This window comes from Aristolochia californica, unplaced genomic scaffold (assembly GCF_029961685.1).
Source record: "Aristolochia californica isolate CCGP_79_NKW_82.1479 unplaced genomic scaffold, dmAriCali1.0.hap1 SCAF_4, whole genome shotgun sequence".
NCBI classification, from domain to species: domain Eukaryota; kingdom Viridiplantae; phylum Streptophyta; class Magnoliopsida; order Piperales; family Aristolochiaceae; genus Aristolochia; species Aristolochia californica.
The window spans coordinates 41,852,430-41,962,070 of NW_027182103.1; the positions used below are offsets into that span (position 1 = coordinate 41,852,430).

Consider the following 109,641-nt stretch of genomic DNA (forward strand, 5'->3'; position numbering starts at 1 on the left):
TGATGAACTCACTCACATATTGGCCTTTCTTGAGATGGATGATGTTGATACACTTTTGGCACCATTTTGTAGTCTTCTATAAAGCTGAAATTAGGCTCTTTTTTTCCCAGTCAACTCAACAATAAGGAGAAATTGTAGAGCTGGAGCAATTTTACATTCCATCGAATTTAGTTTCAACCTTTGGCCAAATCACTATTAGTCTGTCATGGAGATCTGTAGCCTGATCTTCTTCTCACATAAAATGAACGCATGAAATTCATCCTGAGTATTATGATGCAAGCTAACAATATTTGCATGGCAAAGTGCAGGCCAGTTTTTGTTGTTGCAGTTCTCAATTTATAGCAGTCATCTCTTTCGGTCAAAAGAAATAAAGATCAAAGGAAATATTCGTTCCCCTTCCCTTTTTTCTACTGCACACAGATGTTGGGTTTAGGATTCCGCTCGGTGTTGCATGAAGGTAAAACTGATTCAAACGGCCCCATTTCTTCTCACAATCCCAACATCAACAAGAGTCCTACTGTCAAATCCCCCCAAATATTTTCTCGAAATCATTTTAAAAGAAGTTGTGTAAGTAAAGAACTACTCGAAAAAAAAGTTAAAATTAGGTTCAGAAGTTAGGACTATCGAAAATTATTAATAGAAGTTTCAGAGGTCGTCGTTCCGCTGCTTGCAGCATAAGACTGAAATAGTAAGGTTTAGAGTAGGTCTGGCTGCTTCCTGCTTTAGCGGGAGAAACGTGTTCTTATCTCTTTTACTTTGTGATCCTCTTTAGTAAAAGAACTTCCTTGTGAACATGAAACTGAGATTAGATGCATTTGGTGTCATCATTCTTCCCATTTAAAAAGAAAGAAGAAACAAACAAAGGGTTCATACTTCCATACACGCAGAGCATCGTTGATCTCCTAGCAATGGCGAGCTGGGTCTCTGAGATCGAGAATCATCTCGCGTCCAGAAACGGATCAGACGAAGTGGAGCATTTGAACAAGCACTCGATACACAGAGTACCCTCATTCATATGTGACCTGAACAAAAACGCCTATCAGCCACAGCTCGTGTCCTTTGGTCCATACTATCATGGTGCCGAGGATTTGAAGCCAATGGAGGAGCATAAAAGAAGGGCGCTCTACACCTTCCTCAAGAGATCCAACAAAACCATTAGCGATTATGTGAAGGAGATTGAGTGTGTGGTTGAGGAGTTGATGGAGTGTTACGAAGAACTCGACAAGTCGTGGGAAGACAGGGACAGATTCTTGCAGCTGATGATCACAGATGGGTGTTTCCTTCACGAGATCCTACGCGTGGGAACGGGATGCAGTGATGGGTATCACCGCAAGGACCCCATTTTCAGCTCACATGGAATGCTCTTCAACATGCCTTATTTCAGGCGGGATATTTTATTGATCGAAAACCAGCTTCCTTTGCGGCTTCTGCTCAAGTTGGTTGCTATTCAAACTGGGGAAGAAGAGGTTAGATCCTCAGTTTTTTAAGGGATAACTGAGAATATATAACCTACGTTGATTCATTTTCAATTAGTTTCTTTGATCTATTCGATTCATTTTCAATTAGTTTATTTGATCTATTCATCTTCTTCTGCAATGTCATGCATGGGTGCAGAGTGAGGATTTGAAAATCCGAATGAATACCAAGATACTGAAATTTTTCAGCCGCGAAATGCCATACCCTCCTGTAGTGCATTGCCTTCACGTTCTGGACTTGTACAGAACGAACATGATCCAGGTGCCGCTGCCTCCCGGATCAGGAGTCCCCAAGGGCGTGGGGATTCCTATCAATCAGTCGTCGTTCAGAAGTTATCCGTCCCAGACCTACTCCAACTCGCTCGGGATCATTCGATCAGCGACGGAGCTACATGAAGCTGGAGTCCGCTTCAAGAAGAGCAAAACCGACAGCCTCATGGACATCACCTTCCGCAACGGGGTGCTTCGTCTCCCTCCGATCTCCGTCAACGACGCGACGGAGTGCACCCTTCTCAACCTCATGGCCCTGGAGCGGCTTCACAACGGGACAGGCTATCAGATAACCTCTTACGTCTTCTTCATGGACAATATCCTCGATTCGCCCAAAGACGTGAACCTCCTCAGATACAGAGGCATCCTGAAGAGGGCGCTGGGAAGCGACGAAGCTCTCTCGAAGCTCTTCAACAGACTGTCCAAGGACATAGCGCCAGATATCGACCCCAACTTTCCATTGGTGATGATTCATCAAGTCCTGAACAGGTACTGCAAGAACAGTTGGAACAAGTGGAGAGCGAATCTCAGGCACAACTACCTCTTTAATCCCTGGGTAACGTCGTCGGTCGCCGCAGCCGTTCTTCTGCTGCTCCTCGGCATATCTCAGACCGTATACACTATCCTTGGTTACCACAAGCCACCAGGCTGATGCAAATGGACTGTTTCTCATTTCCCGAAAGCTGTAAGATATTTACAATATTGTTTTTGGATTCCATGGGGTTGTCCATGATTTCTATATTGCAGGGGTTTCAGATGTCTGCAAAACGAGGAAGATCTGTAGGAGTACAGGTCAGAATGGCAATAAAAAGTTTCTAATTTAATCAGAGCAGTATGAACTTTGAAGATTCATGCATGGGCATGTAAGGGAGAAAATAGAACCACCAGGATCCAGCAAGTTCCTAGTGTCACCTTTACCCTGCTTTACAGGGCTTAAATTTGCCAGTTTCATGGACTATCATCGTATGATAAAGATGGATAAAACCTATTTACATGTAAAGATAAAATAATAATACTGCTAATTCCATGGAGAGAATTGGAGACTACGATGGTGAAAATAAGTTGAGAAAACGAACTCAGATGATAAAACACATTTCACCTAGGAACAAGTCTACAGTCATGAATTTTTACAAGAATTTGGGGAACAGGAAGAATATACAGACGAATCCATTTGCAGCATTTCGGATACACTCATTTTCTCGATCCACAAGCATTAAAAGAATTTTATAATTTTGAGTAAGGACCCAAGAAGAATGAAAAAAAAAAAAAAAAACAAGCAATCCGTGCACCGGAAGTCTGCCATGATCGGATCGGTCAAGGTCTCAATAGAGTTTTATTCTTGTCACTATAGGACTTCTGCAGATGGGGCACAATTGGAGGTCCGGCCCACACTCAGAGCATGTCTGTACAACAAACAAGTTACAAATGCTTAATATTTCTCCAAAAACCAACTTCTCAGAAAAAAAAAACAAAAAAAAAAAAAAGAGTGCAACGAGTACCTGATGCCCACACCCAAAAGCCATATCTTTGGGGTTAGAAAGGCAGATGGGGCAATCCTGCATGAATGATTAAAGGTAATGAGGGTCAGTCCAACTGACAAATAGCAGTAACGACAAGTAAAAGAACTAGATACCCGACCAAAAATGCTAAAAAGTGAAATAATATGCCAAAATCAAATTAAACTAGAAATAAGAATATAAGAACAAGACAGGAAAGAACAACCTGGTTATCCCTTGCAGAACTTGCAGGAGGAGCAGTGCCAGAAGGCATATATGGATTATAAGGAGGTGCACTTTTCTGGAAACTGCTCGATTGAGAAAACCTTTGAGTTGTTGAAGGTATTCCATTAGTTTTGAGTTGTGGGGGAAGAGGGACTCTCTCTGGAGATTCCCCTCTTGGACGACTGTTGGAAGTACTCAGAAAAATAAACACAAATAAGTATATGCTTCAAATGAGTTTAAAGTATGGGAAAAATATCCAGAAACTCTTTAACTTTTTTTCAGAAATGTATTCAGAAACTTGAGCCAATGGAAAAATAACTTCAAGGTAAAAATGAGACACATCAAAATACCCAGAAAATGGAGTACAGTATATACCCTAAGATCTTAAGTTCAATTGTTGCTTTATACTGTGAAGGAATTTCCATCAAGGCTGAAAGTGCAAACTCCGTCTCCTTCTTTAACTGGGGAACATTCTTTGACATGATCTCTGTGAAATTCACAAACTGCGCAGACAATACATTCCCTTCCATTAACTTTAATTCTAACAAAATGTCCCGACAATTGTGTTCTTTTATTTTGTTGAGAAAGCATAAAGTGAACCCAGTAAATTCCAGTTGCTAGGCATTTCCATCTGATCAGACATTTGCCACAAACAAAAACATACTTTCTACTATAATTGGACGGCCCTGGATCAAGGATCCAGGTCATCTTTGTTGACATGAAAAGCCTGAGATAGGCACCTGAGCTGATTATTAACTTGAGTTTGTAAAACATGAATTTGTACCTGAAAATTGTCAAATGCTCTAGATGGGATATTATCATCAAATTCCCTCATCATGTCCCAAGGGCCGTCCCCAACTCCAACTAATATGATTGAGAGCGGATAGTTACTGCAAGATTACAAAAAAAGTAAGGAGACTGTAATTACAGACAAATATTGATCAAGTAAAGCTACCAACCTAGCTTTCACAATTGCATCGATAGTGTCTTTCTCTTGGGGACTCAAATGACCAGGCGGTGTATCAATACTTCTTGTTACCTGGGTCATCAAGAGATGATAATAGAAGCATTAGTTTTAAAGAAATACATGGAAACGTGGGGATGTATGTGATTAGTGGTAGATTTCTTTTTCCTTTTTTAAATTTTGAACCTCATATAACCTGGTCAGACTCGAACCCAAGACCTCAACACTAGAAATCTTGCCATATGGCCACTAAAGCAAAGGGCCAATACATGCCGCTAGATATCTATCTCTACCATTCATGTATTGCAAAGCATTTTGTAGGGATGCATAAAAAATCGCCATAGAAGAATGGAGCTGAAACATTCATCAACCCAATACATATTTATTAAGTAATAATATCTGTTTGACTGCTAAACCAATCTTGAGTGTTTGTTGGTGACATAGAATCAGAACTGCTGTCATGAAGATGATGAGAAACAAAATCCAAGACATGATTCAAAGAAAACAAAAAAACACCTGTCCATCTGCAATTATTAATAGAACATGGTATTGTCCACCACTTTGTTCTACTATTGTTATAGCCATTTCAACCATAGGAGCAAACGATGTAGGTCCTGCAACAGACAAATATCCATCAAAAGTGATAATTACTTAAGTAGAAATACTGTAAGCCATAGAATAACAGAATGCCAAACACTAATTGCTAATTTAAAAAGAAAGTTTAACGAAAATAATAATAATAATAATAATAATAATGATGATGATAAAAACAATAATAATGAAAATAAAAATCAACGACAATAATAATTAAATTTTTTTTTAAAAAGAACAATAATAATGAAAATAATAATCAACAACAATAATAATAACAATAATAATCGCAACAACAACAACAACAAAATTAATAACAAATATCTCCAAAAGAATAATAATAGTAGTACTTTATCAAAATAATAATAATAATAATAGTAGGTAACAGAACAAGCTGAGGAGAAAACCTGCTAGCCGGAGTTGTGGGACAATTTCTCTATATCGTGCCAGAGCTTCCTCAAAACCATTACAGGACCGCTCATCATGGTAAAAACTGAAGACATCTTTATCATGTGTATATGCTGACACAGAAAAAAGTTACTGTTTAGAATTTAGCCAAAACAATAACCCAGAACATATTTATAGTCTGTCTACTAGATAATAACCTACCATCTCCAAAACCAAAACAAGGGATCAAATTATCCTCATCAAAAGCAGATAAAGTTCTTCCTATAATAGAGATTGCTTGTTCATAAGGGTTCTGATGCTCTCCAATGTGATGCAAGCTCCGGTTGTTAAATGATCTTTTACCTGATTTTAAGAACATCAACAAACATTTAACAAGGTCAACAGAATAAAAGTTAATTGCCACAAAAATAGAGTGGGATCTCTATCAATTGATGGCTAACCTGTCCATTCATTGCTCTTTGTGAAATCAATACCGACGATCAGGTTTGAAGACTCGAGCCCAGCATCGGCGAGTGCCTGTGTTACCTGTTGAAGCAATGAGTTATTCTTACGATCTCACTATCAGCCAAAAGCTGGGACGTAGAATTATTCATCAAATCTATGTTTCAGAAACATCATAGCACTGTATATACTTTATATATAAAATAAAAAGACTCTAGAGATGAGAAAAAACAAGTAAACTTAATGTCAAAAACCCAAGTTAGAAACAGTCACCCTATCAATCAATATTGAGACTAAACAATCCCTCTGTACTTTGGTATAATATGACAACTACCAGGTAGACAACCCTATGACAAATCCCAGACAACTTGACACCCTTTCTGTCCTGAAACTTAAAGCATAAAATCAGTAGCACAGCCACCAAATCAGGCAACTAATAATCCTGATAGAGCAGGTACTTACAGTCCATCAGGAGAAATTTTGAATTTTTACCTGAAAACAAGCAGCAATTTTGACTTATATTTCTTTAGAGAAATAATTAGTTAATTTTTTTAAACAAAAGGACAACATCAATTTTTTTAAGCATAAGGACAACCTAGGAAACAAACCATACCTACTACCACACCCACTAATGAAACTGAAAGCAACAATAGAGACTCAAGCGCCCCTATGGAATTTGGCCCCCAGAATGAAAGGCCGGCTTAGTTAGTCAAAGAACTTCAATCAGAAAAACATAAAATGAAGAATCCTGGTCATGCATGGTGGAGCTTGCTTAATTAATGCCTGGGGATCAATAACAGCAAATAAGTGAAACCGTTCAAAGGTAATAAAAAATGATAATTTCATAATGGAATGTCCAGGGAATGGGACGCAGTAGGAAACAAGCTGTGATCAGAAGTACCCTTCTTGATAGCAAGGCCAAAGTCATGATTCACCAGGAAACCAAGACGCAATGTATGTTTGAAGCCATTGTTAAGGACCTATGGTGCTGCTAATCATTGGAGTAGCACACGGTCAACGCTTCTGGGCATTTTGGTTGTATCCTTGTCATGTGTGATAGTTGTTCTATGAATGTCCTAGACATTGCAGAAGGAGAATTCTTCATAAGTATAAAGCTGAATGCTTGTGACTCAGGGAATAGATGGTGTTTGGCCGGTGTCTATGGTCCGACACAATACCAACAACGAGCTCCATTCTGGGAGGAGCTATCAAAGTCTATCCAAAAGTGGAACCCGTCATGGTCCCCTTCAACAAAGAGACATCCTCCCCCTGCCCTCTAAAAAAAAAAAAAATCTAGGTTTGCTGCTCTTGTTGGCAGCAATGAGCTTGAAGAGATAGCCCTTTCAAGCAAGGACTTTACCTAGAGCAACAATTAAAGAAATATTGTCCTATCCAAACTAGATAGATATCTTGCCACATCCCACTAGTTTAGACTATATGAAGATGTTACAAGGAAGGTGTAAGGTACCTAGCCAATTGGCCAAAAGCTCTAGGGCTGATAAAATGTGGAAAACTAAGCCCTTAAACCTATCACACACTAGGATAGCCCAACCCGGTGCCCATACCCCCCAATTGGGCTCCACTAGACCATAATAGTCTACTATGCTTCTGAGTCGACGTCTACGGTGACCCACTCTATGACGGCTCCAACTTTGGATCAAGTCGCCCTTTTCACCTTTGTGAAGGCTTTCACCCTCGCACTAGGTAGCCCTATTCATAGGTCGCCCCCTCTAAGATTCTAACATGTGACATGGTGCCTGCTCTGATACCAAATGTTAGATACCTAACCATTACATCAAAAGTTCCAAAGTTGATGGTACACTAAAAGCTAAGCCCTTAAACCTATCCACACTAGGTTGGCGCAACCCAGCACCCATACTCAAGTTAGGCCCCACAGGAAGATAAGAATCCACCAAGCTTTTATGTCGACGTCCACAGTAGCTCACTCTATGCAGTTCCTACTCTAAACAACGTAGCCCATTTCACCTTTGTGACGGTTTTCACTTTGGCACCAGGTAACCCTTTTCATAGGTGGCACCCTCCAGGATTCTGAATAATTAAGAATTTCCTACTTGAAGTAGGAATTTCCTAATCAATAGAATAGAAAAAAAGCATAAATAGGGTGAAGGTAAAATCAGCCAAGCCAAATCCTTCAAAAATTCACTTTCTATATTTCCTCTCTCTCCCTAGACGTGCTCTCTCCTTTTTCCCACAGCCCTCTCTCTAGTCTCTTTTTCTACATGTCCCCTGAACCTAAATTTCTTCCCTTATCTCTTCTTTCCTTAAGAGCATAATCCCTTTCTCTCTTCTCTAACCTTCTCAAAAACAGGTAACAAAATTGTTATCCATCCGGGTGAAACAGGTAACAGAACAAAGGTATGGTAAATGGAACGGGTAAAGGAACAATTGGAAGCTTATTGCCCAAATCCCCTCCTCCCACTGAATGGAAAATGCATCTTGGATGCCCCTCCTACCACTATGATTAAATTAAACTTTAATTGTGCCCTTGGCATTCCAAGGGCACTTGGCTTTGATGAAGTTTTTTCGACCATCTAATGGTACAACTCACTCTTCCTATTCAGGCCCCCTTGAGATAAATGACTCCACAATGGCTGAGCTACAAGCACTCCGATACTGCCTCATCATCTTCCATGACTCCTTTAGTGGCAGGATTTGGATTCAAGGGGATTCTAATGTTGTTATTGGCTAGTGTTCTAAGCCCCGCTAAACCCCCATGGAGTCATTGATAGGCTTTCCATGAGATGATGGATATTGTTATTTCTTGTAGTTGTTATTGGAGTCATGTTCCAAGATCAGCTAATTATCTAACTAACTCTCTTGCTAAACATGGCCTCCCTCCAATCTCTTGTTGTAATGAAGAATCCTGATTGCTAGTTTTGTATTTTTTGCCCTTTGGGCCTTTGAAATAAAAACTCAACTTCTCAACAAAAAAATTAAGCATAACTACCAAAAGTTTCTACTTCTATTATTATTAACTTGTAACATGATATTAAAGCAAATTTCGTGCTTTTTGCTGAAACTAGTTTGTTAATTCTCCAACCAGTTACCAACACACTAACATGTACACTGGACGGTATTGCACTTCCAATAATCTGTGGCAGGAACCTCGTTTTTAAAATTCAAAATTAAGTTGCTCTAATTCAAAAATATGGCTGCTGCTCTTTTCTAAATTAGTCCACCTATAATCATCAATTCTGTTCACTCCTTCATGGTCATAGACAGAGTAAGCAACAAGATAATCCCAGTACTCAGAGTCCATTAGAGGAAATTTTGAATTTTTTGCCTGAAAACAAGGGTTAATTTGACTTATAAGTTATTTGTTTTGATAAATTATCAGCAATATTTTTCAAAAAAAAAGGATAGCAATAAATTTTTTGAGCTTTAACCACCAAAAATTTCTGTTTCTCTTATCATTAACTTTTACAATTTGTTAGGAATGGATTATTTTCCTCTTCTGGAAGCTAGTTATAAATTTGACACTTCCAAAGACTCCGTATTCCATTCTGAAGTCGCTTGCTCTAAAAGTTGCGTCAAGTCCTTCTCGTCCACTAAACCAAACCAGAATTTTCTATGAGATGTAGATGAATTATGACAGATAATAGTGGGAGAGAAGGCAGGAGAAAGGATTGGAATCAACTTTTCCAAGAAAGGCCATAAACGAGAGCTCTCTCCAATTATTTAAATAAAGTTCGGGAGAAAATAACCTATTCAATTAAAATAACCCAAACAATTTAACAAGAAAAAAAAAAGTAAAGGAAAAAAACACCGAACCTGATCCAAGGAATTGTAATTATCAGCAATCCTGGAATACCTCCTGTCCAGATGGCGAGTTGGTTGGACATTTGGAGGAGGATAACCTTGAGGTGGTTGAGATGCATAACTCTGAGAAGAAGGATAAGAAGACTGCGAGTAATTTTGGTCCCAGGAATCACCGTAGTTCTGAGACGAAGAATGTGGAGATTGGGCGTAGCTTTGGCCACAAGACGAAGCAGATCTCGAGAAACTCTTGCGCCTCTTCGAACTTCCAGTCCCCATCAACACTTAAAATTTATTTGATTCAATACTGTTCAACCTCTATACACCACAAACGAGATCCAACAATCCAACAAATCAGAAACAAGCGGACTGGTTGCAAAACAAAACTCCAGCAAAAAAAAAAACCAACCGGAAACATATATACAGCTTCCATATTAGACTTGGCAACGCCCAACGACAATTCAAATTTCAAAGGAGAAACATTCCAAAGTTAGCCGACTTAAAAAGAAGTTTCGCCAAACCTATACAAAACACCGACCTACAAGACTTTTAAATCTTCCACCAAATGCGGCTTCGAAACAAGTTGTCAAATGTAATATGAAGACCGAACAGCGCATAAAGATAAGAACAAAAAGTGAACACGCGACCCTTCAAAAAAAATAAGAGAGAGAGGGAGGGTGGGGAACTGGTGAGAAGAAATGCAGTCAAAAACAACTTCCCATATGAACTCCAACCAACCAGCCAGAAATCCAACTTCTCCGAAACTCCCAGCTCTTACATCAAGAAGAAAGAAAATTCTTTAAAAACCCAAATATCCAGGCCGCGGTTAGGGTTTCTCTTACCAAGATCGATAAAGAAGGAAAGCTGCATTATCTCCATAGAACCGCGGCAAGAGCATGGAAACCAACTGGAGAGAGTTGTCGCTTGCCAGTTGCCATCTCTCAGCGGTAAAGCTCGCAAAAAAAAAAAAGCAGAAAAAAGTGGGATAGCTTTTTTCAGAAGTTTATAAAGGCAGAATCGCGGAAACTTCCGCCAGAGAAAAGTGGAATCCAACTCCACGATCAGGATATATGAGATGCGCCTTAATTCGTTCCGGAGTTTCGGATGTGGACAGGAGAGGGATCAGACCCGGCCCCGATTCCGGTTCGGACTCTTATCCTGTTTTTCTGAAAGTCATTGACTCTGTGCGTCATAACTTTGTATTCACTGGACCTTTGCTAGAAACCGTTTTCGGTTTTCACCCACTCGTGGAAGGAGCGGAGAAGTTTCTGTAGGCAGAGTCTCACCGAAGTCGATCGGGAATTGGTGTCGGTCGGGAGTCGGAAGTCGAGCGCAAGGGGTATCACATGCCGCTTGTCGCATCTGTTACAAGGAGATGCTCACGGTAAGGAAAGGACGAAGGGTGGGCCCGCAGGTAGCTAGGTGGTAGGCCCCTTACTCTTTTAAAAAGGACCGCTACTTGACCTTTATGTCGTACGTAATGTTATCTCATTTCAAAATGGTCTACCAATATTTTACAATGTGTGGAACCTTATATCAAAGGTGGTACAATCAAATAAATTGAGGTATATGTATTTAATTTGGGATGGCAATCGGTGACAAATTAATGGAATATGTAGGGGGTGGGGGGTAATCGATTTTTTTCAATTATTTTAAATTTATTTATCACTTATTTTATTTAAAAGGGTAAAGGGTATTTTTAGTATCCATTTGTTTAATTGATTTTATCCACATAATAGGTATACAAATATAAATATAGGTATTTACTTACTTGAGTAAAGATTTTAAAAATATTTTTTAAAACACAGACGGGTAGAATAATAAAAATAAATAACCAGATAAAATCGCCACCCCTACGTGTCGATCATTATATTTTAATTATACTACTCTAATTAATTTTAAAAACTAGACAAAAAATTAAAAAAAAGTGTGGGTAGAACAATCCCAACCTAAATGATTGCCTACTCTATAAATTATATTACTTGAAATTTTGGGTTGAGGGAAGGAAAGAGTATTATAATCACATTTCATTTTCCACTAATCAATCCATGGTTAGGATAATATTAGATCTAAATGGCATTCATATGTCATAAAACCATGTTCTCATACCTTTTGATTGCATATTCCAAAACCTATCTCTTTTCTTTCTCTTATCTTCACTCAAAAAGTAACATTGAGCTCCCACTAAAGATTAAGTAAGCTTGCATAATAATTTTAAACCACTTGTCATCATGGTACACAAGAATGTGCCCCTATCCTTTTTTTAGCTAATAGGATACCTATCACTAATTAAAACACAGGGGGAGGAGGCTTTTTGTTTTGAAGTTAATTAAAATAATTTACTTATTAGAAATAATTTATTCTAAGTTACTTATTAAATAAATTTATTTATTAGAAAAAATGCCTTTGATCTTTTTTCTTGCATTTTGACATCATTGAAATAATAGGTAGTTATAATATTTTGATTAAAATAGAAAAAAAGTATTTTTATTATTAGTAAAAAAAATAAGGTTAAAATAAGAGGTTGCATATCAAGAGTCATTTTAGTGCTCCTTGGTCTATTTTTTTCTACAATTTCTTGTTAAAGCAATAGGAACTTATTTTCCATGACATTTGTTTCTTATACTTTCTAGTTGGCACAGGCACACCCTTGATGCCAAATTTTAACTCTCTTACTTGGGCTTGTGTGTTTGTACTTTTCAATGTATTCTTATTTATTACATATTAGTTTTAAACGAAGGTTCAATGCAAACACAACTAATTCCACAAAGAGCACACTTGACTTACATTGGTTTACAAGCCAACCTTAGGTTCTTTATCTACTCTCAAAGCGTTTGCACTTTGGAGTTAACTCTACTTTGTCAAAAGCCAAACAGACATATATCTCAAGAAGACCACAAGGGCCAATTACGACTATGCCCAAAAAGGGATTTTTAAAATAACCTAGTTATACTAGCCTAAACCCTTGAGGGCTCAAGGATTTTCGACAACTTATTAGGGCACACCAGCTAGACCCACAAGGGATTTTTGACAACTTATTAGGGCACACTAGCCTAGATCCACAAGGAATTTCAGCACCTCAATCTCAACTACAAATAGTATTCTCAATGAATTGAGTTGAGAGTTGGTCTTACCTCACAAGGCTTGATGACTTCTAGTGACCATACCATCGCGCACTTTGTCGGTGAGTGTCATTTTCCATTTTATCCATCATTCGCAAATGTCTGAAGGCACGATGATGGGCATTGGAGCAAATTACATTTACGAGTCCTCCAGGAAAAATGTTTCCTCTCCTGATCGCAGTCACTTCTCTCTTCATCCCTTTCCTACTCTACTTTGCTCTCAAACCCAAAAGCGCGCAACACAAACTACCGTCCTCTCCGACCAAACTTCCGATCATTGGGAACCTGCATCAACTGGGCTCTCTCTCTCACCGGTCTCTCCGTGCACTCTCCCTGAGGTATGGTCCGCTCATGTTCTTGCACTTGGGGAGCTCTCTGTTAATCGGGTGTCTTGAATCCGATTACCCGACCGACCGGATTACCAGTTCAGATCCGCGTCGGGACTCGATTAAGTCACTTAATCGGGAAATCAGTTTTCGGGAGGTTCCGTCGAGCCATTTGGGGATTTCGTTATGGAGAAAGGGGTTTTTCGTGAAAGAGGGTTTCGCCGAGGGATTAATCGAGAAATCGATTTTGTAATCAAGCTCGGAGCCGCAAAGCTTCAACCCCTTTTCGATTTGAGTGGAATCATCGTCGTCTCTACCCGTGGAGTAGGTTGTTGTCGAACCACGTAACTCTGTGTCTCCCCTCTTTACTTTGCGGTTTGATTTACTGTTTATGCATCTTTAAGATTTCTCAGTTTATTATATACTTCGTAGTTGGATATTCTCTTGATTATATGCTCGGATTTAGTCTCTCTTTTAACAAATTGGTATCAGAGCGGGGTTTTCCGGCACCGACGCCGGATTTGCGGTTGTCTCTTTCTGTTTCCGCTGACGGGAAGAGAGTTCTCTGTCCTGAGCTTCCGTTTGGTGGTTTTCTGGAAGTGCCGAAAGGGGAAGAAAAAAAAAATTTAGGGCACTGTTTGGTGGTTTGTGTAAGTGCCGAGGAGAAGATTTTTTTTTTTTGGGGGGGGGGCCACTGTTCGGTGTTGGATTCTAGAAGTGAAAAAAAAAAAGAGAGACTTTGTTTAACAGAGAGGTCCAGAGAGAAAATTTAAGCATCTGAGCATTTTTTTGTGATCGAGGGTATTTTGGTAATTATGACTCCGAAGTATACAGTAGAGAAATTTGATGGGCAAATGATTTTCAGTTTGTGGTACGTGAAAATGCGTGCCTTATTAGTACAACAAGGTTTCCATAGAGCATTAAATGGAAATGATAAGTTTCCAGCTACGATGTCAGAAGAAGACATGGAGGATCTTGACATCAAAACTTTTAGTTTCATTCAGTTGTGTTTGGCTGATGAGGTTTTGCGAGAAGCTGCAGATGAGATGACAACAGCTGGTTTGTGGCTGAAGTTGGAGAGTATTTATATGACTAAATCTCTCACGAACAGGTTGTATTTGAAGCAACGCCTTTACACTCTTCGGATGAAGGAATGTACATCTCTCAAAGAACATCTTAACGAGTTCAATAAGATTGTTATGGATTTGAGAAATATAGATGTTACCATTGAAGATGAGGATCAAGCACTGATTGTGTTGTGCTCTCTACCCCCATCCTATGAGCACTTTGTTACGACTATGCTCCATGGGCACGATACCATCTATATGGAGGATGTTAAGGCATTTTTATACTCTAACGAGTTGAGGAAGAATGTGTCTACTAGCGAGAGCGAGGAGCAAACAGATGGTCTGTTTGTTCGAGGGCGAACAAAGGAAAAGGATTCTGGAGGCAGTGGCCATTCTAGGCCGAAGTCAAAGGGGAAATGGGGCAAGTGCTATTATTGTCATCAACCGGGTCATTTTGCAAGAGATTGTCCAAAACTCAAAGAGAAGGAGAAAAAAGAAAAAAAGGAAGAGGTTGTTGGGGTTGCTGAAGATCATTTTGATGGTTCAAAATATGTTCTCACAGTTGAGTGCTACACACTCACAGGATGAGTGGATACTTGATTTGGGCTGCTCCTACCACATGTGTCCTATCAAGGATTTTTTCTGCGACATATCAGTCGGTAGACGGTGGTACAGTTTTGATTGGGATTTTTTGCCCTGTAAAACTGTTTGGGATTGGAACGGTTCAAATCAAGATGTATGGCGGTATAGTGAGGATTTTGAAGAAGTTCGGCATGTACCAAATTTGAAGAAAAAATATGTTTTCTCTAGGTTCTTTTGATTCCATTGGCTACAGATATACAACTGAAGGTGGAGTTTTTTGGGGGTCTGTATAGGTACACCGATTGTGATGAAAAGGAAAAGGTTGGAAACTTTTATGTACTTCAGGGCAATACAGTCATTAGTACTGCAACAGTTTCCTCATCTTCAAATTGATATTGACATGACTCATCTGTGGAATATTCGATTAGGTATATCAGTGAGCAGGTGGAGTTTGACGGTGATAAGTACGGCTATGCCGACATGGTAGCTTGTGCATTGCCTGTGGCAGAGACCGTTTAGTTTCCAGAGCCCTCTAACTACCGTGAAGTTGTCACGGGTAGTGATGCTGCTCAATTCAGATGCCCTAAGAGGCAAGGTAGAGATGGCGATAGACAGGTTCAGTTTTTCAGAGAGGAGTAATCGAATTCAAGCCAAGGTGGAGATTTGTTAATCGGGTGTCTTGAATCCGATTACCCGACCCGACCCAGTTCGGATTTGCGTCGGGACCCGATTAAGAGATTTAATCGAAAATCTCTCTGTCGGGAGGTTTTGAGGTTGAGACAATGAGAATTTGGGGTTTTCGTCGGGAAGAAAAAGGGGTTTCGTCGAGGGAAGATCAAAGTTTGATTTTGTATGCTCAAAGCCGCAAAGCTTCACCCCCCTCCGATTTTAGTGGATTTTTGTCTCTTCCCGTGGATGTAGGCTGTCACCGAACCACGTAAGATCGTTGCCTCTTTTGCTATCGTGTTGATTTACTGATTTTATGCATCTATTTCGATTTCTCTATTGATTATACACTTCGTAGTTGATATTCTCGTTTTATTATGCTCGGATTTGGGTGTCTGTTTTAACACTCTCCCGTTCTTGTTGTATCGTCTGAAGAAACTGCTCGAGAGATCATGAAAACCCATGGTCTTGTGTTCTCGGATAGGCGTTCATCCATCGTTTCTGATCAACTCTTTTACTGAGGCAAGGATGTGGCTTTCGCCCCCTATGTCGAATATTGGCGGCAGGTTTGTCACAAATCAACCGTCCCAACCTTTCTTCTAGTTTTCCACCCACTTCATCTTACCCTTGTTGTCTGTGGTAGGTGAAGAAGATATCTGTTCTCCATCTCTTGAGCACTAAAAGGGTGGAATCCTTTCGGGCAATTAGGGAAGAAGAAGTGGCATACATGGTAGAGCAGATCTCCCAAGCCTCTGGCCCCCTAAACTTGAGTGAACTCTTGGTTTCTACCACCAACAATATGGTGAGTAGAATCACTCTTGGAAAGAAGTACTATGAAGAAAAACAGAGCGATGGAATTGACTTTCATCATCTTTTAGCAGAGTTCTTGATCCTCTTGGGCACTATCCACATCGGTGACATCTTCCCTTCCCATGCCTGGATTGGAAGATTAACTGGTCTTGATGCAAGATTGAAGAAGAATTTTCAACAGTGGGATGATGAAAGCAATTGTTCTTTCGGAACATGGAACCCAAGATTTTGCTTCATTCCGTATTTTGCGTAGGACAATTTATGTGCAGGGACGGACACGACGTATAAAGCAATTGAGTCGACACTGGTCGAGCTCATTAAGCATTCCACAACCATGAAGAAAGTGCAAGGAGAGATCAGAAGAACTGCCCGAGGAAAATCAATAGTTTCAGAAGATGGTATTGGCAAAATGCGATATCTGAAATGCGTGATCAAGGAGGCTTTAAGGCTGCCCCCACCAGTCCCACTGCTGGTTCAACGGAAAAGCACCCAAGATGTCAAAGTGCTGGGATTTGATATACCCGCGAAGGCAAAGGTTATGCTGAATGCTTGGGCAATTGGGAGGGACCCCAAATCATGGACCGACCCGGATAAGTTTTTGCCAGAGAGATTCATCGACTCCGAAGTGGATTTCAGAGGACAGGATTTTAAGCTGATCCCTTTTGGAGCAGGTCGAAGGGGTTGCCCCGGTATTTCCTTCGCTATTGCCACCGTCGGGCTGGTGCTGGCCAACGTATTGCATAATTTTGATTGGGAGTTGCCTGGAGAGGCCTTGGACATGAGCGAGGTCTCTGGGATCAATGTCCAACTGAAATCTCCTCTTCTTCTACTCCCTAAACCTCACGAATCGTAGTGATATTAGGGCTTTCCAGTACAGAAATGGTTGGAGTTGGAGGTGAATTTGAAATAAAGATTCTGCACAAATAATGCTTGATTAATGTCTGAGCGAAACCTTCTGCAGATAATGCATATAGAATGTTTGCTTCCAGTACTTCATCCAAGTTTGAATGAATTTAATAATCGTAGGTCAACTTTCATCAACCTGACGACAATCATTGTGTACTAAACTAATAAAATATCAGCACAGCACCGTCTGAGGACGGTTGCATCCGAGGATCTCTCTCTGATTTTACTGGATTTGAAAGAACATATTAAATGAGAGAAAGTAGAGATGCTGGTGTAAAATGATGCAATCCACTGATTCAAGTCGGAACCGGCACTATCTTCCATACGCAGTTTATATTGACTGGACTGTCTACCATTCCCATTGTTTAAAATTCTAATCTGACCACCTTTTCATATTACGACGGAAGAAAACAAGTCCCATTTTCAGGTGAATTGAAATGAGTGGAACAAGATTTAAAAAACGAGCGCTCCACCGAAATCTGTAGGCACTCTGTTTCATGTCAGGAAGAACTAACCCATTTTCCCATAAACAAAATCGATGCCTCTCCTGCTGATCTCTCTTCTATTCCTCTTCCTCTTGTACCTTCTCTGCAAACCCAAGTCAGAGAAATGTAATCAGTTGCCTTCTCCGGCCAGGCTTCCGATTATAGGCAACTTGCACCAGCTAGGGCCCCTGCCGCAGCGCTCCCTCGAGGCTCTCTCTCGGAAACATGGTCCGCTTATGCTCGTATATTTCGGAAGCACACCCACACTTGTGGCCTCCGACAATGATTCGGCTCAGGAAGTACTAAAAACCCACGATCGAGTTTTCTCAAATAGGCCATCTTTGATCATACCCGATTATATATTTTACAAAGGCAAGGATATTATCTTCGCCAAATACGGAGAGTACTGGCGGCAGGTGTGGCTTTAATCACCAATTTGTTGTTCCCCTTTCTGTTTTGGATTTTAATTTTTTTGGTTTTTACCAGAATAAATTTTTGTTGGCAGGTGAAGAAGATTTGCATTCTCCAGCTCTTTAGTGCAAAGCAAGTAGAGTCATTTCGATCCGTGAGGGAGGAAGAAGTGTTCCTTCTGTTAGAGAACATCTACCAGTCTTCTGGTCCTGTTAATTTAAGCAAAATTTTCAGATCCACCACCAACAATATAGTGAGCAGAGTTGCCCTAGGTAAGAAGTACTACGAAGAAAAGCAGAGTCATGGCCAGGAATTTATGCAGCTGCTGGAGGAGCTCATGGATCTAATGGGCGGGTTCCACATCGGGGACATTTTCCCTTCCCTTGCGTGGGTCGGCAAATTGACCGGCCTTGACGCGAGATTGAAGAGAAACTCCCAAGGCTGGGATGATTTTCTTGAGCAAGTGATAGAAGACCATTTAACCAGGAGGAGAGATGCAGTTGAAGAAAACAGACGCGATTTTGTGGACGTTCTGCTTGACATTCAGAAGAGCGGTGAGCTGGGTTTTCAATTCGAACAAGATCACATGAAAGCACTCATCCTCGTATGTATCTTTTCCGTTAACATCAACTAAATCAAAGCATTTTCACTGAGACCTGTCTCACGGATTTCTTCACGCAGGACATGTTTGTCGCCGGAACTGACACAACTTACACGGTCTTGGAATGGGCAATGGCAGAGCTCATCAGACACCCCCGAACAATGAAGAAGGTGCAGAAAGAAGTGAGGACGATATCCCAAGGGAAACCAAAAGTCCCAGAAACGGATCTGCCCCTAATGCCGTACCTGAAATCGGTAATCAAGGAGACTCTGAGGCTGCATCCACCAGTCCCACTATTAGTCCCTCGAGAGGTGACTCAGGACGTCAAAATAGGGGATTTTCGAGTACCAGCGAAAACAAGGGTGATGGTTAACGCCTGGGCCATCGGAAGGAATCCTAAATTGTGGGAAAATCCAGAGGAATTCAGCCCAGAGAGGTTCATGAATACTAGCAGCATTGATCTGAAAAACCACTATTTCCGATTTATCCCTTTCGGCGCAGGCCTGAGGAGTTGTCCTGGTGGTCTTTTTGCGCTCACCACCGTCGAGCTTGTAATGGCCAATCTTTTGAACAGTTTCGAGTGGGATTTGCGGCGCGGGGAGGCGAGGGAAGAGTTAGAGATGGCTGAAACATGTGGGATGACATTGCGGAAGAAATCTCCACTTTATGTTGTTGCCAGACCCTTTTCACAGAATGTGTAAGGCGAGCTTGGCTAGGCTAAATTAACCAAAATTTGACCGATGTATGACTAAAAATTTTCTATTATGATCGGTTTGTAGGAGGTTTCCCCTAAGTTTAAACTAAAGACGTCCCCGCGGAGAGGAGAGGAGGGTTAAAAAATAAACTCAGGTTGAGGAGAAGAGGGTTGGGTTGGTCAGCTTTTATTTAGGCTGCGTTGGCTTTATTATTAGAAAACGTAGCCACTTACTGCTCGAGACTTTCCTCGCGGTTGTGTTAGGGTTTCCTGCCGAACGAATCTCTATTTTCGTCGGCAATTTCTCTTTTTCTTTTCTTCGTTGTCTAGCCAGAGTGAGTGATCATGGAGATGGAATGCGTGACGGAGTTTCCTCACACGCACATGGATCGGCGTCCCAAAAAAAGGCCCAGGTTAGCGTGGGATGTGCCGCAGGCTACCAAGGTATCTGGTTGGCCCTTTGATTTTTTTCTTTATAGTAAGATTTAGTTTAGTTTTTCTTTTGGGCGGGGGAGGATAGATCTGGTGCAGTTTTAGGTAGATCCGTCTGGTGTTGGGTGGATATGACGACGGCTGTTTTTTTTCCGCTTATTTCGTTTGTTCAATCGATGTGTTTTTTGTCATTAAGGTGGATCTGGTAAGGATCTGAGAGATGGATTGGTTGAATTCGTTGTCTTTGATTGATTCATGTTGTCTTTGATTCCTTTGTTCATTTGCTTTTCATGACTCTTTTACCCACTTGGTTTTAAGTTTCTGATGTTTATGCAATATCATTTACCTTCAAGCAAAATTTCATTGGTTGCTTAGGTAGCATTTTTCTTCTGTGGATTTGATTTTCAATACGGGAAAAATTTAATAATTTACAGCCATTTTTCTACTCGACAACGGTGGTTATATTTCATTCCATTGGCGAGTGTTGTTTGATTTGATTATGTTTTATTTTCCAGGGCAGAAAGATATGGTAAACGTACTTTTAGATGTTCTTATTTTTTATTAAATTTTTTTCCTTCTAATTACGGAACTTAAATCTTCAGTTATCTATAGTTTAAGCTGTTTGGTTGGGAATTAGCTGGAATATATGTTTGAAGGATACTGTTGAGGGGAAAATGCATTATCATTATCTTTGTTAAGTGGAACTATGAATGATGGCTGTGTGTAGGCTCAGCCAGGAATAATTTGTGGGCAAGAGGTTGGGAATGTGACAAGCCATGCATCTTCCGGGGCACCCTCAGACCATACTTGTTCTTCTCTATATGTAAAAGGAGTCACTCGTAATGGTTCTCCCCCTTGGCGAGATGATGACAAAGATGGCCATTACATGTTTGCACTGGGAGAGAATTTAACTCCACGCTGTAATTACACTTAATCACCATAATGATTCTATTCACCTTTTAGTGTTTGTTTGTGCTTGTTTGTTAGCTTAACCGAGCTTGAAAAATCTGTTCTGTTTCTCAAGATTTAATGTTGTTGATATTATTAAAGGGCATGTAATACTACTCCTTAAGGATGGACAGTATTAACTATAACCGTTTTATATGGTATCTTTACAGTTTTTAACTCTTTCTCATCTATTTGTATGAATTTATCAAATGATCTCTCAGGACATTTATTGCTAATTATTTGTCTTTTTGTCTCAAAAAATCCGTTATACTTTTTTTTCTTTCATTTTTTTGTATTTTGGTATTTACTGCTTCTTTTTCTTTTGTCTTTTTGCCATTTCTTTTTTAAAAGATGACAGTCTTGCTTTTTTAGTGACACAAAATTTGCTTTTTCCTGTTTTTCCTGTTAGATTCCAATCCAGTCTACTAAACATCTATTTTCTTGCTTTAAAAAATTGCATTTTTCTGTTTTTCATGTTAGGTTTCAAACGTTGCTTTTTGGTGTTCTACTAAACATCTATTTTTCTTTGTATGCTTTTAACATATTATGGAGGTTTCTTATGAGTATTAAACTGTTGTAGTTGAGTCTAAGCTTTGTAAAAGAACTCCTTTTTCTAAATGGTGCTTGTGTTAAAAGTGGAACAATGGCTCTGTACGTTGTTGAAATTATTCTCTCTCATCTTCTCATGTTGTTTCTTACCTCTTTTTGCAGATAGAATCCACAGCAAGATGGGTGAAGGCAAGTTCTGACCAGCTATTATTTTTATTGAAACTATTTAGTTTGATATCTGACATTAGTGGCTGGCTTCCTTTCTTATTCTTATTTTATATTTGCATCATATTCTTTTATACTTTGCTAATAACTATGTCTGGTTTGCTGGTTCCTATTGTTTTTTTTTCAGGAACCTTTGGTCAAGTCCTAGAGTGCTGGGATAGGGACAGAAAAGAAATGGTAGCCATCAAAATAGTTCGTGGCATTAAGAAATATAGGGAGCTGCAATGATCGAGATTGATGTGCTCCAACAGCTTGGGAGGCATGACAAGAATGGAAGTTGGTATGTATTGTATACCCCCACAGTACTTGATCTGCGTATTGTAAGTAGGAGTACTCTTTTTAGCGCATTCTACTAGGTCTAAAACTGGACATTGTGTAAGTGGGTGTGTTCCTTTGCAGTTGTGTGCAAATACGAAACTGGTTTGACTATCGTAACCATATCTGTATTGTAAGTATATATGATTGAATTTGCAATGGCTTGCTTTCCCCAATTTTAATACTTTGGGGGTTAAAACTTGTTCGGTGGATGTAAATGGTCTTAACAGGTATTTGAGAAGCTTGGGCCAAGCTTATACGATCTTCTACGGAAAAACAGTTACCGTTCATTTCAAATTGATCTAGTCCGTGAGCTTGGCAGACAACTTTTGGAATGTGTAGCATGTGTGTAGACATTACTTCTTCTGAGCACTTCTATTTTTCTGCATGAGAGGATCGATTCTCTCTCTCTCTCTCTCTCTCTCTCTCTCTCTCTATATATATATATATATATATATATATATAGATATATTTGGTCTTGCCATCTTTCTGGAACTTGTTGAGTGTTTGATGACAATCATCAGTTTTTATACTTTGGGAGGAAGAAATCTTTGCCATTGTGGACAACATTTTCATTTTAGTACAGAGCGGTTTAATTTGTTATGTTCCTATTCTTTACGATTTCTTATTCCTGTTATGTGTTATATCCTTGCAGTTATGCATGAGTTACGCCTCATTCATACAGATTTGAAACCAGAGAACATACTTCTTGTTTCTTCAGAATACATAAAAGTTTCTGACTATAAGGTATTGTTTCTTTTCTTGATTTCCTTCATCTGTTTATATTAAAGTTTTTTTAATGTGGTTTTTGGACTTTACCATTTCTCTTTTTTTTGCTCTTTTAGTGTTAACATTCTCCAGACTTTTAAATTTTTATATATTTTTCTAGTTATTAAACATACTCTTTTCTCATGGCATCCTGATTTTGTTAACAGTACTCTTCTCGATCCCCAAAGGATGCATGTTATTACAAAAGGTTGCCTAAATCAAGTGCAATCAAAGTGATTGATTTTGGTAGCACTGCTAATGAGGAACAGGATCACAGCTACATTGTTTCAACACGGCATTATCGAGCGCCTGGGGTCATTCTTGGTGCGTTATCTTTTGCAGTTTAGCTGATAGATGATTTTTGTTCACTCTTCATGTGCCCTTTTTATGTTCAAGGTTGACGTTTCATTTCTGGCATATAGGCTTAGGGTGGAGTTACCCGTGTGATGTATGGAGTGTGGGGTGTATTCTGGTGGAGCTTTGCTTGGTAATGTCTTATCTTTGTTAAGTGGAATTTTGAATTTGTTTGACCTTGTGGTAATTGCAAGAATGTTTTCGTAACGTCTTCATGTTTTTTTCATTTAACCAGGGAGAAGCTCTCTTTCAGACCCATGAAAATGTAGAGCATTGGCTATGATGGAGAGGGTATTAGGCCCAATTCCGCAGCACATGTTGAAACGAGTGGAGTAAGTTTTCAAAGCCTTTCCCAAACAAGGGTGAGAAATGATTTTTTATTGTTTATGCTTTTTATTTCTTTTTATTGCAGCCGGCATGCTGAGAAGTACATTCGAAGGGGTAGGTTGGACTGGCCCGAAGGTGCAACGTCGAGAGAGAGTATCAAAGCTGTTTTGAAGTTACCGAGGCTGCAGGTATGTTTTATTAGATTTTGTCGAGCTCACCTAGCTCATACATTGAAAGAGTTGATTTTTGCCGTTTTATTAATTAGTGCTTCAAGTGCTTCAAAGCTGAATAATGATATGTATGGGTTTTTGGTTTGGCAGAATCTTGTGATGCAGCATGTGGATCACTCAGCAGGTGACCTTATTGATCTGCTGCAGGGTCTGTTGAAATATGATCCATCCGATCGATTTACTGCTCGAGAAGCTCTCAGACATCCTTTCTTTACGAGGGATCGGTCATAAATGCTTTGTGATGAAGTTGGGTCTTCTGTATATTTCCAATTGGTTGGCTGGGTGCAAGGCTCGTTCTAGCCGAACCTGACGAAAAGAGAAATTTAAAGAGATAAAAGTTGTGGGGGCTGATCCCACTGCCCATTGTAATATTATCTTCATGGCAAGATCTTTTTCGCTAACCGTCTCTTATTAACCCTTAGAAAGAGAAAAAAAAAGTGCGTTTTTTTCTTTTATTTGGCTGTCCATGGAAAATAAGAGAAAAGAAAATTAATATCTTTTAAACTTTTATAATAATTAAAAATATAAGCTTAAGATATATATATATGATTGATAAAATTTTATTTTGCAATTAAGATAAACAGGACCTGAATCCCGGCTGAGAGTAACCTATCAACAAAAGTCTTTCGAACCAGGCCTAATGTAAAGATTCTGAACATGAAAATATCGACGATATTTGTCCTGATAGGTGATTTTAGCTGAGAACGAAGCTGGAGTTCCTGTCCCATCCCGGGGGTAGCAAAGAGCCCGGTGAATTGATTCCGCTGTAATTGAAGAGACGAAATGGGGGACTAGACGCAGCCTGGTACAGTGCTCGTGCAACGGTTCATGCTGAAGTTCAGGTAGTTCAAGCGGCTTAGTCGAGGTAAGAGGCGGTCGATACGGTTATGGTGGTAGAGGATTACGTTCGAAAGCAACGAATTTCCTCGAGTGACCGAGGAATGGATTGTCAAAAGGTTGTAGCTGAGATCCAAAGTTTGGAGTGACCTTAGGTTGGAAAAGGACGTTGGGATTCTGCCATGCAGTAAATTTTTACTGATGGCGAGGAAGCGGAGATTCCGGCAATGCGATATGGTTTCAGGGAGCACGCCGATGAGACGACCGGGGACGATGGCAGAGAGCTTACCAATGGCGGGGTCAAGACGGCCAGTGAGACCTGGCGAACCGGCTCTGCGGTCACCAAGGTTTAGTGCTACCACCATATCGGCCTCGTGGTACACGCCAGGGAAATCGCAGGGGTGGCAAGGGGAGAAGGGAGAGAAGGGGAAGAGAGAGAGAAGGGAGCGAAATACCTTCCGGTCAAGAAATGTCGTTGAGGGAGCAAAGAGAACTGGAGATGAGAATTTGCACCCTCATGAACGAACTACTTTTTCAACCGGATGATATTTTCTCCGCGGTTTCTATTTCGTTTCTTTTCTCTTGGAAGTCCATCGTTAGCAAACGGTGCTTCTCTTTTTTTTTTTCTCTTCACGATTTTCTACTGCCCAAATAATGGAAAATCACTTTCTCTCCTCTTTTCTTTCCTTTTTCTTTTTTTGTGGTCTCCAAACAGCCCTAAGTTAAAAAGCCTTTTCCATCTACCTATGTGAATTTTTTATTACACTTTTGAATCTTCAGGGAGGCATTAACATGTAAGCTACATGTTTAACATCTATAATATAGATAGTATCAAAGCAAATCGATTTTCTGCATCTGCCATCCTCTGAATTTTTGTTCCCACTTCCTTTGCCTCTCCACTTGTAATTCATGCTCTACTTCTCTCTCATTCCCACCTGACGCTTTTGTCGTCACCTTCACGTCCACCGTCGCTTTGCCACACCCTCCCAAGCTGACCACCCAGATGATTCAATTTCGATTCCGTCCACCTCACCCACTCCCCCTTTGTATTTACCACGCTCTTTGCGATATTGAGAAACAAAAAACTTCTCTTCCCATTCTCCACCTCGCCCTCTTCCACTGTGGCACTGAGCCCGACCTCGGCTGTCACCCGACGCCACACACCTGTGCTACGCCGAGCCTCTCGTCTATCTGACCCCTCTCCTATCGCCGTCGCCATCACCATCTATTGTCGTCGTCATCATCGCTCCATGTCACCAGTGAAGACCCTGCACGCCTTCTGTGCATATCTCTCCTACTCTGCATCTCTGTATCTCTCAATCCCTCCTAGAATTTCATTGCTTGGTAGAAGATCTGCAGACGTCGTTGTAACCATCATCGTCCCTGTCAACCAAAACCTCCACCCTTCGCTCTTCTCCCATTGTCGTCGACCTTCACCGCTACCACCGCTAGCTCTTCCTCATCTCTTCACAGAACGATACAATTTCGTCCACCCCAACCGCTATCAATGTCGCTGCTCTTTCACATCTCTTCACCGGATGATGCATTCTCTTCGATTTTGACCGCCCCCAGTCGTTACCAGTGTAGCTACACTATTACATCTCTTCACCGAACGATACGTTCTCTTTGATTCCGCCAGCCCTAGCAGTTACCAATGTCGTTTCTCTTCCCAATCGCTCCCGATGCCGCTGCTCTTCACAACCGCTACCAGTGTCACTATTCTTCCCAGTTGTTGCTCTTCCTAACTACTTCTAGTGCCGTTGCTCTTCCTAACTACTACCAATGTTGCCATTCGCTACCAGTGCCACTGCTCTCCCTAGCCGCTACCAGTGCCACTGCTCTCCCTAGCCGCTACCAGTGTCGCTGCTCTCCCAGCCGCTACCAGTGCCGCTGCTCTTCTATATCTTTTCACCAAATGATACGATTTCATCCGCCCCAATCATTACTAGTTCCGCTGCTCTTCCACATCACTTCACCAAACGATGCAATTTCGTCCACCCTAGCCGCTACCAGTGCCACTGCTCTTCCACATCTCTTCCCCGGATGATGCGTTCTCTTCGATTCTGTCCGCCCCAGCTATTACCAGTGTCACTGCTCTTCTACATCTCTTCACTAGATGATGCATTCTCTTTGATTCTGTGTGCCGCAGTTGTTACCAGTGCCACTGCTCTTCTACATCTCATCACCGGACGATGCGATTCCGTTTGCCCTAGTCGCTACCAATGTCGCTGCTCTACTCGTCCTTTTGCTTCCAAGAAACAAATCTCCTTACATAGCCAATGCTAAGTTCACAGTTTTTGTTGCTACGAGACAAGATTGGCCTCTCTAACAAGTGGTATATCGCATGATAAAGGATAAGCATAATTCCTTCAGTTATCGGATAAGATCCCATTGAATTTATCCCATGTTGTATTTACCTTACCATGTAAAGCGTATCTTCTGTATTCTAAATTGTATAAATTTCACCCTTATTCAATTGCTAAGGTGTGGTTTAGTTCAACATCTAACAGTTAATGTCCCTGGTTGAAAATTTATATTTTAGAAAAAACTAAAAATATTTTTTCTTGGATATATATTCCAATAAACTTTTCGATACAATCCTATTAATGCTATTAATAAATTATATAGAAAATTTTAAAATTTTCCAAAGAAAATTGAATGGACCAGTTAGTGTTTTTTTTCTAGGGAAATGAATAAAAATATATAATTAGTCTCATACATTACCATACGTATCCCATAATTTTTCAGTAAAATAAAATGTTGAATACAAAATTAGTCATGTTAAATCAATTATTGTACTCTACATATTGTCCTACATTTGATTTACTTTATTGTTACGAAAAAAGGTTGGCGAATTAATTGCTCCAAATCATCTTCATCTTCTTCTTGATTTTGTCAAAATTCTACATCATTCCCAATTACTTTTACTGGTTGATCTCCTTCAATCCCTTCATAATTGCGATCTGATATCCATATAAGGGAACCAATACTTCATATCAGGTTTAATTCAAAAGCCACATGAGATGATAAGATAACCCAAGGGAACGGCGGATCCCGCAGTTCCCTACGTCGTCCTTCTCCTTGGGTGCCTCTCCAGTGTTTTGGAATGTTCCCAAAGTTACTAAATTACCCATTTTTATTAAATATTAACAAAAATAACCAACTTTCAAACTTAATATAAAATATACCCAACTTTGATCGATCAACTGCACATGTGTATGTCCAACTCGACACATCAGTTATGTGGTACCACATCAGCACACCACATCAACAACTAAAGGAATTAAAGCAATGTCACTTGACACATCATTGAATCGCCATATAATCATCCGTAGGATGTTGTGTCATCGTGTCTTGTTATCATAATGCGACATCAGCCCTCTCTCGACCATTTGATTTTACTTTGATTCGCTCTCTTTTGATGCTCCTCTTTGCTTCCTTCTCGATAGTCACTATTTCTCGTCGCTCTTCTCACCAACACGTACTTCCCTCTCCACACTTTAGAGCTTCGACTCCTTCCTCACGCCCTCTCGCCATGCATGCTTTCCTCTCACTCCGCCGCTGCTCAACATTTTCCATCTCAGCCTTGTCTCTCACCCTTCAACGCGTACTTCCCTCTTGACACTTTAGAACTTTGATGCTTTCCTCTCGCCCTCTCACCATGCCTGCTTCCTTCTCACTTGGCAGTTGCTCGGCCTCACGCTTGATGCCTTCCTCTCAACTGCCCTCTCTTCCTCTCAACCTAGTCTTCGTCTCAACCATGTCTCTCACCCTTCTTTTTCATTCCCCTTGTTCGTCCTCTTGCTGCCCCCTCTCTCAAAGTCGAAACCTATCATTTCATCCTCTTGCCAAGGTAATTTTGTTGTCCCCTCTCTCAAAACCTTATCATTTGATCCTCTAGCCGCCCCCTCTTTCAAAACTGAAGTCGTATTGAACTCCTCTTACCCTCTAAAGCCGATTGACCAAGGTAATTTAGGGTTTCTATTAAATGAACCTAATTATTGTATTTTTTAACTTAGGTATTTAATTACTATATTGATTGTTAGTATGATTTATATTTTAATTTCTGAATTTCTGTTAATGAAATTTTTATCAACTAAAAATAAATTGATATATGATTTAAATTGAAATCATTAATAAGTTTAATTGAAACTTGATTGAATTGATATATGTATTTATTAATCTTCTATATTTTAGTTTATGAATTTCTATGGCATTGAATGTTGTATTTTATTTCGGTAAATTGAACAGATTATTCAATAATCACGATTTTGAATGTTGTATTTTATTTCTGTTAATTTATGGGTAACGACGCCTTTGACTTGATGACTTTAACAGAAAAGGACAATTTCATTATATTAGGGGTGTAAACCTTTAAATAGATTATATTAGGGGTGTAACACAAAAGTTGTGAGTGACAGGAAGGAACCCGGAAGCAACCGATTCATAGATGGACGGAAAGAGAGAGAGTGTTGATGACTCGATAGAATCATGATGTCAATAGCCTTTATTTTAGAGTTTATAGATGGATAAACGCCAGACGATGCCAATACAACCAAAATTATTGAAATTAAACTTTAAAGTAAATGAGACTAATCTCATTAAACTAATTATGAAGTTAAAGATGATGTAATTATCATAGTTGGAAATGCCATTATTTTACATCTAATTAATTACTTAATTACGTTAAGTTACTTAATGATAAATTATAAATATAGTTTTATCAACAACAAATTTAAATTTAAAATATGAAAATGAAAATAGGGAAATTATGATAAAAATATTAATTAACATAAATTAATTGCGTTTAATTGGACAATAATTAAACTTGTATGAGTAACAAAGTAATTTAGTCGATTGTTAGTCAATGTAAATAATTAATTATAATATATTACAAACATATTAGATTGCTTACATTATTGAATTGAATACTTTATTCTTTATATCGACGACTTGAAGAATTAATGCGGCACCCTTGATGATATAAGATAACCCAATGGGACAGCGGATCCGCAGTCTCCCTGCGTCCTTCGCCTCCGCTGCCTCTCCGGTGTTTCGGAATGTTCCCAAGGTTGCTGCTTCCGATTCCTGTAGCCTTACTTCCCCTTCTCCTTCTCTCCAATCTCTTAGGTTTCCTTTCCACTGCCCACGGAGCCGACTCATGTCGCCCTTCTTCTTGCGGAAATATCCAAAACATCAGTTACCCTTTTCGTTTGGAAGGTGATCCCATCCACTGCGGTGATCCCCTCTACCAATTGCGCTGCCGAAACAATCAGACCCTTGTAAATATTAGCACAGGCATCTACTCTGTCAAACAGATCTTCTACGACTCTCAGCGGATTCAAATAGTGGACGCCTCTCTAAAGAGCCATCTTTGCTCCTCCATACCTCAGAATTTTACCTTGATAGATGATTACCGTTTCGACGCCATGGGCGAAGCATACATGTTGACCAATTACTCAAAATTGATTGTCCTTGTGACTTGCCCAAAGCCCATTCACCACCCGTCCTATATTCAAACCGGTATCTGCAAGAAAAACAAGACCTCTCCAGCTTCATATGTCTACACCATCATAGACAACATTCCACTATCCGACTTCCACACAAACTGTGACGTCGTAGCAAAATTCCCTGCACCGGTCGACGGAATTCAGATTCTAACTTCTACGAACATTTTCCAAATTTTGCTCCAAGGCTTCGAGCTCTCTTGGAAGGAACAGCTTTCCTGTCGTCGTTGTTTGGCCGATCACCACGGCTGTATAGACTATTTGGTCACTAAAGGATATCTGAGTGCAGATGAACCTCTTCCGACTCGTTACAAAATGACAGGTGGTCCCTCCATAGAATATCAAGAAGAAGTTTACAGATGCGGATCAAACTTTGAATTTCCGGAATCCTTGCCCAGGTGGTTGCAGAAGTTACTGATTTGGTTGGCTTGTAAGTATAACTCTATGATGAGCTCAGTACTAAAGTATATCTGTTTTTACTCGTTAACAATTGCACAAAAAATTCCCTGTGAATCTTTTTCTTCAGGTGATGGATACTCAGATTGTTACTGATCTCCCAAACATGTAGGTCATCTGGATTTCGTCTTTGATTTCGTATGGACAAACATTCTCAAGCACGACAAAAACTACAACAATTTGTACTTCAGGGATAATAATAATGCTCTATATGGTAAGAGTCATCGTTGTACCCAAGCCGCACGCACGCACGAGTATATCCTTCTATTCATTGCGGAATAAAATAATGCTCCTCACACGTACGAGTACATGCCGTTCAAGAGCCCGCATATGGAATCAGAGGGTCTCGAATCTTGTACTCATTCGGTGATCATTTTGATCTGAGGCTGTTCACTATCTCTCTCAAAATTGAGTTCACTAAGCTCAAAATTTGCATCCCTTTCAAGGCCTTACAAATCTTCCTCTCTTCTTTTCCTATATCTGCAGTTTACGACTGGATCACTGTCATTGCGCTCCCAAGTAAGATCAACTTCTGCTCTATCTTATTGCGTAGACAAAAAGTCAGTAATAAAATTGGGTCTTGTAAAATCTAACAGTTCTTCGTTTGTTTCCTTGAGTTTACAATAGTTCTGTTGGCTACAAGAACGGTAATCGGAGTATTATGCCTCGCGGCTTTCCTGGTGTACAAGTGTAGAACCAGAGCGGCATGGATGGATACGACAGTCGAGGAATTCCTTGTTCAATTCAGATACCAGACGCCAAACAGGTACTCTTATCGGGATATTAAGAAGATGACCAGAGGTTTCAAAGAAAAATTGGGCCAAGGAGGCTTCGGAAGCGTGTTTAAGGGAAAACTTTCAAGTGGCAGACTAGTTGCTGTAAAGATGTTGTCCAATGCTAATAGTAACGGTCAGGACTTCATCAACGAAGTTGCCACCATTGGAAGGATTCATCATGCCAACATTGTTGCACTCATTGGGTTTTGCGCAGAAGGATCAAAACGAGCTGTTATCTACGAATTCATGCCAAATGGATCCTTGGACAAATACATTTTCTCTCGTGGTCAAAGTGAAACGAACTCATTGTCATTGACCTGGGAAAAGATACATGAAATCGCTTTGGGAATAGCACGAGGAATCGAATATCTGCACCGAGGCTGCGACATGCGTACTCTACATTTTGACATCAAACCTCACAATATTCTCCTCGATGAAAATTTTGCCCCAAAAGTCTCTGACTTTGGATTGGCAAAATTATACCCAACAAAAGAGAGTTTTGTGACGATGACGGCTCTACGAGGAACGATAGGATACATGGCACCTGAGTTGTTTTATAAAAATATTGGAAGGGTCTCTTACAAGTCAGATGTTTATAGTTATGGAATGCTTCTTATGGAAATGGCTGGTAGAAGGAAAAACATCGACACTTACGCAGAAAACTCAAGTCAGATTGTTTTCCATTTGTGGGCATATGACCAGCTTCAACAAGGAGGTGACCTAAGCATGGGAGATGCAATTGAAGGTGATAAAGAAATGATAGAAAAGATAATATTAGTTGCGCTATGGTGTGTTCAAATGAACCCAAGTGATCGTCCTTCTATGAGCAGAGTCGTAGAAATGTTGGTGGATAGCAAACAACTCTTGTCTTTGCCCGCCAAACCTTTCCTTTCGTCCTCTGATCGGCCCCTGCGGAATGAAGAGAACGCAACAGATTCCAATGGATCATTCAGTATTTATGGAGTTGCTTCTCAGTCACAAACTGGTGTGGAAACAACATCTTTCAGTATCATCAAGAATTAGTCTTTCTTTGTGAATGGGTGAAAATCTTTTGGTTTGAGATGCAGTTAGAAGTTTTTTAAGTATTCTGATTACCCTGAATGTAACTCCTGCAAGTTGATTTGATTTATAGAAGAGAAACAATGGAGTAGTATAATAGTAGAATATGAAAGGAGAGACTAAATAAAAGTTGCACTTCTTCAATCTCATCTATTTTTGTGTGGAAGATAAATGGGATTCATTCGTATTAAAACACGTAATTGGAAATGACCATCTCCGTTATTAAAACATTGTCTAGTAAACCTGAAGTCAATTGATTTGTCTCGATCCGTATTGCAACTTACTCTTTACATTATTTATTTGTGAACCTTTTACTTAAAACTCAATTTCTTATTTTACTTTAAAAAGTCGGGTAAGGGTGAGTTCCTTGTTGCCATATCTCTATATGAGAGGGACTCCTGAGTACTTAGAACACCAGAGTGCCTATTGATAGTTAATCCTTCTAGTTATTAACTAATAATGTCTTATAATTATATATTTTATCAGATTATTTGATTAAAATATATAAAATACCATATATAATTTTAAAATATGTATATATTTATTATTTATTATAAATTTATTTATAAAATATAATAATATTAATAAATATTTAAAAATGATTTACACACTAACAAAGGCTAGGGACATCAATTTTATCCGATTACCCATTTTTTTCCATTGTTTCTTAAATTGAAGAGGCAATGGAATAAAAATCCTACTCAGATATGCAGTCAAATAATTGTATCCGTTTACGGTTTTACTATTGGTTGAACGGAATGGAATTGGATAATACCTATTACACACCCATTTATGCGCACCTTATTATGTATATTGATGTTTAGCTTTTTTATTTCCTACAAATATTATAAGCATGTTATATTTTTTTCTAATTTTAAGAATTTTAAAATATTTGTATCAAATTTTACTATTTTACGATTATTTATCCGTTTACCAGGGTGTTAACCAAGTAAATAAACGAAATTGGAATACCTTAAAAAATAATAAAATAGAACGGATATAGAATCTTGAAACTGGAATCAGAATGGTATACAAAATAGCCTATTTTGTTTCATCCGTATACCGTTTACACCCTTAACAGAGGCCGCTCATCCACCCAGGGTAAAACCAACTCCTTTTAAGGTCTTACAAGGAAAAACCTTAAGGGGGGAAGGGTGATTAGGTTTATCAAATTTATATGGCTAAATTAAAACATTGATTGCATTCTAAGTGTTCAATGGAGAGAATAAATATATAATCAACCATTACACCAAGAATTTTTATAGTAGTTCACAATCAATTTTTTAGATTGTTACTCCAATCCAAATGAGCTCTTGCCTTGGAATTAATTTTTTTTACTATGATCAGCCAAACAACATCTACATCAAAGAGTCTTGAGAAACTCAATTGCATCACCTGTCGAAGCAGTTTATGACTTATGGTCAACAATTTTTAAGTACATGCACTTAGACCCAGCTAAGAGATTTTTTGAAAACTTCCAATAAGCTTATACATGCTTTGATTGGATTACATGCAAGGGTGACTTACTTTTATATTTGAAGTACAATTATGCCTCTTGTTATGCAAATACTACAATCAAGTATATAAGAATTGATTACACCCAATCCTTGTTCTTCCTTCTTTAACCCAGGATGCCATTGAGAAGCTCCTGATCTTGACAAGAAATCATTTCAGCATCATGGGCTTTGGAGATCAAACAACTTGCCCCCTTCAGAGGCTTGGACTGATGAAGTTGTTCTCACACTTCATATTAGTTGTTTCTTTGCGTTCTCACAAAAAAGTCGACGAGTCAACTCCTTTCATTGTGTTCGAGCATTTATAATGTTTTCCCTTCCTCATATTGATGGGGTTGATTCTTTTGCAAAAGGGGTTGTTTCTAGTGGTCATTTCTTAATAATGAACGTGACCAACTCCTTTTTACTTCATATTTCAATTTTTCATTCTGCAAATAATGAGGTCAAACTCCTTTGCATCGTGGCTCTTCAAAAGGTCAGTCTCTACTTAAGTGGTCGACTCATAACTATTTTCTCAACTCTTTTGGCCATTTTTGCTCTTCTTGCCTCTTTTTGGACTACAGTTTAGATGTCTAGGCTAACAATCTTTAACAAAGACTTTTCTTGCTCCTCTCCGGTTACAAGAACTTGAGTTGCTTGTTGTGCTAAGTGTTTATCAACGCCATTTGGACAGTTCTCTATACAATTGATTGTAGAGTGTTTTCTCTCTCTCTCTCTCTCTCTCTCTCTCTTGTTCCGTAAAACAGTGTTTCTAGGTAGTTCAGGTGGTGTATTTTTTGGCATAAACTGTTTGCTTCACTCTTTGTAAGGATTGTTGGGACAGATCATGTCTGTCAAAGTGATATGGTGTCAGAAATGCTGCTTCTACCAGTTTTAGGTTCACGTTGATAGGGGTTTTTAGTCTTTTTTGCCTGACTTCTTATGAAGATAACCAATGCCAATACTAATAGTCACACCATAATTCCAATGAAAACTTGTGGCCAAGTATAACTTGGAAACCACGTACTTATTTTCGCCTACAATTAACAAGATATGAATTGAGTGAGTTTTTAAGTCAAACTCGTTAAGATACAAAGTTGCTTTCTTCTATTATCACGAATGTCTCTTGGCTTGTTGCATGCTGTGTATTGCCCGGTGCTCTTGCTTATGGTTGAAGAAAAGCGGCTCTCTTTGACTTCTGATATAAAACAATAAGACACATAAAATTATTTCTACTGTATCTAAAACGTATCTTCTCAAATATGCAAGTGAAGAATGTAAATACTGAAGAAATAGAAAAAGATGCCTTACATGAGAAGTTGAAGAACCTGCAAGTTGCTTTGATGTTGGGTCAGCTACCAAGATATAGAAGAGACCCATTACTCCTGTATGCATTCGAGTACTGTTGTAATTCGATTCCAAAGTCAAAATCTCCCCATCAGCAATCCTAACAGATCCCCGCTTTGGATAGCAGGTAGACATTCCCACAAGATAGTCAGCTTCATTTCCAGCTTCCTTTCCATCTCCATAAATCGGGTTTGATGAGCAAATAAGCCGACCATTCTACATCCATTCACAAAAACACAAATTCAAAGAAAAATTAATAGCTGAATTTGAGGCATCAGTAGCAACCTGTGATGGTTGAGACATGAGAAATAACACGATGATTGATGAATATCAGTCATTAAAGTAACCTAGAAAATCTTTTAATTCATTGTCACCTGACGATACAAACTTGAGCCAACCCCACCCCAGTGCTGATGTGCCACACCATAGACAAGTTCACCTCCTCGGGGGAGGACCAGGTTCGTCTTTTTATTATCTACACACATGCCAATGGTCGAAGCTTCTTTGGTGCAAGCCGCAACGTCATATTCAGTCTGAGAATCAAATAAAGAATTATAAGTGTTAGTCCTGTTACTCTGAATCTCTTGATTAACAAATAAAACAAAAGAAAGTAAATACCTTGCAACCAAGTTGAATGTTCTCCTCAGTTGAGTTAGTCCTCTTGCCTGAATCTGTGACATCAAATATGTATATCCTTACAGGCACAACACTTTGGTGCCAGTCCACCCACCTCACAGTATATTTCAGATACAGCTTTCTCCTCACACCCTCAAACCCACGTCTCAATTTACACTGGGTTTGGTCATAGCAACAACGTAAACCCCCAGTGTAATTTTTTGCTAAAGGCTGGCCAGTTCCATCCACAGTAACATCATATAGACTGCACCTACATTCAGTGCATCCCTTGGGATCCACCACACCCCGTGTGTCAATTGCATGAACATTTAACAACCACATCTCTTCATAACCATCTGGAATTTCTGCAGGGTTCCCTATCTCTATTCCATAAGGGTCTGGCACTTTAGTAAGAGTTCGGCGTGTTTCTGATCCAAGCCCAAAGTGCTGACTAAGAACATTATCTGGGCAAATTCCTGAGTTTCCACCTTCAATACGCTCAGGTAGATGACTATTCTGAGTCAGGTTCCCTTTAGAAGAAACTAGTGAGTAGTATCTGATAACGACCCAATGATGTAGGTATGTCTCATGAAGAGGAATGGAATTTCCCAATTCATCAACTACTTCAGCATTAAATTCTTTGAGAGCAATGTGACCCCTTGGAAACTTGATATCAAAGTAATTTTTGTTCAGCACTGAACCAGGTCCCAGAATAAAGGGAGGGGATAAAAAAACAGTAGATTTCCATCCATTTTCATCAGTTATTACAGGCTCTACAGCATAAGCATATACTGTTGAGAGTATGATAATTGATGAGAATATCACCCAAAGAGAATACTGCTTCATTTTCCTGGAAAAGAAGAAGAATTTTTCATATGTACACAAACAAGGTTTTATTCTAACCTGTTGCAGACATAAATGAAAATAAGCAAGAGGATAGCTTCGTATTAAGTATAAAAAGCAGATAAGACAGACTACAACTGAAAAGACTGAACAGAGATAAGTAAATACACATTGGAAAATACCATATTTTCTATATTTTAATTTCTGAATTTCTGTTAATGAAATTTTTATCAACTAAAAATAAATTGATATATGATTTAAATTGAAATCATTACTAAGTTTAATTGAAACTTGATTGAATTGATATATGTATTTATTAATCTTCTATATTTTAGTTTATGAATTTCTATGGCATTGAATGTTGTATTTTATTTCGGTAAATTGAACAGATTATTCAATATTCATCTGCTGCCTCTCCAGTGTTTCGGAATGTTCCTAAGGTTAGCCTTACTTCCCCTTCTCCTTCTCTCCAATCTCTTAGGTTTCCTTTCCACCTGCAATGTCGCCCTTCTTCTTGCGGAATTATCCGAAACATCAGTCACCCTTTTCGTTTGGAAGGTGATCCCATCCACTGCGGTGATCCCCTCTACGAATTGCAGTGCCGAAACAATCAGACCCTTCTAGATATTAGGTCACGCATCAACTCTGACAACTTCACCCTTGTAAATGTTAGCTTAGGCATCTACTCTGTCAAACAGATCTTCTACGACTCTCGGCAAATTCAAATAGTGCACGCCTCTCTAAAGAGCCATCTTTGCTCCTCCATCCCTCTCAATTTTTCCTTGATACATAATTATTATTACAATGGGGACAGTTTCGACGCCAGGGGCAAAGCATACATGTTGACCAATTACTCGAAACATATTGTCCTTGTGACTTGCCCAAAGCCCATTCACCACCCGTCCTATATTCAAACCGGTATCTGCAAGAAAAACAAGACCTCTCCAGCTTCATATGTCTACACCATCATAGATAAGATTGCACTATCCGACTTCCACACAAACTGTGACATCGTAGCAAAATTCCCTGCACCGGTCGACGGAATTCAGATCCTAACTTCTACGAACATTTTCCAAATTTTGCTCCATGGCTTCGAGCTCTCTTGGAAGGAGCAGCTTTCCTGTCGTCCTTGTTTTGCCAATAACTACGGCTGTATAGACTATATGGTCACTAAAGGATATCTGAGAGCAGATGAACCTCTTCCGTCCTATTACAAAATGACAGGTGGTCACTGCATAGACTCTCAAGGAGGAGGTTATAGATGCGGAGAAAACTTTGCAAATACGGAATCCTTGCCCAGGTGGTTGCAGAAGTTACTGGTTTGGTCGGCTTGTAAGAATAACTCTATGATGAGCTCAGTACTAAAGCGTATCTGTTTTTACTCATTTACAATTGCACAAAAAATTCCCTTTGAATCTTTTTCTTCATGTGATGGATGCTCATATTGTTACTGATTTCCGAAACATGTAGGTCATGTGGACTTCGTCTTTGAGTTCGTACGGAGAAACATTCTCAAGAAAGATATGAAGGACTATCATATAGATTACGCTGAATCTGGTAGAGTCATATCCTCCTTCCATTCATTGCGGAATAAAAAATACTCCTCACACGCACGAGTACATGCCATTCAAGAGCCCTCACATGGAATCAGAGGGTCTCGAATTTTGTACTCATGCCGGTGATCATTTTGATCTGAGGCTCTTCATTGTCTGTTTTAATTGAGTTTACTAAGTTCAAAATTTTCTATATATTTTGACGTTTCAAGGCCTTACATATCTTCCTCACTTCTTTGCCTATCTCTGCAGTTTACGAGTGGACCATAGTCGTTGCGCCCCCAAGTAAGATCAACTTCTGCACTGCCTTATTGCGTTGACAAAAAGTCATTAATAAAATTGACTCTCGTAAAATCTAACAATTCTTCGTTGGTTTCCTCGAGTTTACAATAGTTCTGTTGGCTATAAGAACGGTAATCGGAGTATTATGCTTCGCAGCTTTCCTGGTGTACAAGTGTAGAACCAGAGCGGCATGGATGGATACGACAGTTGAGGAATTCCTTGTTCAATTCAAACACCAGACGCCAAACAGGTACTCTTATCGGGATATTAAGAAGATGACAAGAGGTTTCAAAGAAAAATTGGGCCAAGGAGGCTTCGGAAGCGTGTTTAAAGGAAAGCTTTCAAGTGGCAGACTAGTTGCTGTAAAGATGTTGTCCAATGCTAATAGTAACGGTCAGGACTTCATCAACGAAGTTGCCACCATTGGAAGGATTCATCATGCCAACATTGTTGCACTCATTGGGTTTTGCGCAGAAGGATCAAAACGAGCTGTTATCTACGAATTCATGCCAAATGGATCCTTGGACAAATACATTTTCTCTCGTGGTCAAAGTGAAACGAACTCATTGTCATTGAGCTGGGAAAAGATACATGAGATCGCTCTGGGAATAGCACGAGGAATCGAATATCTGCACTGAGGCTGCGACATGCGTATTCTACATTTTGACATCAAACCTCACAATATTCTCCTCGATGAAAATTTTGCCCCAAAAGTCTCTGACTTTGGATTGGCAAAATTATACCCAACAAAAGAGAGTTTTGTGACGATGACGGCTCTACGAGGAACGATAGGATACATGGCACCTGAGTTGTTCTATAAAAATATCGGAAGGGTCTCTTACAAGTCAGATGTTTATAGTTATGGAATGCTTCTAATGGAAATGGCTGGTAGAAAGAAAAACATCGATACTTATGCAGAAAACTCGAGTCAAATTGTTTTCCATCTGTGGGCATACGACCGGCTTCAACAAGGAGGTGACCTAAGCGTGGGGGATGCATTTGAAAGTGATAAAGAAATGATAGAAAAGATAATATTAGTTGTGTTATGGTGCATTCAAACGAACCCAAGTGATCGTCCTTCCATGAGCAGAGTCGTAGAAATGTTGGTGGATAGCAAACAACTCTTGTCTTTGCCAGCCAAACCTTTCCTTTCGTCCCTAGATCGGCCCCTGCGGAATGAAGAGAATGCAACAGATTCCAATGGATCATTCAGTATTTATGGAGTTGCTTCTCAGTCACAAACTCGTGTGGAAACAACATCTTTCAGTATCATCACAAATTAGTCTTTCTTTGTGAATTGTTGAAAATCTTTTGGTCGGAGATGCAGTTAGAAGTTTTTTAAGTATTATGATTACCCTGAATGTAACTCCTGCAAGTTGATTGGATTTATAGAACATAAACAATGAAAATCTTTTGGTTTGAGATGTAGTTAGAAGTTTCTTATGTATTATGATTACCGAGATTGTAACTCCTGCAAGTTGATTGGATTTTTAGAACAGAAACAATGGAGCAGTATAACAGTAGAATATGAAAGGAGTGACCAAATAAAAGTTGTGCTTCTTCAATCTCATCTATTTTTTTGTGCTTATGAATTATTCTATATGGTCCACGTAATTGGAAATGACCAACTCCGTTATTAAAACACTGCCTAGTAAACCTGAAGTCAATTGATTTGTCTCGATCCATATTGCAACTTACTCTTTACATTATTTATTTGTAAACCTTTTACTTAAAGCTCAATTTCTTATTTTACTTTAAAAAGTCAGGTAAGGGTGAGTTCTCTGTTGCCATTTCTCTATATGAGATGGACTCCAAGTACTTAGAACATTAGAATGCTTATTGATAATTAATTCTTATAATTATTAACTAATAGTGTCTTATAATTGTATTTTTTATCAGATTATTTGATTAAAATATAAAAAATATCATATATAATTTTCAAATATGTAAATATTTATTAAATTTTATAAATTTATTTATTAAATATAATAATATTAATAAATATTTAAAAATGATTTAAACACTAACAAAGGCTAGGGATATCAATTTTATATGATTACCCATTTTTCGACCATTGTTTCTTAAATAGAAGAGAGATGGAATAAAAATCTTACTCATGTATGCAGTCAAATAATTGTATCCGTTTACCATTTTACTATTGGCTTGGATAATACCTATTACATAGCCATTTATTCTTTTATCGATTATATAAGGGTATTATATAATTCCTTTATATACCTATGGAGGGAGGCACCTTATTTTGTATATTGGTGTTTAGGTTTTTTACAACCAAAAAATATTATAAACATGTTATTTTTTTCTAATTTTAAGAATTTTAAAATTTTTTTATTAAATTTTACAATTTTACGATTATTTACTCGTTTACTAGGTTGTTAACCAAGTAGATAAATGAAACTGGAATACTTTAAAAAATAATCAAATAGAATATTGAAATGGGAATCAGAATGGCATACAGAATAGACTATTTTGTTTCGTCTGTATACCGTTTACACCCCTAACAGAGGCCTCTCATTGATTGCATTCTAAGTGTTCAATAGAGAGAATAAATAAATAATCAACCATTGCACCAAGAATTTTTATAGTGGTTCACAATCAATTTTTTAGATTGTTACTCCACTCTCCCAAGGAGCCCTTGCCTTGGAATTAAATTTTTTACTATGATCAACCAAACAACATCTACATCAAAGAGTCTTGAGAAACTCAATTGCAGGACACGTCCAAGCACTTTAGGTCTTATGATCAACTGCTCTTAGGTACATGCACTTAGACTCATTTAAGAGATTTTTTGAAAACTTTCAATAAGCTTATACTGGCTTTGATTGTTTACATGCAAGGGTGACTTGCTCTTATATTTGAATTACAATTATGCCTCTTGTTAAGCAAATATTACAATCAAGTATATATGAATTGATTACACCCAATCCTAAGGTGAATTTAGCAGCTCTATTGATTGAGATTTTAAAACAACTACAAAATGAAACACAAACAAAAGTACTTGTTCTTGGGCTCTTAATGGCACTAGCACTTGAGAAAACACTCTTCCCCTGTTATCCTCATGCAACTAAATATGAGAGTCTGTAAGCATTATTCGTACAATTTACTAGTAATTTCTTATCACTCTTCACTCATGAATGGGTGGCAATTGCGAGAAATGGGGGACGTTTTCTGAGTTGGAGGCTGAAGAATTATAAGGGTTGGGCGGCAGAGTCGAGGTTTCGGTAGTTCCTTCCAACATTTGCACTGCAGTTTGTATGGATGGTCGATCTGCTGGGTACCACTGTATGCACCAAAGCCCCACAACTGTCAGCTTCTTCGCTATCTCAGCATCTCCTTCACTGACAATCTCTGAACTCAAATCCTTTCCTTCATCTAGCTGCCTGTAAATCCATTCTGGAAAGTTCACTTGGCTTGCATCTTCTGCATTGGTATCAGTGATCTTCCTACCTCCGACCATTTCCAGTAGCAGAATCCCAAAACTGTAAACATCGGACTTGTGGGAAACATTTCCAAAATTCCTGGAGAAGACTTCAGGTGCAATGTAACCCATTGTCCCCTTAGCAGCCGTTACAGAGACTATACTCTGCCCTGCCGCGCATAGCTTGGCCAACCCGAAATCAGAAACTTTAGGATTGAAATCCTGATCCAGCAGGATGTTGTGAGGCTTTATATCAAAATGAAGAATTCGATGGTCGCAACCCTGGTGGAGGTACTCTATCCCTCGAGCGATTCCCAAGGCTATTTCTTGCAGTTTCTCCCAACCCAGGAAAGGAGCCTTCAGATTTCTGGAGAAAATGAATTTTTCCAGCGACTCATTGGGCATAAATTCATAGATGATTGCTCGCCTGAGATTCTCTGCACAAAAGCCTAAAAGTCGCACCACGTTGACGTGGTGGATCCTACCGATCGTACTTACTTCATTTATGAACTCGTCACCATCGGAGAAGGAATTAGAGCTATGGAGGAGCTTTACGGCAACCAGCATCCCGTTGGGAAGCTCCCCTCTGAAGACGCTACCATTCCCACCTTCACCTAATCTGGTTTTGAAATTATCTGTCATTCTTTTGATTTCAGCGTAGGAATACCTGGTGGGCCTCACAGATTTGTAATCTTCTAAAAACTTCTCCACTTTGAGTTTATACTCTTTCTCCATTTTACTGTATTTCTGGACGTAGTAGACCTTAACAGCGGCGAGAATTATCACTAGAACTAGGAATAGGCCTGAGAAAACACAGGCAAGTAACTTCGTGGTGAATCCTGTGAAAAAAACCAGAGTTTGTGAAAAAGTCAGTACAAGATGAGCTAATCAGCAGCTCGAAACACGTAAGTTTTACTCCAAATATCAACAACCGAAATGAAGGATCAACACACAGAATTTGGAAAAGGAACTGCAGGGTGCAGTCCCAATTTACATCTATGAATTCAGTTTTGAGAAAATACCACGATCTGGAGGAAGGTGACATCCAATCTCGCGATTAGTTATGTTTTGGTTATAGCAGATTCCTCCTCTGTCTTGGCAAACTCTGCAATCTGGAAGATCCCATCGCAGGTTGAGCTCATATGGGCAACTTCTATACTCGGAACCTAACTCGATCGTCTTCACTGTCTGGCAAGAAACAGGTAAATCTACCAAAGAAGATTGACTATGAACCAAATACAACACTTGGCCGGAATTTCTCAAGCAAGGATTCCAGGGTTCGTCGAACCCGTACACGGAATGGGAGCAGTCTACGAAAGTGTAATTAAAAGTTAGATCATAGAAACGGAAAGGGGACGGAGGGAGACTACGATTGAAGAAGAGGCACCCAATGCAGCTATTGAAATTGTAAACCCTTAATCTTTCCAACTTGTAGTCGATTTCTTGCACATAGATCTCGGAAGAAGATGGCCATAGGTGAAGTACGGTTGTATTGTCGGCGTCACAGGACAGTTCGAAGGCTGGATCCGGGTCACCGCAGACCTGGGGAGATTTACCTTTGAGGCGGAACGGGAACCGAATTTCAGGTCCATTGGGAGAGCAACTGATCCGCTGACAGGGGTAGTTTTGGCTAGCTTGAATTGGAAGAAGGTTCAAGGAAATCAAAATGACGAAGAGGAAAGTTAAAGCGTTAGTCATCTTCCCCCCTGGTCTCCTAAATTATCAAGTTAAGAGAGAAAAGTAGAGGATGTCTATATAAAAGTCTGGTGAACGATCAACTGATCTCAAGCCTAAAATCCTCATGAGCTTGCTATGAAATCAAAGGGTATCACATGATGACAAGGTGAAACTTCAATATTGAATTGAAAGAGCGGTACTATAGTGACAGAAAAGGAGGAAAATTCAAAAATCCGCGTTCAGCTTGTATCAATACTTTGTTGACTTTGACTTCTTTTCGACAACTTCTGCCTCACTGATAAGGAAAGAAAGGAGAGAGAGAGAGTCGTGAAGCCAATAGCCTTTGCATACAGATGACTTGACTTGGATAAAAGCGTCTCGATCTGGACTAGCAGTATTCGTTCTTTCCAGTTTTGCCGTCCATAAAGATCATGACTGCTTTATATGTGTAAGTGTCACGAAGTAACCCTGCAGCAGCGCAGTCATGGTAGAGGCAGACGACGAGAGATGACATAACAGCAAAATAATGCACAGAGCTGTCTTTTAAAATTGCTGGTATTGTCATTTACGCCAGCGAATTTTATGTTTGCTCGGCTCGGCTCGATGCCACCTGGCTGCAGCAGCACATTCATGGTAGAGCCAGCCGACAACAACGACGACGAACTGAGATGAATTAACAGCAAAACTAGTGCACAGAGCTGTCTTTTAGAGTCCCAAATGACTGGACAGTAAACACAAAATTCGCTGGCTTAAATTCACGGGAAGGAAGGTAACGACTTGATTTGATATTTGATGGGCGAAGAGAGAGAGCCTTGAAGACTTGATAGAATCGTGAGAGCATACAGGTAACTTGACTCGGAGAAAAACCAGTAGTTTTTGCAAACCTATAAGGTTGTTTGCATTATTGAATCGTATAATTTCAAGAATTTTTTCAGTTTTAATTGTACCAAAAAATTATTTCAGAATAAACTTAGTAGTTACAGTTAAATTAATAAAGATTTTTTAACTTGAACTACAACTGGGTTCACAATATAAAGGGTTATTGGCCTATCACTTGATTCACAAAAGTCTCCGCAACTTTATAAGTGTCACGAAGGAACCCTTTCATGGTAGAGGCAGCCGATGACGATGACGAAGACCACAACGACGACGAATTGAGATGATTTAACAGCAATACAGAGCTGTCTTTATATGTGTAAGTGTTCATGAAGGAACCCTGCAGCAACACATTCATGGTAGAGGCGGCCAATGACGACGACGATGAAGACGATAGCCTTTACAAACCTAGATGATTGTTACAATTAAATTAATAATAAGATTAGTTAAGGTTTATAAATTACTTGATAATGTGCATCCTATCATCTTATTGCACTAACTCTATTGATTAAGGAACTAAACTTATTTTAAGTAATACTTAATTAATTAATTAAACAGTTTTATGGCCAACGAGGACCTAACTTGATGACTTTAACAGAAAAACACAATTTCGTTATATTAGGGGTGTAGATATTTATGGCTATCAACTCAAAATTCTATGAAACCTTCAAAGGTCTGAGTGACAGGAAGGAACCCATTCATGGTAGATAATGACTTGACTTGATATTTGATGGACGGAGAGGGAGAGCGAGAGTCAGAGTCTCGAAAGACTTGATAGAATCGTGAAGCCAATAGCCTTTAACGTCGGTGCACATGATTTCGGACATGATTTTCATGTGCATTATGCCGTACTCGTCTTATGTTTTTTAAAAAAAATATATCATTATTGAATGAACAAGTGGTGGAACAAGAACGAAGGGCAGAGAGATTGAGGGACAAGACGTCAAAGACCTGCAGAGTCAGACGTACTCTCGACGGCTTTAATAGTTTAGGGTCTTTAGACAATCATACATCAACTGAAAGCAGACAGGGCCTGCTTTGTTGGTAATGAGTTGGGACCATGAGAACTTTCCGGACTCAGTTGGGAACCAGAGAGAAACCTATGATGGCTAACGACGACTTGACTTGATGACTTTAACAGAAAAAGACAATTTCACTCTATTAGGGGTGTAAACCCTTTTAAATAGATATTTATGGCAAGTAACCCAAAAGTCTATGAAACATAATTTTCGAGAGTGGCAGGGAGGCACCCGGTAGCAACCGATTCATGGTAGATAACGATTATACTTGATATTTGATGGACGGAGAGAGAGAAAATCTTGATGAGAAAATCTTTCATGGTAGAGGCAGCCGATGACGATGACGATAACGATGACGATGACCACAACGACGACGAATTGAGATGATTTAACAGCAAACGAGTGTACAGAGCTGTCTTTATATGTCTAAGTGTCATGAAGGAACCCGGTAACAACACATTCATGGTAGAGGCAGCCAACGAAGACGAAGACGATCGCCATTACAAACCTATAAGATTGTTACAATTAAATTAATAATAAAATTAGTTAGGGTTTATAAATTACTTGATAATGTTCATCCTATCGTCTTATTGCACTAACTCTATTGATTAAGGAACTAAATTCATTTTAAGTAATACTTAATTAATTAATTAATCACTAATTATGCCCAATTAACTTCCATTAATTCACATCTAATTAATTACTTATTTATGTTAAGTTACTTAATGATAAATTATAAATAATAGTTTTATCAACAACAAATTTAAATTTAAAATATGAAAATGAAAATAGGGAAATTATGATAAAAAGATAAATTAATTAGTATGATATATTCTATATTAATTACTTATTTATCAACGACTTGAAGAATTCGTAAATGAATTAATTACCGAGGCACCCTGGCTGCTATAAAATAAACCCAAGGGGACAAGTGGATCCACACTTCCCTCTGTCCTTCTCATCTGCTGCCTCTCCAGTGTTTCGGAATGTTCCCAAGGTTAGCCTTACTTCCCCTTCTCCTTCTCTCCAATCTCTTAGGTTTCCTTTCCACTGCCCACGGAGCCGACGCATGTCGCCCTTCTTCTTGCGGAATTATCCGAAACATCAGTTACCCTTTTCGTTTGGAAGGTGATCCCATCCACTGCGGTGATCCCCTCTACCAATTGCAGTGCCGAAACCATCAGACCCTTGTAAATATTAGCTCAGGCATCTACTTTGTCAAACAGATCTTCTACGACTCTCAGCGGATTCATATAGTGGACGCCTCTCTAAAGAGCGATCTTTGCTCCTCCATCCCTCAGAATTTTCCCTTGAAAGATGATTATTATTATTACCGTTGGCAGGATTTCTTCTACTTCGAATCAAACCTTTTCTTCTCCTCGGGCAATGTATACATGTTGACCAATTACTCGAAATTTATTGTCCTTGTGACTTGCCCAAAGCCCATTCACCACCCGTCCTATATTCAAACCGGTATCTGCAAGAAAAACAAGACCTCTCCAGCTTCATATGTCTACACCATCATAGATAATATTGCACTATCCGACTTCCACACAAACTGTGTCGTCGTAGCAAAATTCCCTGCACCGGTCGACGGAATTCAGATTCTAACTTCTACGAACATTTTCCAAATTTTGCTCCAAGGCTTCGAGCTCTCTTGGAAGGAGGAGCTTTCCTGTCGTCCTTGTCTTGCCAATCAGTCCTACTGTATAGACTATTTGGTCACTAAAGGATATCTGAGTGTAGATAAACCTCTTCCGTCCTATTACAAAATGACAGGTGGTCCCTGCATAGAATTTCAAGGAGGAGGTTATAGATGCGGAGAAAACTTTGAAAATGTGCAATTCTTGCCCCGGTGGTTGCAGAAGTTACTGGCTTGGTTGGCTTGTAAGTATAACTCTATGATGAGCTCAGTACTAAAGTATATCTGTTTTTACTCGTTAACAATTGCACAAAAAATTCCCTTTGAATCTTTTTCTTCAGGTGATGGATGCTCATACTGTTACTGATTTCCCAAACATGTAGGTCGTCTGGACTTCGGCTTTGATTTCGTATGGACAAACATTCTCAAGAAAAATACGAGCATTTTGTACTCAGAGTGGTCCATATTACTCTAAATCTGGTAGAGTCCTATCCTCCTTCCACTCATTGCGGAATAAAAAATGCTCCTCACACGCACGAGTACATGCACTTCAAGAGCCCTCACATGGAATCAGAGGGTCTCGAATCTTGTACTCATGCCGGTGATCATTTTGATCTGAGGCTCTTCATTGTCTGTTTTAATTGAGTTTACTAAGTTCAAAATTTTCTATCTATTTTGACGTTTCAAGGCCTTACATATCTTCCTCACTTCTTTGCCTATCTCTGCAGTTTACGAGTGGACCATAGTCGTTGCGCCCCCAAGTAAGATCAACTTCTGCACTGCCTTATTGCGTTGACAAAAACTCATTAATAAAATTGACTCTCGTAAAATCTAACAATTCTTCGTTGGTTTCCTCGAGTTTACAATAGTTCTGTTGGCTATAAGAACGGTAATCGGAGTATTATGCTTCGCGGCTTTCCTGGTGTACAAGTGTAGAACCAGAGCGGCATGGATGGATACGACAGTTGAGGAATTCCTTGTTCAATTCAAACACCAGACGCCAAACAGGTACTCTTATCGGGATATTAAGAAGATGACAAGAGGTTTCAAAGAAAAATTGGGCCAAGGAGGCTTCGGAAGCATGTTTAAAGGAAAGCTTTCAAGTGGCAGACTAGTTGCTGTAAAGATGTTGTCTAATGCTAATAGTAACGGTCAAGACTTCATCAACGAAGTTGCCACTATTGGAAGGATTCATCATGCCAACATTGTTGCACTCATTGGGTTTTGCGCAGAAGGATCAAAACGAGCAGTTATCTACGAATTCATGCCAAATGGATCCTTGGACAAATACATTTTCTCTCGTGGTCAAAGCGAAACGAACTCATTGTCATTGAGTTGGGAAAAGATACATGATATCGCTCTGGGAATAGCACGAGGAATCGAATATCTGCACCGAGGCTGCGACATGCGTATTCTACATTTTGACATCAAACCTCACAATATTCTCCTCGATGAAAATTTTGCCCCAAAAGTCTCTGACTTTGGATTGGCAAAATTATACCCAACAAAAGAGAGTTTTGTGACGATGACGGCTCTACGAGGAACGATAGGATACATGGCACCTGAGTTGTTTTATAAAAATATTGGAAGGGTCTCTTACAAGTCAGATGTTTATAGTTATGGAATGCTTCTTATGGAAATGGCTGGTAGAAGGAAAAACATCGACACTTACGCAGAAAACTCAAGTCAGATTGTTTTCCATTTGTGGGCATATGATCAGCTTCAACAAGGAGGTGACCTAAGCATGGGAGATGCAGTTGAAGGTGATAAAGAAATGATAGAAAAGATAATATTAGTTGCTCTATGGTGCGTTCAAATGAACCCAAGTGATCATCCTTCCATGAGCAGAGTCGTAGAAATGTTGGTGGATAGCAAACAACTCTTGTCTTTGCCCGCCAAACCTTTCCTTTCGTCCTCTGATCGGCCCCTGCGGAATGAAGAGAATGCAACAGATTCCAATGGATCATTCAGTATTTATGGAGTTGCTTCTCAGTCACAAACTGGTGTGGAAACAACATCTTTCAGTATCATCACGAATTAGTCTTTCTTTGTGAATTGGTGAAAATCTTTTGGTTTGAGATGCAGTTAGAAGTTTTTTAAATATTCTGGTTACCCTGAATGTAACTCCTGCAAGTTGATTGGATTTATAGAACATAAATAATGAAAATCTTTTGGTTTGAGATGCAGTTAGAAGTTTCTTATGTATTCTGATTACCGAGATTGTAACTCCTACAAGTTGATTGGATTTTTAGAACAGAAACAATGGAGCAGTATAACAGTAGAATATTAAATGAGAGACCAAATAAAAGTTGCACTTCTTCAATCTCATCTATTTTTGTGTGCTTATGAATTATTTTATATGGTCCATGAAAAGTTGGATCAATTGGTATGCTTCCAATCATATGTGGAAGATAAATGGAATTCATTCGTATTAAAACACATAATTGGAAATGACTAACTCCGTTATTAAAACACTACCTAGTAAACCTGAAGTAAGTTGATTTGTCTTGATCCATATTGCAACTTACTCTTTACATTATTTATTTGTAAACCTTTTACTTAAAGCTCAATTTCTTATTTTACTTTAAAAAGTCGGGTAAGGGTGAGTTCTCTGTTGCCATTTCTCCATATGAGCTGGACTCCAAGTACTTAGAACACTAGAATGCTTATTGATAATTAATTCTTATAATTATTAACTAATAGTGTCTTATAATTGTATGTTTTTTAAGATAAATTGATTAAAATATATAAAATACCATATAAAATTTTCAAATATGTAAATATTTATTATCTTTTATAAATGTATTTATAAAGTATAATAATATTAATAAATATATAAAACTGATTTAAACACTAACAAAGGCAAGGGACATCATTTTTATCCGATTACCCATTTTCGTCCATTGTTTCTTAAATAGAAGAGAGATGGAATGAAAATCTTACTCATATATGTAGTTAGATTATTGTATCCGTTTACCATTTTACTATTGGTTAAACAAAATGGAATTGTATAATACCTATTACATAGCCATTTACCCTTTTATCGATTATATAAGGGCATTATATAATTCGTTTATATACCTATGCAAGGAGCACCTTATTTTGTATATTGGTGTTTAGGTTTTTTTTACTACCAAAAAATATTATAAACGCGTTATTTTTTTTCTAATTTTAAGAATTTAAGTTAAAATACAACTTAAAAAAATTATTAAAATATAATAATCAATAATTTTGCCACATCTGATTTGCTAACACATCTAGAAACTCAAATTTGTAAGAGCAAACTTGCCTTCTAGATTCTTGCACCATAAACTTGAAAAGTCCTTATTAAAGAAATATTATAAATGTGTATGTAACTTCATTGTGAGACGAATTTTTTTTCACTTCTAATTCAGCCTAAAGTAGTGCTCTTAAATTTGGATCACACAAGCCAATTGAACAAGGTTTCACCAGACTTGGTCCCATGTCTAGGTTTGGTGCATATAAGACTCGAGTCTCCCTGCTGATTTTCCTCTAGTTTGTAAGAAAAGGGAAAAAGTTGTAAAAATAAACTCAAATAAAGTAATAAGTAAAGATGAGATATTTTCAAAATCACCATATATTTCTTGTATATTATGCCATTTACGTTTAATATTTTAAATAATTTTTTGTCATCATAAAAAAAATGGAGAATATTTTTCATGCCAAATGGATCCTTGGACAAATACATTTTCTCTCGTGGTCAAAGTGAAAGAAACTCATTGTCATTGAGCTAGGAACAGATACATGAGATCGTTCTGGGAATAGCACGAGGAATCGAATATCTGCATCGAGGCTGTGACATGCGTATTCTACATTTTGACATCAAACCTCACAATATATGAAAATTTTACCCCAAAAGTCTCTGACTTTGGATTGGCAAAATTATACCCAACAGAAGAGAGTTTTGTGACGATGCCGGCTGTACGAGGAACAATAGGATGCATGGCACATGAGTTATTCTATAAAAATATCGGAAGGCTCTCTTACAAGTCAGATGTTTATAGTATAGAATGCTTCTTATGGAAATAGTTGGTACAAGGAAAAACATGGACACTTACGCATAAAACTCGAGTCAGATTGTTTTCCATCTGTGGGCATATGACTAGCTTCAACAAGGAGGTGACCTAAACATGGGGGATGCCTCCTAAACATGGGGGATGCAGTTGAAGGTGATAAAGAAATTATAGAAAAGACAATATTAGTGGTGCGTTCAAATGAACCCAAGTGATCGTCCTTCCCTGAGCAGGGTCATAAAAATGTTGATGGATAGCAAACAACTCTTGTCTTTGGCCGCCAAACCTTTCCTTTCATCCCCAGATCGGCCCCTGCAGAATGAAGAGAACGCAACAGATTCCAATGGATCATTCAGTATTTACGGAGTTGCTTCTCAGTCCCAAACGGGTGTGGAAACAACACATCTTTCACTATCATCACGAATTAGTCTTTCTTTGGTTTAGGGGATTGAATATGTCTGTGTCATTTGATGTTTAGTAGTCGAAATTGATCACGGTACGGGAAAGTTTGCTTTCAAAACGATTCATGATGTCTGATTTTTTAAAAAAATTTAATTAAGCCCGTAAATCCTCGCCTGGACATCCGCCATGGATAACAATTCAAAGGTGGAGAAAAATACCTGCAGGATTTTGGCAATTTTTCTCGGCCTTCAAAGTTGGAAGCCATGATGCAACTGAGGTATCTCTTCGCAGCTTTCGACTGATATAGATCAAAATTATTCACAAACCTCACCTTCTTGTTTGGGTCTCTCGAGTAGAACGCCATCTTCTCCTCCTCAGATTCTTCGTGGAATCTTCTCACTCCATGGGATTCCTTCAGAACTGTTGTATGAATGAATCCCTACAATAGGTATAAAGCTGAAGTAAAACAGGAAAAATAAAAACTCTGGTGTAAAAACCTATGAATCCCCCACTTCGTTTACAGGATATACGAAACCTAACGACCATCGTGATCAATGCGCCGAAGCCTATAATTGATTTTCCTTTCCGCGAGGCTAATGGAACGCTTCAATGCCAAGGGAGAACAGAGAACGAAAGCTGCTGGTTACGTACAGAAAGCCCTTGGAGACGGATGGGAAAGAGAGATGAGACAAAAACCAATTCAATGGCAACCGCTACTGAAGGTGAATCACAACAACGGTTTTGGTCCCAGCTTCTTCTCCCTACTTCCAAGCTTCGCCACCGACAACTGAGAACACCCATTTCTCCTCTAAAATTGACAACGATGATTCTCAGAAATAGATATATGTGTCCAAAAAATGGCGGAGAAGCAGGGGAGTCAGCAAAGGGGCCCGTCCCGACTCTGTTTTCGTCGTCTCTCCCTTTTTTGAACGGCATGATGTTTCTATATCTGGGCACAGAGATACCTTGTGCAACAATTGTTGTTTTCCCTTGTTTTCATAAGGCAAAAGCTAGTTGCGTTTCCCTACGGAGAACGAAACACAAAAAGTTATCTCGAATTGGAGTCGAAGACACCTCCCGCTCCTCCCGCTCCTGGCTCCCGCCTCTTAGGTTATAGTTAAGTTAAAAAGTTGGCTCACGAGCTTTTGAACCGAACCATAGTTTGGTCGAGTTTGACTCGTTAACTTAAATAAGCCTGTTCTGGATCTCAAACCGAGTTGGAACTGAGCCAATCTCGAGCCACTCGCTAACCGGCTCGGTTTGATGCCACCTCTACTCTCAGTAGCAACGGAAATGTGTATAAAATGGAATTCTTTTTTAAAGAAAGTAATATCTCATGATACAAACACACTATGGAGTTCAAGATTATATACTTTGTATTTTTTTTGTCCTTACCTAAAAAAATGCAACGAAATGCACATGCATCAATTTTGGATGGTTTGTGGGCATGAGTGGAGGCAAAACATAAACATTCAAATACTCGTAAATGTGAGTAATTAGGTACAATATTAAATAACTGCTCATAAGGTATTTTACCAGTCGAAAATTGGGGTAGATATCTGATTTATGAGATAAACAGCAGTTAAAATGGCATCCCCCCAAAACCTTTTAGGAAGATAGGCTTGAAAAAAATACTCGTGCCATGTTTAGCAGGTATCTATGTTTGCGTTTTGCTACCCCGTTTTGCTGCAGGGTGTGAATACAACTTGTTTGGTGGACAATGTCTTTGGACAAGTAGTAGGACGGAAGAGTAAATTCAGAGTCATTATCATAATGCACAATTTTGACCTCAGAAGAAAATTGGGTTTCTACCATACTAATAAAATTAGTCAGGTGAGTTTGAGTTTCAGATTTGTGCCGCATAAAATAAATCCATGTGTACCTAGTAAAATCATCAATTATGGTGAGGAAATATTGGGCCCCAAAAATAGAGGCAATTTGGTAACCCCCCAAAATATTAATATGCAATATTTCAAAAGATAATTTGCTAGAGATTGTGCTCAAAGAAAATGGCAATCTAGTATGTTTAGCTAATGGGCATATCATACAATTGTTTGAACCATAAGAGTTTTTTTTTTTAAAAAAAAACAAAATAAATACTTTATTTGAAGGATGCCTGAGACGTTGATGCCAAAGATCAGATGGAGAATGTACAAAATAACAAGATTATCTGTATGGGTAATCAAAGTAGTAGAGACTCTTCCATCCAGTTCCCGTCCCAATCATCTTCCTCGAGCGTAAGTCCTGTATTGCACAAAAATGGGTATGGAACACGATGATACAGAGAGAATGATAAATAAACTTGCTGATGGAAATAAGGTTTAATTAGAAAATAAGGACACATAAAACATTATTAAGAACCAAACTAGAAGAGAACACCACTTGACCAACATGTGTAACATTGGCATTAGAACCATCTAGTAATTCCACTCTTTTGTTCTTAACAGCTCTCCAAGTTGTATGCAATTCAGGGTAGCAAACATTATGATCAGTTACTCCACTATCGAGGATCCATGTGGCTTTCTTACTTTGAGAGGAGAAGTAGAGGGTTTTACCTGAAATTTTGCATTTGTTGAGGAGTCTTACATGATTTGCCATGGAGGACTTGTTATTACTAAGCATTTGCAAGATTTGTTGGCATTGCTCCAAAGTAAAAGGGAAGAAGTTGGAGATGGTCTTCTTCTCCGTTTGCTTAGGTGATTCTGTATTTTAAGTTTTTGACAAAAGTCAATTGTGTGACCCTTCCATCCGCAATAAGTGTACTTCCAATGTGTTCGACAATTTGTAACATTATGACTGTCTTTGTTACATTTAGTACACATGTAAGTACCACTTTTCTTGTTTGATTTTTTTACGACAAAAACTGCTGCCTTATGTTGAACTATACTCCTTTTAGCGGATACATAATTCTGTCGTTCATGTCTGAGCACGAGAGAATAAACTTTGCCGATCTTTGGCAAATGATCCGTGGTCAATATCTATCCACGTATTGTAGGAAACGACTCATTTAATCCCATGAAAAACTTAATTATTTTTTGTGTTTCTCGATAGGATAATTCCTCCTTCATGGTTCCACAACTGCAGTGTGAGATAGGACAAAGATCATCTCTCTCTTCCCACAATCCTTTGAGTTTGGTGAAATATGAGTCAACAGACATATTGTGTCATACGCAATCATATATCTCATTTTCAATATGAAATAATTGAACGTTGTTTACCAGAGAAAAATGGTCGCACAGTTCATTCTAAATTGTTTGTGCTCCATCATAATAGAATACACTTACCGCAATATCCTTATAGATCGAACTCAATAAGCAGGTTTTGACAACGAATCCACTGTTGTAATTCATCGTCGATTTCCTTGTCTAATCGCTTTATTGATCCATCAACAAAACCTTATTGATTCTTGACTGTGAGAATCATAATCATGGAATGACTCCATGTGCTATAATTCTCCTCAGTGAGGAGTTGTGGTATGAAAACCCACCCAGGCTGATCTTAAGGGTGAAGATAGGGCGATTGGGATTAGCAAGTTTGGATGTCATACTTGGAATATCCTTATTGACAGGTCACACTGATAAGCAGTAAATATAATGGATTGGCATCGTAAGAGCACCGTGATACCAATGGATCTAATCTATGAAGATTGACACTTCTTTCCAAAAATAATAAAATTTTCGGCTTTGCGTGCATGCCTGAATTTCCTGCGAGACGTGCATGTGTGCTTTCCACTTTTGAAAAATCATGGGAAATTTTTTTTTGGAGATGTCTCTGTGTATGTGCCAGAGATGCCTTGACATATGTGCCAAGGAGATGCCTCGGCGTATGTGCCAATGAAATGCGTGTTTTTTGGAGATGCCTCGGTGTGTGCGCTAAGGGGCCGCCTCAGTGTGTCTCCCCGACAGCGCCTGGGAATTTCACCAAAATAACCATTTTAAAAAACATCTTTTAAAAAACAACGACATCATCAACTTATTTTGAAAAATACCCAACTTTGACCGGTCCACTGCACATGTGTACAGTCAAAGGCAACACGTAAGCTTTGACTTCTTACATGTCGCCACATCATCAGTGCAGTGAGGGTAGATGAACACATAGGTTGCCATGTCATTATTCCACCACGTCAGTTGCTATGTCATTTTCTATTACCCTCTTTTTGCCCTGTCATCTCGTGCCACGTAAGCTCGCACCACGTAAGCCCTCACTTATATTTTTTTCGTTCTAATCTTTCTCCTCGCCTCTCCTCTCGCCGCTGCCGTCGCTCCCCTACTACCGCCGTTCGGCCTCGGCCGCTCCCTTGTTGTCGTCGATCGGCCTCGGCCTCGTCCTTGACGCCCCCCTCTCAAACCTCTCTCTTTTCATCTCAACCCAGACTTCGTCTCAGCCTCATCTTCCATTGTTCTTCTCTGTTCCCCTCTGTTCATCCTCTCAACGCCCCTTTCTCAAAATCGAAAACTATCATTGCATTTTTTCGTTGCCCCCTCTCTCAAAATTGAACCCTATAATTTCCTCTTAGTCCCCCTCTCTTAATACCCTATTATTTCACTCTCTCGCCACCCTTTCTCTTAAAACCGAAGCCCTAGTCACCCTCCAAACCCGAATTTGAATTTCAAAAGCCAATTTAGCAGGGTGATTTTTTAGGGTTTTTGTTAATTGATTCTAATTACTGTGTTTAATTATAATATTGATTTGAATTTAGGTGTTTAATTACTATATTGATTTTTTTGTGATTTATTGTTTAATTACTATATTGATTTTTTGTGATTTACTATTTAATTTCTGATTTTATGTTAATGAAATTTCTGTCAATTGCAGATAAATTAAAATTATTGTAAAGTTTAACTTTAGTTTATGGATTATCTGTATAATTTGCTGTATTTTTTTTTATGGATTCCTATGCCATTGAATGTTGTATTTTCTGAAGTTGCTAATTTAATTTTGGTAAATTTCGTTTAAATTTCTGATTTATGAAGTTGCAATTTACTCTATTGAGATAAGATTTGCAAGATTTTTAGTTGCTAGTTGTTGTTAAATAAATTTGAAGTGTCATGGAATGATCATGCCATGTGGTGAGGAGCTTTGGGTGTTATAAATATCCATCACATGGGTTTTTTTTATTTTGTTTATGTTTTCCTATGTTTGCCCTAGTTACTAGGATGGTTACAAATTCTGATTAAGAGTAGGTTGGGTAATGGAAAGTGGGTTGAGTCCAGTTCAAACTAGGCTGAGTCGCCTGCATGGGCTTCCATTAGCCAACGAAACCCGACCCCATCACTAACGAGGTACGGTTCGTAGTGACTATGAAGTTATATGGGGCTCTACCAGGGGTGTTTGATGAATTTGGACTTAGGTGTATTTTTGCATTGTTAGGACTAGTCATCTGTTATAGAATTAATTCGATTAATTTTTAAATGTTGTAGAATATTGTTGAATAATTATGAAGTGCTATGGAATGATTTTGCCATGTGGTGAGGAGATTCGGGTGTTATACATAACCATCACATGGTATTTTTTTTTGTCTATGTTTTATTGAGTTTCCATGTGTCCCTAAGGATAGGTAGAAAGTCTGATTAAGAGTAGGTTGGGTCCAGTTCAAACTAGGCTGAGTTGCCTGCACGGGAGTCCATTAGCCACTTTTTTTGAAATGGAAGTCGCGCTAGTTGTCTCTCGATCCCTCACTCTCATGCCTCAATGTGTTTTTCCTTTTTCAAAACAAAGAAGGAAGAATTGTTCTGACAAGACCGATACGTTTATCTAAATGAAGAAATTTCTGGGAAGGCCCTTTGTGATAATCAGACAAAAGAGTGGAATGAGAATTTTAATATTCTTTGACATTTTGATGTAAAATCATTTATTAATATACGATTTTCCTTTGATCATATTTGGACCTTTCAAATTAAGAAAAAAGGATTGAAAACTGTGTGCAGATTGGTAATGGGTGGATAGACTTGGAGACAGACCAGAATGGCTTTGTAGATTATGCATGGAGTCATGTAATGATATAAGATGAGCGTTACATGGTGATTTTAATTTTTCTCTTATTGATGAACTACTTGGCAGAAGGATGACTCTGATGATGAGGAAAAGGAGCGTCGCCACAACAAACATCACCACCATCGCAAGCATTATGATGATGAATGAGCTAGGTGTACCTTTGGCTGTTGAGACAGCTTCTAAACTTGTTGAATGAATAATATTATCTTGCTAAATAAATGAGGTTTGTCCTCTATGTTGGGTTTGCTTTATAGCTTGAGCTTGTTTGGTTTGGCTTGGAAGGTTGTTAGAAAAACGGGGTGAGCTATAACTTGGTTCAAGAAATGTAATTTCAGTCTTTCGAACCCGTGTCAAATATGTTGGGACACCATGGCCCCCATTAATGATATCTTTGACATCATCGATATGTACAACATTTACTCTCCCTTGTGTCCTGACCGCAACTTAACATTTTCTATTTCATCGAGGACTTTAAACCTATAGCATGGAAAGGGCTTTAAACCACAAATATATCGATACATTTATTTTTTAAACTCAAATAAAATTTTCAAATTTTTTTAGTTAATAAATATTTTAGATTGATAATAAAAGGTGTTATAAGAGTTTTAATTAACTAATATTTTTATTAATACTTTATTATTTTTTAAATAAGGCGATAAAAAGTATACAAATAAAGTGTATTTTTAAACTCTAAAATAATTTTTTTGTATATTTTTTCAATTTATAAATATTTTAAATCGATAATATATGGTTAAGACTTAAGAGTAAGATTTTTTAAATTTATAAATATTTTAAATCCATAATAAATGGGTAAGAGTAAGATTTTTTCTATTTATAAATATTTTAAATTTCTAAATATTTTACATATCTAAATATTTTAAATATAATTAATATACATATTTTATTTTATTTTTAAAATAAAGTAATAAAAAGTGTAACGATAATTTTTTTAGATTAATAAATATTTTAATTGATATTAAATGGTGTTAAATAAGTAAGAGTTAATTTTTTAATATTTTATTAGATTTTTTAATATTTTATTATTTTAGATATAAGGTAATTAAAAGTGTATTTGATTTTTTTATTTTTAAAAAAAAATTATTCAATTTTTTTATCATTTAACGACATGGCAGCTTACGTGGAAGATGATGTGGCAGAATAATGATGTGGCAGCCGATGTGTTCGTCTACCCTCTCTGCACTGATGACCTGGCAACACGTAAGCAGTCAAAGCTTACATGTCGCCTTTGACTATACACATTGCACTGGACCGATTTAAGTTGGGTATTTTTCAAAATAAGTTGATGATGTCGTTATTTTTCAAAATATATTTTTTTAAATGGTTATTTTGGTGAAATTCCCTAAGTTTTATGGAAGAAGAGGTTTCAGTTCGTGTTTCGGAGTTCTGCAAGCGCCTTGAGCAGGATGTTGATACCAAAGAAGCTTTCGAACGACAAGTCCGAGAAGAGAAAGAACGCCTAGAGGTTTTGGACCTCAACAATATCGTCGTCGGAGTCGGAAGCAGTGACGAGACTTGCTGCGAAGCCAAAAGCAAGTTTAGATTTTCCTGGACCAACTGGTACAGTAGATCCCACCTCGTTCAGATTTTCTACTTCTGTCATTGGTGCATGCGGAGCAGTATCAACTAATACACTTGAACTTTATGATCTCGAGAACCAAACTAGAATATGTTCATGAGACATCCATCTCTCTTCTTTTGTAGTAGTGACAAGTGAACTCAAAGCCATGTATATTCTTTTCATTGCTCACCGTACTTTTGCAAACCTGTTTCTCCTACTTGTCTGAGGCGAACCTGAGCAAGTGGAACGTCGGGAAAGAAGGTGGGTGAGATGTGACAAATACCCATCACGGGGCAACAAATTTATTCAAAAGCAACAATCTTGTGGCATAAATGAGTTCGCAATTTCATGATCAAAGCGACATGACTTGTTTCTGCAGAAAGACCGCTCCAACGTCCAAAATTGGTACCTTCTGCTCGATAAAGTAAACAATCTGGAAATCTTGGATACAATTATTGACAGTCAAGCAACAAATCGTATTAACCAAGAACCTCCTCTGCACTCAACGCTTTGTTTTGCATTGGCGCGACACTAAGACTCCACTAGGAGGAATTCTTAGCTTGATATTACAGTCACCATGTAACCAGTAAGAGTAATGGAAGACACTCCCGTAGTTGGACCTGGTTCTGAACGTTCCTTTGACATCGAAGGGTACCAAGCTGTTGCTCTCCATCAACCTCTTAAGCTGGTTCGCTTCGTTCAACGGAAGCAGCACCTGACTGGATACCATATGAACATTCGCCAGATTTTGAGTCTGACTCGCCTGCGAGAATGGATCAACTGAACGAGAGGCCACCAGCGTCTTCCCAAAGTAGAGATCGATTACTACGTAACTGAAGGAGATCCCCACTTTCTTGTTGAGATTGGTAAAGTTCACCAGAATGGTGACATCGGCGTTCAAGAGGGTGCCCGTGTCGAGATAGGCCATATTGAAAGTGGCGGTGGAGATGTCGAAATGTGGGTACCGGGGACGGAAGACGAGGTAGACTATGAGGACGACTAGGCCGCCCACTATGACCAGGACCCAGAAGAGGGCACAGAAGATTGCGGCGAACCAAGTGAGCTTGTTTGTTCGCCGGGGTACTGGTGCGTGGAGAGCATGCTTCCGAGGTAAAGGGTGCCGCAGCTGGTGAAGGTGTTGCTGTCGCTGTTGCTGCGGCAGCGGTTGTTGTTGGCGGCGGAGCTGTTGCTGTGGTTCCGGTTGGACGTTCTGGGCTTCATGATCACTGTGCATCGTTGCTGCTGGGAAGGATGATTGAGGAAGAGGAGGGAGGAATGCTTCTGAGGACGTGAAAGAGTGTTGGAGGGGAGAAGAACCAGGAGGATTAGAATCGGAGGTAAGGTATCCAGCTTGGTCGAGTTGATTGTGTTTGGGGAGGGGGCAAGCAAACCACTGATACCGTTCAACCACTTTATATTTTCTCCATTTTTATAGAGTACATCCCAGAGGAAAAGCAAAAATTAACTTCATATATATATAGCTATTGGGATAGTTTCTTCAATGACTTATGCAAATCTACGATTAAAGTTGTCTTTATCCATTGTGCCCTCAAATGGGCACAGGAGGAACCTTAGACGGAAAGATTTGATACCTTACCCTCTTTCTCAGAAGAAGTATAAACTATAAAGTACTTATATCCAAAGTGGCGCAAGACCATGTGAGATCAGATGACACTATGCATTGCTGGGTTTACTCTCTCTCTCTCTCATTGTTGCTACACCCAGTGGCCGAGGCCACCCACCAGATGACTTTGCCAAACATCGACTGATTGCCAGTCCTCGCCGGACGGCAACTTAGAAGAAGTAATTCAAGCTTTATCGGCAGTTCAAAAACCGGACAATAACTCTGGTGAGGATCGATCTGATGAGATAAATAAGCATACGAAATTTGATACTTTCTATCTTCAGTATTTCATACCGGAAAGCTTAAAGACAAGGGAGAGTCTTTTTCAACAAAAAAACAGTGTGACGAAAGGAGGAAGCACAAGGCAGAGAGAGTGAACTGAAGGGCTCCTCCATGGGGGGAAAAGTTCCACCCCCTTCTCTTTTATTTTACAGATAAGTGATTTTTATTCTTCTCTTTATTGGCAACACACAGATTTTTATCTTCTTTGCTGGAAATGATCAAGAAATCCAAGAGCCCACCCCAGGACCTATGAAAATAGAAAATAGAAAAACTGAAGCGACCTTTTCTACAAAATTAGAACATACTATCCTAAATATTTGCATAAATTCTCCAATTACACTATCACTCACCTCCATGACCTTCTTGATAATGAAGCACAATAAAATTCAAGCAAAAAGATAAGATGGCAAGATTAGGGTAATAACTTATCCCACATTGTAGATCATTCTTAACCAAAAGAAACAGTTCTCCTAAGAAATAGATAGAAATAAATGAACCCCTAACCATTTAGAATATTACTGAATATTATTTTTTGCCATCAACATCTCAAAATTTTCAAATCCCTCACTAAATACTCATTTTAAGTATCTACCTTTGCATGCAAATCTGGTAACAATTAGGTGTGGATATTGGTCGTTTCATGGGAAATCTAACCCAACCTTATCCGAAAACCCTGGGTTTAGGTTTCACCCTGCGTGTCAGGAACGAGGTGCAAAAAAAAAAATCTTTCTTCTTTCATCTTTTTTTTAATCGGAAGTAGACCTAGTTTAAATCTCCAATTAAGAGAAGCACCAACGTAAAGGCAACTACATTGACTAAGCTGAGCATACAACCTTTTTGGGTTTAAAATCAGCAAGAAAAGTAATCTTTGTTTGAGAGTACTTTGTTATCCTTGCCACAACAAACCTTACTACATTGCTTAAAACATCTTCCATTTCGTACATGATTAAAAAAAATAGTAAGCTAAAAGAAAAAAAACTAGAAAAAACAACCTATTAATGCTGAAATTTTTCAGAAAGTAACTAAAATTGAGGTAACCAAAATAACTTGAAAGGTTGTTTATACCGGGAAATTTGACAGTATACAAATGAAATCTAAAGGTTCAAATATAATAATTCATCAAAAAATTTCTTTATTTTCAAATCAACCATAAAATATACCCATGTCAAAGTTATAAATGACAACATGTAATACAAAACCCACTACCATCCTTTGAAAGGAAAAAAATAGATACAACCATCAAGTTTTTTCTCTTTTTTTTGTTTCAGAGAGCAGAAAGAACAAGTTGATAGAGATAAAGATAAACATTGTGATAGATATAAAGATACCTAGTGATTGAATTAGAAATAGATTTAAATTATAGAGTTCTAATCACCTACAGTCTCTGTGTAATTCTATAAATAATTTACACCTGATCAATAATAATCACGATAGTATTATTCTTCATTCTTATATTCTATATGATATCAAAGCTTCCGATCAATTAATCAGAATCAGTCTGTCGTTGCTGGAAATCTTTATCGGAAGCAGCCTCCGTCGCTGCAGTTGTCGCCGCCCACACCTGTACTTTTCTCTTCCCTTCTTAGTGCACTCTCAATGGAGATATTTTTGAAAAAAAAAACTCCACACTTCTGTCGCCTACAGCTACCATCAGCCTTCGCCCACCATTCAGTCTTGCCGGCAAAATTCCACAAAAAAAAAAAAGATCACACATGAAATATAGATATCTGATTAATTAGTACCCTATAATGAGACCTCCATCGAGTATCACCAAGCATGTTCGAACCTATTTCTTGATTTAGACCTTTGATGCTCTTAATTCATCATTTTCTAGTAGTTTCACTCAACGCTCGACGCTCACAGTTTCACTCTTCTGGCTCTGGCTGTTTGCTCTCCTCTTTAACTGCGCTCTCTCTCCGCTCTTCTCTCTCCTCTACCTTCGCTCGACGCTCACATCACTCTTCTGGCTCTGGCTATTTGCTTTCCTCTTTACCTGCTCTCTCTCTCTCTCTCCGCTCTTCTCTCTCCTCTACCTTCGCTCACCATTAAAGTTTGGCTAATTCGCAAAAATAGAATGGAACTTACTTGCTCCGACGACAATTAGGGCTTGGGTTTTGTCTAGGGAGAGTAGTAGCTTTAGTATTTGAGTCTATAGTCATAGAATGACTGCTTGGTCGCAAATTTTCTTTCGGTCTGTCCCTTCATAACATGAAATCGAACTGGTAGCGATCAACACTTTGTTGCAGTTTATCCAGAAAGAACCAAAGGAAGAAGAAAGAACATGCTTCGCTTGGAAGAACTGAAAGGGAAGAAGAAATAAGCCTTGCAACAAGTCGCTTGACATGACAATTTTAAAGAAAATATATGAAGACAGTAGACTGATTATTCAGAATCGCAAAGCAAGAAATAAAAAACAGGAGTGCAAGGAGTGAACGTGATCCGCGGTTCTTGCCTGCAACAAAAGACACACACCTTGAGAAACTCTTTGAAGGAATTCTCCAGGGTCTACCTCTTCCATCTCCTGTTTCCGTTTCTAGAAAGTCAGAACTAAGAAATCGGAAAACAAGAAAAGCAAGATTGCGGTTTGAAACGATTATCACTGAAGCTCTTCTTTCGCGTAAATTTGTGTCAGTCTTTTGTAAACCGTTTTTATGAGAAACGGTTTTCTCATAAACGTGGTCTCCAACTTCTGGCAGTTGCAACTTCCGGCAGTTGCAACTCCCTTGATAACACGAAGCCATGAACCTTGATGGGAGGTTGGCTTCGGTTAAGAATATAGTTTTCGGTCCCCTGTCTCGTCACTCAAGCCCCTTCAGTGCCATCGCCGTGAGTGCTTAGAGATCGGAAGCACTGAGAAAATAGAGCGAAGGAATTTGAAGCGTATGGAAGGAGGTACGATTTATCTTCTGTTTAATTCATAATGAATTTCATGTTGTTATTAGAAATTCATGTTTAAGACTTACAGTTGGTATCAGAGCAGACCTCTGATCCAGCGTTTCGATTCCGAGAGACTGTTCGGTCTCTGTTCTATTTTTGTTTTTTAAAAACAAATTCCGCGCTCACGGGCGTCAGAGCTTTGGCATCGGCGACAACCAGCGCCGGTGACCATTCCGCACGGTTGCTGGCACCGACCGCCGACGGAGGCTGTCGCAGTACGCTCTCTGTGAGCTCACTGCGATGGCTGTCTTGTGACGCCTGAGAGCGTCGGAGACGCAGCGCCGACGCCGGAAACAATTCCGAACTATTTTCCGGCGTCGACGACTTGAAAGAACGCCGACGAACTTTTCTTCTGAGACTCGCCGTTCCAACTCGGCAACTGCGACTCAGGTCAGGTTGACTCGGAAAAAAAAATCGAGTTGACTCGGACGAGTTGAGTTGGCTCGCCGTTCCTGGGCCGAGCCGACTCGATGCTTAAATTGTTTTTGTGCCAGCGGGATTCGAACCCGCGCGGTCGCATATTTATGTGCGCCTGTGACCATTAGGCCACTGGCCGTCTGCTGTTGTGTATATAGGAAATTGTAAATTTATTTCCTCTTACAGTTTTTATGCATTTTTTGGCTTATATGTAAATACATGAAATTAAAGTTATGCATAATATTATAATTTTTAACTATGCATATCTTATGAGCATATTTGGTGCATAATGATAACATGTTAGTGTAAGTTACAATTATGCAATTCATGTTATTCTCATATATTTATGAGATTTAATGTCTAGTGATCCATATAATTTTTATTACTTAGAGAGTAGCCACAACATCTTTAACTTAATAAAATTATATATTATGATTAGGATCACATAAAGAATATTAGACATTAATTGCAACTAATTTTACTTGATATAATAAATTTTATCCCACTGGAATTTTTATTATATTTGAGTTTATTAGTTAGGATAAAATATCAAGTTATTCATAATTTACCCACAGGGATTATGAATTCATAAATAATTTAATAGTTTTATCATAAATAAAAATTAGAAATTAATTGTAATTAATTATACTTAATATAATAAATTTTATCCCACAGGAATTATGAATTCATAAATAATTTGATAGTTTTATCATCAAGTTTACTCATAAAGAATCTTGAATCTACTTGAATTAAAAACATTTAGCCCACAGGCAATATTTTTTATGTCAGTTGATTTGATTTTTAAGCATAATTTACATTGGTAAAGCATGATATTTTATTCAGGCTTCAATTTTAACATCGGCATGTAATTTGTAATTTTATGCAGTTGTACAACCTGCACATTTCTCTGATTTTCGTTGTGATATCCCTGATCCTAAGGGAGATAACTATAAGGTCTGGAAAGAGAAAATACTTCTTCATTTAGGGTGGATGGACATAGATTATGCTATTAGGAAAGACGAACCACCCGTAATTACTGATACTAGCACTGAAGCTGCAATTACACTTTATGAACGATGGGAGCGATCTAATCGCCTCAGTGTAATGTTCATTAAGACTAAAATTGCTGCTGGTATTCGTGGTTCTGTTGAGCAGTATGAAAATGTCAAAGACTTGCTGAAAGCCATTGATACTCAATTTGTCACTTCAGATAAGGCATTAGCAAGCACCCTAATCATGAAATTCTCATCCCTAAAGCACACCAGTATGAGAGGTGTGCGTGAGCACATCATGCAAATGAGGGATATTGCGGCTCAATTAAAAAATCTTGAGGTTGATATGTCAGAATCTTTCGTGGTACGTTACATCTGAATTCCATTCCGCACCAATATGGACCCTTCAAAATCTGGTATAACACACATAAAGATAAATGGTCAGTTAGTGAACTTTTGACCATGTGTGTTCAATAGGAAGAGAGACTGGTGATGGAACAAGGAGAAAATGTCATGATGGCAACACATGGAAAGGGCAAGTATCAAGCCAAACAAAAAGGGAAGGGTAAAATATCCCCCCAAGCTGGTATTAAGAAAGATTCCTAGTGTTTTTTTTCTGTAAAAAGAAGGGACACATGAAAAAGGAATGTGCCAAGTTTCAAAAATGGCTTGCTGACAAAGGTACACCAACCTCATTTGTTTGTTATGAATCTAATATGGTTAATGTCAATAATTACACTTGGTGGATTGATTCTGGATCAACAATCCACATCTCGAATTCCTTGCAGGGTTTGCAAAACCTAAGGAAACCAGTGGGAAGTGAGCATCAAATATTCTCAGGAGATCAGATGAGCTCACATGTGGAAGTTATAGGAACTTGCTATTTAACTTTAAGTAGTGGCTTTGTTTTAAAATTAGAAAAGACCTTTTATGTTCCAAGTTTCTCCAGAAACTTGATTTCAGTTTAAAGGCTTGTACCTTATGGATATTCTTTTAACTTTTCAGACTCATCTTTCAGTTTATATTATAAGTCTGATTGTGTTGGGAATGGTACATTGTCTGATGGTCTTTATAGCATTAATTTACAAAACAATGCCACTTACGGTTCAATGCATGTTCACACTGGTAATAAAAGAAGTGTTATTAATGAGGATTCCTCTTCATTATGGGATTAGGTCATATCTCCATAGAAAGAATTAAAAGATTAGTGAATGAAGGGGTACTTAATACTCTAGATTTTACTGATTTTGGGACTTGTGTAGACTGCATTAAGGGAAAGCAGACTAACAAGTCAAAGAAAGGTGCCAATAGGAGTTCAACCATATTAGAGATCATACATACTAATATATGTAGTCCAGACATGGACTCACATGGTCAGAAATATTTCATCTCTTTTATAGATGATTCCTCACGATACATGTATCTCTACATGCTTTATAACAAGTATGAAGCTTTAGATGCCTTTAAGATCTTTAAGGCTGAAGTAGAGACACAATGCGTTAAGCAAATTAAGATCGTGAGATCAGATAGAGGTGGATAATACTATGATAGATACACTGAGAATGGACAAGCACCTGGGCCATTTGCAAAGTTTCTTCAGGAACATGGGATTGTTGCCCAATATACCATGCCTGGTTCTCCGGACCAAAATGGTGTAGCAGAAAGAAGAAATCGAACATTATTAGGCATGGTGCGGAGTATGCTTAGCAACTCCAATCTTCCTACATCCTTGTGGCCTGAATCACTTAAGACGGCATTGTATATATTAAACCGAGTTCCAACCAAGGCTGTTCCAAAAACGCCATTTGAATTATGGAAAGGTTGGAAACCAAGTTTGCGACATATGCGCGTTTGGGGATGCCTGTCTGAAGTGAAAATTTATAATCCACAAGAGAAGAAGTTGGACCCAAGGACCATTAGTGGGTATTTCATTGGATATGCTGAAAGGTCTAAAGGTTACAAATTTTATTGTCCATCTCACAACACTAGGATAGTGGAATCAAGAAATGCAAAATTTCTTGAAAATGACTTGATCAATGGGAGGAATCCAACTCGGAACATAGTTTTTGAGAAGGATTATTCAGAATCTCAACCTTCCACCTCAAGTGATAGATTGGTTATTGTTCACAGCACCCCTCAAGTACAAACTGGTGTTGAACAACCAATCATTGAAGTTCCACAAATTGCTGACAACATTCCAGTAGATCAAGTTCTTCAAGAGTTGCCAAACACTTTTGAACAACTAGTTGAACCACTTACTTCTCAGGAAAATGATGGTTCTACATTAAGAAGATCTACTAGACTCAGAAGATCAGCAATTCCTGATAATTATATTGTGTATCTGCAAGAATCTGACATTGGAATCGCAAATGATCCCATGTATTTTTCAGAAGCCATGAGTTGCAAAGAATCAAAATTATGGTACAATGCCATGAAGGAAGAGATAAATTCTATGAAGAGTAATGACATCTGGGATCTTGTTGAGTTGCCTAGTGGATTTAAAGCCATTGGATGTAAATGGGTCTTTAAAACAAAGAAAGACTCATTAGGCAACATTGAGCGATACAAGGCAAGACTCGTTGCTAAGGGATTCACTCCGAAAGAAGGAATTGATTACAAGGAAACTTTTTCTCCTGTATCTAAGAAAGATTCTTTGCGCATTATTTTGGCATTAGTAGCCCATTTTGACTTGGAGATGCAACAAATAGATGTGAAAACGGCATTTCTCAATGGAGATCTAGAGGAGGAGGTTTACATGAAACAACCTGAAGGATTCCCCTCTAGTGATGGTGACCAATTGGTTTGCAAGTTAAAAAAGTCAATATATGGATTAAAACAAGCATCCCGCCAATGGTATTTGAAATTTCACAATGTAATTTCTTCATTCGGGTTTGTAGAAAACATTATGGATCAATGTATATACCAGAAGGTCAGTGGGAGTAAAATCTGTTTTCTTGTTTTATATGTGGATGACATTGTGCTAGCAACCAATGATAAGGGTTTTCTACATGAGGTGAACCAATTTCTCTCTAACACTTTTGATATGAAGGATATGGGTGAGGCATCTTATGTCATTGACATTAAGATTCATAGAGACAGATTTCGAGGTATCTTAGGTCTGTCTCAGGAAACCTGTATTAATACAGTGTTAGAGAGATTTCAGATGCAGAGTTGCTCACCAAGTGTAGCTCCCATTGTGAAGGGTGATAGGTTCAATTTGAACCAATGCCCGAAGAACGACCTTGAAAGGGAACAAATGAAGGACATTCCATATGCTTCTGCTGTCGGAAGCCTAATGTATGTTCAAGTCTGCACAAGACCTGATATTGCATTTGCTGTTGGGATGTTGGGGCGATATTAGAGTAATCCCTGGTTAGACCACTGGAGAGCTGCAAAAAAAGTCATGAGGTACCTTCAAGGAACCAAAGACTACATGCTGATGTATAGGCGGACGGACAATTTAGAAGTCATTGGTTACTCAGATTCTGACTTTGCTGGCTGTGTTGATTCCCACAAATCAACATCAGGATACATTTTCTTGTTGGCCAGTGGAGCAATATCATGGAGGAGTGCCAAACAGACTTTGACCACCACGTCAACTATGGAAGCCGAGTTAGTTTCCTGTTTTGAGGCTACTTCACATGGTGTATGGCTTAAGAGTTTCATTTTTGGGCTTACAGTTATGGATTCTATCTCTAGGCCATTAAGAATATATTGCGATAATTCAGCTGCTGTTTTTATGGCCAAGAACAACAAAAGTGGAAGTCGAAGTAAACACGTCGACATAAAGTATTTGGCCATAAGAGAACGTGTTAAAGAAAAGAAAGTGGTCATTGAACACGTAAGCACTGACTTAATGATTGCAGATCCTTTGACTAAGGGTATGCCACCGTTTAAATTCAAGGATCATGTTGTGAATATGGGACTTCATTATGTAAATTTTTCATTGTATGAACAATGTTATTTCAGTGAAATTCTTAATTAATGTGATGTTTTTTTCTCATATTTATGTGCACTTTAATTTTGAGAAAATTCATCTGTGTTGGACCAAGAGTAAACATAGGGTTTATTCATAAAGTATAAGTAATACATACATAGTAATACATGGAAGATACTACTTGTCATTAGATGACCTATCTCCATGATTCATGTATTTATTACTTAAATTCAGATTATCGATGGGTTTAAAATTATATTAGAAGTTTGGATCAAGTGGGAGAATGTAAACCATTTTTATGAGAAACGGTTTTCTCATAAAACGTGGTCTCCAACTTCTGGCAGTTGCAACTTCCGACAGTTGCAACTCCCTCGGTAACACGAAGCCATGAACCTTGATGGGAGGTTGGCTTCGGTTAAGAATATAGTTTTCGGCCCCCTATCTCGTCACTCACGCCCCTTCAGTGGCATCGCTGTGAGTGCTCAGAGATCGGAAGCACCGAGAAAACAGAGCGAAGGAATTTGAAGCGTATGGAAGGAAGTACGATTTATCTTCCGTTTAATTCATAATGAATTTCAAGTTGTTATTAGAAATTCTTGTTTAAGACTTACATCTTTCTCTTCAAACACCAATCGGCAGGAGAAGGAAATGGAACGAAGTGGCCACCTTGGCATGTTCGTCTATTCTCCTTGTCCCGCCTCTGCTTGCATAGAAGACGGGAAGGTGAAAGCAAGAAGAACAAAGTGCTTTAGGGAGAACTAATTTGCAAAAATTCACTCTCAAGCATTTCTCCACAGAAAAAATACTAAAGAAAACCAAATTGTCAGTGAATAATTGATCAATCCATAATGATGAGTTTTGAACTGAAAAATTAGATTAATATTATGGATGACATAAGATGAAGGAGGTATATTAGAAGTAGAAAAAATCTCATAGTTACCAACAAAATTTCTACAAGTTTGAAGCAACCAACAAACATTTGATTAAATATTTTGATATTATAAAAGTAAATATATGTTTAATTATTTTTATATTTAATTAATTAATTAATTAATCTAAATTATTATTTTTACTTATTTTTTAATTTATCATAAATTAAAATCTATCTCAGTTTATTAATAAAAAAAAGTTAAATACAACTATTTTAAGAGTTAATAGACTAACTTTATATAATAAAATATATTTTTATATAAATTAATGATAGTTAATATTATATTTAATTACTAGTTTAGAAGTGAGAATTTAGATATTGCAAAAAAACAATTTGATTAACTGTTTTGATATTATAAAAGTAAGCATTTGTCTAATTATTTTTTCATGTATATTTATGTGATTAAATAATCTTAACTTATTTTTTATTTATTTATTAATTTATCACAAGTTAAAATCTATCTTTTTGTTTATTAATAAAAAATTAAGTAAATTTTATAAAAGTTAAATCTATCAAAATAATTTTTTAATAAGAATTCTCTCTGCATTTCACACAACATATTTCATTGTGAAAATTAACACAAAAAGTATTTTGCACTACATTTTCCATTGCGCACACTAACGTGAAAAAGTAATTCACTTCATTTTCACTTTCTACAACACTTTCAAAGCTACCATTGATTTTATTTACCATTAAATCTCATTAAATGAAATCAAACAAATATTTCTTTAAAGGCATGTGTCTAGTTTAGGATTGAGAATTTAGATATTGCAAAATAATAATTTGATTAACTATTTTGATATTATAAAAGTAAGCATTTGTCTAATTATTTTTTCCTATATATTTAATTTTTAATTATTTATTAATTTATCACACGTTCAAATATATCTTTTAGCTTATTAATAAAATATTAAGTAAATTTTATAAAAGTTAAACCTATCAAAATATTTTATTAATAAAAATTCTCTTTGCACTTCTCACCGCACTTTCCATTGTGAAAATTAACACAAAAAATACTTTACACTATACTTTCCATTGTGCACACTAACTTGAAAAATTAATTCACTTTCACTTTTACTTTCTACAACACTTTCCAAGTCCTCCCCCATTATTTTTATTTACCATTAAAAGCTAATTAAATAAAATAAAATAAATATTTCTTTAAAGGCACGTGTCCCTTATAATATTTCTTGATCTCACTAACATCATCATAATTTTATTTTTAAGAAATTAATTATAAAAGCCTTCATGGGTTACACTTACTTCCACTCATTTTATAGGCCCACACTAGCACTAATGTAATAAGAGAACCCCTCCCTTGTATTTGACCAAGGAAAAACAATGTCTATATATGATTTAATTATATGCTTGGTGGAAATTGTTGTCACACACTTTAAAGTATTAGTCTTTTCGTTGCTTCATGCATAAATATATCAAAATTTAGATGCAAAATCCATTATTATGACGACGTATCACTAAATACATATAATCATGATGTTAGTTTTTCTTTTGATTGCAACAATGGAATAATGCATGCAACATAGAAAAATTTAACTTCAACTAAGAGAATAACTTATTTTGAATCACAGTTTCATATCATACCATAAAAATCCATGTTGGTGACTTAAACCTTATCACAAATAGATTAAGGGTATGTCCGTGCTAAGAGAAAATAATTGGAAAAAAAATCCTGATTGACAAAATTTTTAACATTTCATATGTCGATCTAAGGGAATGAGAAAAAATTAAGGCCAATTCTTTTTGTTTTCCATAAATAAATAAATAGATAAAGATGATAGGAAAATACTTTCTAAATTATTATTATTATGATAGGAAACAATGAAGAAAGTAATACCATAGTGCTTCAATGCAAGAAAATTGATTGAACTGTTATTTCTAATAATATTTTAATAAGAAAATTATTTTAATAAATTATATTTATGTTTGTAAGCACGAAAAATTGATTGTCACATTTAGAACCCTAATTCATGATCCAAATCATCAATCAATGACCAAGATCAAAATAACTTGATCACCAATTGACTAGAAGTCATAGTCAAAGTTCTCAATTGTCAAATAATATAGATATGACCAAATAGTTTGTTAGTTGTCAAAATCTAGATTGATTATTGAGATTGAAGCCTAACCAATGGTCAAGACGAAGTTGATGTATAAGCTACTACCACTACCAAGATAGAGGAAAATGCTACTTAGATGCCATCGAAGCGCCACATGAGTAAAAAATTTGACACATAAGTGACACGTGTCATTATAAGAGACTCATAGTCAAGTAAAGAAACTAACACACAAGTGTCACATGTTGTTGTAGGGGAGTTCTATATGGAGGGAAGACTTGACTCCACGTGTTGTAATCTCACTAATTGGAGACTTGGTAAAGATATATCAAAGGAGAAAAAGGTGGGTGGAGAATCTTTGAGCTAGAGAAAAAAATACTAGAAGTCAAATTTCTATAGCATTGATATACTACCAAACTTTCACTTCAGAATTACAATAAGTCGATCATCCCTATCATTACACATTCACATACATGAACACAAGACCCAAATTCTTATCCAAATGTCAAATGGAAATTACCAAAGGTATCAAAACCAAACCAGCTTTGTTTCCTCTATAAAAGTGATCCAATTTTGTTAAATGAACATAAAAATCACTTGTAATTTTATTTTTTGTATTATCATGTTGTAAAATGCTGCACCATTTCACATTCCTTTGTACGTTCATAAAATCATTTTTATTTTGTTATGATGTCACAAATGGATTGGAAGGTGAATAAATTGATTCAACCAAAATTTGGACCTAAAGGAATACACTTAGGTGCTCTTCATAACACCTTAAAAGGGTTGTATGATGACCATACAAATAGTTCTAAAATAATTGAAAATATAGTCTTTGATGTCACACACCTTCCTTTTCGGCCTCGTCACACCACCTTGTCTTCAATGATACCTCATCCTCCTTCCTATTGTACTTGTGACTATTAGCTAAACTTTTGATAAGAACATAAAGCAAATAGAGGAGAGGGAGAGATAGGGGCCATTGAAGAATAAAATGATACTGAATGTTAGGTTTTTGTCTCAATTGTAATTTTATTATTGGATTACTTAACCTTTTTTATTTATATGAATGAAACAAATATTAACAACTAATGTCATTTTAAATATTTTTAATAGGTTTAATGATCTTGGCAATTGTTCCCTAATTATGAGTAAATCTATAACTTAACATCACCTCTTTAAATCCCAATAATTCTATAAAACTTGCAAAGTTATATATAGACTTGTAATTTGTGTTGCTCAAGTTTGGTGGAACCTAGTTGTCTTTGTCAGTGATATTGGTAGTGTCCATTTGAATTGAACAATTAAATGTTTATTTGAAGAAAAAACGTATAGACTTGAATGTGAACATAAATCTTATTCTAGGTTCAACAAATTCGTAATTTAACCTTGAAATTCGAATTAAGTCATGCTTTTAACATTGATTTCTTTTAGCTTGACTGGTTTTTTAATTATACCATGGATTCATTTTATGCTCATCTAATATACTTTCTCAAATTTAATTTTAACGATAAAAATATAAATAAAATAATTTTATAAATATAATAAAGTAAATTACGTTTTTTGTTAATATATTATATTTATTAATGAATAAAATCTAGATGCAACCAAAGTTGGTTAGACTTGTTGTTGAGAGGACAATAGTCTCAAGATCTCATTCCTCAGGGTTTTGATGATAACAAACACTTAAGTTATTAATGATACACATTAAAATTATCTTTTACAACTCAAAAAAACTTTAAATTTTTTTTTGGTAGCGTAAAGGTTCAATGGGCCAAAAACTATCTAAATGTCAGTAGTTTATGCCATAAAGCACATCAATTGAATGCCCTAATAGCATGGTTTGAACAAATAAGAGAGAGAAAATTATTTTTATGCAAGTAGTCAACCCAAAAGAGACAAAAAGAGTAAAATGGGCAAAATGAGCCATTCACTTCAATACTTAGTTGGAGAACTAAAATTTTAAGTATTTATATGATTTTACTTTAAAATATATTGATTATACTTGGTCAAGTACATCAAACGAGCACCGTTGCACTTTAAACTGTTTTTTAAAGTTTATATTACTACTTGTTGGCTATAATTTGAAATCATTTATTCAACTCAGTTGCATTGTGTGTTTTCTCCCAAATTTGAAAAACCAATCTTAGATCTAATTTGAACTTATATTTTAAAATCAATTCATTTTAAGTACTTTCGAGTTGTTGTTACATAGGTAGGCACATATAATTGACTGTGCTTATTATTCATGTTTGAATTATGATATATGCTTTATTAAGAGGTTTTTATATGGTAAGCACATATAATTGAGTGTGCTTATTATTCAATTTTGAATTGAGATATATGCTTCATTAAGAGGATTTTGCATTTAAGCTAAATTAACGAAGTAACAACTCCATTATTGAGTCGAAACTTGGCAAGGCAAAACTATCTTGATCTCAATTACATTAATAGTAGTTTGTGTGTTGGGGACTAAAAATCCTCTTAATGTGGGATTAGACCGGTAAGTCTATTGAGCTACTACAAGTCCTTGAGTGGGTATATGCTTATAAAGCCTAGTTAGCTACTACTATTGTGGGTCTAAATTGGATAATCTAGTGGCTAATGTATCCATATATGTGAGGGCAAGTTATTGTAATTAGCTATTTTGGTCTATTAAATAGCATTAAGTCCATGTATGGGTCACATTATGATTAGCCTAAGAAACAAGTTGTTGTAAGTGTCATTTAACAACTTGAACATAGTGAATTAATTTTGAGGGTTTTATCTTTAAGATACACATTGAATTAATCAAATCAAGAAGACACATAAATCTAAAGAAAATGAGTAAAAAATTAACAACAAAATTTAACCGACCTATTCACTCCCTCTCTAGGTTTGATCCTTACTAGACTTAACATTGTCTAGCATTGCTTCCTCTTCCTAATTGTGTAATGTGATTAATTAATCTAATACAAGTTTCCTCAAGAATGGAGGAGATTGTTTCAACTTAAGATCAATACCTACCCTTTTCTTTAACCACCATTTGCCTAAAAGTAATCCATTTTTTGTTTAACCATTATAGTTTTGCAACCTTCGAGAATTCAATATTCGCTAAAGTTGATCACATGTGTCAACAATGGATAATCTCGAGCTAAACTTTTAAGTATTCAATATTGACTTAAAAATCTTTTAGAGGTTTGGTGTGTTTAGAATTTGAAATTACTAAAATCTATTATCGACCAAACATTTTCAGTTGGAACACTAATAAGGGCACAAATAGTTGAAATATTTAAAATTATTTTTTCCTATTGTTATAGAATTTCATTTATTTTATATTGTCATTACTTAAATGCATCACAGACAAAGAATTTCAAAGAAGAGATAAAGCAAATGCTCTGCCCTTAATTAGCTTCTTAGGAGATTTCAGGGGTGCCGTCGGAAGATTCCGGCGTGCTGCGTCGGAGGAAGGGCGGGAAATGTGACGTGTAACGGCTTCAAGGCACGGAATCTTTTCCTCTTACCTAATATATCCACATCTTTGTCCAACATACAAAATCTCTGCTGAAATCCAAGTACGGACGCCACCTCGGTGGGCCCGCCTAAAGACTGCGCGCGCGACGACGACGAGGACGAGGATCGGCGACTCCAAGTAATCACGTCAGTCAAAAAGTTTTTTCTCTCCCGAGCGAAGCGGATAAAACGAAACCAGTCTGTGTGACCACTCTCTCTTGCTCAGCACGGACCTTATTGCTGTCTATCCCCAAAACGCCCCTCGCGCTCTCTTCCTTTTCCGCCACAAGAACTTGAAGCCCAAGGAATAAGAAAAACCCGACTAGATAAAAGCAAACCCTTGGTCCTTCTTCTCCGGTGCTTTGCTTTTTTCTCAAATTCGTACTGTAAGCATCGATGATGCTGCAGGTATTCTACTGTTTTCTGTTTGACTGTTTACTGGCAGATTTATTGGAATTGTGTTTGTTTTAGGGTTTTGTTTACTGCGAGGAGTGTTGTTCGCGGATTTGTAATTTTTTTTCTTGTGGATGTTTTCGATTCTTCCACGACTGCATGTTACTGATTTGGAGTTGGAAAACTAGATTCCGATTGTTAGTATGCGGCATGTTGGGATTCTTTCGAGGATGGTAATGTGGATCAATACGAAGAATGTTTATGCTGTCTCGATTGTATTGAGTATGCAGGTTAGCTGTTCCTGTGGCGGTTGTTTGTTTTACTTTTCAGTTCGCTACTCGATATCAGAAGTAAAAGTTGTTACGATTTAGCTATTCAATTATATTATGATGTTCTGTAGTTAGTATGGTTCCATTGGTTTCATGGAAAGGGAACTTCCCAACACTTGCATTAACATTCGTCGAAGTGGAAATGGAAAGGAACGGACGCCGTTATTATTAGTTGTACAGTTATTTCACTTTAACTACGTTTTCTTTTCCCCCTTCTTTTGCCGTACTTTGTTTTCACTCGTATACTTAATTTACATGTACTGTTTCCATTTTTCCCTTTTTTATTCTCATATTCCTTATGTTTTTAGATATCTTTTCAAATTGAAAATAATAGTATTACTAGAGGAAATTTTTATTTGTCTGATATGCTCTCTATAGGTCTTCTTTTGAAAGGAAAAAGAGTTGATATGAATTTTGTACGAGGTTTACTTATAGAGAGAACGTTTATTCAAGTATGACTTAAAAGACTTCTTATAACTAATTAATAAAAAAGCCACCTACCCACCTTAGGTCTGGTTTGGCCTAATGTGCTTTGCATTTTCGTCAATCAAATTAGCAGACTAAAAAGTATAGCTTCTGGCTCGAGTTTGGAACTAACACATTCCTATGGCAGACAAGTGCCTCTGCCATTGCAGTGTAGGTGCTTGGGCTTGATACAATCAAGCAAAAAGTTTTGATTCCCAGGGCATAGATCATCACAGTGACCTTATACTTCATGGTCTGACTATAGTCGGAGAGGGCTTTATGAAGAGAGCATTATGTGCATTATACTAAGAGTTGTTTGCCTATATTTTTTGGTTATTTTCCTGCACCCCAAGGTGTGCATGTCACTGAATGGTTTGTCATGCATGTATTGCAACCTTGTTTAATTTCATGTTGATTCTTTTTTCTTTTTTCTGTTTTGGTGAATAATGTTGCTTGTCTAGTTTTATTTATTGTCAAAGGGATGCTAGTATTTTCCTATGATTCTCTGGCAAATTGTTACTTATCATTTTTTATCATGTTGTTCTGATATTTTTCAAACACATTGCCTATCCTGTCTCAAAGAAAAAAAATCTAGGAAAAATCATCCATGTCTTTTTCTGCTTTTATTTTTGTTTGGCGAACAAAATTTATGGGCAGGTTTTATTTCTTTCCTATCATTATGCCTATCTTGTGTTCTTTCTCGTTATTTTTTTGTAAGTTTCTTACTTTTAAAAAAATAGAGGCAGCTTGGTCTTTTCATTCAAATTTCATCTTGAATTTTTACGCAGGTGCATACATGTTAATTTGATTGTGTTTTTCAGATCCAAGTATGTTATTTTCTTCAACTTTGTTTTCATGGAGTTTGAGTATGCTTCTGTAAGCAAGAATAGTTCAGGATTTCAATGTTGTGAACTGAGATTTGCAAGCACTAAAGAAAAGCTCACTCCTTTTGTTACTTTGGGGCTTGAGGGGATTCCTCTCCCTTTTCTTTGTATTATTTGCATTCTTTCATATAAAAAGTTTCACAATTTTCATTATTCTTTGGCAAATGTGAATATAAAACTCTATGTAAGTTGCACCATACAATTTATATTCCATTTAAAAAAGGCTTTTATGTTTGATAGGCTGGATTATGAAACAAGAAAACAGAGGCATAGCTATTCTTTTTTGCCCTGAGTCGTCCTTCATTTGCTTGAATTAGTAATATGTCATGTTTCTTATTTTCTCATATTTCTAAGCTTCTTAAATTAGAACAAAAATTAAGTATTCCCAAAGCTTGGAAAGATGCTTCTCTCGTGCTGCGTTGGGCATATCCTATCGGCTCTATGGAAGGAAAGAAACAACAAAAAATTTAACATTAAATCTACCCGTACTGAAATTTTGATTGATAACATTGCGGGCCACGTAACAACTTGATTATTGATTCGAAAGGAGTTCAGAAGTTTTAGCGGTTCCAATCTTAGAGGAAACTGGCAGTTGTTTGTTGGATTGACTAAGCCTTCTCGCCCCCGATTATGGCTATCTGGGCCCCTCCACCAGTGGGCCACTACAAACTAAACTTGGATGGGAGCGCTCTTGGCTGTTCGGGTCTTGCGGGATATGGTGGAGTTATCCATGATGCAAATGGTTGTCTCCTCTTCTCATTCGTTGGGCCACTTGGATTTTTCAACTCTACCATTGCAGAACTCTTTGGACTGGTTAACGGGATTCAAATCTTCACAAGATGCTTCTCTTGTGCTATGTTGGGCATATCCTATGGGTTATATGGAAGGAAATAAACAACAAAAAAATCAATTTTAAATCTTCCCCTACTGAAGTTTTGATTGATAACATTGTGGGCCATGTAACAACTTAGTTATTGACCTGAAAGGAGTTCAGAAGTTTTAGCGGCTCCAATCTCAGAGGAAACTGGCAACTGTTTGCTGGGTTGATTCAGCTTTCTCGCCCCCCGATTATGGCTATCTGGGCCCCTCCACCAGTGGGCCACTACAAACTAAACTTTGATGGAAGCGCTCTTGGCTGTTCGGGTCTTGTGAGATATGGTGGAGTAATCCATAATGCAAACGGTTATCTCCTCTTCTCCTTCGGTGGGCCACTTGGAGTTTCTGATTCCACCACTTCAAAACTCTTTGGACTGCTTAACGGGATTCAAATCTTCACAAGCCGGCTCACGGGCCCCCTCTGCATTGAAGGGGACTCAAAAACTGTCATTGATTGGTGTGCAAAGTTAATCCAACCTCCCTGGCGACATTGGGATATGTATTTTGATATTTGTAATTTAATTTCTTGTTTAAATTGTAATTGGAAGCATATTCCTTGTTTTGCCAATCATTTGGCAGATATCCAGGCTAAGTTGGGTATTTCATTCCAACACCTTGTTGTGGAGGAAGACCTGCCTAGCTAGGTTTGTTTGTGCTTTTTTTTTTTTTTTAATGGTTTATACATCCTATATCTAAAATTAAAAATAAATAAGTACTTTAAAACTTAACTTACACATTATTTACACTTCTGCTACTGAACGGTTTGCATCAGTCTAATTGATGTCAAATCTGCTAATAAACTGCAACTAATGTTCATGCCTGCAGTTGTAATTTCTGATTAATGAAAAAAAGAAAGAAAAGAAAGAAGGCCTGTGAAAGTAGAGCTAGTCAATCATGCAAACATGAGAGGCAATACCATGTTTCTAACCAGGATTTTTTTGGCAGAATACCTTTTAAAAATTGTACCTGGTGTCGCATCAGACACTAACGCACCATACTTTTGTTTATTTATCACCTGAAGCATTTTTAGAATTAATTTTCCTAAATATTAATGGTTTTTTTGCTATTCATTTAATTTTTTTGGATTATCATGTTCAGATATGTTAACATATGGAGGTCAGAAATGCATCTTATTCATTACAATTATCATGGTGTAGAATTAGATTTGTTTGCCGAGCACTAAACAGTACTTATGTGTCGTGATTTCTATTTGAATACTTTAATATTATGTTTTATGATGGAAGGTCGCAATCCTGTCTGTTTCAAAAGAAATATATTCTCTTCTGGAGAGATCAGGTAGGCTGCCTCTGGAGTGATATAGAAGGTCTTGTGAACCCATTCGGCCACCAACCTGCAAAATGGCAGCTGGTCAGCAGAAAAAGCGCTTGAGTGCTTTCGATATTCTAAGTCGCAATTTGCAGGAGCAGTATAGATCAAAAAGGAAGAAGAAACATGAATCATCACTGAATGTGTTGAACATGAGACCTCATATTTCCTTGGAGTGGGATGACAGTCGAAACAGAGCTGTGGCCAAGAGGGAGCAGATAGGAATAACTTTGAGACATATGGCTCCTTACATGGATTCTATTCCTCTCTCCCATGCAGGCTTAGCTGATGTCATTTGTATCCCTCAAGAAGTCTTTCGTTTAGAGAATCTCTGTGAAGTGCTGTCAGTCCAGGTAAATAACTTGCCTGTTTACTTCATGTGTTGAAGTCTTGGCTTAGCTGAGAGTTTTGTAGTGAAGACTATTCAAAGGAAAAAGGGCAATGATGTCTAAAGTACAGTGCCTGCAATGGGCAAAACTGGCCCCACTAGTCATCTGCGTGGCTTTTAGGAGGGACAGCTAGCCTTTTGTGTGGCCAGTTATAGCTCTTATTAATGCGATTTGCTTTTTCCTAGTCCTATTTTTATTCATCTCCATTAGTATCCAAAAACAAGCTGTTTGGGAGGTTGTACCATCTGTTTGTTCTACATTCTTATTTATTAGTGGATGCAACTTTTTCTGTCTTTGTCAGGTATTTGATCAATACCTGTCTCAATCAGAGAGAAAATTTCTAATCCAGTTTCTTCCAAGAGGAAATGACATAGATCAGGTGTTGCAAGCATTGTTTGTGGGGGAAAACTTTCACTTTGGGAACCCCTTCCTTGAATGGTAAGCATTGGAACCTCTGTTTGTACTGTTGTTTAAAAATTCATTGGGGAAGTTGAACATCATAGCACTTCTATCTTTTATAAGCAGTCCTTAACTCACAATCCTTATTATTAGTGTTCTCAATTATGATATACAGTTTTCGTCAGTTGTATCATTGTGGTAATTCATTCTTGTAACAGTGACAATCTTGAGGCAGGTCATCATCATTTAGGAAAATGCTGTTATCATGTTGGGTTTAGTTCTTCTTTCATTATATGGTTACCATTCATAAAAAAAAATAAAAATACATGGTTACCATGACTATAGGTTAGGTCTTGAGCATAAACAACAGAATTCTGGCCATTACTTCCAATGCCTACCATTATTGGACTTGGGATCTTGCGAACACCTTGAGATTATGATTTTTTTAATAGAGATATGTTTCTCTAACCAGGTTTTCATCTGTAACTACAGATTATTTTCTTTGCTTGCAGAAATTTCTATTTCTGATTTGCTTTGATTTATTGGCTTTCACTTATATCACTTTTCTACTACTTGAGAGGATCAAATAAGGTCATGTACTATGCACTAAAAATGTTCTGACGGACCTCAAGTATGCCTTCTAATTCTCTCTGTAAAGTTTCCAATTTTGCTGACCTCTACAACGAAGCAAAAGAGGCTACTTGACTCTTTGTTTTGGGCTTGTTTTCTTGCAAAAAAAGCCATTTAATTGTTTGAGTTCTTGCTACTAAAAAAAAACATTTTTCTTCTCTCCTGGTTACATCTTGTTCCATTATGATTCCCATCTTGCTCTTAGTTATTGCATGAGGTCCATGCTGCTTCATCTTCCAGTTTCTCTCGCATCTGTCAACCAGTTTGATCTATATGGAATCTTTTTTTTTTCAGTTTATTATTTTCTGAGGTTCTAGTTTCCTTATATTTGTCATGAATATTTTGTGTGTCATGTCTCTTCACAATTCATTCTGTCATAAGATATTTCATGGCTTATTTGCAGGGTTTCTTCACTTTGTTCTGGTAATCTTCATCCTGATGCTGTACTTCATAGTGAGAGGAAATTGAAATCTAATAGGCAGGTTTACTACTCAGAGTTACAGAAATATCATAATGAGTATGTATATATGTTATGCCATCTCATTGACATTTTTTTTTCTTGTCATTTTACTGATGATTCTTTCCTTTTGACATTTTTGGTTGTATATAATTTAATTCCTCTGACAGCATGTTGGAGTGCCTGCAAGTGTGGAAGGAAAGGTGGATGTGCTGTGAGGATCCAGATAAGGAAATTGTTGAGGAGCTGTGGAGGTTGCTATTGTTTGGTTAATGCTATATTTAAATTTCAATAGGTTGTCTGCTTATATTGTTTTCCATAAATCACTCCTCTGCTTACTAATATGAATGCTTGTAGTGTTTTTAGTTTCAGTTTCTTTTTTTATGTTTCTTTGTAGGTACAGTTTCATAAAAAAACTGTCATTCCACAATAAGAATTTCAAGAATGCCTTTAAAATTTGATCATCAGCCATATACAAATACTATCATTGTATGATGCAATGTATATGCATATACTAAATTCTAGACAAGACAAGGTAGACATTCTTTGTGTGCTCTTTTCAAGATAAGTTAGACATTCTTTGTGTGTTCTCTTCAAGACATTTACATTCTTTGTGTTCTCTACTTGTATATCCCTTTATTGATAGGGTAAGGATCCCCGTCTTGGTGAGACATCTTGAATCTGGCTGGGTTGTCTTGGATTTGACCGGTCATGTGTGGGTCTGGGGGTTCAACTTGGGTCCAAACTAACTTGATCCCAAAACTATAGCATGGTTTGCTTGACTGGGAGAGTCATGTTAGGCTCTTTACTCTTTGAACTATTGTGCATTCTAATTAATTTAACTTAGTAAAAGCCTTATGTGATGTGCAAGGACTTTATTACTTAAATACTGAACATAAGTTTCCTTATGCACCTCTCCCATTTTAGGCATGTCTTCACTAAGCCATCCCCTATAATTTTTTTGAAAAGCTTATCCACCTCTTATAATGCAATACACAAGGCTACAGAATCAACACTGAAACTGTTAAAAAGATGTTTTCAAGTGACTTGTGCCACAATATCTTTGAATATATGTCCAATTAGATGATAGAAGGTTCAGGTATAAGAAAAAAATGGATTTATTTAATGGTCCTTGATAATAAGGTTCCTTATGTGCCTCTCTTAAGCATGTCCTCACTATACCCATCTCTTATAATTTTATTTGAAAGCTACACCATCTCCTATAATTTTATTTGAAAAACTAAACCATCTCTTATAATTTTATTTGAAAAGCTAAACAATCTCTTGTTAGATATTATGCAATACTCAAGGCTACACAATCAAGGCTGTAACTATAAAATGATGCTTTCAAGTGACTTGTGGCACCATACCTTTGAATTTATCTCCAATTAGATGCTAGAAGGTTCAGGTATATGAAAATTGGAATATCTAATGGGTCCACACAATTAATATTCTATGATCCAATTGGATGATTTTAGTAGTCTTTAAAACTTTTTTTCTGGATTAGTGGAAACCTTTTAAATAATCAAAACATTTAGATCATTTAATTTTAGCTTCATTTGGATGGAAGTGTTTAGATTGAAGAAACAAACTGATTAAATCAAAAGATTAAGTGCCTTTCAACGGACATGTATGTACATTTTACTTCTTATAATTTTACTAATCTATTTGGGAAAATTAGGAAAAATATTATATCCATGGTTCAGGTTTATGTTTATTTTTTTAATCATTTTTCTAATATATTTGACATATTTATAAGGATGGTTTGGATCAACTTTAGGACATTCATTCTGTTTAATCTGAATCAACCTGTCTTATCTGAGATGTCTCAGGTTTTTGGGTACCTGATACAGGATGGTGATAGTCTGACATAAAAACCTGATTAGGAGAAAGCTTTTGCTAAGACACTGCCAACTTCATTTTAAAGTTTAAACATTAAATTTATTCTTCAGGGGTACTTTATTGACCGTATTTTGTTAGCCTTGAATGAATCCAGACAATCTTTGTGCCGACTGATGCGACTGGACTAGTTGGTTGATGTGTTTTTAGATAAATTTATTTTAGCGTCAAATACAGGTTAGGCCAAGATGGTGAGCAATGCTTTGTCGAAAATGGATGAGTTTCCTCTATATATGTTCCCAATATGGTCTTACAACTACAACTTGGAATTGGGACCCGACTCGGGTCCCTGAAATTCCAATTGGGACAGCCTGACTTGACCTATGACTGGGGCAGACTCAGCTTTGACTCGGGGCGGGTTGGGCCGTTGCCGAAGGGTCAAGTCTGACCCACCCAGACTCAAATCTGAGTCGACCCAGCCAAGTTGTGGGTCAACTGAGCAAGTTGTAACACCATGGTTCCCAACTATTATATATTCAGACTCTTGTGCTATTAGCAGCTACATTAGGTGCAAAATGTTTCTCTTCTTACTGTGGAGCTATGGTTTGCTTTTGCTGCTTGTAAGGATTCTGTATTAATTAGAGTTGTCTCCAGTCTCTGTCAAAGAATGGAGAACCTTCACATAAGCACACCCTAATGATTTTCTGACTTATAACATTCAGAACATTAAGCATTCTATATGTTAGCTTTAACTTCAAATGCAGTTCTCATTCTCTGAACTGGCCATTCTGTAAAAAAATTTGTTGGTCTACCCTTGAGCTGGCTAGTAGCAAAATGTTTGGAGATTTAAGGATTTTGATTTTTGTTGATGTAGATAGTTAAATTGTGTTATATTATTGTGACATAGCTCCTGTTTTTGTTCTGTTCTTTTTTTCAGTCTCTCAAGGAAGAACACGGATAAGAGCTTTTCACCACAAGTAATTGGATCTAGATCATGTGAGGCTGAGGATAGCATAGTAGCCACTGCTGACTCTTGCTCATGGGTTGCAGAGGACAAAGTTTTTACTTGCAAAAAAGCGACTATTCTGGGGAAGAAAATAATGGAACCTCTTGAAAGGTAAGAGGCATCCACTGTAGCGGCTAGTTCTAATATATTAATACCAGTGGGCATATGTTTATTAATATACGGTTGGTAGGATAGTTGGCAAGATCATAGCACTGAATTCACATCCTACTCAGTACTACCTTGTTTACCAGATTCTTCAGAATGGAGATTGGCCGTGAATTGAAGGGGATTTCTCCAGTTATTGCTAGTTCAAGAAACAAATCATTTACTTAACATTGTCTCTGCTCATTCTCATCAAAGTTATCTTAAAGTTGGGATTGGCCATACTGATGTGTCATTTGTTACTGTTCCTAGTTTACTAATTTGCATCTTAGGTTGGGCTTTTTGAATTCTGAGGCGTTTTCTTTTTAACAGGAACTTTAAAGTCCCTCAAGCTTTTTTGATTATTTTATGTGTTTTCATTTGATACTGGGAGCAAGATGCAGGGCTTGAATTATACTTATTAACTCTAGAATCAGTTTTTGATGGTTTTAAATGTTTTGGATTCGTAGTCCTGGTTTTCACTTCTCTATCTGATCTCCTAATAGCAATTGACATTGTTGATGGATGTACTTTGTTTCTTCTTGTTTTAAAACAAAATGGTTTGCTCTAGAAAGAGTAGATTGATTGGTAGGATCCCAAGTAGACTCTTCTTCTCTATTATTTAAACTTCCCGAATTGGAGATTCTTCAGGAACTTGCTGCTTTTACATAAGAGTTTGCTTTCTGTTTTTTGAAATGGGTGAAATATTTTGGGTTAGGCCTTTGGCTTAACACATGGGGAGGTCTTTTAGTGGGAGATTTTGGATTCAAGTCTCTCTTGGGAATAGTGGGTAGTGTGCATTTGTAATCAATATAAAAGAAAAAGAAACTGCAAGCGTTTGGTGGGTTGCAATTTGCTTTGACCAGCATGTTCATCCAGTGTCTTTGTTGAATAGGAGGGACGTCATCATGCACAAGAGTGGAACTTTTTTGGTCACTTCTGAAAGAGCCAAAGTTATGACTGATGCCAAGAATGTCGAAAAGCCACAAAATTTTTATATGTGCTCTAATGACGTTGCTAAATATATGTCTTACTTCAAGGTCAGAAAACTCATTTTTCTTTAGTGGGCAGTGGGATCATGAAATGAAGTTATTCTTTTGTTAATTTGTTCTGACTGTACTTCTCAAAAATAGATCTAATGATTAAATTTTTATTTATTGCCTTAGTAGATATTATTCATATTTTTTAATGTTAGTTGTTGTTATTATTACTATTTGATGAGGACTTTTTTGAGTTAGGTAATTCTTGGGAATATTATTATTTTTGGGTATTTCTGGGAAAGACAAATTGAGGTTGTGTTAGTGTCCTGTAACATATTTGCCAACAATTCTTTTGGTAATTCTGCTTAAGAAATTACTTTTGGAAGCGAAAAATCTGCTGTTTAAATAATCTTTTGAGGTACCAAGAAAAACATGAAAATAATGAGCTAGTGAAAAAGGAGTCGGCTTTTTGAGTGTTGAAAATTTGCAGTAATTTTTTTTGTATTTAGCTTAAATCAAGACATACCTCGTTTGAAATGGATCCAAAAATTTTTACTTTTACTGAAAAATGAAAATGGGTCAGGAAATGAAATTAAACTCTAAAAGTCATGGCCACAACCTTTTTTTAAAACCTATTGGTACTTGGGCTGCTCTCTGGAGTTGTTGGATTCAATTAATGTACACCAGATATTGGAGAAATAACCGATTGATGTCTCACACTTTTGGTGGGCATTGCAGATTTTACTTATTAGCACCTAATTTTTTTTTTTTTTTGAAAAGGATGTATATATTAACAAAGAGAATTACAAAGAAACAAGGAGTAAATCCCTAACAACAAGAGATTGAAAGGTCGCTCCCGACTTGACAAGCACATCTGTTACCGAGTTAGCAGATCTCGGAATATGAGACCAAATACAAGAAAATTGAGAAGCAATTTCAAGAATTTCCCGAAGAGAATCCCAATGGTGCCACAGGAGGGAGGATGCATATTCGCACCAACCAATTACCACCTTCGAGTCCCCCGCAATGTGAAGAGGACCACTATAATTGTCTCTGAAAACGCGGAGCCCATTGAGAAGACCTTGGAGTTCAGCCATCGTCGAGTCAACAATGCCTAACGGACCAACATATGACAGACACTGATTGCCAGAGGAATCTGAGATAACACCCCAAAGCCAGCAATTCCAAGATTACTGAGAGAAGAACCATAAAAATTTAACTTTAGGAAACCATGCTCTGGGGGGGGTGTCCTTGGCACCTAATTGTTACTACTTGTTTGGCATATTCTTCTTTGAATTCAAGTAATCTTCTGACTTTCGGTGATACCTTAACTGTCTTATTCTATGTTTCTAGCTATTCTCCATGCAGGTTATAATGTTCTGGTATCTTTTAGCTTTATGAGGTCTCTTTTTATTAATTCTGTGTAAACAGCGGGCTGTAATGCATATTTTTTAAAAATTTTCTGAGAATGTCTATTTCTCCTAACATTTTAGATAAGCAAGAAGCAGCACCAGCAGGTTAAGAAGCTAAAGCAAAATGGCGATGGCATTCAGTCTAAATCTCTCAACCATGTATTGGGTGATATGGAAAGGTTTATCGTTCAACCATATGAGCTATTTGAAGAGGAACAAATGAAAAAGTTGCAAGAGCACTGGTTAGTATTTCAGGAAATTGTCATTTGGTATTCTTTACCATTGGATTCTCAAAAGAATGTATTCTTTACCATAAGAGTCCAAATCTTTTGGTAAATGTAATGCTCTGGATTCAGGTTGAAATTGGCAATGAGAGATGTCCCAGCCGCGTTTTCACACCGTAAAGAGCAGCAGTTACAGAGGCAGCTCTGGAAAAGGTCCATTGGACAGGAACTTGAAACAAGAGTTTCATTAACTGATGAGGTATGCTACTTGCTTCTTTTAAGAGGAAGCAACTGCTTGACGTTCAACCCCCCCAACCCATGCATTGCTTAAAAAAGGGGAGTAGCATCAATTTTTAACCTCTTTAATTTGTCTGGCAACAGGCTATTGTAGAAATTCAGACTTCCTTGAATTCTTTGATGACGTCTAAGAAACTAAACTTAAATGAAAATGAGATGGAGACAGTTGACCCTGGGAAGGTTCTGGTGAAAAATGTTAAGTGCCAGTTTATGCTCATAGTTTTGAGAGTAACAGACTGCTGGGGTTGGTTGGCTGTGTTCCTGGTGCATTGGTGCGGCTATTAGTTACTTCTTTGGGCTTTTTCCTGATGTCTGTACGGAAATTTATCTTGGGGCTCATATTGGACTTTCTCATTTTCTGTTTCCTTTGCCAATCTTCTTGGCATTAGATGGTAATAGGAGAAATCGAATAATTTTGGCAGATTTTAGGAGATTTTTTAGCAGTTTTTATTTGGTATAGATTATGAACTTTTGAAATTCAGATGTTTCACATCAGAACATTTTGTTAACTTTAGACTTAGATTTTGATAGTTCGTGTGAAATGACAGGTAATTGTCTGTTCATTTGTGGTGGTCAATATCATGGGTCATTTGGTAGGGCCTTTGGTTCAATGAACATACAGAGGTTTTTAGTGTGAGGTCTTGGGTTCAATTTTCACCATTCAGAAAAAAAGAAGAAGTTATTTTGTGGGTCAAAGGGTAACACAATTGGTTATCTATGTATATTTTTTTTTTTTTGAAATGATGCTGAGTTATCTATGTATTTTAACAGGATCCAATCTACATTTGAGTTGACCTGGTAAATCCTATTGGTTGGTTTGCTGTCTGTCTATTTTAGTGTCTTTTTGAACTAGGATATTAGGCGATACTTTATCTTTTTTCTTTTGTGTGTGTGTGTGTGTGTGTGAGAGAGAGAGAGAGAGAGAGGCACATTCATTCAAGCCCCAAGTCAGCAATTACACAGCAGGGGAAAGGGGATCTCTTACAATGAGTAATTGGTGGGAAACATTGGGGTCCCTTCTTTCTAGCAAGCGAGCTAACAATTAGCTGATCTTAATGCATGGTTCTAGCAAATTACATTATCAGCTAAATATAAAGCTTCATAAAAAAGATCCTGAAGCCTCGGGGGGCGGGGGGGGGGGGGGAGTGTTCTTGAAAGTTGATTACACAATGCACACTAGACCCCTTTCTCCTGGTGAAACTTGAAACTTAGATTTCACACTGGAAACCACTTAGTCCCTCAGTCCCTTGATCCCAGTTGAAGTTGGGGATGAGGCTTGTGATTGCCTATTTCTGAGTTCTTCAATCTTGTGCTTGTGACTTGCTTGCATATCATCAATATTGCTTAATACTTACGTGTATTTTTGGCTACAATTCATACCCACGTCATTCCTGTAATTAGAGTTCCAAGGCATATTGACCACTTGCTTTGCCTACGTCTTAGTAAATGCTACTGCCCTGGCTGACATGTTGCTGTAGTACTGTTTCTTATGAATAATTTGCAGATAGGGTAAAGAAAACTCGGTTTTGTCCTCAAGGCATGTTATGTTCACATGTTATTGATTTGTATGAACAGGTTGAGGGGAGGGATAATCTTAACTCTTTGCATCATGAAGCAGTCAGTGGTGAAAGTGAGGATGCTTCTTCAGATGATCAACCAAATGATGGAGAAGATGAATCCTTATCTCCTGCAACTCATAATAGTCCACCTCTGCCTTTGCAGAGAATTCCTTCACTCAATAGTCATCATGACCAGCTTGGCTCTCTGGATTCAAAGGAAGCCAGTGAAGAGATTGTAGAGCATCAAGCCGCTACTAGCCTTCCACTATTCTCAGAAAACGCAAATCATTCAGAGGATGTTATGGAAAGAAAAGCATCCTTAGCTTCTGGTAAGAGCGTCTGGAAGTCAGTCAGTGTTTCAGATTCTTACTACCATTCAACATCAAGGAGTCATGAGTACACGTCTGCTGGTGAATTAACTCTCAGCCAACCACAGCCTATGAAACAACAGAACTCACGTGTAATTGACCTGGAAGTCACTATGGTGGATCCTGAATCTGAAGAATCATTGTTACGAACTTCATGCAATGAAGTTGGTGGTCATGCTACGAATATTGAAAATGGGGCTCCATTGTTTTGTTCTTATTCGAGTCAAGATCGAAATGGGTCATTTCCACCTTTTCTCAAGGAGCAAGGAATGTTACAATCTTATTCAAACGACCAGGTTAGTGGGTTGAAACAGCAGGTGTTGGGGTTCCTTCCAACAAACAATGGATCACCTGAAAATAAGCAGTTCCCTGGTCAGTTTCAGGAGCAACAGGAGAGAACATTTGAGGAGAGAGAGATTGGAGAGAAAGATGTTTTCATGCATCAGCTGATAGAAAAGAATATTTATTCTAATAGTAGATACCCAAGTCAAGGACCCTTCCCCTCGGTTGACATGCAGGACTGGATGACAGATACTTCTCGCATGGGTTCCCTTCATGGTCACATTAATGGGCCTATGTTAGGGCCCCAGAACTGGTTTCCTGGAGAACCCAGGGTGGGTAATGGGTGGTCCGTTGTTGATGTTCCAGCCTCCACCGGCCAGAGCCTTGGGGGAGCTGGCAGCAGTACAGATGAAAGCCTCTATAGTGTCCTCTCTCAATATAATCAGATACAGCCTAGGCCTCCATACAACTCTGTGAGTGCTGAACATTTGAATCCACCCAGGAATTTTGTTGGAGGGGGATTTTCTGAAAATGGCGATGTTTTCCCATACTCTGCTCATCAGTTCAACTATCTAAGCGGTTGTGAAGCTTCTGCAGTGAAAGCTAACAATACATCGTGGACGAATCTGCAGCATACAAGTACTAGTCTTCATGATCAGATAGCAAGACCATTTCTGAGATCTTGGAACCAGTAGTAGTCAAAAGTGAAGGAACCATTATTTCTTCCCTTCTGCTTCAAAACCAGGGTGAGTGCTGGTGCTGCACTCTCATCATCATTTTGCCTTTCAACATTTGACAATGTGAGCGCGTAAAGGCATGGACTCCAAGTAGGCTTGTATATATTCTCTCAGGGAGGGAGGTTTTTCGGCATATTCATCCATGGGACACTTTCGGCTGGTAATTCGATGTTATTTAATTTTTCAGATCTTTCACTTAATCTTTATAGAGTGGGAGATTAAACAATGTCTGGGGGACACATTTCAAAAAAAAAAAAAAAAACCATCAGCTATTACACAATAAAATTGTGACTTCAGATATTAGTACAATTAATATAAATTGAGATATCTGTACAGTCTACCTATCTCTGACTCTGTGTTTCTGTGCTCAATTGCAGCTTTCTTTATTGATGTGGTATTTGACTCAATGTCCAACAATCCCTAGTCTTGACTCAACGTCCAATGATCCTCCCCAGTCATGAGTTGATCCAACTCATTAATAATTATCGTTGTTAATTAATGATTTATATTATTGAAATTTTAATATTATTAATCATTAATAATAATAGCTATTACTTATTATTATTAACTATTATTATCAATCATTATTGCTCTCTACTATCTACTAATACTTTAATAATTAGTAACTCTTTTTAAAATATATATTACTAATAGTTAGTAGTTATAATTTTCATACTTAATAACTATTAAGTTAATATTTATTATTTGTTACTTCTATTAAGTATTAATTAATAATTATAAATATATTAAAAAATAGTTATTATCATTATTATTAACTATTATTATCCATAATTATTCTTTATAATAGATTATAGTATAATCTATAATCTTTTCATAATTAATCAGTTAATCTATTATTACAAATTAACTAATAATTACCATATTCATTGGCTAAACTTAGAGGTCTCAAGTTAGAGCAAGTGGATAAACTTAGTATAATTATCGTTGTTAGGGCAAGGGGTCTTATTTTTTATTAATTAGTTACTATTTTAAAAAAAATTAATTGTCCACTTTAGAATTTTAAAAAAATTCTGTTTTAGAATATTTTTAATTTACCAATTTCTGTATGATCTATTTTATCAATTTCTAATTAAGTAGAGTTTCATCTTTAATTTCCATAGCTATAAGTTTCTGCTTAATCATTTTATTTTTATAGGATATTTTTCTATTTATTTCTAATTTTAAAATATATATATATATATATATATATATATATTATTTTAATGCTTTAATTTTTATTTAATTACAAAGTAAGGACAAAGATGATTTTAAAGTATGAGAATGTTTTGAAATGGCTCACCATCATGGCATGATTCCATGACTATTTTGCTACTTGATTTTAAACTAAAGCTTGGTGCAAAACCATCACACATTCAATACTTAATGATTTATAAGAAATCCACTTCCAATTATCGCATAATGATTGGTGACTTGGTTATCCGGCAAAGAAAAAAAAACAATTTGTGGTACTACCCCAATGTTGAAGCAAAGTATCGAGCTATGTCTCACATTGTAAGTGAGATAATATGACTCAAATCCTTATTATCAGAATAAAGGTTTCATTTCAAGGCACCTATACAATTTCACTATGACAAGCAAATAACAATTCATATTGCCACACCCAATTTTCCATAAAACAACAAAGTATATCTAAAGTGATTGTCATTTTATCAGAGAAAAAATACAAATTGAAGATATTACCATGCACTATATTCCTTCAAGAAATTTACTTGAAGACATCTTCAACAAAACCACAAAACCGCAACAACAACAACTCTTCATAATTCTTGTATAAAATTAGGAATTTATGTTATGTATATGCACTAACTTTGTAGTTATATAAACCGGTGTATGTTTTTTTTTTTTTTTTTCAAGAGATGTAACCAGCCCTAAAGGCATTGTTGATATTGTAAAATTTTTCCTATAATTATAAGTACAGCCCAAAAGGTGTGGGTTAAAGCATCAAATACTTCTTGGCTTCAATTCCTCTCTTGTGATTACTCTCTCTTATTCTTCTCTCCAACGAGCTAGGGTTTTCTTCTTCTTCTTCTTCTTCCTCTTCTTCTTCTTCTTCCTCTTCTTCTCTTTCCTTTTTCTTCTCCTCTAAACCTTTGTAATAATGAGAGAAGACCCTAGGAATTAACAAGATTTCTTCCCACAATTGGAATGGATCCACAAGTTCACAGGATTGGATTCAATATCATAGAAGAATTTTGGAGAACTGGACCAAATTTACGATATAAAAGTTCATAAGGATGCAGATTCCCGGACATCAGACCACAAAAACCTTGTCGTTAAGAAGGACACAAGTCTAGGGATTTAAGTCATGGTAGGTATAGGTGATCACACTTAGAAGCTTAATACGAGGTGTTTAGTACCCAATTGCCAATGCCTATGATTGTATCAGTTTCCTGAATCGCAGTGAAGACAGAAAACTCATTTTTCTTTGAAATAAACAAATGAACTTCCTTTTCTTATGTATGTTTGCAGCGAAAATTACAATGAATTACACTAAATAAAATCGAATCTACAGAAGGGGCTCAGAGAGTTCCATCTCATTTGAGTTCTGCCGTGTCTCTGCATGGTGCCCAACAAAGTTGAGACCTAACCATTGCCATGGCCAGCAAACATACCTAGGACGGTTACGGGTACCCAAATCTTTCCTATTGTCTGACTCTTCAAGCTGACCGCTCAGCTCCTCAACCCTTTCCGTCAGCCTTGAAGCCCTCAAGTCAGCCAGTTTTAGAGATTTCTCAGCTGCATCACGGGCAGCCATGGCCGCAATGGCTGTCTCTTCTTTGAATTTAAGTTTGTTGTCAGATTCCAACATTTTTTGTTTTGCCTCCTCAAGCTCCTGTCGGAGGGTTGACAACTGCAAATTGCAATAGAAATAGTTACATTATCAGATCCAGTCTCTATTGATAGTTAAATCCACCAAAAAAAAAAAAGTACCAGTAAACAAGTAAATGAAATGAAACAAGTTGACTAATTTATTTTAGATATTACTGGACCTTTGTGGACATCAACCTGACAAAAGCAGTTCCACCAAATAGAGGGAAAAGGAAAATAGCCCTTTGAGAAAGACTGAAGCAAGCATTTGATGGCAATCAAACAACTATCTTTATTGCAAATAATCATATTTTCCTTGAGAGAACAAAGAACATAGAGGGCGATATTCACTTTAAAAGCGATTGAATGATAAGTGGGAAGATAGTTACCCCTTATGTTAGGACTACTGAGCAAATTAGTGATATATTCACAAAGGCTCTTGGAAGAAGAAATTTCAGTAAATTTTGTACCAAACAGAGGTTACATGACATATATGCTCCAGCTTAAGGGGAGTGTTCCAAGTGAAGGGTATTTGAGTAATTTCATATATGGTTAATTAAGTAATTATGAAGTTAAGGCTATCCAAGGATTAGTGTATTTTTGGTGTGGTTCAAGTTGTAATTTTCCTTGTTTTTTTTATGCTCTTTTATTCGCTGATGTATAAAATCACTTATGGAGGGCATTTTTATTCTATTGTATTTTATGACTTAAGTGAAGTTAATAACAAAATTAGGGGGTTGAGTTCTGACCCTAACGAGAAGGCTGGACATCACAGACCTCTTCTTCTATCTTCGTCTTATTTCTCCTTTACTTTTTCTTCTTCAATGTCCAACTTTTCATTTTATCTGTAATTGGAGTCATGTTCCTCAGTGACCTAATCATCTTGCTCTCTCTTGCTAAATAAGGAGTCTCCATTCAATCTTTTGATGTAACAGAGAATCCTCTCTTATTAATATTTGTTATTCTTTGCCTTAATACAACAAAAATTTCCATTCTAAAAAAAACGAAACAAAAACAAAAACAGAAAAGAAAAAAAAAACAGTTATGAAATAGATTGCCAAAAGTTTCTCTCCCACGACAATTTTAGGCAGGCTTTCTAGATGTGAAACATGAAGCTTCCTAAAAACAAAAACAATCACAATGAAGCCACATAACCTGATTGGTGCATATCATAGAAGAGAACTCTTTTTCTTAAGAATTGCATAACCTAGAAATGCTGCCACCATGAATTGGATGCCCTAACGAAGAATCAAACAACCATTTCAGAAAGAACACATCTGACAGGGAAATGGCCACAGATGGCACAAGATACCCAACCAATTGGATATGTCACAGAAGTCTTGAAAGAACATTATCCAAAATGGACCACAAACGAATGATATAATAATATGTAAAAAGGATTCTACTGTACTGTTAGCCTTTTAGAAATGTTGTATTCCATCTGACTCAATTGAACATACAAAGACCAATTTAGCATGCAAACAGGTATGTTATTTGGACCACAAACGAATGATATAATAATATGTTAAAAGGATTCCACTGTACTATTAGCCTTTTAGAAATGTTGTACTCCATCTGACTCAATTGAACATACAAAGACCAATTTAGCATGCAAATAGGTATGTTAAAAGGCACAATATTGAAAGATATGATCGACTGACTGCATTAAGAAAAGATACTATATGTATATAATGGGCATAACATTGACAGCTTCACCAACTGGGTCTGGACCTCAAAAAAAGAAGTGAGAACAAGTTCATCAAGGTGAGAACAATACCTGGGCAATGAATTCTTCTTCAACAGCTCTTCCTGCAGCTGCTTCTTGCTCTGCTGCCAATTTCCATCTTGCAATTTCTTCTTCAGCAGCTGCAATATCCATCATAAGGCCTTCAACCTGTAAAGGTGATTTAGCTAAAATCAGCATGCTACTCACAAGGAGTTAAAAACAAAGATAATAACTACATTGTGACCAAACATCCTTGGCGACAATACAAACAAAAATTGGTTGGGGTAGTGCATTACACTTTCATTTGCCATTCTCTCTTTTTCCTCGACCTCCTTTATATATTGTTTTTTCTGGCCAAGCTCTTTTGCCTGAGCCTCCATATGACCTCTAAGTAGACTTGACTCTGCCCTTAATCCATTAAAAACAATGAAAAGTAATTAGTACTCACCTTCAGTTTGATTAAACTGTTAATTATAAAAGAAAGTGATACATGGTTACACTAATTGTAGCATTGCACCCCACTTGATAGCATTAAGAAGAATAGTAACACCACCCATCCTTTTTCTTTCTGTATGTATATCCAAGTTTGTAAATTGTGGAATCACATAAAGAATATCAAAATAATAAATTTACCAGTGTCTAATGCCTAAGTTTGTCTCCATCACTAATTGGAGTGTATCACGTAGGTTCAGAAAGGCAAAAGATTTGAGAAATATTTCAAAAAGAAAAGAACAAGATTGGCTGAAAGAAACATGTTGTTAGAGAAGTGTCCAAGAATTATAGCTCAACTAGTAGCTTTTTAATTAAATATTATAGGAAATGACTTTGTACACAATTTACTTAGGAGACAGAAGTGATTGGTTCCCCTCCTCTTAAGGGCTTATTAAAAATAAGCCTTGACGACAGCTCTTGGGGGCAATCTGGGCCTCGCTGATAGGGGAGGCGTAGTAAAAAACTCTTCAGTTAACATCTTTCTTGTCTACTCTGCCCCTTAAGGATGGTGTGATGCTATGTTGACGAAGTTGAGAGCCCTCCTTCAAGGACTTCAACTCTATGCCAGCAGTTTCTCTGGCCCTCTCATTGTAGAAGGAGACACGTGTACTTTGAAGAAGGGAGCTTCATTGCTATGTACTTAGAAGAAATTGAGGATAGCTGTTGTAACCTAGACATTACATGGTTACACACAGTTAGACATACCAACTGCAGAGTCGATGCATTGGCCAGGGAAGGAGTTGCCCAACAACATCTCATTGTTGACACCTTCCTTCCCCTTTGATTTTTTTTGGCTTTTCTCTGTTTGTTGAATTAGAAAACAATAAAGAGAGGTGAAGAAAGAAAGGAGAGAAAATAGAAGTAGAGAAAAGAAGTTAGAGAAATGGTGCAGCAGAATAAGCAGCCACGCCCCTGAATCAGTAAATTCTCAAGTGAAAATTTTACAGCAATTGACAATATCACCCCTCATACCTGTAACATCCTAAATAGCTAGTAAAAGACCAGAAAAAATAAAATAAAATCATGACTTTAACCCTTTCAGCCATAACATATCCTAAGAGATACTCAGTGACGCAATTAAATACTTGGGAAATGACTAAAATACCCTTGACTTTTTCTTTGTACAAAATTATACTCTCAGGATTGTACTTCTCTCCCCTGGGAGTTTTCACTTAATGAATCCACTCTTCTCATTTTCACTAAGAAAAAAATATTGGTTTCCCTCTTCCAAAGGTGGGGCCATGAGGTCCTTGACCTACTACAAGAGAAAGTGACTCAAAGTGGTTGGCTTTGGGATTCCAACAGGTTCCTTATTGAGAGTGTACTTGCCCCTTGGAAAAATAAAATAGTCGCACCTAGACCTTTACTAGGGTATTGGGTGTCAAAGCTAGGTGGTTCCGGTCCACCTAGGTTAGGTTCCATCTACCCCTGATGGGTTAAGTACTCTGCTTTCTGCACCTAACAGACTGGTCTTTTGGGTTGTATTGGCTAGGCGTTTGACATGGTATCAGAGCTGGGCACCACATTCCGCGTTCGAATCCCGGCGGAAGCAGTAGGGAACGGGAACGGTGGGTGTAAGAGTTAGGTGGTTCTGGTCCACCTGGGTTAGGTTCCATCCAACCCTGATGGGTTAGGTTCCATCCACCCCTGATGGGTTAAGTACTCTGCTTTCCGCACCTAACAGACCGGTCTTTTGGGTTGTGTTGGCTAGGCGTTTGACATTGGGAAGAGACATGTGTACTCCTAAATAAAGGACAAAACGGTTTTTACTCTTTTGGAAAGTTTAAGATGTTAATGTAAACATGTACAGGAAGTTCCCTAGATTCTATAAAGGTAATTGGGAAATGGTGAAAGACATTTCCCTCTACAGCATGTAAAGCCTCTCTTATTGCAAGAAGAGACAAGGCAAACTCTCTCAGGGACGAGACAAAAATCATTCTGGAAGCAAGCCTCTCTTAGGGAGAACAGAGGAGAGAGAATGGAGCTCTCTTTCTAGTACCAAGCCACCCTCTCTTTAGGAAAGAAGAATAAAGAAAGATGCCTTTCTACCAGCAAGACTAGTGTTGTTTGGGCAAGAGAGGAGAGAACGAGAAGTCTTTCTAGAAGTAACTTTTCTGTTGGTGAACAGAGAGGAGGGCAGAATAAGTCCTAGGTAAGTAACTTTCATCTATTTCTCAGTTTACTTTCACGTTTCCAACAATGAAAGTTGGCAGAACTACACCAATTTGGTTGGTTATCTCATTATCCAAGATTATGTTATTCTCTTGATGTGATACCCTTCAGTTTTTTTATTTGGGGTGAAAAAAAGAAATAGTGCAACCACTTTGTTTCATATAGTGGAAGCTTTCTGAATCAATGCTATGTGGTTTTTCTTCCTCATATTGGATAGGTTTTCCATATAAAATTGGTTGTGTTGATGTTTGGTGGAATCGGTATCATATGCCCAGTTACTTTTCAACCATGTACACAATTATGCATTACTCTTAAGACCAGTACTATACTATAGAACATGACATTGTTAAGGGGCGATACTATACACTGGTTTGCACATGTGGCGGAAAAGTGTTTCCACTATTTTGTTCCGTGTTTTTTCCACTTCCGGAAGTTAACCAGTAGTAAATTCCCATTATTCTCAGCTACCAAGTTAGTCTTAGCTGTAGAAAGTCAAAATATATTAGCATGAGGATTACTATTTCCTTTCTGATTTAGAGCATTTTCAGAAGTTTTATTCTGAAAGTTTATCAATGTGGTTATCAAAGGAGGCTGGCCGGTAATTAGAAACCAGTTCAACAAATTGATTATGTTGCCCTGTTCTGCCACTCCTTTCTCACCTTCCGTCCTGTCTTCTTCTTTCTTAGTCTATATCAGTGATAGCCTCCATTGTCTTAGAAGGGACTTCATCCAAATATCAACGAGCTATCTCAGAGGAAGAATTTTTTTAACAGTTCATAAATCAGATTAAAAGATCTGCACGTAGCATCTAATAACATTCAAAGGTTCTTCAGAAGGGACGACCTCTTACATCTTTTCTTCTAATGCAAGGTGCATTCTCTAAGCAATTATCTTTAAAGCTGCTAATTTAGATTCTACAAGAAATCAGAAGCGCACTTCATGTTTAATATTGCTTCTTTTTATCTTTCAAGTCCTCAATTTGCTGATAAAATGTTCTGCATTTGCAAAATATCTACATAGGAAAGTAGGGTGATTTCAAACTGGGCAAATTTTCAAGAATAATCCAATTCAATAGAATAGGAAAAAAGGTGGATTATGGCCATCTGAAAAAAAAGAACTGCATCGGAGGCTTTAAAAAGAATTCTTTTTCCCTGAATGTTTTGCACAAAGGAATTACAATGTCCTCATACCAGTGGAAAGATTCATTAGAGTTGGCATATGGAAGTGCAATCAGGTATCCCTCACCGGTAGGTTTCTCAATCAAACATATTGCTAGTAACCTATATATCTTTCAAATGTTCCTCTGTCCCTCTTCTCAGTAAAAGTGAGTTTTCTATTTTGAGAGTTACCTCAGTAAATTGATCAATATAGAAATTGCACTACAACTTTTCAAGGACGAGTCCTATGAACCCGAAGAAGGCTTTCTTCTGAGTGATGATAATAAATCTTCCTTATCTGGGTAAAAAATAATAAATCTTCCTTATGTAATGGCTTTAAGGCAAGGAACAGAAGTTAATAGATCTTGTTTAGGTAGTAGCGCTTTAGGCAAGGAACAGAAGTTGCACACTCATAAGAATCAGGGACTAGAAACTTGTGGTTTTCCCTGCTCAATTGTCCTTTTCCCTTTCTCTTTGATGATGGGGATTATTTTTAAAAACGAAAGCAAAATACAAGCAAAACAAACTAGGTGGACTGGAAATCTTGCACAGCTAGTGGATGGAAATTAGCTCAGTAGCACATTTCTCAGTAAAAAAATTTGCAGATCATAAAACATGAGAGACTAAATCACTAAAAGGGATCAATGTTGTTTTTGCACCTTCAACCACCAACCAACCAGAAAATTACTTTTAAAAGACTCTTAATCCTATCAGGAAGGATTTAAGAATGCCATTCTTTGGTTCAAGTTTAAATTTCAGAAATCAGAGTAAACTTCTGGAGAAAACAATGACTAAACCCGTCCGATAGTGTATATTTGGAATGCCAGGAATGGGAGAATTCTAGCTATAGATCTAAGTTGGTCGGTGCTGTTGTCCCAGATACCGTCCACTGTACTCTCTCTTGGATTTCCCTCCTGCCCAAGTTTCATGATTTGTCTGGTCGGTGTCTTTCAGAAGAACTGGAGGGAGATAGCTCCCAATCACCAGCCAAGACTAAAATTCCTTCTCATAGGACTCCCTCTCATCAGAATAACATTGGTTCTAAAGGCAACTTTAGACCTGCTGGCCCCTCCTCCCTGCTTCCCTCTCACGAGAATGCCAAAAGCTTAACTTTTGACAGTGTTCTAAAGGCATCCTTTGTCCTGCCAGTTTCCTCGCCTAGGGAGATGCTCAATTGCATATTGGTATGGAATAAAACCTAAGCTTTTTAATGGGATATCTTTTGCATGAAAAGTTACATCTTCATTTCATATAACTTTAAGAAAAGCTAGAAAACAGAACAATATGAGAGTAGTGTAACTTTGGATGATCCTACAGCTCTGCCTAGAAACTAAATCATAACAACAGCCCCTAGAGGAAGTGATACAGCAGAGATCTTCCTTTATATTGATTCTATTCTTTGTAGAGTTACAGGATTTGTAAAATGAAAGAGAACAAAAAGAAACAGAAAAGGCCAAAATAAGGAATGTTCTCCAATACTAATACAAGGTGATTGACGTCTCTCGGTGGACATATGAGAAATAAAGAAACATCCAAATAACATAAATAGAAGTTAACAGACTTGAAGAAGGACCCACCACCAATGGAGTCGGTGAATAATAATAAAGCAGAACGGAGGAAAACTCTCATAGTCCACAGCAGATTCAATGTTTAAAGAGAAAAAAAACATTGTATAAGGCCTATCCTGGAGACATTCTCATGAAGAGAGATTATATAGTACAGCTCATTGAGCTTAAATTATGTTGCAGAACGAGTTAAACAAAAAACTCCAAAGCAATTGATATCCAATGTAATATTTCTCTGTTAGGAAAAAGAGTTCCACACAGTAAGGGAAATTACTTCCAACATTAAATCATAAAAAAAAGGGACAGGAAATTAGATAATCCATCTGATCAAGTATAACAATAATCACTTAAAGATGTTTTCTCCCAGAAAACTTGCTCACTTGAACCAGACAGGACCTCAAGAATGTTATGCTCAATAAACTCGAAACCAACTCTGATTTGCCAACTGAACACCAATTCTTGAGTCAGCAAAAAAGACTCACTCCTTCTCAAGACATTGACTTCACAACTTCTTATTAATTGCCCAAATTAAATTTTTTTATGGTTCTTGTCTGATGCGGGACGACTGTTTGATTTCAATTGACATATCCGATTGTCGATTAGCTGGCTTTGATGGAGGAATTAGGAGGGGAAAAGAAAACAGTGAAGCAGAATTTAGAAGAATAATTTAGAAGAAGAAGAATAGAGAAGAAAGAAGAAGAACGGGAAGAAGAAGAAGAAAGGGAAGGGAGAGAAGGGAGAGAACAGAAACAGAGATTTTATTAATTCATCTTCAAAGCTACCTTCAACATGGCGTTACAGCCTATCAATAACTAAAATTAAAATTCAAAATTCAAAATAGAAAAGATCAATATCTGATCAAATCTAGTAAAATCAGGAAAGATAAACTAAAAAAAAAAAAAAAAGATCATAAAAAAATTTCAAACATACTTGTTGGGTCCACTGAAGTCCAATGGGCATATTGGTCTCCCCATCAATTCTCCCACTGTTGCAGTCGACCCCGTTGAGTATAGCTCTTGGAGTTTCGATAAATACATCAACAAAAGGGGTCCCGGATTGATTCGAATGCAAACGAAACTCTCAAATGGGGGAGGTGCAACCCTTGTTTTTTTATCAGCATAAAACCAAATCAGAATCATCTATTTGAGACCGTTGTGAACCCATGTGAACAAAGAACTTCAAGTCCATCGCAGTCCATCGCACACTAAGGTAACTCAAAAAACCCTGTGAAAACGGCTTTTGAACCAACTTTGTGTGGAGAGGGAGAGGGATAAAGTTTCTTTTTTTTTGCTCTCTCATTTTTCACACGTGCGAATCACACGTGTGTGAGTCGCCCACATGCCCGTTGACACGCGCTGGCTTTTCTAGTTGAGGCATCAGGGAGGCTTAATTTCCAGAATTTAGGTCTAGATGAAATTTGAGGACGAAGGGAGGCAAATGATTCCCATGGAGATTCAGCGAGTCGATGTCGTTGAAAACGATGGAAGGTGTGGTCGAAACATTGGGCGGCGACAACAAAGGGTGAGCCCGACACTTGGCATTGGGAGGTTCAAAACCATCGAGTAAACAACTAACAACGATCGTAGGACTGGGGGAAGAAGGAAAAGTCATCGGTGATGGTGATGGTGATGGCGATGGCGACGACAGCAAGAGAGAGGTCAGTGATGGAAGGGTTGGATGAAGGAGGAGAAGTTGTCGAATTCTCTGACAACGATGGCGAGGGCTTTAGTTTGGAGAAGGCAATTGAGTCGACAATGTCATTCCTTTTTTTTCTTCTCTCTTTTTGCGATCGGCTATCGGCGGCTCAAAGGGTTTGGAGGCTGCTCTGGTACAATTTGAGCTAGAGGATGTTTGTGGCGAATGGGTGTTCGTCTTGTCCGAGGAGAAAATCCCAACAAATAGAGGTAGTGGGAAAATTTGAAATTGATGAGGAAGCAAGTAGAGGGAAGTAGAGGAGGAAGATTGAAATTGGGTTTGGATTTGAAGTGACGAAGGCTGTGAGATTGTGATTTCAGTGGCCGATGCAGACAAATGTTAGCCAATGGATCTTCGCTCTAATACCAAGTTGATGCAGGACGACTGCATGATTTTAATTGACATATGTGATTGTCAATTAGTTGGCTTTGATGGAGAAATTAGGAAGGGGAAAGGAAGAGAAAATCGTGAAGGAGAATTTAGAAGAAGAAGAAGAATAGAGGAAAGGGAAGGGAAAAACAAAAACAGAGATTTTATTAATTCATCTTCAAAGCTACCTTCAACATGCTATTACAACCTATTAATAACTAAAATTGAAATTTAAAATTGAAAACAGATAAGATCAATATCTGATCAAATCCAGTAAAATTAGGAAAGATAATCTAAAATAATTATAAAAATATTTTCAACCATAATTAGTGGGTTCATTGGAGCCCGATGGGCATATTGGTGTCCCCATCGTTGTCACAGGAATGTATGTTGAGCTAGGGAAGGGACTACCATCAAAGACCACAAAGATGGCACAACACCTAAAATGAGTAGGATTAATTTTAGCTGGGAAAAGGGTAGTTGTATGCTGCATCCAGAGTTGCTCCCAGGAAGGATACACTTAGTGGTACTCCAAAAGGCAAAGCCAACAATGTCCTAGATCATGGTTTAATGTATTTGATTTGCTCTGATGAAGTAATATTTTTGGAAGATATAATTTACATAGTGATATTGATGTAAAATCTCTTTATTTCTTGTCCCTTTTTCACACTTCTTAGGGTAAAAGGCATTGATGTAATTGTAACACTTTTGCTATTATAAATAGATGTTAAGGGGGAGGATTAAGTACGTCATTCACAACCCTAATCATCTTTCCCACTTTCTCAAACTCTATCCAAACAGCCGTCCTTCTCTCTTCTTCTCTTTCTCTCTTTATTCTCTCTTCTCTCTTCTTCCTACCCTTCGGTTTCTTCCTTCCCTTGACTGGTTGGTTTACATTAATCATCATGAGATCCTAAATCTAACAAATATCATGAATCCATCCAAAGTTGTATGGATTTGGAAGCACAACAGAGAAATAGTCTGTAAGTATGAAGCTTTTCCACTTTAACCATGAAGATTCTTGTCCTATAAATTCATTTTCTCTTATTTTATTAACCATGGCCTGCAATCATATCCTATTAGAAGTGTCGTTGCACCTTCCAAATAACTAGAGAGAAAAAAAGCCCATACTTTTTGGTAAATGGCCAATCTCATATGGATATAGTGTATGATGAGCAAGTGCTTTTGGTCAACAGTGGTAATCATTTTCTTCTAAGTTCGTCTCTGACACTTCTATAACTAGTCATGACTCATGGCACATGTAGTAGAAGGATTCATTTCTTTTGACATATATCCTATTTCTTCAAATACACTAGAATTGAAATTATCAATCATTTCCACTCTTTGAATATTTCACTAGAATTGAACTTATCAATCCTTTTAACATCTCAAAAATTAGTAAAATAAGAATAAGAAAGCTTCATTCTTTAAGAGTTCGGCTTCAGATATCAAAATACAAACAAGATGCCCAAAGAGGACACGTTCCTAACAAGGACACAATAATCATGTAAAAGATAACGTTTGTTGGTGGGCAAAAAGTCCCCCAAATTGTAGTTGTACATGTTTCACGTTCAGGCTATTTATCTATAGTGAGAGTTTTTATGTGGGAGAAACTGTCCCACATTCGTTTTGGCTTACAGAGATCCTATGTTTATTAGTTGGCACTAGGCATCTTAACTTCGGCTAACCATTTTAGGATGGATCAGAATCTGACTTTAATATGGTATTAGTGCCAACTCAAAATCAGAGCTTGTGTTCTATGTGGCTTCCAAGTTTATTCTCTATAGGCCAAGTGTGTAGGTCTTCTAAGTTTTGAGTCAGATTATTTGTTTGGTCTTGCATGTGTAGGAACATGTTCGTGGGTAAACAAGTATCCCACCCTATAGTTTTACATGCTCCACAGGCTAGGTGTCTAATATGAGAGTTGTTATGTGTGGGAGAAACAATCCCACTTTGCTTTGGGCTTGAATAGATATTATGCTTATTAGATGGGAAGAGGCCTTTGAACTTCAGTTATCCATTTGGGATGGACATGGACCCAACTTTAACAGAGCTCAATCATGAGTTAAACAAGGATGAGAAAAAAAGGAGTATAAAGAAAAAAGAAGTTCATGATAGCACTGCCAAGGACCAACACTCATCGGCTAGAAACTACTATTTAATAAGAAAGAATGAGAAACAGGAGTACAAAGAAAAAAGAAGTTCACGATAGCTCCACCAAGGACCAAAACTCATCTGCTAGAAACTAGTACCATAGTTTTCACGTTTATCTCAGGGATTTTGAACAAACCTCTGTGCTTCTGCAGTATGTTGCAGCTCAATAATCTCCACTTGTGATGCTTTCACTATCTTTTCCAGTGCGCCAGCCTATACGAAAATATAGACGATATTACATGTTCTGATATAAGTGAAGCTAAATCTTAGTTTAATCAGCAATACAAGAGATATACTAACCAAAGTATAAACTTCATCCTCTTCCGTCATTCGAGAACCAGGCTTCTCACCATTTGCAAGAAGATCATCAAACCTAACATCTAAGCCTGACTTTCTTAAACCAGTTTCTGCAACTTGTAAGATCTCGTTTGTCTTGGCTGAGGGGTCTGATGCCATCTTATTGGACAAAGCACTTCTAAGCAATGAGCCGATAAGTTGTTTCTCTTTCACTAATTGATCAATTGTTTGATTCAAAACTTTCACTTCACGATTCCTTTCTTCAATTCCATCTCTTACTCTTTCCAAAATAAGTTTACCCAATTCATCAATTGAGATGATACCCGTTAATGAGGTGCGGAGATTCTCGTCCATATCCGTTTCATTTGGCAGAAACAACGTCTCCGTCACATCCACTTGATCTACTACATAATTAGCACTTACCACCTTAAATATTTCACAGAGCTGGTTGTGAGCTTTGGATACGAAGCTCAATTGATCAATAATTAAGGGTTTCTGCAGATCCAGCTTGGACACCAAAGTCCTCAACCTATCGTGGGACTCCTCCACTTCCTTCTCGACCAAAGCCAACTTCTGGGAGAGCTCCTTCTCCATCTCCGACAACTTCACATCTTTTTCGGCAGCTGCTTTTTCCAAATTCTCAGCTTGGGAAGTTCTGTTCGCAAGATCTTCTCTCAACCGGCTAATTGTGGCTTCTAGCTCCGAAACCTCAATAGCAATTTCGTAGTTCCTCTGTTCTATATTTTCACGAGCTTCGTTTCTAGACTTATTGGCCGTTTCAATCTGTTTAAGAAGTTCTTCCACTATCTCGTTCGTTCTTTTGACAACCCCATACGCCACTGCGGACAAACCAGTGAATTTCTGGGATCTCGGTAGGCCGCCAGAGAAATTCTTAAAGTTAACAACCTTACCGGATATTTTATCAATCCCATTAACAAGCATCTGAGCAGCGGACTCAATCTCCGACCTCGAAGAATCTCTCGCCTTAACGGCTTCCTCCACCTGGTGAGCAATCTCATCCCTCTGCCTCAAAGCCTCGTCCTTCAACCTCGTGGCTTCCGACAATTCCGCGGACAACTTCTCATTGGATCTCAAACTCTCCTCCTTATCCCGAATCGCCTCGTCCCGCTTCTTAATGGCCTCGTGGGCAAGGACCTTGAGGCGATTGAAGGAGACTTGGAGGTCGGACTTGGCGGCCTCGACGGCCAGGTGGGCAGCTCGTTCGCGTTCGAGCTCCGCGACTATCTCGCGGTATCGGTCGGCACAGACAGTCTTCTCGTTGGAAGGCGGAGAGTCGAGAATCAAGTAAGGAGGTTCGTCGGCTTCGACGTCGCTAAGGACGGCGTCGTCATGATCGTCGCCGGCGGTTGCCATACAGTACACGGCCGATCAACCTGGGGAAAAGATTTCCCCCTCGTGAAGATTCCCAATTTCCAACCTTGGTAAGATTTTGCCAGAGAAATAAATCGACCAACCAGTCAATTCTGAATTCTCTCCGCGGTTTGGACTCTCTGTCGCTCCAATTGACGACGGCTGACTTGAGCAAGGAGGAATCAAGCAACAGGCATCAGACATGCGAAGGTAAAACAAAACCGAACTACCACGATACGCGAGTGACGTAAGAAACTACGACAGGGATTGGGAAATACGTCTTGGATTAGGAGATAATCTCTAACGATTTACAAGCTCTCCAGCCAAGTTGTATGATATGGAAATAATACCATGACTTGATTAACTTTAATTGACGGGAGGACCGAAGCCTCTTCTCACTCCACCAAGGTTGAGCGAGCTTGCACTTATCCTTTGATAACAATGGCCTTCTTTCACTAATTGAGCCAACTAATCTAGCTTGGCCATCTAAGTTTAAGTCAAAATTTGTCTCTTGCTAGCCCAAGAAATTTTATAGAGCACACATTATGAAAATAAATATAACAAATAATAACATATCAATCTCCAATGTGACTCTTTAGGTCAACAAATGAGTTGAGATCAATTGCAATTGTGGAATGGTAGGATGTTAGTTTCCTTCAGCTGAGAAGCAGTTCAAAATTATTGGTGCATGGACTAACATTGGAAGTTATCCATTCCATTCAAATATTTTGAATTTTTGAGAAAGGGAAATAATTCACTTACTTGATTATAATTGAGTTCAATAAGTTTCTATTTATAATAGAAGAAACAAGTAAAATCATATTATAATTAAATTACTTTATATCTTAATTACACCCAAAGTCAAACACTAAAAGATAAGTCACAAACAACTCAACAACTTCACATGAATAAAAGACTAATACAACTAAAACACTTTTAAACTGAGACTCTTCAATGAAACTTATTTCCTTTGAGACTCCTCTTAAACTCCACCATATTAATTTTAGCTATATGAGACTTCTTGTTCTGAGAGTCATATAAGACTCCTTTCATACATATTCTTCAACAATCCCCCTCAAGTTAGAATTTATAACTTTAGTTTGCGATGAAAAAAATTATTGGTATTCAAGAAGAAATTCTTCATATGGTACTCCCCCTGACATTGACATTCTGGTCACATCAAATTTGATTACTATAGCATATATAATTCTTCATGGTACATTGTATTTCTTCTTCTCAAGTGATAGCAATACCCGTAGTTCAATTCCGGAAGGAGGCGCAACCACTGTATCACTCAACTTTCAAATGAAATTATCAAATTGATAGAGTAAGAAAAGTAATTAAGTTTAATGCAGTTTGTAAAATCTTTCATACTTCTCCTTCTATTCCTCCCTTAACTTGGGAGGTATTGGTATAATCCCAACTCGAAACAAAAAAAATATTGTATTTATTATCTCCTCCATCATGGAATCTCGAGGATAAGTACTCAGAGGGGCACACACTCTTAAAAAAAATGGTTGATATATATAACAAAAAGTCGAAACCAACCTCATAAGATTTCAAGCAAAATAATGATAATAATCACTAAACAAGATTTTTTTTATCACTCAAAGGACAACAATAAAAACCCAGTTAATGGTACTCATAAAAAAAGTCTTAATGGACCTTCGTTGAACTGTTAGAGGGACACGTTCAGGTACAGGCCGAAGTAGACGTATGAAGAACATGACGCTAGAGTGAAGAAAGAAGAAACCTTGATACGAAACGAAGAAGATGACGACGACTCATTGACATGCAAACTCAAGAGCCCTTAGGAAAGCGTGGTGAACAGCGGAAAGCACAAGGCTCAAGGCTTAAGCCTCGGAATAGTAGCAATGAAATAAAAAAATTCTCTAGACTCGACCATAAAAAAACGAAAAAGAAAATAATCCTGGTTTTCTCCTTACCGTCGTGAGAAGTTTCTCAACGTTACTCATTGTCTGTTGAACATCTTCAACCTTAGTGTAGAGGGAAAGAACAGAGAAGAGCAAGGGGGGAAGAAACACCTCGATGTAGAGGGAGAGCAGAGAAGAGAAAGAAAAAACACCTCGGTGTGTCTGGGTTCGAGAGATCTGCATCTCTGTAGTCCTTTTTTTTCTCTGGTAGCCCGAGAGAGGAAGTGTAGAGGCTTTGTCTGGTTTGCATATGACTTGAGGTGTTTGGGCGTCAACAAGTCTCGGGGAACTTTGCAAAGTTGTTGCTCTACGAGGATCTCCATACAGGTTTAACTATTTTCTTTATTGATCTTTGCTGGATTTTCACAAATCTACCCTTTTGTTATCTTTATGTTATCTACTGTGCTAGATTGACTTATGAGTTATAGCCAGAGTTGGGTGAACCAGGTTAAAACAGTGAGTTGTTATTTTTGTTTCCTAGTAAATCTGGTAAGAATTTTTCTTAAGAGTGAGGTCAGTCTTCCTTGATTAGAATCATTCTTCGACAAGGATTGGAACTCACAGAATCCGAAGGGAGTAAGGACGCTGATAATTACCTTCTAATCAGAATCCTTCTTCAAGAAGGACTCGATCTCAACCAGTATTATGCAACAGGCTTTGTCTGGAGTTTTACAGTTCTCTAAACTCGTAAAACACTCGTCTGTTGTTGCCCAACAGGCTGTCTGTTCACACATGTGTCATCTCAACTGAAGCTACCTCAATCTAATAGTCGTGAACCTCAACATCTTTCTGGCCAGAATAAGGCCAGAATAAGGCAAGAAAAACAGAGCGGCGGCGATCAGAAATAGCTTGATTTGGTAAATACACACTCCATCCCTGTCAAGCTCGCACGAAGAATATTTTGAGGTCTTGTCCAGAACTCCCAATAGGATTGATCATGTGAAAAGGCTCGAAATGGGGCGAGTTCGTAAGTCACTCAAAATTGGCCAGGAGGAACATCAGGTTTCCATCCTCCGGAGTGAACCCGCCGGGGAAAACCCTAGCGCCGACTGACACAGATTGCATGAGCTTGAACACGACTGCCTCGGCTTTTGTCATTCGTCGATGCACGGCGAAGCCACCTTTTGCAGTACAAGAGAACCGGAAGAACGGGAGCCTTAAAATGAACTATGCAGCATTAAGCGCATTATAGTCATTATAAACACGTTCTTATAACTATAAATAGAACATGGATGCACGAAATAAAACATTCAATTTTATTCATTTTAGCCAAAGTATATCCTTACACCTATCTCCCCTTTTCTTTTA

At 37.7% G+C, this 109,641-nt stretch overlaps 9 protein-coding genes and 3 pseudogenes across 12 annotated transcripts; 7 read left to right on the top strand and 5 right to left on the bottom strand.

Annotated features, from left to right (window-relative positions):
• The first annotated feature begins 908 nt into the window (after nt 1-908).
• Nucleotides 909-2,397, top strand: LOC137963357 (UPF0481 protein At3g47200-like). Its single transcript, XM_068810489.1, has 2 exons — nt 909-1,466; nt 1,615-2,397. Exons 1-2 carry the CDS (start codon nt 909-911, stop codon nt 2,395-2,397), a joined length of 1,341 nt encoding a protein of 446 aa, XP_068666590.1.
• Nucleotides 2,398-2,826: 429 nt separating this feature from the next.
• Nucleotides 2,827-10,617, bottom strand: LOC137961923 (E3 ubiquitin-protein ligase RGLG2-like). 2 transcript variants are annotated; one of them, XM_068808563.1, is made up of 12 exons: nt 10,490-10,617; nt 9,663-9,965; nt 5,870-5,954; nt 5,631-5,771; nt 5,429-5,542; nt 4,947-5,044; nt 4,426-4,505; nt 4,251-4,356; nt 3,842-3,969; nt 3,468-3,648; nt 3,245-3,301; nt 2,827-3,148 (listed from the first exon to the last, which is right to left on the bottom strand). In XM_068808563.1, the coding sequence occupies exons 2-12, from the start codon at nt 9,924-9,926 to the stop codon at nt 3,068-3,070; spliced, it is 1,335 nt and encodes a 444-aa protein (XP_068664664.1). In that variant the 5' UTR covers nt 9,927-9,965; nt 10,490-10,617; the 3' UTR covers nt 2,827-3,067. The 2 variants fall into 2 exon arrangements, with proteins under 2 accessions (XP_068664664.1, XP_068664665.1); XM_068808564.1 differs by lacking the exon at nt 10,490-10,617 and adding an exon at nt 10,186-10,444.
• A 2,311-nt stretch (nt 10,618-12,928) lies between these two features.
• On the top strand, nt 12,929-17,073 carry LOC137963358 (cytochrome P450 71A1-like; annotated as a pseudogene).
• A 447-nt stretch (nt 17,074-17,520) lies between these two features.
• LOC137962172 (cytochrome P450 71A1-like) lies at nt 17,521-23,920 on the top strand (annotated as a pseudogene).
• Nucleotides 23,921-29,362: 5,442 nt separating this feature from the next.
• On the top strand, nt 29,363-32,064 carry LOC137963359 (LEAF RUST 10 DISEASE-RESISTANCE LOCUS RECEPTOR-LIKE PROTEIN KINASE-like 2.3). The gene is made up of 4 exons (XM_068810491.1): nt 29,363-30,239; nt 30,378-30,479; nt 30,752-30,784; nt 30,893-32,064. Exons 1-4 carry the CDS (start codon nt 29,363-29,365, stop codon nt 32,062-32,064), a joined length of 2,184 nt encoding a protein of 727 aa, XP_068666592.1.
• A 2,572-nt stretch (nt 32,065-34,636) lies between these two features.
• Nucleotides 34,637-36,401, bottom strand: LOC137963360 (uncharacterized). The gene is made up of 4 exons (XM_068810492.1): nt 35,559-36,401; nt 35,315-35,473; nt 34,905-35,156; nt 34,637-34,791 (listed from the first exon to the last, which is right to left on the bottom strand). Exons 1-4 carry the CDS (start codon nt 36,399-36,401, stop codon nt 34,759-34,761), a joined length of 1,287 nt encoding a protein of 428 aa, XP_068666593.1. The 3' UTR covers nt 34,637-34,758.
• A 29-nt stretch (nt 36,402-36,430) lies between these two features.
• LOC137963361 (LEAF RUST 10 DISEASE-RESISTANCE LOCUS RECEPTOR-LIKE PROTEIN KINASE-like 2.1) lies at nt 36,431-39,516 on the top strand (annotated as a pseudogene).
• Nucleotides 39,517-41,198: 1,682 nt separating this feature from the next.
• LOC137962924 (rust resistance kinase Lr10-like) lies at nt 41,199-43,395 on the bottom strand. Its single transcript, XM_068810059.1, has 2 exons — nt 42,692-43,395; nt 41,199-42,508 (listed from the first exon to the last, which is right to left on the bottom strand). Exons 1-2 carry the CDS (start codon nt 43,365-43,367, stop codon nt 41,376-41,378), a joined length of 1,809 nt encoding a protein of 602 aa, XP_068666160.1. The 5' UTR covers nt 43,368-43,395; the 3' UTR covers nt 41,199-41,375.
• A 3,680-nt stretch (nt 43,396-47,075) lies between these two features.
• LOC137963821 (rust resistance kinase Lr10-like) lies at nt 47,076-48,975 on the top strand. Its single transcript, XM_068811026.1, has 4 exons — nt 47,076-47,128; nt 47,267-47,363; nt 47,612-47,644; nt 47,753-48,975. Exons 1-4 carry the CDS (start codon nt 47,078-47,080, stop codon nt 48,922-48,924), a joined length of 1,353 nt encoding a protein of 450 aa, XP_068667127.1. The 5' UTR covers nt 47,076-47,077; the 3' UTR covers nt 48,925-48,975.
• Nucleotides 48,976-59,394: 10,419 nt separating this feature from the next.
• LOC137964039 (NDR1/HIN1-like protein 13) lies at nt 59,395-60,175 on the bottom strand. The gene has a single exon (XM_068811304.1). It carries the CDS (start codon nt 60,124-60,126, stop codon nt 59,395-59,397), a length of 732 nt encoding a protein of 243 aa, XP_068667405.1. The 5' UTR covers nt 60,127-60,175.
• A 15,389-nt stretch (nt 60,176-75,564) lies between these two features.
• LOC137962664 (uncharacterized) lies at nt 75,565-90,881 on the top strand. Of its 3 annotated transcripts, XM_068809667.1 has the most exons (11): nt 75,565-75,987; nt 79,771-80,205; nt 80,543-80,679; nt 81,674-81,787; nt 81,898-81,981; nt 84,504-84,683; nt 85,609-85,753; nt 87,187-87,347; nt 87,462-87,588; nt 89,202-89,849; nt 89,931-90,881. In XM_068809667.1, exons 2-11 carry the CDS (start codon nt 79,885-79,887, stop codon nt 90,528-90,530), a joined length of 2,517 nt encoding a protein of 838 aa, XP_068665768.1. In that variant the 5' UTR covers nt 75,565-75,987; nt 79,771-79,884; the 3' UTR covers nt 90,531-90,881. The 3 variants fall into 3 exon arrangements, with proteins under 3 accessions (XP_068665768.1, XP_068665766.1, XP_068665767.1); XM_068809665.1 differs by having other exon boundaries at nt 89,202-90,881; XM_068809666.1 differs by having other exon boundaries at nt 79,948-80,205; nt 89,202-90,881.
• Nucleotides 90,882-92,963: 2,082 nt separating this feature from the next.
• LOC137963008 (uncharacterized protein At3g49055-like) lies at nt 92,964-106,548 on the bottom strand. Its single transcript, XM_068810178.1, has 5 exons — nt 105,032-106,548; nt 104,868-104,944; nt 95,424-95,535; nt 95,179-95,295; nt 92,964-93,444 (listed from the first exon to the last, which is right to left on the bottom strand). The coding sequence occupies exons 1-5, from the start codon at nt 106,400-106,402 to the stop codon at nt 93,100-93,102; spliced, it is 2,022 nt and encodes a 673-aa protein (XP_068666279.1). The 5' UTR covers nt 106,403-106,548; the 3' UTR covers nt 92,964-93,099.
• Between the last annotated feature and the right edge of the window lie 3,093 nt (nt 106,549-109,641).

Bases quoted from the DNA above. Each gene is read 5' to 3' on its own strand.
- LOC137963008 (XM_068810178.1), bottom strand. From the start codon at position 106,402: ATGGCAACCGCCGGCGACGATCATGACGACGCCGTCCTTAGCGACGTC. The intron at 104,945-105,031 runs GTTAGTATATCT...ATTTTCGTATAG, and splicing joins AGGATGAAGTTTATACTTTG to GCTGGCGCACTGGAAAAGAT. The intron at 95,536-104,867 runs GTTTGTTCAAAA...TAATGGATTAAG, and splicing joins CATACTGCAGAAGCACAGAG to GGCAGAGTCAAGTCTACTTA.
- LOC137962924 (XM_068810059.1), bottom strand. From the start codon at position 43,367: ATGACTAACGCTTTAACTTTCCTCTTCGTCATTTTGATTTCCTTGAAC. The intron at 42,509-42,691 runs GTATTTTCTCAA...TTTTTTTCACAG, and splicing joins TCACCTTCCTCCAGATCGTG to GATTCACCACGAAGTTACTT.
- LOC137963357 (XM_068810489.1), top strand. From the start codon at position 909: ATGGCGAGCTGGGTCTCTGAGATCGAGAATCATCTCGCGTCCAGAAAC. The intron at 1,467-1,614 runs GTTAGATCCTCA...GCATGGGTGCAG, and splicing joins TTCAAACTGGGGAAGAAGAG to AGTGAGGATTTGAAAATCCG.
- LOC137964039 (XM_068811304.1), bottom strand. From the start codon at position 60,126: ATGCACAGTGATCATGAAGCCCAGAACGTCCAACCGGAACCACAGCAA.
- LOC137963821 (XM_068811026.1), top strand. From the start codon at position 47,078: ATGTGCAATTCTTGCCCCGGTGGTTGCAGAAGTTACTGGCTTGGTTGG. The intron at 47,129-47,266 runs GTAAGTATAACT...CCAAACATGTAG, and splicing joins GTTACTGGCTTGGTTGGCTT to GTCGTCTGGACTTCGGCTTT. The intron at 47,364-47,611 runs GTAGAGTCCTAT...CTATCTCTGCAG, and splicing joins TCCATATTACTCTAAATCTG to TTTACGAGTGGACCATAGTC.
- LOC137962664 (XM_068809665.1), top strand. From the start codon at position 79,885: ATGGCAGCTGGTCAGCAGAAAAAGCGCTTGAGTGCTTTCGATATTCTA. The intron at 85,754-87,186 runs GTCAGAAAACTC...CTAACATTTTAG, and splicing joins AATATATGTCTTACTTCAAG to ATAAGCAAGAAGCAGCACCA. The intron at 87,589-89,201 runs GTATGCTACTTG...TTGTATGAACAG, and splicing joins GAGTTTCATTAACTGATGAG to GTTGAGGGGAGGGATAATCT.
- LOC137963360 (XM_068810492.1), bottom strand. From the start codon at position 36,401: ATGAAGCAGTATTCTCTTTGGGTGATATTCTCATCAATTATCATACTC. The intron at 35,157-35,314 runs GTGACAATGAAT...GAATGGATGTAG, and splicing joins GCTCAAGTTTGTATCGTCAG to AATGGTCGGCTTATTTGCTC. The intron at 34,792-34,904 runs GTAAGGCATCTT...GTTTTATATCAG, and splicing joins CAGGTTCTTCAACTTCTCAT to AAGTCAAAGAGAGCCGCTTT.
- LOC137963359 (XM_068810491.1), top strand. From the start codon at position 29,363: ATGTTCCCAAGGTTGCTGCTTCCGATTCCTGTAGCCTTACTTCCCCTT. The intron at 30,240-30,377 runs GTAAGTATAACT...CCAAACATGTAG, and splicing joins GTTACTGATTTGGTTGGCTT to GTCATCTGGATTTCGTCTTT. The intron at 30,480-30,751 runs GTAAGAGTCATC...CTATATCTGCAG, and splicing joins TAATAATAATGCTCTATATG to TTTACGACTGGATCACTGTC.
- LOC137961923 (XM_068808563.1), bottom strand. From the start codon at position 9,926: ATGGGGACTGGAAGTTCGAAGAGGCGCAAGAGTTTCTCGAGATCTGCT. The intron at 5,955-9,662 runs GTTCGGTGTTTT...TTGCTTCAACAG, and splicing joins ATTACAATTCCTTGGATCAG to GTAACACAGGCACTCGCCGA. The intron at 4,357-4,425 runs GTTGGTAGCTTT...GTAATCTTGCAG, and splicing joins GATGCAATTGTGAAAGCTAG to TAACTATCCGCTCTCAATCA.